The sequence below is a fragment of the Taudactylus pleione genome, unplaced genomic scaffold, assembly GCF_031769625.1.
Source record: "Taudactylus pleione unplaced genomic scaffold, aTauple2 ptg000473l, whole genome shotgun sequence".
Lineage (NCBI taxonomy): Eukaryota > Metazoa > Chordata > Amphibia > Anura > Myobatrachidae > Taudactylus > Taudactylus pleione.
Genome location: NW_028284875.1, coordinates 5,180,868 through 5,302,380, shown reverse-complemented (window position 1 = coordinate 5,302,380; position 121,513 = coordinate 5,180,868). Strand labels below are relative to the sequence as shown.

The 121,513-nt window shown below is 33.6% G+C and overlaps 52 non-coding genes across 52 annotated transcripts; 51 read left to right on the top strand and 1 right to left on the bottom strand.

Annotated features, from left to right (window-relative positions):
• The first annotated feature begins 5,262 nt into the window (after nt 1-5,262).
• Nucleotides 5,263-5,355, top strand: TRNAI-UAU (transfer RNA isoleucine (anticodon UAU)). Its single transcript is given in 2 exon segments — nt 5,263-5,300; nt 5,320-5,355. It is a non-coding gene; the product is annotated as a tRNA-Ile (tRNA).
• Nucleotides 5,356-6,774: 1,419 nt separating this feature from the next.
• On the top strand, nt 6,775-6,867 carry TRNAI-UAU (transfer RNA isoleucine (anticodon UAU)). The gene is given in 2 exon segments: nt 6,775-6,812; nt 6,832-6,867. It is a non-coding gene; the product is annotated as a tRNA-Ile (tRNA).
• Nucleotides 6,868-9,798: 2,931 nt separating this feature from the next.
• TRNAI-UAU (transfer RNA isoleucine (anticodon UAU)) lies at nt 9,799-9,891 on the top strand. Its single transcript is given in 2 exon segments — nt 9,799-9,836; nt 9,856-9,891. It is a non-coding gene; the product is annotated as a tRNA-Ile (tRNA).
• A 2,912-nt stretch (nt 9,892-12,803) lies between these two features.
• TRNAI-UAU (transfer RNA isoleucine (anticodon UAU)) lies at nt 12,804-12,896 on the top strand. The gene is given in 2 exon segments: nt 12,804-12,841; nt 12,861-12,896. It is a non-coding gene; the product is annotated as a tRNA-Ile (tRNA).
• Nucleotides 12,897-14,315: 1,419 nt separating this feature from the next.
• Nucleotides 14,316-14,408, top strand: TRNAI-UAU (transfer RNA isoleucine (anticodon UAU)). The gene is given in 2 exon segments: nt 14,316-14,353; nt 14,373-14,408. It is a non-coding gene; the product is annotated as a tRNA-Ile (tRNA).
• A 1,419-nt stretch (nt 14,409-15,827) lies between these two features.
• On the top strand, nt 15,828-15,920 carry TRNAI-UAU (transfer RNA isoleucine (anticodon UAU)). Its single transcript is given in 2 exon segments — nt 15,828-15,865; nt 15,885-15,920. It is a non-coding gene; the product is annotated as a tRNA-Ile (tRNA).
• A 2,931-nt stretch (nt 15,921-18,851) lies between these two features.
• On the top strand, nt 18,852-18,944 carry TRNAI-UAU (transfer RNA isoleucine (anticodon UAU)). The gene is given in 2 exon segments: nt 18,852-18,889; nt 18,909-18,944. It is a non-coding gene; the product is annotated as a tRNA-Ile (tRNA).
• A 1,420-nt stretch (nt 18,945-20,364) lies between these two features.
• TRNAI-UAU (transfer RNA isoleucine (anticodon UAU)) lies at nt 20,365-20,457 on the top strand. Its single transcript is given in 2 exon segments — nt 20,365-20,402; nt 20,422-20,457. It is a non-coding gene; the product is annotated as a tRNA-Ile (tRNA).
• Nucleotides 20,458-21,875: 1,418 nt separating this feature from the next.
• Nucleotides 21,876-21,968, top strand: TRNAI-UAU (transfer RNA isoleucine (anticodon UAU)). Its single transcript is given in 2 exon segments — nt 21,876-21,913; nt 21,933-21,968. It is a non-coding gene; the product is annotated as a tRNA-Ile (tRNA).
• Nucleotides 21,969-26,392: 4,424 nt separating this feature from the next.
• On the top strand, nt 26,393-26,485 carry TRNAI-UAU (transfer RNA isoleucine (anticodon UAU)). The gene is given in 2 exon segments: nt 26,393-26,430; nt 26,450-26,485. It is a non-coding gene; the product is annotated as a tRNA-Ile (tRNA).
• Nucleotides 26,486-27,904: 1,419 nt separating this feature from the next.
• On the top strand, nt 27,905-27,997 carry TRNAI-UAU (transfer RNA isoleucine (anticodon UAU)). The gene is given in 2 exon segments: nt 27,905-27,942; nt 27,962-27,997. It is a non-coding gene; the product is annotated as a tRNA-Ile (tRNA).
• A 1,419-nt stretch (nt 27,998-29,416) lies between these two features.
• TRNAI-UAU (transfer RNA isoleucine (anticodon UAU)) lies at nt 29,417-29,509 on the top strand. The gene is given in 2 exon segments: nt 29,417-29,454; nt 29,474-29,509. It is a non-coding gene; the product is annotated as a tRNA-Ile (tRNA).
• Nucleotides 29,510-33,953: 4,444 nt separating this feature from the next.
• On the top strand, nt 33,954-34,044 carry TRNAI-UAU (transfer RNA isoleucine (anticodon UAU)). Its single transcript is given in 2 exon segments — nt 33,954-33,991; nt 34,009-34,044. It is a non-coding gene; the product is annotated as a tRNA-Ile (tRNA).
• Nucleotides 34,045-35,463: 1,419 nt separating this feature from the next.
• TRNAI-UAU (transfer RNA isoleucine (anticodon UAU)) lies at nt 35,464-35,556 on the top strand. The gene is given in 2 exon segments: nt 35,464-35,501; nt 35,521-35,556. It is a non-coding gene; the product is annotated as a tRNA-Ile (tRNA).
• A 2,931-nt stretch (nt 35,557-38,487) lies between these two features.
• On the top strand, nt 38,488-38,580 carry TRNAI-UAU (transfer RNA isoleucine (anticodon UAU)). The gene is given in 2 exon segments: nt 38,488-38,525; nt 38,545-38,580. It is a non-coding gene; the product is annotated as a tRNA-Ile (tRNA).
• A 1,419-nt stretch (nt 38,581-39,999) lies between these two features.
• Nucleotides 40,000-40,092, top strand: TRNAI-UAU (transfer RNA isoleucine (anticodon UAU)). Its single transcript is given in 2 exon segments — nt 40,000-40,037; nt 40,057-40,092. It is a non-coding gene; the product is annotated as a tRNA-Ile (tRNA).
• Nucleotides 40,093-41,511: 1,419 nt separating this feature from the next.
• On the top strand, nt 41,512-41,604 carry TRNAI-UAU (transfer RNA isoleucine (anticodon UAU)). The gene is given in 2 exon segments: nt 41,512-41,549; nt 41,569-41,604. It is a non-coding gene; the product is annotated as a tRNA-Ile (tRNA).
• Nucleotides 41,605-44,535: 2,931 nt separating this feature from the next.
• On the top strand, nt 44,536-44,628 carry TRNAI-UAU (transfer RNA isoleucine (anticodon UAU)). Its single transcript is given in 2 exon segments — nt 44,536-44,573; nt 44,593-44,628. It is a non-coding gene; the product is annotated as a tRNA-Ile (tRNA).
• A 1,419-nt stretch (nt 44,629-46,047) lies between these two features.
• Nucleotides 46,048-46,140, top strand: TRNAI-UAU (transfer RNA isoleucine (anticodon UAU)). The gene is given in 2 exon segments: nt 46,048-46,085; nt 46,105-46,140. It is a non-coding gene; the product is annotated as a tRNA-Ile (tRNA).
• A 1,399-nt stretch (nt 46,141-47,539) lies between these two features.
• On the top strand, nt 47,540-47,632 carry TRNAI-UAU (transfer RNA isoleucine (anticodon UAU)). Its single transcript is given in 2 exon segments — nt 47,540-47,577; nt 47,597-47,632. It is a non-coding gene; the product is annotated as a tRNA-Ile (tRNA).
• A 1,419-nt stretch (nt 47,633-49,051) lies between these two features.
• TRNAI-UAU (transfer RNA isoleucine (anticodon UAU)) lies at nt 49,052-49,144 on the top strand. Its single transcript is given in 2 exon segments — nt 49,052-49,089; nt 49,109-49,144. It is a non-coding gene; the product is annotated as a tRNA-Ile (tRNA).
• Nucleotides 49,145-50,563: 1,419 nt separating this feature from the next.
• Nucleotides 50,564-50,656, top strand: TRNAI-UAU (transfer RNA isoleucine (anticodon UAU)). The gene is given in 2 exon segments: nt 50,564-50,601; nt 50,621-50,656. It is a non-coding gene; the product is annotated as a tRNA-Ile (tRNA).
• Nucleotides 50,657-52,075: 1,419 nt separating this feature from the next.
• TRNAI-UAU (transfer RNA isoleucine (anticodon UAU)) lies at nt 52,076-52,168 on the top strand. The gene is given in 2 exon segments: nt 52,076-52,113; nt 52,133-52,168. It is a non-coding gene; the product is annotated as a tRNA-Ile (tRNA).
• A 1,413-nt stretch (nt 52,169-53,581) lies between these two features.
• Nucleotides 53,582-53,674, top strand: TRNAI-UAU (transfer RNA isoleucine (anticodon UAU)). Its single transcript is given in 2 exon segments — nt 53,582-53,619; nt 53,639-53,674. It is a non-coding gene; the product is annotated as a tRNA-Ile (tRNA).
• A 1,419-nt stretch (nt 53,675-55,093) lies between these two features.
• TRNAI-UAU (transfer RNA isoleucine (anticodon UAU)) lies at nt 55,094-55,186 on the top strand. The gene is given in 2 exon segments: nt 55,094-55,131; nt 55,151-55,186. It is a non-coding gene; the product is annotated as a tRNA-Ile (tRNA).
• A 1,419-nt stretch (nt 55,187-56,605) lies between these two features.
• On the top strand, nt 56,606-56,698 carry TRNAI-UAU (transfer RNA isoleucine (anticodon UAU)). The gene is given in 2 exon segments: nt 56,606-56,643; nt 56,663-56,698. It is a non-coding gene; the product is annotated as a tRNA-Ile (tRNA).
• Nucleotides 56,699-58,117: 1,419 nt separating this feature from the next.
• TRNAI-UAU (transfer RNA isoleucine (anticodon UAU)) lies at nt 58,118-58,210 on the top strand. The gene is given in 2 exon segments: nt 58,118-58,155; nt 58,175-58,210. It is a non-coding gene; the product is annotated as a tRNA-Ile (tRNA).
• Nucleotides 58,211-59,623: 1,413 nt separating this feature from the next.
• Nucleotides 59,624-59,716, top strand: TRNAI-UAU (transfer RNA isoleucine (anticodon UAU)). Its single transcript is given in 2 exon segments — nt 59,624-59,661; nt 59,681-59,716. It is a non-coding gene; the product is annotated as a tRNA-Ile (tRNA).
• Nucleotides 59,717-61,135: 1,419 nt separating this feature from the next.
• On the top strand, nt 61,136-61,228 carry TRNAI-UAU (transfer RNA isoleucine (anticodon UAU)). Its single transcript is given in 2 exon segments — nt 61,136-61,173; nt 61,193-61,228. It is a non-coding gene; the product is annotated as a tRNA-Ile (tRNA).
• A 2,925-nt stretch (nt 61,229-64,153) lies between these two features.
• TRNAI-UAU (transfer RNA isoleucine (anticodon UAU)) lies at nt 64,154-64,246 on the top strand. The gene is given in 2 exon segments: nt 64,154-64,191; nt 64,211-64,246. It is a non-coding gene; the product is annotated as a tRNA-Ile (tRNA).
• A 1,419-nt stretch (nt 64,247-65,665) lies between these two features.
• On the top strand, nt 65,666-65,758 carry TRNAI-UAU (transfer RNA isoleucine (anticodon UAU)). The gene is given in 2 exon segments: nt 65,666-65,703; nt 65,723-65,758. It is a non-coding gene; the product is annotated as a tRNA-Ile (tRNA).
• A 2,931-nt stretch (nt 65,759-68,689) lies between these two features.
• On the top strand, nt 68,690-68,782 carry TRNAI-UAU (transfer RNA isoleucine (anticodon UAU)). Its single transcript is given in 2 exon segments — nt 68,690-68,727; nt 68,747-68,782. It is a non-coding gene; the product is annotated as a tRNA-Ile (tRNA).
• A 1,419-nt stretch (nt 68,783-70,201) lies between these two features.
• TRNAI-UAU (transfer RNA isoleucine (anticodon UAU)) lies at nt 70,202-70,294 on the top strand. The gene is given in 2 exon segments: nt 70,202-70,239; nt 70,259-70,294. It is a non-coding gene; the product is annotated as a tRNA-Ile (tRNA).
• A 1,419-nt stretch (nt 70,295-71,713) lies between these two features.
• On the top strand, nt 71,714-71,806 carry TRNAI-UAU (transfer RNA isoleucine (anticodon UAU)). The gene is given in 2 exon segments: nt 71,714-71,751; nt 71,771-71,806. It is a non-coding gene; the product is annotated as a tRNA-Ile (tRNA).
• Nucleotides 71,807-73,225: 1,419 nt separating this feature from the next.
• TRNAI-UAU (transfer RNA isoleucine (anticodon UAU)) lies at nt 73,226-73,318 on the top strand. Its single transcript is given in 2 exon segments — nt 73,226-73,263; nt 73,283-73,318. It is a non-coding gene; the product is annotated as a tRNA-Ile (tRNA).
• Nucleotides 73,319-76,238: 2,920 nt separating this feature from the next.
• Nucleotides 76,239-76,331, top strand: TRNAI-UAU (transfer RNA isoleucine (anticodon UAU)). Its single transcript is given in 2 exon segments — nt 76,239-76,276; nt 76,296-76,331. It is a non-coding gene; the product is annotated as a tRNA-Ile (tRNA).
• A 1,419-nt stretch (nt 76,332-77,750) lies between these two features.
• On the top strand, nt 77,751-77,843 carry TRNAI-UAU (transfer RNA isoleucine (anticodon UAU)). Its single transcript is given in 2 exon segments — nt 77,751-77,788; nt 77,808-77,843. It is a non-coding gene; the product is annotated as a tRNA-Ile (tRNA).
• A 4,421-nt stretch (nt 77,844-82,264) lies between these two features.
• Nucleotides 82,265-82,357, top strand: TRNAI-UAU (transfer RNA isoleucine (anticodon UAU)). Its single transcript is given in 2 exon segments — nt 82,265-82,302; nt 82,322-82,357. It is a non-coding gene; the product is annotated as a tRNA-Ile (tRNA).
• A 1,419-nt stretch (nt 82,358-83,776) lies between these two features.
• On the top strand, nt 83,777-83,869 carry TRNAI-UAU (transfer RNA isoleucine (anticodon UAU)). The gene is given in 2 exon segments: nt 83,777-83,814; nt 83,834-83,869. It is a non-coding gene; the product is annotated as a tRNA-Ile (tRNA).
• Nucleotides 83,870-85,288: 1,419 nt separating this feature from the next.
• On the top strand, nt 85,289-85,381 carry TRNAI-UAU (transfer RNA isoleucine (anticodon UAU)). The gene is given in 2 exon segments: nt 85,289-85,326; nt 85,346-85,381. It is a non-coding gene; the product is annotated as a tRNA-Ile (tRNA).
• Nucleotides 85,382-86,800: 1,419 nt separating this feature from the next.
• TRNAI-UAU (transfer RNA isoleucine (anticodon UAU)) lies at nt 86,801-86,893 on the top strand. Its single transcript is given in 2 exon segments — nt 86,801-86,838; nt 86,858-86,893. It is a non-coding gene; the product is annotated as a tRNA-Ile (tRNA).
• A 2,654-nt stretch (nt 86,894-89,547) lies between these two features.
• TRNAI-UAU (transfer RNA isoleucine (anticodon UAU)) lies at nt 89,548-89,640 on the top strand. Its single transcript is given in 2 exon segments — nt 89,548-89,585; nt 89,605-89,640. It is a non-coding gene; the product is annotated as a tRNA-Ile (tRNA).
• A 2,928-nt stretch (nt 89,641-92,568) lies between these two features.
• Nucleotides 92,569-92,661, top strand: TRNAI-UAU (transfer RNA isoleucine (anticodon UAU)). The gene is given in 2 exon segments: nt 92,569-92,606; nt 92,626-92,661. It is a non-coding gene; the product is annotated as a tRNA-Ile (tRNA).
• A 1,418-nt stretch (nt 92,662-94,079) lies between these two features.
• TRNAI-UAU (transfer RNA isoleucine (anticodon UAU)) lies at nt 94,080-94,172 on the top strand. Its single transcript is given in 2 exon segments — nt 94,080-94,117; nt 94,137-94,172. It is a non-coding gene; the product is annotated as a tRNA-Ile (tRNA).
• Nucleotides 94,173-95,591: 1,419 nt separating this feature from the next.
• On the top strand, nt 95,592-95,684 carry TRNAI-UAU (transfer RNA isoleucine (anticodon UAU)). Its single transcript is given in 2 exon segments — nt 95,592-95,629; nt 95,649-95,684. It is a non-coding gene; the product is annotated as a tRNA-Ile (tRNA).
• A 1,419-nt stretch (nt 95,685-97,103) lies between these two features.
• On the top strand, nt 97,104-97,196 carry TRNAI-UAU (transfer RNA isoleucine (anticodon UAU)). The gene is given in 2 exon segments: nt 97,104-97,141; nt 97,161-97,196. It is a non-coding gene; the product is annotated as a tRNA-Ile (tRNA).
• Nucleotides 97,197-100,127: 2,931 nt separating this feature from the next.
• Nucleotides 100,128-100,220, top strand: TRNAI-UAU (transfer RNA isoleucine (anticodon UAU)). Its single transcript is given in 2 exon segments — nt 100,128-100,165; nt 100,185-100,220. It is a non-coding gene; the product is annotated as a tRNA-Ile (tRNA).
• Nucleotides 100,221-104,663: 4,443 nt separating this feature from the next.
• Nucleotides 104,664-104,756, top strand: TRNAI-UAU (transfer RNA isoleucine (anticodon UAU)). Its single transcript is given in 2 exon segments — nt 104,664-104,701; nt 104,721-104,756. It is a non-coding gene; the product is annotated as a tRNA-Ile (tRNA).
• Nucleotides 104,757-106,175: 1,419 nt separating this feature from the next.
• TRNAI-UAU (transfer RNA isoleucine (anticodon UAU)) lies at nt 106,176-106,268 on the top strand. Its single transcript is given in 2 exon segments — nt 106,176-106,213; nt 106,233-106,268. It is a non-coding gene; the product is annotated as a tRNA-Ile (tRNA).
• A 1,419-nt stretch (nt 106,269-107,687) lies between these two features.
• Nucleotides 107,688-107,780, top strand: TRNAI-UAU (transfer RNA isoleucine (anticodon UAU)). The gene is given in 2 exon segments: nt 107,688-107,725; nt 107,745-107,780. It is a non-coding gene; the product is annotated as a tRNA-Ile (tRNA).
• Nucleotides 107,781-109,199: 1,419 nt separating this feature from the next.
• Nucleotides 109,200-109,292, top strand: TRNAI-UAU (transfer RNA isoleucine (anticodon UAU)). Its single transcript is given in 2 exon segments — nt 109,200-109,237; nt 109,257-109,292. It is a non-coding gene; the product is annotated as a tRNA-Ile (tRNA).
• A 4,611-nt stretch (nt 109,293-113,903) lies between these two features.
• On the bottom strand, nt 113,904-113,996 carry TRNAI-UAU (transfer RNA isoleucine (anticodon UAU)). Its single transcript is given in 2 exon segments — nt 113,904-113,939; nt 113,959-113,996. It is a non-coding gene; the product is annotated as a tRNA-Ile (tRNA).
• Between the last annotated feature and the right edge of the window lie 7,517 nt (nt 113,997-121,513).

The following is a 121,513-nucleotide window of genomic DNA, read 5'->3' as shown; positions in this document are numbered from 1 at the left end:
CATCTAGGATGCATGTTCCTTTGATGCTCATTCTCATTCTAGAAGTTATGCTTTTTTTCAATGCAGGTGACTGTATTAATGGTATTGCATGAAATCCATATATACCAAAACATACCTATTAAGTTTTAATTGCAATTTAATATCAGAGTGGCTACAAAATAACAATGTCTATGGCAATTGCTGATGGGTTTCTTGGAGTCCATTCATCCATGTCATCAAAAGGGTAATTTTCTGCATTTTATATTTCTTTGGACACTGACTTTACTGACAATTTAGGTGCTACAGACCAAAAAAACAATGTTTACCTTTAAATATAGAGCACAAGTGAGATTTAACTTATTTTTATTTAAAGATACTGCACTTTTTGGTATTATAGTGTATATTTTCCCTATGCAACATTGAAGTTACATTTATTTATAGCAAATATTATTTAAGATAAATAAACAGGAATTATTTATAAACAGGAATTATTTTACAATTTTGATAATATTGAACTGTACAGCAATGGCATGAATTCATTGCAATATACACCTAAGGATACATAAAACTGGGCAATAACACAAATGCACAATATAATTGATTAACTTATGATTAGAATATTACTTTTATTAGGTACTTTAGTATTGGGTGCAGTAGTTTAGTGGATTTAAAAAGTAACTAATTTAAAATTAATAAACCAAGTTAATATACTTAGTCAACTCGATGCTAAAATCACTCAACTAAAAATAATACACTTTGACCATGTGCTCCTATGGTGCAATCGGTCAGCGCGCAGTGCTTATAAGACAGTATCTGTTGAGCAATGCCGAGGTTGTGAGTTCAAGCCTCACCTGGAGCAAATGTAATTTGTTTTCTAATGTCATCAGTTAATGATTATCATCTGCTACCTGAACATCCTGATATGAAGGCAGAAAAAAATCACAAACATGACTGTTTTTAAGGTACCAGTACACACATCTGCTTTGGTTCATATGCACTGTAAACATTACTTTAGTTAGTCAACAAAATGGAATGCAAAAAACTACCTCTTTATTGGTAAAAGAGTTGCATCAATCTGTTTTGCTGCAATGTAACATGAGGGTCCACACTATTAGGTCTGGTTAGTACAATCACATTTCATGCTGGGATTTGTAAAGCAAAGAACACAAATAAACGGCTTTTCTATATCGCAACAATTAATGATTATACTAATGAAAAAATCAGTTTCACACAAAGATGTTACTAAGCCCCACTGGCCTAAAGGATAATGCACTGGCCTCCTAAGCTAGGGATTGAGGTTTCAAGTCTCATCTGGGCTTTATTTCATCCATATAATTACTGGAGATGTTCCCTTTATTCTTGCTTGATACTGCACAAATGGCTCCACCAGAAACTTTTATCTGCTTAACAATCCGGTACTGTTCAGCTTGCAAAATTATGGCCCTGTATCTAAAAGCAGACATTTATCCTGATGACATTGTGGATTAGTTTCCGGATAAGTTTGCTATCACCTGGGACAGTGGCTTCAAGTCTCATCTAGGATGCATGTTCCTTTGATGCTCATTCTCATTCTAGAAGTTATGCTTTTTTTCAATGCAGGTGACTGTCTTAATGGTATTGCATGAAATCCATATATACAAAAACATACCTATTAAGTTTTAATTGCAATTTAATATCAGAGTGGCTACAAAATAACAATGTCTATGGCAATTGCTGATGGGTTTCTTGAAGTCCATTCATCCATGTCATCAAAAGGGTAATTTTCTGCATTTTATATTTCTTTGGACACTGACTTTACTGACAATTTAGGTGCTACAGACCAAAAAAACAATGTTTACCTTTAAATATAGAGCACAAGTGAGATTTAACTTATTTTTATTTAAAGATACTGCACTTTTTGGTATTATAGTGTATATTTTCCCTATGCAACATTGAAGTTACATATATTTATAGCAAATATTATTTAAGATAAATAAACAGAAATTATTTATAAACAGGAATTATTTTACAATTTTGATAATATTGAACTGTACAGCAATGGCATGAATTCATTGCAATATACACCTAAGGATACATAAAACTGGGCAATAACACAAATGCACAATATAATTGATTAACTTATGATTGGAATATTACTTTTATTAGGTACTTTAGTATTGGGTGCAGTAGTTTAGTGGATTTAAAAAGTAACTAATTTAAAATTAATAAACCAAGTTAATATACTTAGTCAACTCGATGCTAAAATCACTCAACTAAAAATAATACACTTTGACCATGTGCTCCTGTGGTGCAATCGGTCAGCGTGCAGTGTTTATAAGACAGTATCTGTTGAGCAATGCCGAGGTTGTGAGTTCAAGCCTCACCTGGAGCAAATGTAATTTGTTTTCTAATGTCATCAGTTAATGATTATCATCTGCTACCTGAACATCCTGATATGAAGGCAGAAAAAAATCACAAACATGACTGTTTTTAAGGTACCAGTACACACATCTGCTTTGGTTCATATGCACTGTAAACATTACTTTAGTTAGTCAACAAAATGGAATGTAAAAGACTACCTCTTTATTGGTAAAAGAGTAGCATCAATCTGTTTTGCTGCAATGTAACATGAGGGTCCACACTATTAGGTCTGGTTAGTACAATCACATTTCATGCTGGGATTTGTAAAGCAAAGAACACAAATAAACGGCTTTTCTATATCGCAACAATTAATGATTATACTAATGAAAAAATCAGTTTCATACAAAGATGTTACTAAGCCCCACTGGCCTAAAGGATAATGCACTGGCCTCCTAAGCTAGGGATTGAGGTTTCAAGTCTCATCTGGGCTTTATTTCATACATATAATTACTGGAGATGTTCCCTTTATTCTTGCTTGATACTGCACAAATGGCTCCACCAGAAACTTTTATCTGCTTAACAATCCGGTACTGTTCAGCTTGCAAAATTATGGCCCTGTATCTAAAAGCAGACATTTATCCTGATGACATTGTGGATTAGTTTCCGGATAAGTTTGCTATCACCTGGGACAGTGGCTTCAAGTCTCATCTAGGATGCATGTTCCTTTGATGCTCATTCTCATTCTAGAAGTTATGCTTTTTTTCAATGCAGGTGACTGTCTTAATGGTATTGCATGAAATCCATATATACCAAAACATACCTATTAAGTTTTAATTGCAATTTAATATCAGAGTGGCTACAAAATAACAATGTCTATGGCAATTGCTGATGGGTTTCTTGAAGTCCTTTCATCCATGTCATCAAAAGGGTAATTTTCTGCATTTTATATTTCTTTGGACACTGACTTTACTGACAATTTAGGTGCTACAGACCAAAAAAACAATGTTTACCTTTAAATATAGAGCACAAGTGAGATTTAACTTATTTTTATTTAAAGATACTGCACTTTTTGGTATTATAGTGTATATTTTCCCTATGCAACATTGAAGTTACATATATTTATAGCAAATATTATTTAAGATAAATAAACAGGAATTATTTATAAACAGGAATTATTTTACAATTATGATAATATTGAACTGTACAGCAATGGCATGAATTCATTGCAATATACACCTAAGGATACATAAAACTGGGCAATAACACAAATGCACAATATAATTGATTAACTTATGATTGGAATATTACTTTTATTAGGTACTTTAGTATTGGGTGCAGTAGTTTAGTGGATTTAAAAAGTAACTAATTTAAAATTAATAAACCAAGTTAATATACTTAGTCAACTCGATGCTAAAATCACTCAACTAAAAATAATACACTTTGACCATGTGCTCCTGTGGTGCAATCGGTCAGCGTGCAGTGCTTATAAGACAGTATCTGTTGAGCAATGCCTCACCTGGAGCAAATGTAATTTGTTTTCTAATGTCATCAGTTAATGATTATCATCTGCTACCTGAACATCCTGATATGAAGGCAGAAAAAAATCACAAACATGACTGTTTTTAAGGTACCAGTACACACATCTGCTTTGGTTCATATGCACTGTAAACATTACTTTAGTTAGTCAACAAAATGGAATGCAAAAGACTACCTCTTTATTGGTAAAAGAGTTGCATCAATCTGTTTTGCTGCAATGTAACATGAGGGTCCACACTATTAGGTCTGGTTAGTACAATCACATTTCATGCTGGGATTTGTAAAGCAAAGAACACAAATAAACGGCTTTTCTATATCGCAACAATTAATGATTATACTAATGAAAAAATCAGTTTCACACAAAGATGTTACTAAGCCCCACTGGCCTAAAGGATAATGCACTGGCCTCCTAAGCTAGGGATTGAGGTTTCAAGTCTCATCTGGGCTTTATTTCATCCATATAATTACTGGAGATGTTCCCTTTATTCTTGCTTGATACTGCACAAATGGCTCCACCAGAAACTTTTATCTGCTTAACAATCCGGTACTGTTCAGCTTGCAAAATTATGGCCCTGTATCTAAAAGCAGACATTTATCCTGATGACATTGTGGATTAGTTTCCGGATAAGTTTGCTATCACCTGGGACAGTGGCTTCAAGTCTCATCTAGGATGCATGTTCCTTTGATGCTCATTCTCATTCTAGAAGTTATGCTTTTTTTCAATGCAGGTGACTGTCTTAATGGTATTGCATGAAATCCATATATACCAAAACATACCTATTAAGTTTTAATTGCAATTTAATATCAGAGTGGCTACAAAATAACAATGTCTATGGCAATTGCTGATGGGTTTCTTGAAGTCCATTCATCCATGTCATCAAAAGGGTAATTTTCTGCATTTTATATTTCTTTGGACACTGACTTTACTGACAATTTAGGTGCTACAGACCAAAAAAACAATGTTTACCTTTAAATATAGAGCACAAGTGAGATTTAACTTAATTTAATTTAAAGATACTGCACTTTTTGGTATTATAGTGTATATTTTCCCTATGCAACATTGAAGTTACATATATTTATAGCAAATATTATTTAAGATAAATAAACAGGAATTATTTATAAACAGGAATTATTTTACAATTTTGATAATATTGAACTGTACAGCAATGGCATGAATTCATTGCAATATACACCTAAGGATACATAAAACTGGGCAATAACACAAATGCACAATATAATTGATTAACTTATGATTAGAATATTACTTTTATTAGGTACTTTAGTATTGGGTGCAGTAGTTTAGTGGATTTAAAAAGTAACTAATTTAAAATTAATAAACCAAGTTAATATACTTAGTCAACTCGATGCTAAAATCACTCAACTAAAAATAATACACTTTGACCATGTGCTCCTGTGGTGCAATCGGTCAGCGCGCAGTACTTATAAGACAGTATCTGTTGAGCAATGCCGAGGTTGTGAGTTCAAGCCTCACCTGGAGCAAATGTAATTTTTTTTCTAATGTCATCAGTTAATGATTATCATCTGCTACCTGAACATCCTGATATGAAGGCAGAAAAAAATCACAAACATGACTGTTTTTAAGGTACCAGTACACACATCTGCTTTGGTTCATATGCACTGTAAACATTACTTTAGTTAGTCAACAAAATGGAATGCAAAAGACTACCTCTTTATTGGTAAAAGAGTTGCATCAATCTGTTTTGCTGCAATGTAACATGAGGGTCCACACTATTAGGTCTGGTTAGTACAATCACATTTCTTGCTGGGATTTGTAAAGCAAAGAACACAAATAAACGGCTTTCCTATATTGCAACAATTAATGACTATACTAATGAAAAAATCAGTTTCACACAAAGATGTTACTAAGCCCCACTGGCCTAATGGATAAGGCACTGGCCTCCTAAGCTAGGGATTGTGGTTTCAAGTCTCATCTGGGCTTTATTTCATCCATATAATTACTGGAGATGTTCCCTTTATTCTTGCTTGATACTGCACAAATGGCTCCACCAGAAACTTTTATCTGCTTAACAATCCGGTACTGTTCAGCTTGCAAAATTATGGCCCTGTATCTAAAAGCAGACATTTATCCTGATGACATTGTGGATTAGTTTCCAGATAAGTTTGCTATCACCTGGGACAGTGGCTTCAAGTCTCATCTAGGATGCATGTTCCTTTGATGCTCATTCTCATTCTAGAAGTTATGCTTTTTTTCAATGCAGGTGACTGTCTTAATGGTATTGCATGAAATCCATATATACCAAAACATACCTATTAAGTTTTAATTGCAATTTAATATCAGAGTGGCTACAAAATAACAATGTCTATGGCAATTGCTGATGGGTTTCTTGAAGTCCTTTCATCCATGTCATCAAAAGGGTAATTTTCTGCTTTTTATATTTCTTTGGACACTGACTTTACTGACAATTTAGGTGCTACAGACCAAAAAAACAATGTTTACCTTTAAATATAGAGCACAAGTGAGATTTAACTTATTTTTATTTAAAGATACTGCACTTTTTGGTATTATAGTGTATATTTTCCCTATGCAACATTGAAGTTACATATATTTATAGCAAATATTATTTAAAATAAATAAACAGGAATTATTTATAAACAGGAATTATTTTACAATTATGATAATATTGAACTGTACAGCAATGGCATGAATTCATTGCAATATACACCTAAGGATACATAAAACTGGGCAATAACACAAATGCACAATATAATTGATTAACTTATGATTGGAATATTACTTTTATTAGGTACTTTAGTATTGGGTGCAGTAGTTTAGTGGATTTAAAAAGTAACTAATTTAAAATTAATAAACCAAGTTAATATACTTAGTCAACTCGATGCTAAAATCACTCAACTAAAAATAATACACTTTGACCATGTGCTCCTGTGGTGCAATCGGTCAGCGCGCAGTACTTATAAGACAGTATCTGTTGAGCAATGCCGAGGTTGTGAGTTCAAGCCTCACCTGGAGCAAATGTAATTTTTTTTCTAATGTCATCAGTTAATGATTATCATCTGCTACCTGAACATCCTGATATGAAGGCAGAAAAAAATCACAAACATGACTGTTTTTAAGGTACCAGTACACACATCTGCTTTGGTTCATATGCACTGTAAACATTACTTTAGTTAGTCAACAAAATGGAATGCAAAAGACTACCTCTTTATTGGTAAAAGAGTTGCATCAATCTGTTTTGCTGCAATGTAACATGAGGGTCCACACTATTAGGTCTGGTTAGTACAATCACATTTCTTGCTGGGATTTGTAAAGCAAAGAACACAAATAAACGGCTTTCCTATATCGCAACAATTAATGACTATACTAATGAAAAAATCAGTTTCACACAAAGATGTTACTAAGCCCCACTGGCCTAATGGATAAGGCACTGGCCTCCTAAGCTAGGGATTGTGGTTTCAAGTCTCATCTGGGCTTTATTTCATCCATATAATTACTGGAGATGTTCCCTTTATTCTTGCTTGATACTGCACAAATGGCTCCACCAGAAACTTTTATCTGCTTAACAATCCGGTACTGTTCAGCTTGCAAAATTATGGCCCTGTATCTAAAAGCAGACATTTATCCTGATGACATTGTGGATTAGTTTCCGGATAAGTTTGCTATCACCTGGGACAGTGGCTTCAAGTCTCATCTAGGATGCATGTTCCTTTGATGCTCATTCTCATTCTAGAAGTTATGCTTTTTTTCAATGCAGGTGACTGTCTTAATGGTATTGCATGAAATCCATATATACCAAAACATACCTATTAAGTTTTAATTGCAATTTAATATCAGAGTGGCTACAAAATAACAATGTCTATGGCAATTGCTGATGGGTTTCTTGAAGTCCTTTCATCCATGTCATCAAAAGGGTAATTTTCTGCTTTTTATATTTCTTTGGACACTGACTTTACTGACAATTTAGGTGCTACAGACCAAAAAAACAATGTTTACCTTTAAATATAGAGCACAAGTGAGATTTAACTTATTTTTATTTAAAGATACTGCACTTTTTGGTATTATAGTGTATATTTTCCCTATGCAACATTGAAGTTACATATATTTATAGCAAATATTATTTAAGATAAATAAACAGGAATTATTTATAAACAGGAATTATTTTACAATTATGATAATATTGTACTGTACAGCAATGGCATGAATTCATTGCAATATACACCTAAGGATACATAAAACTGGGCAATAACACAAATGCACAATATAATTGATTAACTTATGATTGGAATATTACTTTTATTAGGTACTTTAGTATTGGGTGCAGTAGTTTAGTGGATTTAAAAAGTAACTAATTTAAAATTAATAAACCAAGTTAATATACTTAGTCAACTCGATGCTAAAATCACTCAACTAAAAATAATACACTTTGACCATGTGCTCCTGTGGTGCAATCGGTCAGCGTGCAGTGCTTATAAGGCAGTATCTGTTGAGCAATGCCGAGGTTGTGAGTTCAAGCCTCACCTGGAGCAAATGTAATTTGTTTTCTAATGTCATCAGTTAATGATTATCATCTGCTACCTGAACATCCTGATATGAAGGCAGAAAAAAATCACAAACATGACTGTTTTTAAGGTACCAGTACACACATCTGCTTTGGTTCATATGCACTGTAAACATTACTTTAGTTAGTCAACAAAATGGAATGCAAAAGACTACCTCTTTATTGGTAAAAGAGTTGCATCAATCTGTTTTGCTGCAATGTAACATGAGGGTCCACACTATTAGGTCTGGTTAGTACAATCACATTTCATGCTGGGATTTGTAAAGCAAAGAACACAAATAAACGGCTTTTCTATATCGCAACAATTAATGATTATACTAATGAAAAAATCAGTTTCACACAAAGATGTTACTAAGCCCCACTGGCCTAAAGGATAATGCACTGGCCTCCTAAGCTAGGGATTGAGGTTTCAAGTCTCATCTGGGCTTTATTTCATCCATATAAAAACTGGAGATGTTCCCTTTATTCTTGCTTGATACTGCACAAATGGCTCCACCAGAAACTTTTATCTGCTTAACAATCCGGTACTGTTCAGCTTGCAAAATTATGGCCCTGTATCTAAAAGCAGACATTTATCCTGATGACATTGTGGATTAGTTTCCGGATAAGTTTGCTATCACCTGGGACAGTGGCTTCAAGTCTCATCTAGGATGCATGTTCCTTTGATGCTCATTCTCATTCTAGAAGTTATGCTTTTTTTCAATGCAGGTGACTGTCTTAATGGTATTGCATGAAATCCATATATACCAAAACATACCTATTAAGTTTTAATTGCAATTTAATATCAGAGTGGCTACAAAATAACAATGTCTATGGCAATTGCTGATGGGTTTCTTGAAGTCCATTCATCCATGTCATCAAAAGGGTAATTTTCTGCATTTTATATTTCTTTGGACACTGACTTTACTGACAATTTAGGTGCTACAGACCAAAAAAACAATGTTTACCTTTAAATATAGAGCACAAGTGAGATTTAACTTATTTTTATTTAAAGATACTGCACTTTTTGGTATTATAGTGTATATTTTCCCTATGCAACAATGAAGTTACATATATTTATAGCAAATATTATTTAAGATAAATAAACAGGAATTATTTATAAACAGGAATTATTTTACAATTTTGATAATATTGAACTGTACAGCAATGGCATGAATTCATTGCAATATACACCTAAGGATACATAAAACTGGGCAATAACACAAATGCACAATATAATTGATTAACTTATGATTAGAATATTACTTTTATTAGGTACTTTAGTATTGGGTGCAGTAGTTTAGTGGATTTAAAAAGTAACTAATTTAAAATTAATAAACCAAGTTAATATACTTAGTCAACTCGATGCTAAAATCACTCAACTAAAAATAATACACTTTGACCATGTGCTCCTGTGGTGCAATCGGTCAGCGCGCAGTACTTATAAGACAGTATCTGTTGAGCAATGCCGAGGTTGTGAGTTCAAGCCTCACCTGGAGCAAATGTAATTTTTTTTCTAATGTCATCAGTTAATGATTATCATCTGCTACCTGAACATCCTGATATGAAGGCAGAAAAAAATCACAAACATGACTGTTTTTAAGGTACCAGTACACACATCTGCTTTGGTTCATATGCACTGTAAACATTACTTTAGTTAGTCAACAAAATGGAATGCAAAAGACTACCTCTTTATTGGTAAAAGAGTTGCATCAATCTGTTTTGCTGCAATGTAACATGAGGGTCCACACTATTAGGTCTGGTTAGTACAATCACATTTCTTGCTGGGATTTGTCAAGCAAAGAACACAAATAAACGGCTTTCCTATATCGCAACAATTAATGACTATAATAATGAAAAAATCAGTTTCACACAAAGATGTTACTAAGCCCCACTGGCCTAATGGATAAGGCACTGGCCTCCTAAGCTAGGGATTGTGGTTTCAAGTCTCATCTGGGCTTTATGTCATCCATATAATTACTGGAGATGTTCCCTTTATTCTTGCTTGATACTGCACAAATGGCTCCACCAGAAACTTTTATCTGCTTAACAATCCGGTACTGTTCAGCTTGCAAAATTATGGCCCTGTATCTAAAAGCAGACATTTATCCTGATGACATTGTGGATTAGTTTCCGGATAAGTTTGCTATCACCTGGGACAGTGGCTTCAAGTCTCATCTAGGATGCATGTTCCTTTGATGCTCATTCTCATTCTAGAAGTTATGCTTTTTTTCAATGCAGGTGACTGTCTTAATGGTATTGCATGAAATCCATATATACCAAAACATACCTATTAAGTTTTAATTGCAATTTAATATCAGAGTGGCTACAAAATAACAATGTCTATGGCAATTGCTGATGGGTTTCTTGAAGTCCTTTCATCCATGTCATCAAAAGGGTAATTTTCTGCATTTTATATTTCTTTGGACACTGACTTTACTGACAATTTAGGTGCTACAGACCAAAAAAACAATGTTTACCTTTAAATATAGAGCACAAGTGAGATTTAACTTATTTTTATTTAAAGATACTGCACTTTTTGGTATTATAGTGTATATTTTCCCTATGCAACATTGAAGTTACATATATTTATAGCAAATATTATTTAAGATAAATAAACAGGAATTATTTATAAACAGGAATTATTTTACAATTATGATAATATTGAACTGTACAGCAATGGCATGAATTCATTGCAATATACACCTAAGGATACATAAAACTGGGCAATAACACAAATGCACAATATAATTGATTAACTTATGATTGGAATATTACTTTTATTAGGTACTTTAGTATTGGGTGCAGTAGTTTAGTGGATTTAAAAAGTAACTAATTTAAAATTAATAAACCAAGTTAATATACTTAGTCAACTCGATGCTAAAATCACTCAACTAAAAATAATACACTTTGACCATGTGCTCCTGTGGTGCAATCGGTCAGCGTGCAGTGCTTATAAGACAGTATCTGTTGAGCAATGCCTCACCTGGAGCAAATGTAATTTGTTTTCTAATGTCATCAGTTAATGATTATCATCTGCTACCTGAACATCCTGATATGAAGGCAGAAAAAAATCACAAACATGACTGTTTTTAAGGTACCAGTACACACATCTGCTTTGGTTCATATGCACTGTAAACATTACTTTAGTTAGTCAACAAAATGGAATGCAAAAGACTACCTCTTTATTGGTAAAAGAGTTGCATCAATCTGTTTTGCTGCAATGTAACATGAGGGTCCACACTATTAGGTCTGGTTAGTACAATCACATTTCATGCTGGGATTTGTAAAGCAAAGAACACAAATAAACGGCTTTTCTATATCGCAACAATTAATGATTATACTAATGAAAAAATCAGTTTCACACAAAGATGTTACTAAGCCCCACTGGCCTAAAGGATAATGCACTGGCCTCCTAAGCTAGGGATTGAGGTTTCAAGTCTCATCTGGGCTTTATTTCATCCATATAATTACTGGAGATGTTCCCTTTATTCTTGCTTGATACTGCACAAATGGCTCCACCAGAAACTTTTATCTGCTTAACAATCCGGTACTGTTCAGCTTGCAAAATTATGGCCCTGTATCTAAAAGCAGACATTTATCCTGATGACATTGTGGATTAGTTTCCGGATAAGTTTGCTATCACCTGGGACAGTGGCTTCAAGTCTCATCTAGGATGCATGTTCCTTTGATGCTCATTCTCATTCTAGAAGTTATGCTTTTTTTCAATGCAGGTGACTGTCTTAATGGTATTGCATGAAATCCATATATACCAAAACATACCTATTAAGTTTTAATTGCAATTTAATATCAGAGTGGCTACAAAATAACAATGTCTATGGCAATTGCTGATGGGTTTCTTGAAGTCCATTCATCCATGTCATCAAAAGGGTAATTTTCTGCATTTTATATTTCTTTGGACACTGACTTTACTGACAATTTAGGTGCTACAGACCAAAAAAACAATGTTTACCTTTAAATATAGAGCACAAGTGAGATTTAACTTAATTTAATTTAAAGATACTGCACTTTTTGGTATTATAGTGTATATTTTCCCTATGCAACATTGAAGTTACATATATTTATAGCAAATATTATTTAAGATAAATAAACAGGAATTATTTATAAACAGGAATTATTTTACAATTTTGATAATATTGAACTGTACAGCAATGGCATGAATTCATTGCAATATACACCTAAGGATACATAAAACTGGGCAATAACACAAATGCACAATATAATTGATTAACTTATGATTAGAATATTACTTTTATTAGGTACTTTAGTATTGGGTGCAGTAGTTTAGTGGATTTAAAAAGTAACTAATTTAAAATTAATAAACCAAGTTAATATACTTAGTCAACTCGATGCTAAAATCACTCAACTAAAAATAATACACTTTGACCATGTGCTCCTGTGGTGCAATCGGTCAGCGCGCAGTACTTATAAGACAGTATATGTTGAGCAATGCCGAGGTTGTGAGTTCAAGCCTCACCTGGAGCAAATGTAATTTTTTTTCTAATGTCATCAGTTAATGATTATCATCTGCTACCTGAACATCCTGATATGAAGGCAGAAAAAAATCACAAACATGACTGTTTTTAAGGTACCAGTACACACATCTGCTTTGGTTCATATGCACTGTAAACATTACTTTAGTTAGTCAACAAAATGGAATGCAAAAAACTACCTCTTTATTGGTAAAAGAGTTGCATCAATCTGTTTTGCTGCAATGTAACATGAGGGTCCACACTATTAGGTCTGGTTAGTACAATCACATTTCTTGCTGGGATTTGTAAAGCAAAGAACACAAATAAACGGCTTTCCTATATCGCAACAATTAATGACTATACTAATGAAAAAATCAGTTTCACACAAAGATGTTACTAATCCCCACTGGCCTAATGGATAAGGCACTGGCCTCCTAAGCTAGGGATTGTGGTTTCAAGTCTCATCTGGGCTTTATTTCATCCATATAATTACTGGAGATGTTCCCTTTATTCTTGCTTGATACTGCACAAATGGCTCCACCAGAAACTTTTATCTGCTTAACAATCCGGTACTGTTCAGCTTGCAAAATTATGGCCCTGTATCTAAAAGCAGACATTTATCCTGATGACATTGTGGATTAGTTTCCAGATAAGTTTGCTATCACCTGGGACAGTGGCTTCAAGTCTCATCTAGGATGCATGTTCCTTTGATGCTCATTCTCATTCTAGAAGTTATGCTTTTTTTCAATGCAGGTGACTGTCTTAATGGTATTGCATGAAATCCATATATACCAAAACATACCTATTAAGTTTTAATTGCAATTTAATATCAGAGTGGCTACAAAATAACAATGTCTATGGCAATTGCTGATGGGTTTCTTGAAGTCCTTTCATCCATGTCATCAAAAGGGTAATTTTCTGCTTTTTATATTTCTTTGGACACTGACTTTACTGACAATTTAGGTGCTACAGACCAAAAAAACAATGTTTACCTTTAAATATAGAGCACAAGTGAGATTTAACTTATTTTTATTTAAAGATACTGCACTTTTTGGTATTATAGTGTATATTTTCCCTATGCAACATTGAAGTTACATATATTTATAGCAAATATTATTTAAAATAAATAAACAGGAATTATTTATAAACAGGAATTATTTTACAATTATGATAATATTGAACTGTACAGCAATGGCATGAATTCATTGCAATATACACCTAAGGATACATAAAACTGGGCAATAACACAAATGCACAATATAATTGATTAACTTATGATTGGAATATTACTTTTATTAGGTACTTTAGTATTGGGTGCAGTAGTTTAGTGGATTTAAAAAGTAACTAATTTAAAATTAATAAACCAAGTTAATATACTTAGTCAACTCGATGCTAAAATCACTCAACTAAAAATAATACACTTTGACCATGTGCTCCTGTGGTGCAATCGGTCAGCGCGCAGTACTTATAAGACAGTATCTGTTGAGCAATGCCGAGGTTGTGAGTTCAAGCCTCACCTGGAGCAAATGTAATTTTTTTTCTAATGTCATCAGTTAATGATTATCATCTGCTACCTGAACATCCTGATATGAAGGCAGAAAAAAATCACAAACATGACTGTTTTTAAGGTACCAGTACACACATCTGCTTTGGTTCATATGCACTGTAAACATTACTTTAGTTAGTCAACAAAATGGAATGCAAAAGACTACCTCTTTATTGGTAAAAGAGTTGCATCAATCTGTTTTGCTGCAATGTAACATGAGGGTCCACACTATTAGGTCTGGTTAGTACAATCACATTTCTTGCTGGGATTTGTAAAGCAAAGAACACAAATAAACGGCTTTCCTATATCGCAACAATTAATGACTATACTAATGAAAAAATCAGTTTCACACAAAGATGTTACTAAGCCCCACTGGCCTAATGGATAAGGCACTGGCCTCCTAAGCTAGGGATTGTGGTTTCAAGTCTCATCTGGGCTTTATTTCATCCATATAATTACTGGAGATGTTCCCTTTATTCTTGCTTGATACTGCACAAATGGCTCCACCAGAAACTTTTATCTGCTTAACAATCCGGTACTGTTCAGCTTGCAAAATTATGGCCCTGTATCTAAAAGCAGACATTTATCCTGATGACATTGTGGATTAGTTTCCGGATAAGTTTGCTATCACCTGGGACAGTGGCTTCAAGTCTCATCTAGGATGCATGTTCCTTTGATGCTCATTCTCATTCTAGAAGTTATGCTTTTTTTCAATGCAGGTGACTGTCTTAATGGTATTGCATGAAATCCATATATACCAAAACATACCTATTAAGTTTTAATTGCAATTTAATATCAGAGTGGCTACAAAATAACAATGTCTATGGCAATTGCTGATGGGTTTCTTGAAGTCCTTTCATCCATGTCATCAAAAGGGTAATTTTCTGCTTTTTATATTTCTTTGGACACTGACTTTACTGACAATTTAGGTGCTACAGACCAAAAAAACAATGTTTACCTTTAAATATAGAGCACAAGTGAGATTTAACTTATTTTTATTTAAAGATACTGCACTTTTTGGTATTATAGTGTATATTTTCCCTATGCAACATTGAAGTTACATATATTTATAGCAAATATTATTTAAAATAAATAAACAGGAATTATTTATAAACAGGAATTATTTTACAATTATGATAATATTGAACTGTACAGCAATGGCATGAATTCATTGCAATATACACCTAAGGATACATAAAACTGGGCAATAACACAAATGCACAATATAATTGATTAACTTATGATTGGAATATTACTTTTATTAGGTACTTTAGTATTGGGTGCAGTAGTTTAGTGGATTTAAAAAGTAACTAATTTAAAATTAATAAACCAAGTTAATATACTTAGTCAACTCGATGCTAAAATCACTCAACTAAAAATAATACACTTTGACCATGTGCTCCTGTGGTGCAATCGGTCAGCGCGCAGTACTTATAAGACAGTATCTGTTGAGCAATGCCGAGGTTGTGAGTTCAAGCCTCACCTGGAGCAAATGTAATTTTTTTTCTAATGTCATCAGTTAATGATTATCATCTGCTACCTGAACATCCTGATATGAAGGCAGAAAAAAATCACAAACATGACTGTTTTTAAGGTACCAGTACACACATCTGCTTTGGTTCATATGCACTGTAAACATTACTTTAGTTAGTCAACAAAATGGAATGCAAAAGACTACCTCTTTATTGGTAAAAGAGTTGCATCAATCTGTTTTGCTGCAATGTAACATGAGGGTCCACACTATTAGGTCTGGTTAGTACAATCACATTTCTTGCTGGGATTTGTCAAGCAAAGAACACAAATAAACGGCTTTCCTATATCGCAACAATTAATGACTATACTAATGAAAAAATCAGTTTCACACAAAGATGTTACTAAGCCCCACTGGCCTAATGGATAAGGCACTGGCCTCCTAAGCTAGGGATTGTGGTTTCAAGTCTCATCTGGGCTTTATTTCATCCATATAATTACTGGAGATGTTCCCTTTATTCTTGCTTGATACTGCACAAATGGCTCCACCAGAAACTTTTATCTGCTTAACAATCCGGTACTGTTCAGCTTGCAAAATTATGGCCCTGTATCTAAAAGCAGACATTTATCCTGATGACATTGTGGATTAGTTTCCGGATAAGTTTGCTATCACCTGGGACAGTGGCTTCAAGTCTCATCTAGGATGCATGTTCCTTTGATGCTCATTCTCATTCTAGAAGTTATGCTTTTTTTCAATGCAGGTGACTGTCTTAATGGTATTGCATGAAATCCATATATACCAAAACATACCTATTAAGTTTTAATTGCAATTTAATATCAGAGTGGCTACAAAATAACAATGTCTATGGCAATTGCTGATGGGTTTCTTGAAGTCCTTTCATCCATGTCATCAAAAGGGTAATTTTCTGCTTTTTATATTTCTTTGGACACTGACTTTACTGACAATTTAGGTGCTACAGACCAAAAAAACAATGTTTACCTTTAAATATAGAGCACAAGTGAGATTTAACTTATTTTTATTTAAAGATACTGCACTTTTTGGTATTATAGTGTATATTTTCCCTATGCAACATTGAAGTTACATATATTTATAGCAAATATTATTTAAGATAAATAAACAGGAATTATTTATAAACAGGAATTATTTTACAATTATGATAATATTGAACTGTACAGCAATGGCATGAATTCATTGCAATATACACCTAAGGATACATAAAACTGGGCAATAACACAAATGCACAATATAATTGATTAACTTATGATTGGAATATTACTTTTATTAGGTACTTTAGTATTGGGTGCAGTAGTTTAGTGGATTTAAAAAGTAACTAATTTAAAATTAATAAACCAAGTTAATATACTTAGTCAACTCGATGCTAAAATCACTCAACTAAAAATAATACACTTTGACCATGTGCTCCTGTGGTGCAATCGGTCAGCGTGCAGTGCTTATAAGGCAGTATCTGTTGAGCAATGCCGAGGTTGTGAGTTCAAGCCTCACCTGGAGCAAATGTAATTTGTTTTCTAATGTCATCAGTTAATGATTATCATCTGCTACCTGAACATCCTGATATGAAGGCAGAAAAAAATCACAAACATGACTGTTTTTAAGGTACCAGTACACACATCTGCTTTGGTTCATATGCACTGTAAACATTACTTTAGTTAGTCAACAAAATGGAATGCAAAAGACTACCTCTTTATTGGTAAAAGAGTTGCATCAATCTGTTTTGCTGCAATGTAACATGAGGGTCCACACTATTAGGTCTGGTTAGTACAATCACATTTCATGCTGGGATTTGTAAAGCAAAGAACACAAATAAACGGCTTTTCTATATCGCAACAATTAATGATTATACTAATGAAAAAATCAGTTTCACACAAAGATGTTACTAAGCCCCACTGGCCTAAAGGATAATGCACTGGCCTCCTAAGCTAGGGATTGAGGTTTCAAGTCTCATCTGGGCTTTATTTCATCCATATAAAAACTGGAGATGTTCCCTTTATTCTTGCTTGATACTGCACAAATGGCTCCACCAGAAACTTTTATCTGCTTAACAATCCGGTACTGTTCAGCTTGCAAAATTATGGCCCTGTATCTAAAAGCAGACATTTATCCTGATGACATTGTGGATTAGTTTCCGGATAAGTTTGCTATCACCTGGGACAGTGGCTTCAAGTCTCATCTAGGATGCATGTTCCTTTGATGCTCATTCTCATTCTAGAAGTTATGCTTTTTTTCAATGCAGGTGACTGTCTTAATGGTATTGCATGAAATCCATATATACCAAAACATACCTATTAAGTTTTAATTGCAATTTAATATCAGAGTGGCTACAAAATAACAATGTCTATGGCAATTGCTGATGGGTTTCTTGAAGTCCATTCATCCATGTCATCAAAAGGGTAATTTTCTGCATTTTATATTTCTTTGGACACTGACTTTACTGACAATTTAGGTGCTACAGACCAAAAAAACAATGTTTACCTTTAAATATAGAGCACAAGTGAGATTTAACTTATTTTTATTTAAAGATACTGCACTTTTTGGTATTATAGTGTATATTTTCCCTATGCAACAATGAAGTTACATATATTTATAGCAAATATTATTTAAGATAAATAAACAGGAATTATTTATAAACAGGAATTATTTTACAATTTTGATAATATTGAACTGTACAGCAATGGCATGAATTCATTGCAATATACACCTAAGGATACATAAAACTGGGCAATAACACAAATGCACAATATAATTGATTAACTTATGATTAGAATATTACTTTTATTAGGTACTTTAGTATTGGGTGCAGTAGTTTAGTGGATTTAAAAAGTAACTAATTTAAAATTAATAAACCAAGTTAATATACTTAGTCAACTCGATGCTAAAATCACTCAACTAAAAATAATACACTTTGACCATGTGCTCCTGTGGTGCAATCGGTCAGCGCGCAGTACTTATAAGACAGTATCTGTTGAGCAATGCCGAGGTTGTGAGTTCAAGCCTCACCTGGAGCAAATGTAATTTTTTTTCTAATGTCATCAGTTAATGATTATCATCTGCTACCTGAACATCCTGATATGAAGGCAGAAAAAAATCACAAACATGACTGTTTTTAAGGTACCAGTACACACATCTGCTTTGGTTCATATGCACTGTAAACATTACTTTAGTTAGTCAACAAAATGGAATGCAAAAGACTACCTCTTTATTGGTAAAAGAGTTGCATCAATCTGTTTTGCTGCAATGTAACATGAGGGTCCACACTATTAGGTCTGGTTAGTACAATCACATTTCTTGCTGGGATTTGTCAAGCAAAGAACACAAATAAACGGCTTTCCTATATCGCAACAATTAATGACTATACTAATGAAAAAATCAGTTTCACACAAAGATGTTACTAAGCCCCACTGGCCTAATGGATAAGGCACTGGCCTCCTAAGCTAGGGATTGTGGTTTCAAGTCTCATCTGGGCTTTATGTCATCCATATAATTACTGGAGATGTTCCCTTTATTCTTGCTTGATACTGCACAAATGGCTCCACCAGAAACTTTTATCTGCTTAACAATCCGGTACTGTTCAGCTTGCAAAATTATGGCCCTGTATCTAAAAGCAGACATTTATCCTGATGACATTGTGGATTAGTTTCCGGATAAGTTTGCTATCACCTGGGACAGTGGCTTCAAGTCTCATCTAGGATGCATGTTCCTTTGATGCTCATTCTCATTCTAGAAGTTATGCTTTTTTTTCAATGCAGGTGACTGTCTTAATGATATTGCATGAAATCCATATATACCAAAACATACCTATTAAGTTTTAATTGCAATTTAATATCAGAGTGGCTACAAAATAACAATGTCTATGGCAATTGCTGATGGGTTTCTTGAAGTCCTTTCATCCATGTCATCAAAAGGGTAATTTTCTGCTTTTTATATTTCTTTGGACACTGACTTTACTGACAATTTAGGTGCTACAGACCCAAAAAACAATGTTTACCTTTAAATATAGAGCACAAGTGAGATTTAACTTATTTTTATTTAAAGATACTGCACTTTTTGGTATTATAGTGTATATTTTCCCTATGCAACATTGAAGTTACATATATTTATAGCAAATATTATTTAAGATAAATAAACAGAAATTATTTATAAACAGGAATTATTTTACAATTTTGATAATTTTGAACTGTACAGCAATGGCATGAATTCATTGCAATATACACCTAAGGATACATAAAACTGGGCAATAACACAAATGCACAATATAATTGATTAACTTATGATTGGAATATTACTTTTATTAGGTACTTTAGTATTGGGTGCAGTAGTTTAGTGGATTTAAAAAGTAACTAATTTAAAATTAATAAACCAAGGTAATATACTTAGTCAACTCGATGCTAAAATCACTCAACTAAAAATAATACATTTTGACCATGTGCTTCTGTGGCGCAATCGGTTAGCGCGCAGTACTTATAAGACAGTATCTGTTGAGCAATGCTGAGGTTGTGAGTTCAAGCCTCACCTGGAGCAAATGTAATTTGATTTCTAATGTAATCAGTTAATGATTATCATCTGCTACCTGAACATCCTGATATGAAGGCAGAAAAATTCACAAACATGACTGTTTTTAAGGTACCAGTACACACATCTGCTTTGGTTCATATGCACTGTAAACATTACTTTAGTTAGTCAACAAAATGGAATGCAAAAGACTACCTCTTTATTGGTAAAAGAGTTGCATCAATCTGTTTTGCTGCAATGTAACATGAGGGTCCACACTATTAGGTCTGGTTAGTACAATCACATTTCATGCTGGGATTTGTAAAGCAAAGAACACAAATAAACGGCTTTCCTATATCGCAACAATTAATGATTATACTAATGAAAAAATCAGTTTCACACAAAGATGTTACTAAGCCCCACTGGCCTAATGGATAAGGCACTGGCCTCCTAAGCTAGGGATTGTGGTTTCAAGTCTCATCTGGGCTTTATTTCATCCATATAATTACTGGAGATGCTCCCTTTATTCTTGCTTGATACTGCACAAATGGCTCCACCGGAAACTTTTATCTGCTTAACAATCCGGTACTGTTCAGCTTGCAAAATTATGGCCCTGTATCTAAAAGCAGACATTTATCCTGATGACATTGTGGATTAGTTTCCGGATAAGTTTGGTATCACCTGGGACAGTGGCTTCAAGTCTCATCTAGGATGCATGTTCCTTTGATGCTCATTCTCATTCTAGAAGTTATGCTTTTTTTCAATGCAGGTGACTGTCTTAATGGTATTGCATGAAATCCATATATACCAAAACATACCTATTAAGTTTTAATTGCAATTTAATATCAGAGTGGCTACAAAATAACAATGTCTATGGCAATTGCTGATGGGTTTCTTGAAGTCCTTTCATCCATGTCATCAAAAGGGTAATTTTCTGCTTTTTATATTTCTTTGGACACTGACTTTACTGACAATTTAGGTGCTACAGACCAAAAAAACAATGTTTACCTTTAAATATAGAGCACAAGTGAGATTTAACTTATTTTTATTTAAAGATACTGCACTTTTTGGTATTATAGTGTATATTTTCCCTATGCAACATTGAAGTTACATATATTTATAGCAAATATTATTTAAGATAAATAAACAGGAATTATTTATAAACAGGAATTATTTTACAAATATGATAATATTGAACTGTACAGCAATGGCATGAATTCATTGCAATATACACCTAAGGATACATAAAACTGGGCAATAACACAAATGCACAATATAATTGATTAACTTATGATTGGAATATTACTTTTATTAGGTACTTTAGTATTGGGTGCAGTAGTTTAGTGGATTTAAAAAGTAACTAATTTAAAATTAATAAACCAAGTTAATATACTTAGTCAACTCAATGCTAAAATCACTCAACTAAAAATAATATTCTTTGACCATGTGCTCCTGTGGTGCAATCGGTCAGCGCGCAGTACTTATAAGACAGTATCTGTTGAGCAATGCCGAGGTTGTGAGTTCAAGCCTCACCTGGAGCAAATGTAATTTTTTTTCTAATGTCATCAGTTAATGATTATCATCTGCTACCTGAACATCCTGATATGAAGGCAGAAAAAAATCACAAACATGACTGTTTTTAAGGTACCAGTACACACATCTGCTTTGGTTCAAATGCACTGTAAACATTACTTTAGTTAGTCAACAAAATGGAATGAAAAAGACTACCTCTTTATTGGTAAAAGAGTTGCATCAATCTGTTTTGCTGCAATGTAACATGAGGGTCCACACTATTAGGTCAGGTTAGTACAATCACATTTCATGCTGGGATTTGTAAAGCAAAGAACACAAATAAACGGCTTTTCTATATCGCAACAATTAATGATTATACTAATGAAAAAATCAGTTTCACACAAAGATGTTACTAAGCCCCACTGGCCTAAAGGATAATGCACTGGCCTCCTAAGCTAGGGATTGAGGTTTCAAGTCTCATCTGGGCTTTATTTCATCCATATAATTACTGGAGATGTTCCCTTTATTCTTGCTTGATACTGCACAAATGGCTCCACCAGAAACTTTTATCTGCTTAACAATCCGGTACTGTTCAGCTTGCAAAATTATGGCCCTGTATCTAAAAGCAGACATTTATCCTGATGACATTGTGGATTAGTTTCCGGATAAGTTTGCTATCACCTGTGACAGTGGCTTCAAGTCTCATCTAGGATGCATGTTCCTTTGATGCTCATTCTCATTCTAGAAGTTATGCTTTTTTTCAATGCAGGTGACTGTCTTAATGGTATTGCATGAAATCCATATATACCAAAACATACCTATTAAGTTTTAATTGCAATTTAATATCAGAGTGGCTACAAAATAACAATGTCTATGGCAATTGCTGATGGGTTTCTTGAAGTCCTTTCATCCATGTCATCAAAAGGGTAATTTTCTGCTTTTTATATTTCTTTGGACACTGACTTTACTGACAATTTAGGTGCTACAGACCAAAAAAACAATGTTTACCTTTAAATATAGAGCACAAGTGAGATTTAACTTATTTTTATTTAAAGATACTGCACTTTTTGGTATTATAGTGTATATTTTCCCTATGCAACATTGAAGTTACATATATTTATAGCAAATATTATTTAAGATAAATAAACAGAAATTATTTATAAACAGGAATTATTTTACAATTTTGATAATATTGAACTGTACAGCAATGGCATGAATTCATTGCAATATACACCTAAGGATACATAAAACTGGGCAATAACACAAATGCACAATATAATTGATTAACTTATGATTGGAATATTACTTTTATTAGGTACTTTAGTATTGGGTGCAGTAGTTTAGTGGATTTAAAAAGTAACTAATTTAAAATTAATAAACCAAGTTAATATACTTAGTCAACTCGATGCTAAAATCACTCAACTAAAAATAATACAATTTGACCATGTGCTCCTGTGGTGCAATCGGTTAGCGCGCGGTACTTATAAGACAGTATCTGTTGAGCAATGCCGAGGTTGTAAGTTCAAGCCTCACCTGGAGCAAATGTAATTTGTTTTCTAATGTAATCAGTTAATGATTATCATCTGCTACCTGAACATCCTGATATGAAGGCAGAAAAAAATCACAAACATGACTGTTTTTAAGGTACCAGTACACACATCTGCTTTGGTTCATATGCACTGTAAACATTACTTTAGTTAGTCAACAAAATGGAATGCAAAAGACTACCTCTTTATTGGTAAAAGAGTTGCATCAATCTGTTTTGCTGCAATGTAACATGAGGGTCCACACTATTAGGTCTGGTTAGTACAATCACATTTCATGCTGGGATTTGTAAAGCAAAGAACACAAATAAACGGCTTTCCTATATCGCAACAATTAATGACTATACTAATGAAAAAATCAGTTTCACACAAAGATGTTACTAAGCCCCACTGGCCTAATGGATAAGGCACTGGCCTCCTAAGCTAGGGATTGTGGTTTCAAGTCTCATCTGGGCTTTATTTCATCCATATAATTACTGGAGATGTTCCCTTTATTCTTGCTTGATACTGCACAAATGGCTCCACCAGAAACTTTTATCTGCTTAACAATCCGGTACTGTTCAGCTTGCAAAATTATGGCCCTGTATCTAAAAGCAGACATTTATCCTGATGACATTGTGGATTAGTTTCCGGATAAGTTTGCTATCACCTGTGACAGTGGCTTCAAGTCTCATCTAGGATGCATGTTCCTTTGATGCTCATTCTCATTCTAGAAGTTATGCTTTTTTTCAATGCAGGTGACTGTCTTAATGGTATTGCATGAAATCCATATATACCAAAACATACCTATTAAGTTTTAATTGCAATTTAATATCAGAGTGGCTACAAAATAACAATGTCTATGGCAATTGCTGATGGGTTTCTTGAAGTCCTTTCATCCATGTCATCAAAAGGGTAATTTTCTGCTTTTTATATTTCTTTGGACACTGACTTTACTGACAATTTAGGTGCTACAGACCAAAAAAACAATGTTTACCTTTAAATATAGAGCACAAGTGAGATTTAACTTATTTTTATTTAAAGATACTGCACTTTTTGGTATTATAGTGTATATTTTCCCTATGCAACATTGAAGTTACATATATTTATAGCAAATATTATTTAAGATAAATAAACAGAAATTATTTATAAACAGGAATTATTTTACAATTTTGATAATATTGAACTGTACAGCAATGGCATGAATTCATTGCAATATACACCTAAGGATACATAAAACTGGGCAATAACACAAATGCACAATATAATTGATTAACTTATGATTGGAATATTACTTTTATTAGGTACTTTAGTATTGGGTGCAGTAGTTTAGTTTATTTAAAAAGTAACTAATTTAAAATTAATAAACCAAGTTAATATACTTAGTCAACTCGATGCTAAAATCACTCAACTAAAAATAATACAATTTGACCATGTGCTCCTGTGGTGCAATCGGTTAGCGCGTGGTACTTATAAGACAGTATCTGTTGAGCAATGCCGAGGTTGTAAGTTCAAGCCTCACCTGGAGCAAATGTAATTTGTTTTCTAATGTAATCAGTTAATGATTATCATCTGCTACCTGAACATCCTGATATGAAGGCAGAAAAAAATCACAAACATGACTGTTTTTAAGGTACCAGTACTGCTTTGGTTCATATGCACTGTAAACATTACTTTAGTTAGTCAACAAAATGGAATGCAAAAGACTACCTCTTTATTGGTAAAAGAGTTGCATCAATCTGTTTTGCTGCAATGTAACATGAGGGTCCACACTATTAGGTCTGGTTAGTACAATCACATTTCATGCTGGGATTTGTAAAGCAAAGAACACAAATAAACGGCTTTCCTATATCGCAACAATTAATGACTATACTAATGAAAAAATCAGTTTCACACAAAGATGTTACTAAGCCCCACTGGCCTAATGGATAAGGCACTGGCCTCCTAAGCTAGGGATTGTGGTTTCAAGTCTCATCTGGGCTTTATTTCATCCATATAATTACTGTAGATGTTCCCTTTATTCTTGCTTGATACTGCACAAATGGCTCCACCAGAAACTTTTATCTGCTTAACAATCCGGTACTGTTCAGCTTGCAAAATTATGGCCCTGTATCTAAAAGCAGACATTTATCCTGATGACATTGTGGATAAGTTTGCTATCACCTGGGACAGTGGCTTCAAGTCTCATCTAGGATGCATGTTCCTTTGATGCTCATTCTCATTCTAGAAGTTATGCTTTTTTTCAATGCAGGTGACTGTCTTAATGGTATTGCATGAAATCCATATATACCAAAACATACCTATTAAGTTTTAATTGCAATTTAATATCAGAGTGGCTACAAAATAACAATGTCTATGGCAATTGCTGATGGGTTTCTTGAAGTCCTTTCATCCATGTCATCAAAAGGGTAATTTTCTGCTTTTTATATTTCTTTGGACACTGACTTTACTGACAATTTAGGTGCTACAGACCAAAAAAACAATGTTTACCTTTAAATATAGAGCACAAGTGAGATTTAACTTATTTTTATTTAAAGATACTGCACTTTTTGGTATTATAGTGTATATTTTCCCTATGCAACATTGAAGTTACATATATTTATAGCAAATATTATTTAAGATAAATAAACAGGAATTATTTATAAACAGGAATTATTTTACAATTTTGATAATATTGAACTGTACAGCAATGGCATGAATTCATTGCAATATACACCTAAGGATACATAAAACTGGGCAATAACACAAATGCACAATATAATTGATTAACTTATGATTAGAATATTACTTTTATTAGGTACTTTAGTATTGGGTGCAGTAGTTTAGTGGATTTAAAAAGTAACTAATTTAAAATTAATAAACCAAATTAATATACTTAGTCAACTCGATGCTAAAATCACTCAACTAAAAATAATACACTTTGACCATGTGCTCCTGTGGTGCAATCGGTCAGCGCGCAGTACTTATAAGACAGTATCTGTTGAGCAATGCCGAGGTTGTGAGTTCAAGCCTCACCTGGAGCAAATGTAATTTTTTTTCTAATGTCATCAGTTAATGATTAACATCTGCTACCTGAACATCCTGATATGAAGGCAGAAAAAAATCACAAACATGACTGTTTTTAAGGTACCAGTACACACATCTGCTTTGGTTCATATGCACTGTAAACATTACTTTAGTTAGTCAACAAAATGGAATGCAAAAGACTACCTCTTTATTGGTAAAAGAGTTGCATCAATCTGTTTTGCTGCAATGTAACATGAGGGTCCACACTATTAGGTCTGGTTAGTACAATCACATTTCATGCTGGGATTTGTAAAGCAAAGAACAGAAATAAACGGCTTTCCTATATCGCAACAATTAATGATTATACTAATGAAAAAATCAGTTTCACACAAAGATGTTACTAAGCCCCACTGGCCTAATGGATAAGGCACTGGCCTCCTAAGCTAGGGATTGTGGTTTCAAGTCTCATCTGGGCTTTATTTCATCCATATAATTACTGGAGATGTTCCCTTTATTCTTGCTTGATACTGCACAAATGGCTCCACCAGAAACTTTTATCTGCTTAACAATCCGGTACTGTTCAGCTTGCAAAATTATGGCCCTGTATCTAAAAGCAGACATTTATCCTGATGACATTGTGGATTAGTTTCCGGATAAGTTTGCTATCACCTGGGACAGTGGCTTCAAGTCTCATCTAGGATGTATGTTCCTTTGATGCTCATTCTCATTCTAGAAGTTATGCTTTTTTTCAATGCAGGTGACTGTCTTAATGGTATTGCATGAAATCCATATATACCAAAACATACCTATTAAGTTTTAATTGCAATTTAATATCAGAGTGGCTACAAAATAACAATGTCTATGGCAATTGCTGATGGGTTTCTTGAAGTCCTTTCATCCATGTCATCAAAAGGGTAATTTTCTGCTTTTTATATTTCTTTGGACACTGACTTTACTGACAATTTAGGTGCTACAGACCAAAAAAACAATGTTTACCTTTAAATATAGAGCACAAGTGAGATTTAACTTATTTTTATTTAAAGATACTGCACTTTTTGGTATTATAGTGTATATTTTCCCTATGCAACATTGAAGTTACATATATTTATAGCAAATATTATTTAAGATAAATAAACAGGAATTATTTATAAACAGGAATTATTTTACAATTTTGATAATATTGAACTGTACAGCAATGGCATGAATTCATTGCAATATACACCTAAGGATACATAAAACTGGGCAATAACACAAATGCACAATATAATTGATTAACTTATGATTAGAATATTACTTTTATTAGGTACTTTAGTATTGGGTGCAGTAGTTTAGTGGATTTAAAAAGTAACTAATTTAAAATTAATAAACCAAGTTAATATACTTAGTCAACTCGATGCTAAAATCACTCAACTAAAAATAATACACTTTGGCCATGTGCTCCTGTGGTGCAATCGGTCAGCGCGCAGTACTTATAAGACAGTATCTGTTGAGCAATGCCGAGGTTGTGAGTTCAAGCCTCACCTGGAGCAAATGTAATTTTTTTTCTAATGTCATCAGTTAATGATTATCATCTGCTACCTGAACATCCTGATATGAAGGCAGAAAAAAATCACAAACATGACTGTTTTTAAGGTACCAGTACACACATCTGCTTTGGTTCATATGCACTGTAAACATTACTTTAGTTAGTCAACAAAATGGAATGCAAAAGACTATCTCTTTATTGGTAAAAGAGTTGCATCAATCTGTTTTGCTGCAATGTAACATGAGGGTCCACACTATTAGGTCTGGTTAGTACAATCACATTTCATGCTGGGATTTGTAAAGCAAAGAACAGAAATAAACGGCTTTCCTATATCGCAACAATTAATGATTATACTAATGAAAAAATCAGTTTCACACAAAGATGTTACTAAGCCCCACTGGCCTAATGGATAAGGCACTGGCCTCCTAAGCTAGGGATTGTGGTTTCAAGTCTCATCTGGGCTTTATTTCATCCATATAATTACTGGAGATGTTCCCTTTATTCTTGCTTGATACTGCACAAATGGCTCCACCAGAAACTTTTATCTGCTTAACAATCCGGTACTGTTCAGCTTGCAAAATTATGGCCCTGTATCTAAAAGCAGACATTTATCCTGATGACATTGTGGATTAGTTTCCGGATAAGTTTGCTATCACCTGGGACAGTGGCTTCAAGTCTCATCTAGGATGCATGTTCCTTTGATGCTCATTCTCATTCTAGAAGTTATGCTTTTTTTCAATGCAGGTGACTGTCTTAATGGTATTGCATGAAATCCATATATACCAAAACATACCTATTAAGTTTTAATTGCAATTTAATATCAGAGTGGCTACAAAATAACAATGTCTATGGCAATTGCTGATGGGTTTCTTGAAGTCCTTTCATCCATGTCATCAAAAGGGTAATTTTCTGCTTTTTATATTTCTTTGGACACTGACTTTACTGACAATTTAGGTGCTACAGACCAAAAAAACAATGTTTACCTTTAAATATAGAGCACAAGTGAGATTTAACTTATTTTTATTTAAAGATACTGCACTTTTTGGTATTATAGTGTATATTCTCCCTATGCAACATTGAAGTTACATATATTTATAGCAAATATTATTTAAGATAAATAAACAGGAATTATTTATAAACAGGAATTATTTTACAATTTTGATAATATTGAACTGTACAGCAATGGCATGAATTCATTGCAATATACACCTAAGGATACATAAAACTGGGCAATAACACAAATGCACAATATAATTGATTAACTTATGATTAGAATATTACTTTTATTAGGTACTTTAGTATTGGGTGCAGTAGTTTAGTGGATTTAAAAAGTAACTAATTTAAAATTAATAAACCAAGTTAATATACTTAGTCAACTCGATGCTAAAATCACTCAACTAAAAATAATACACTTGGACCATGTGCTCCTGTGGTGCAATCGGTCAGCGCGCAGTACTTATAAGACAGTATCTGTTGAGCAATGCCGAGGTTGTGAGTTCAAGCCTCACCTGGAGCAAATGTAATTTTTTTTCTAATGTCATCAGTTAATGATTATCATCTGCTACCTGAACATCCTGATATGAAGGCAGAAAAAAATCACAAACATGACTGTTTTTAAGGTACCAGTACACACATCTGCTTTGGTTCATATGCACTGTAAACATTACTTTAGTTAGTCAACAAAATGGAATGCAAAAGACTACCTCTTTATTGGTAAAAGAGTTGCATCAATCTGTTTTGCTGCAATGTAACATGAGGGTCCACACTATTAGGTCTGGTTAGTACAATCACATTTCATGCTGGGATTTGTAAAGCAAAGAACAGAAATAAACGGCTTTCCTATATCGCAACAATTAATGATTATACTAATGAAAAAATCAGTTTCACACAAAGATGTTACTAAGCCCCACTGGCCTAATGGATAAGGCACTGGCCTCCTAAGCTAGGGATTGTGGTTTCAAGTCTCATCTGGGCTTTATTTCATCCATATAATTACTGGAGATGTTCCCTTTATTCTTGCTTGATACTGCACAAATGGCTCCACCAGAAACTTTTATCTGCTTAACAATCCGGTACTGTTCAGCTTGCAAAATTATGGCCCTGTATCTAAAAGCAGACATTTATCCTGATGACATTGTGGATTAGTTTCCGGATAAGTTTGCTATCACCTGGGACAGTGGCTTCAAGTCTCATCTAGGATGCATGTTCCTTTGATGCTTATTCTCATTCTAGAAGTTATGCTTTTTTTCAATGCAGGTGACTGTCTTAATGGTATTGCATGAAATCCATATATACCAAAACATACCTATTAAGTTTTAATTGCAATTTAATATCAGAGTGGCTACAAAATAACAATGTCTATGGCAATTGCTGATGGGTTTCTTGAAGTCCTTTCATCCATGTCATCAAAAGGGTAATTTTCTGCTTTTTATATTTCTTTGGACACTGACTTTACTGACAATTTAGGTGCTACAGACCAAAAAAACAATGTTTACCTTTAAATATAGAGCACAAGTGAGATTTAACTTATTTTTATTTAAAGATACTGCACTTTTTGGTATTATAGTGTATATTTTCCCTATGCAACATTGAAGTTACATATATTTATAGCAAATATTATTTAAGATAAATAAACAGGAATTATTTATAAACAGGAATTATTTTACAATTTTGATAATATTGAACTGTACAGCAATGGCATTAATTAATTGCAATATACACCTAAGGATACATAAAACTGGGCAATAACACAAATGCACAATATAATTGATTAACTTATGATTAGAATATTACTTTTATTAGGTACTTTAGTATTGGGTGCAGTAGTTTAGTGGATTTAAACAGTAACTAATTTAAAATTAATAAACCAAGTTAATATACTTAGTCAACTCGATGCTAAAATCACTCAACTAAAAATAATACGCTTTGACCATGTGCTCCTGTGGTGCAATCGGTCAGCGCGCAGTACTTATAAGACAGTATCTGTTGAGCAATGCCGAGGTTGTGAGTTCAAGCCACACCTGGAGCAAATGTAATTTTTTTTCTAATGTCATCAGTTAATGATTATCATCTGCTACCTGAACATCCTGATATGAAGGCAGAAAAAAATCACAAACATGACTGTTTTTAAGGTACCAGTACACACATCTGCTTTGGTTCATATGCACTGTAAACATTACTTTAGTTAGTCAACAAAATGGAATGCAAAAGACTACCTCTTTATTGGTAAAAGAGTTGCATCAATCTGTTTTGCTGCAATGTAACATGAGGGTCCACACTATTAGGTCTGGTTAGTACAATCACATTTCATGCTGGGATTTGTAAAGCAAAGAACACAAATAAACGGCTTTCCTATATCGCAACAATTAATGATTATACTAATGAAAAAATCAGTTTCACACAAAGATGTTACTAAGCCCCACTGGCCTAATGGATAAGGCACTGGCCTCCTAAGCTAGGGATTGTGGTTTCAAGTCTCATCTGGGCTTTATTTCATCCATATAATTACTGGAGATGTTCCCTTTATTCTTGCTTGATACTGCACAAATGGCTCCACCAGAAACTTTTATCTGCTTAACAATCCGGTACTGTTCAGCTTGCAAAATTATGGCCCTGTATCTAAAAGCAGACATTTATCCTGATGACATTGTGGATTAGTTTCCGGATAAGTTTGCTATCACCTGGGACAGTGGCTTCAAGTCTCATCTAGGATGCATGTTCCTTTGATGCTCATTCTCATTCTAGAAGTTATGCTTTTTTTCAATGCAGGTGACTGTCTTAATGGTATTGCATGAAATCCATATATACCAAAACATACCTATTAAGTTTTAATTGCAATTTAATATCAGAGTGGCTACAAAATAACAATGTCTATGGCAATTGCTGATGGGTTTCTTGAAGTCCTTTCATCCATGTCATCAAAAGGGTAATTTTCTGCTTTTTATATTTCTTTGGACACTGACTTTACTGACAATTTAGGTGCTACAGACCAAAAAAACAATGTTTACCTTTAAATATAGAGCACAAGTGAGATTTAACTTATTTTTATTTAAAGATACTGCACTTTTTGGTATTATAGTGTATATTTTCCCTATGCAACATTGAAGTTACATATATTTATAGCAAATATTATTTAAGATAAATAAACAGGAATTATTTATAAACAGGAATTATTTTACAATTTTGATAATATTGAACTGTACAGCAATGGCATGAATTCATTGCAATATACACCTAAGGATACATAAAACTGGGCAATAACACAAATGCACAATATAATTGATTAACTTATGATTAGAATATTACTTTTATTAGGTACTTTAGTATTGGGTGCAGTAGTTTAGTGGATTTAAAAAGTAACTAATTTAAAATTAATAAACCAAGTTAATATACTTAGTCAACTCGATGCTAAAATCACTCAACTAAAAATAATACACTTTGTCCATGTGCTCCTGTGGTGCAATCGGTCAGCGCGCAGTACTTATAAGACAGTATCTGTTGAGCAATGTCGAGGTTGTGAGTTCAAGCCTCACCTGAAGCAAATGTAATTTTTTTTCTAATGTCATCAGTTAATGATTATCATCTGCTACCTGAACATCCTGATATGAAGGCAGAAAAAAATCACAAAAATGACTGTTTTTAAGGTACCAGTACACACATCTGCTTTGGTTCATATGCACTGTAAACATTACTTTAGTTAGTCAACAAAATGGAATGCAAAAGACTACCTCTTTATTGGTAAAAGAGTTGCATCAATCTGTTTTGCTGCAATGTAACATGAGGGTCCACACTATTAGGTCTGGTTAGTACAATCACATTTCATGCTGGGATTTGTAAAGCAAAGAACACAAATAAACGGCTTTCCTATATCGCAACAATTAATGATTATACTAATGAAAAAATCAGTTTCACACAAAGATGTAGCTTAGGAGGCCAGTGCCTAATGGATAAGGCACTGGCCTCCTAAACTAGGGATTGTGGTTTCAAGTCTCATCTGGGCTTTATTTCATTGATATAATTACTGGAGATGTTCCCTTTATTCTTGCTTGATACTGCACAAATGGCTCCACCAGAAACTTTTATCTGCTTAACAATCCGGTACTGTTCAGCTTGCAAAATTATGGCCCTGTATCTAAAAGCAGACATTTATCCTGATGACATTGTGGATTAGTTTCCGGATAAGTTTGCTATCACCTGGGACAGTGGCTTCAAGTCTCATCTAGGATGCATGTTCCTTTGATGCTCATTCTCATTCTAGAAGTTATGCTTTTTTTCAATGCAGGTGACTGTCTTAATGGTATTGCATGAAATCCATATATACCAAAACATACCTATTAAGTTTTAATTGCAATTTAATATCAGAGTGGCTACAAAATAACAATGTCTATGGCAATTGCTGATGGGTTTCTTGAAGTCCTTTCATCCATGTCATCAAAAGGGTAATTTTCTGCTTTTTATATTTCTTTGGACACTGACTTTACTGACAATTTAGGTGCTACAGACCAAAAAAACAATGTTTACCTTTAAATATAGAGCACAAGTGAGATTTAACTTATTTTTATTTAAAGATACTGCACTTTTTGGTATTATAGTGTATATTTTCCCTATGCAACATTGAAGTTACATATATTTATAGCAAATATTATTTAAGATAAATAAACAGGAATTATTTATAAACAGGAATTATTTTACAATTTTGATAATATTGAACTGTACAGCAATGGCATGAATTCATTGCAATATACACCTAAGGATACATAAAACTGGGCAATAACACAAATGCACAATATAATTGATTAACTTATGATTAGAATATTACTTTTATTAGGTACTTTAGTATTGGGTGCAGTAGTTTAGTGGATGTAAAAAGTAACTAATTTAAAATTAATAAACCAAGTTAATATACTTAGTCAACTCGATGCTAAAATCACTCAACTAAAAATAATACACTTTGACCATGTGCTCCTGTGGTGCAATCGGTCAGCACGCGGTACTTATAACAGTATCTGTTGAGCAATGCCGAGGTTGTGAGTTCAAGCCTCACCTGGAGCAAATGTAATTTTTTTTCTAATGTCATCAGTTAATGATTATCATCTGCTACCTGAACATCCTGATATGAAGGCAGAAAAAAATCACAAACATGACTGTTTTTAAGGTACCAGTACACATATCTGCTTTGGTTCATATGCACTGTAAACATTACTTTAGTTAGTCAACAAAATGGAATGCAAAAGACTACATCTTTATTGGTAAAAGAGTTGCATCAATCTGTTTTGCTGCAATGTAACATGAGGGTCCACACTATTAGGTCTGGTTAGTACAATCACATTTCATGCTGGGATTTGTAAAGCAAAGAACAGAAATAAACGGCTTTCCTATATCGCAACAATTAATGATTATACTAATGAAAAAATCAGTTTCACACAAAGATGTTACTAAGCCCCACTGGCCTAATGGATAAGGCACTGGCCTCCTAAGCTAGGGATTGTGGTTTCAAGTCTCATCTGGGCTTTATTTCATCCATATAATTACTGGAGATGTTCCCTTTATTCTTGCTTGATACTGCACAAATGGCTCCACCAGAAACTTTTATCTGCTTAACAATCCGGTACTGTTCAGCTTGCAAAATTATGGCCCTGTATCTAAAAGCAGACATTTATCCTGATGACATTGTGGATTAGTTTCCGGATAAGTTTGCTATCACCTGGGACAGTGGCTTCAAGTCTCATCTAGGATGTATGTTCCTTTGATGCTCATTCTCATTCTAGAAGTTATACTTTTTTTCAATGCAGGTGACTGTCTTAATGGTATTGCATGAAATCCATATATACCAAAACATACCTATTAAGTTTTAATTGCAATTTAATATCAGAGTGGCTACAAAATAACAATGTCTATGGCAATTGCTGATGGGTTTCTTGAAGTCCTTTCATCCATGTCATCAAAAGGGTAATTTTCTGCTTTTTATATTTCTTTGGACACTGACTTTACTGACAATTTAGGTGCTACAGACCAAAAAAACAATGTTTACCTTTAAATATAGAGCACAAGTGAGATTTAACTTATTTTTATTTAAAGATACTGCACTTTTTGGTATTATAGTGTATATTTTCCCTATGCAACATTGAAGTTACATATATTTATAGCAAATATTATTTAAGATAAATAAACAGGAATTATTTATAAACAGGAATTATTTTACAATTTTGATAATATTGAACTGTACAGCAATGGCATGAATTCATTGCAATATACACCTAAGGATACATAAAACTGGGCAATAACACAAATGCACAATATAATTGATTAACTTATGATTAGAATATTACTTTTATTAGGTACTTTAGTATTGGGTGCAGTAGTTTAGTGGATTTAAAAAGTAACTAATTTAAAATTAATAAACCAAGTTAATATACTTAGTCAACTCGATGCTAAAATCACTCAACTAAAAATAATACACTTTGACCATGTGCTCCTGTGGTGCAATTGGTCAGCGCGCAGTACTTATAAGACAGTATCTGTTGAGCAATGCCGAGGTTGTGAGTTCAAGCCTCACCTGGAGCAAATGTAATTTTTTTTCTAATGTCATCAGTTAATGATTATCATCTGCTACCTGAACATCCTGATATGAAAGCAGAAAAAAATCACAAACATGACTGTTTTTAAGGTACCAGTACACACATCTGCTTTGGTTCATATGCACTGTAAACATTACTTTAGTTAGTCAACAAAATGGAATGCAAAAGACTACCTCTTTATTGGTAAAAGAGTTGCATCAATCTGTTTTGCTGCAATGTAACATGAGGGTCCACACTATTAGGTCTGGTTAGTACAATCACATTTCATGCTGGGATTTGTAAAGCAAAGAACACAAATAAACGGCTTTCCTATATCGCAACAATTAATGATTATACTAATGAAAAAATCAGTTTCACACAAAGATGTTACTAAGCCCCACTGGCCTAATGGATAAGGCACTGGCCTCCTAAGCTAGGGATTGTGGTTTCAAGTCTCATCTGGGCTTTATTTCATCCATATAATTACTGGAGATGTTCCCTTTATTCTTGCTTGATACTGCACAAATGGCTCCACCAGAAACTTTTATCTGCTTAACAATCCGGTACTGTTCAGCTTGCAAAATTATGGCCCTGTATCTAAAAGCAGACATTTATCCTGATGACATTGTGGATTAGTTTCCGGATAAGTTTGCTATCACCTGGGACAGTGGCTTCAAGTCTCATCTAGGATGCATGTTCCTTTGATGCTCATTCTCATTCTAGAAGTTATGCTTTTTTTCAATGCAGGTGACTGTCTTAATGGTATTGCATGAAATCCATATATACCAAAACATACCTATTAAGTTTTAATTGCAATTTAATATCAGAGTGGCTACAAAATAACAATGTCTATGGCAATTGCTGATGGGTTTCTTGAAGTCCTTTCATCCATGTCATCAAAAGGGTAATTTTCTGCTTTTTATATTTCTTTGGACACTGACTTTACTGACAATTTAGGTGCTACAGACCAAAAAAACAATGTTTACCTTTAAATATAGAGCACAAGTGAGATTTAACTTATTTTTATTTAAAGATACTGCACTTTTTGCTATTATAGTGTATATTTTCCCTATGCAACATTGAAGTTACATATATTTATAGCAAATATTATTTAAGATAAATAAACAGGAATTATTTATAAACAGGAATTATTTTACAATTTTGATAATATTGAACTGTACAGCAATGGCATGAATTCATTGCAATATACACCTAAGGATACATAAAACTGGGCAATAACACAAATGCACAATATAATTGATTAACTTATGATTAGAATATTACTTTTATTAGGTACTTTAGTATTGGGTGCAGTAGTTTAGTGGATTTAAAAAGTAACTAATTTAAAATTAATAAACCAAGTTAATATACTTAGTCAACTCGATGCTAAAATCACTCAACTAAAAATAATACACTTTGACCATGTGCTCCTGTGGTGCAATCGGTCAGCGTGCAGTACTTATAAGACAGTATCTGTTGAGCAATGCCGAGGTTGTGAGTTCAAGCCTCACCTGGAGCAAATGTAATTTTTTTTCTAATGTCATCAGTTAATGATTATCATCTGCTACCTGAACATCCTGATATGAAGGCAGAAAAAAATCACAAACATGACTGTTTTTAAGGTACCAGTACACACATCTGCTTTGGTTCATATGCACTGTAAACATTACTTTAGTTAGTCAACAAAATGGAATGCAAAAGACTACCTCTTTATTGGTAAAAGAGTTGCATCAATCTGTTTTGCTGCAATGTAACATGAGGGTCCACACTATTAGGTCTGGTTAGTATAATCACATTTCATGCTGGGATTTGTAAAGCAAAGAACAGAAATAAACGACTTTCCTATATCGCAACAATTAATGATTATACTAATGAAAAAATCAGTTTCACACAAAGATGTTACTAAGCCCCACTGGCCTAATGGATAAGGCACTGTCCTCCTAAGCTAGGGATTGTGGTTTCAAGTCTCATCTGGGCTTTATTTCATCCATATAATTACTGGAGATGTTCCCTTTATTCTTGCTTGATACTGCACAAATGGCTCCACCAGAAACTTTTATCTGCTTAACAATCCGGTACTGTTCAGCTTGCAAAATTATGGCCCTGTATCTAAAAGCAGACATTTATCCTGATGACATTGTGGATTAGTTTCCGGATAAGTTTGCTATCACCTGGGACAGTGGCTTCAAGTCTCATCTAGGATGTATGTTCCTTTGATGCTCATTCTCATTCTAGAAGTTATGCTTTTTTTCAATGCAGGTGACTGTCTTAATGGTATTGCATGAAATCCATATATACCAAAACATTCCTATTAAGTTTTAATTGCAATTTAATATCAGAGTGGCTACAAAATAACAATGTCTATGGCAATTGCTGATGGGTTTCTTGAAGTCCTTTCATCCATGTCATCAAAAGGGTAATTTTCTGCTTTTTATATTTCTTTGGACACTGACTTTACTGACAATTTAGGTGCTACAGACCAAAAAAACAATGTTTACCTTTAAATATAGAGCACAAGTGAGATTTAACTTATTTTTATTTAAAGATACTGCACTTTTTGGTATTATAGTGTATATTTTCCCTATGCAACATTGAAGTTACATATATTTATAGCAAATATTATTTAAGATAAATAAACAGGAATTATTTATAAACAGGAATTATTTTACAATTTTGATAATATTGAACTGTACAGCAATGGCATGAATTCATTGCAATATACACCTAAGGATACATAAAACTGGGCAATAACACAAATGCACAATATAATTGATTAACTTATGATTAGAATATTACTTTTATTAGGTACTTTAGTATTGGGTGCAGTAGTTTAGTGGATTTAAAAAGTAACTAATTTAAAATTAATAAACCAAGTTAATATACTTAGTCAACTCGATGCTAAAATCACTCAACTAAAAATAATACACTTTGACCATGTGCTCCTGTGGTGCAATCGGTCAGCGCGCAGTACTTATAAGACAGTATCTGTTGAGCAATGCTGAGGTTGTGAGTTCAAGCCTCACCTGGAGCAAATGTAATTTTTTTTCTAATGTCATCAGTTAATGATTATCATCTGCTACCTGAACATCCTGATATGAAGGCAGAAAAAAATCACAAACATGACTGTTTTTAAGGTACCAGTAAACACATCTGCTTTGGTTCATATGCACTGTAAACATTACTTTAGTTAGTCAACAAAATGGAATGCAAAAGACTACCTCTTTATTGGTAAAAGAGTTGCATCAATCTGTTTTGCTGCAATGTAACATGAGGGTCCACACTATTAGGTCTGGTTAGTACAATCACATTTCATGCTGGGATTTGTAAAGCAAAGAACAGAAATAAACGGCTTTCCTATATCGCAACAATTAATGATTATACTAATGAAAAAATCAGTTTCACACAAAGATGTTACTAAGCCCCACTTGCCTAATGGATAAGGCACTGGCCTCCTAAGCTAGGGATTGTGGTTTCAAGTCTCATCTGGGCTTTATTTCATCCATATAATTACTGGAGATGTTCCCTTTATTCTTGCTTGATACTGCACAAATGGCTCCACCAGAAACTTTTATCTGCTTAACAATCCGGTACTGTTCAGCTTGCAAAATTATGGCCCTGTATCAAAAAGCAGACATTTATCCTGATGACATTGTGGATTAGTTTCCGGATAAGTTTGCTATCACCTGGGACAGTGGCTTCAAGTCTCATCTAGGATGCATGTTCCTTTGAAGCTCATTCTCATTCTAGAAGTTATGCTTTTTTTCAATGCAGGTGACTGTCTTAATGGTATTGCATGAAATCCATATATACCAAAACATACCTATTAAGTTTTAATTGCAATTTAATATCAGAGTGGCTACAAAATAACAATGTCTATGGCAATTGCTGATGGGTTTCTTGAAGTCCTTTCATCCATGTCATCAAAAGGGTAATTTTCTGATTTTTATATTTCTTTGGACACTGACTTTACTGACAATTTAGGTGCTACAGACCAAAACAACAATGTTTACCTTTAAATATAGAGCACAAGTGAGATTTAACTTATTTTTATTTAAAGATACTGCACTTTTTGGTATTATAGTGTATATTTTCCCTATGCAACATTGAAGTTACATATATTTATAGCAAATATTATTTAAGATAAATAAACAGGAATTATTTATAAACAGGAATTATTTTACAATTTTGATAATATTGAACTGTACAGCAATGGCATGAATTCATTGCAATATACACCTAAGGATACATAAAACTGGGCAATAACACAAATGCACAATATAATTGATTAACTTATGATTAGAATATTACTTTTATTAGGTACTTTAGTATTGGGTGCAGTAGTTTAGTGGATTTAAAAAGTAACTAATTTAAAATTAATAAACCAAGTCAATATACTTAGTCAACTCGATGCTAAAATCACTCAACTAAAAATAATCCACTTTGACCATGTGCTCCTGTGGTGCAATCGGTCAGCGCGCAGTACTTATAAGACAGTATCTGTTGAGCAATGCCGAGGTTGTGAGTTCAAGCCTCACCTGGAGCAAATGTAATTTTTTTTCTAATGTCATCAGTTAATGATTATCATCTGCTACCTGAACATCCTTATATGAAGGCAGAAAAAAATCACAAACATGACTGTTTTTAAGGTACCAGTACACACATCTGCTTTGGTTCATATGCACTGTAAACATTACTTTAGTTAGTCAACAAAATGGAATGCAAAAGACTACCTCTTTATTGGTAAAAGAGTTGCATCAATCTGTTTTGCTGCAATGTAACATGAGGGTCCACACTATTAGGTCTGGTTAGTACAATCACATTTCATGCTGGGATTTGTAAAGCAAAGAACACAAATAAACGGCTTTCCTATATCGCAACAATTAATGATTATACTAATGAAAAAATCAGTTTCACACAAAGATGTTACTAAGCCCAACTGGCCTAATGGATAAGGCACTGGCCTCCTAAGCTAGGGATTGTGGTTTCAAGTCTCATCTGGGCTTTATTTCATCCATATAATTACTGGAGATGTTCCCTTTATTCTTGCTTGATACTGCACAAATGGCTCCACCAGAAACTTTTATCTGCTTAACAATCCGGTACTGTTCAGCTTGCAAAATTATGGCCCTGTATCTAAAAGCAGACATTTATCCTGATGACATTGTGGATTAGTTTCTGGATAAGTTTGCTATCACCTGGGACAGTGGCTTCAAGTCTCATCTAGGATGCATGTTCCTTTGATGCTCATTCTCATTCTAGAAGTTATGCTTTTTTTCAATGCAGGTGACTGTCTTAATGGTATTGCATGAAATCCATATATATCAAAACATACCTATTAAGTTTTAATTGCAATTTAATATCAGAGTGGCTACAAAATAACAATGTCTATGGCAATTGCTGATGGGTTTCTTGAAGTCCTTTCATCCATGTCATCAAAAGGGTAATTTTCTGCTTTTTATATTTCTTTGGACACTGACTTTACTGACAATTTAGGTGCTACAGACCAAAAAAACAATGTTTACCTTTAAATATAGAGCACAAGTGAGATTTAACTTATTTTTATTTAAAGATACTGCACTTTTTGGTATTATAGTGTATATTTTCCCTATGCAACATTGAAGTTACATATATTTATAGCAAATATTATTTAAGATAAATAAACAGGAATTATTTATAAACAGGAATTATTTTACAATTTTGATAATATTGAACTGTACAGCAATGGCATGAATTCATTGCAATATACACCTAAGGATACATAAAACTGGGCAATAACACAAATGCACAATATAATTGATTAACTTATGATTAGAATAGTACTTTTATTAGGTACTTTAGTATTGGGTGCAGTAGTTTAGTGGATTTAAAAAGTAACTAATTTAAAATTAATAAACCAAGTTAATATACTTAGTCAACTCGATGCTAAAATCACTCAACTAAAAATAATACACTTTGACCATGTGCTCCTGTGGCGCAATCGGTTAGCGCGCGGTACTTATAAGACAGTATCTGTTGAGCAATGCCGAGGTTGTGAGTTCAAGCCTCACCTGGAGCAAATGTAATTTTTTTTCTAATGTCATCAGTTAATGATTATCATCTGCTACCTGAACATCCTGATATGAAGGCAGAAAAAAATCACAAACATGACTGTTTTTAAGGTACCAGTACACACATCTGCTTTGGTTCATATGCACTGTAAACATTACTTTAGTTAGTCAACAAAATGGAATGCAAAAGACTACCTCTTTATTGGTAAAAGAGTTGCATCAATCTGTTTTGCTGCAATGTAACATGAGGGTCCACACTATTAGGTCTGGTTAGTACAATCACATTTCATGCTGGGATTTGTAAAGCAAAGAACACAAATAAACAGCTTTCCTATATCGCAACAATTAATGATTATACTAATGAAAAAATCAGTTTCACACAAAGATGTTACTAAGCCCCACTGGCCTAATGGATAAGGCACTGGCCTCCTAAGCTAGGGATTGTGGTTTCAAGTCTCATCTGGGCTTTATTTCATCCATATAATTACTGGAGATGTTCCCTTTATTCTTGCTTGATACTGCACAAATGGCTCCACCAGAAACTTTTATCTGCTTAACAATCCGGTACTGTTCAGCTTGCAAAATTATGGCCCTGTATCTAAAAGCAGACATTTATCCTGATGACATTGTGGATTAGTTTCCGGATAAGTTTGCTATCACCTGGGACAGTGGCTTCAAGTCTCATCTAGGATGCATGTTCCTTTGATGCTCATTCTCATTCTAGAAGTTATGCTTTTTTTCAATGCAGGTGACTGTCTTAATGGTATTGCATGAAATCCATATATACCAAAACATACCTATTAAGTTTTAATTGCAATTTAATATCAGAGTGGCTACAAAATAACAATGTCTATGGCAATTGCTGATGGGTTTCTTGAAGTCCTTTCATCCATGTCATCAAAAGGGTAATTTTCTGCTTTTTATATTTCTTTGGACACTGACTTTACTGACAATTTAGGTGCTACAGACCAAAAAAACAATGTTTACCTTTAAATATAGAGCACAAGTGAGATTTAACTTATTTTTATTTAAAGATACTGCACTTTTTGGTAATATAGTGTATATTTTCCCTATGCAACATTGAAGTTACATATATTTTTAGCAAATATTATTTAAGATAAATAAACAGAAATTATTTATAAACAGGAATTATTTTACAATTTTGATAATATTGAACTGTACAGCAATGGCATGAATTCATTGCAATATACACCTAAGGATACATAAAACTGGGCAATAACACAAATGCACAATATAATTGATTAACTTATGATTAGAATATTACTTTTATTAGGTACTTTAGTATTGGGTGCAGTAGTTTAGTGGATTTAAAAAGTAACTAATTTAAAATTAATAAACCAAGTTAATATACTTAGTCAACTCGATGCTAAAATCACTCAACTAAAAATAATACACTTTGACCATGTGCTCATGTGGTGCAATCGGTCAGCGCGCAGTACTTATAAGACAGTATCTGTTGAGCAATGCCGAGGTTGTGAGTTCAAGCCACACCTGGAGCAAATGTAATTTTTTTTCTAATGTCATCAGTTAATGATTATCATCTGCTACCTGAACATCCTGATATGAAGGCAGAAAAAAATCACAAACATGACTGTTTTTAAGGTACCAGTACACACATCTGCTTTGGTTCATATGCACTGTAAACATTACTTTAGTTAGTCAACAAAATGGAATGCAAAAGACTACCTCTTTATTGGTAAAAGAGTTGCATCAATCTGTTTTGCTGCAATGTAACATGAGGGTCCACACTATTAGGTCTGGTTAGTACAATCACATTTCATGCTGGGATTTGTAAAGCAAAGAACACAAATAAACGGCTTTCCTATATCGCAACAATTAATGATTATACTAATGAAAAAATCAGTTTCACACAAAGATGTTACTAAGCCCCACTGGCCTAATGGATAAGGCACTGGCCTCCTAAGCTAGGGATTGTGGTTTCAAGTCTCATCTGGGCTTTATTTCATCCATATAATTACTGGAGATGTTCCCTTTATTCTTGCTTGATACTGCACAAATGGCTCCACCAGAAACTTTTATCTGCTTAACAATCCGGTACTGTTCAGCTTGCAAAATTATGGCCCTGTATCTAAAAGCAGACATTTATCCTGATGACATTGTGGATTAGTTTCCGGATAAGTTTGCTATCACCTGGGACAGTGGCTTCAAGTCTCATCTAGGATGCATGTTCCTTTGATGCTCATTCTCATTCTAGAAGTTATGCTTTTTTTCAATGCAGGTGACTGTCTTAATGGTATTGCATGAAATCCATATATACCAAAACATACCTATTAAGTTTTAATTGCAATTTAATATCAGAGTGGCTACAAAATAACAATGTCTATGGCAATTGCTGATGGGTTTCTTGAAGTCCTTTCATCCATGTCATCAAAAGGGTAATTTTCTGCTTTTTATATTTCTTTGGACACTGACTTTACTGACAATTTAGGTGCTACAGACCAAAAAAACAATGTTTACCTTTAAATATAGAGCACAAGTGAGATTTAACTTATTTTTATTTAAAGATACTGCACTTTTTGGTATTATAGTGTATATTTTCCCTATGCAACATTGAAGTTACATATATTTATAGCAAATATTATTTAAGATAAATAAACAGGAATTATTTATAAACAGGAATTAGTTTACAATTTTGATAATATTGAACTGTACAGCAATGGCATGAATTCATTGCAATATACACCTAAGGATACATAAAACTGGGCAATAACACAAATGCACAATATAATTGATTAACTTATGATTAGAATATTACTTTTATTAGGTACTTTAGTATTGGGTGCAGTAGTTTAGTGGATTTAAAAAGTAACTAATTTAAAATTAATAAACCAAGTTAATATACTTAGTCAACTCGATGCTAAAATCACTCAACTAAAAATAATACACTTTGACCATGTGCTCCTGTGGCGCAATCGGTTAGCGCGCAGTACTTATAAGACAGTATCTGTTGAGCAATGCCGAGGTTGTGAGTTCAAGCCTCACCTGGAGCAAATGTAATTTTTTTTCTAATGTCATCAGTTAATGATTATCATCTGCTACCTGAACATCCTGATATGAAGGCAGAAAAAAATCACAAACATGACTGTTTTTAAGGTACCAGTACACACATCTGCTTTGGTTCATATGCACTGTAAACATTACTTTAGTTAGTCAACAAAATGGAATGCAAAAGACTACCTCTTTATTGGTAAAAGAGTTGCATCAATCTGTTTTGCTGCAATGTAACATGAGGGTCCACACTATTAGGTCTGGTTAGTACAATCACATTTCATACTGGGATTTGTAAAGCAAAGAACACAAATAAACAGCTTTCCTATATCGCAACAATTAATGATTATACTAATGAAAAAATCAGTTTCACACAAAGATGTTACTAAGCCCCACTGGCCTAATGGATAAGGCACTGGCCTCCTAAGCTAGGGATTGTGGTTTCAAGTCTCATCTGGGCTTTATTTCATCCATATAATTACTGGAGATGTTCCCTTTATTCTTGCTTGATACTGCACAAATGGCTCCACCAGAAACTTTTATCTGCTTAACAATCCGGTACTGTTCAGCTTGCAAAATTATGGCCCTGTATCTAAAAGCAGACATTTATCCTGATGACATTGTGGATTAGTTTCCGGATAAGTTTGCTATCACCTGGGACAGTGGCTTCAAGTCTCATCTAGGATGCATGTTCCTTTGATGCTCATTCTCATTCTAGAAGTTATGCTTTTTTTCAATGCAGGTGACTGTCTTAATGGTATTGCATGAAATCCATATATACCAAAACATACCTATTAAGTTTTAATTGCAATTTAATATCAGAGTGGCTACAAAATAACAATGTCTATGGCAATTGCTGATGGGTTTCTTGAAGTCCTTTCATCCATGTCATCAAAAGGGTAATTTTCTGCTTTTTATATTTCTTTGGACACTGACTTTACTGACAATTTAGGTGCTACAGACCAAAAAAACAATGTTTACCTTTAAATATAGAGCACAAGTGAGATTTAACTTATTTTTATTTAAAGATACTGCACTTTTTGGTATTATAGTGTATATTTTCCCTATGCAACATTGAAGTTACATATATTTATAGCAAATATTATTTAAGATAAATAAACAGGAATTATTTATAAACAGGAATTATTTTACAATTTTGATAATATTGAACTCTACAGCAATGGCATGAATTCATTGCAATATACACCTAAGGATACATAAAACTGGGCAATAACACAAATGCACAATATAATTGATTAACTTATGATTAGAATATTACTTTTATTAGGTACTTTAGTATTGGGTGCAGTAGTTTAGTGGATTTAAAAAGTAACTAATTTAAAATTAATAAACCAAGTTAATATACTTAGTCAACTCGATGCTAAAATCACTCAACTAAAAATAATACACCTTGACCATGTGCTCCTGTGGCGCAATCGGTTAGCGCGCGGTACTTATAAGACAGTATCTGTTGAGCAATGCCGAGGTTGTGAGTTCAAGCCTCACCTGGAGCAAATGTAATTTTTTTTCTAATGTCATCAGTTAATGATTATCATCTGCTACCTGAACATCCTGATATGAAGGCAGAAAAAAATCACAAACATGACTGTTTTTAAGGTACCAGTACACACATCTGCTTTGGTTCATATGCACTGTAAACATTACTTTAGTTAGTCAACAAAATGGAATGCAAAAGACTACCTCTTTATTGGTAAAAGAGTTGCATCAATCTGTTTTGCTGCAATGTAACATGAGGGTCCACACTATTAGGTCTGGTTAGTACAATCACATTTCATGCTGGGATTTGTAAAGCAAAGAACACAAATAAACAGCTTTCCTATATCGCAACAATTAATGATTATACTAATGAAAAAATCAGTTTCACACAAAGATGTTACTAAGCCCCACTGGCCTAATGGATAAGGCACTGTGGTTTCAAGTCTCATCTGGGCTTTATTTCATCCATATAATTACTGGAGATGTTCCCTTTATTCTTGCTTGATACTGCACAAATGGCTCCACCAGAAACTTTTATCTGCTTAACAATCCGGTACTGTTCAGCTTGCAAAATTATGGCCCTGTATCTAAAAGCAGACATTTATCCTGATGACATTGTGGATTAGTTTCCGGATAAGTTTGCTATCACCTGGGACAGTGGCTTCAAGTCTCATCTAGGATGCATGTTCCTTTGATGCTCATTCTCATTCTAGAAGTTATGCTTTTTTTCAATGCAGGTGACTGTCTTAATGGTATTGCATGAAATCCATATATACCAAAACATACCTATTAAGTTTTAATTGCAATTTAATATCAGAGTGGCTACAAAATAACAATGTCTATGGCAATTGCTGATGGGTTTCTTGAAGTCCTTTCATCCATGTCATCAAAAGGGTAATTTTCTGCTTTTTATATTTCTTTGGACACTGACTTTACTGACAATTTAGGTGCTACAGACCAAAAAAACAATGTTTACCTTTAAATATAGAGCACAAGTGAGATTTAACTTATTTTTATTTAAAGATACTGCACTTTTTGGTATTATAGTGTATATTTTCCCTATGCAACATTGAAGTTACATATATTTATAGCAAATATTATTTAAGATAAATAAACAGGAATTATTTATAAACAGGAATTATTTTACAATTTTGATAATATTGAACTGTACAGCAATGGCATGAATTCATTGCAATATACACCTAAGGATACATAAAACTGGGCAATAACACAAATGCACAATATAATTGATTAACTTATGATTAGAATATTACTTTTATTAGGTACTTTAGTATTGGGTGCAGTAGTTTAGTGGATTTAAAAAGTAACTAATTTAAAATTAATAAACCAAGTTAATATACTTAGTCAACTCGATGCTAAAATCACTCAACTAAAAATAATACACTTTGACCATGTGCTCCTGTGGCGCAATCGGTTAGCGCGCAGTACTTATAAGACAGTATCTGTTGAGCAATGCCGAGGTTGTGAGTTCAAGCCTCACCTGGAGCAAATGTAATTTTTTTTCTAATGTCATCAGTTAATGATTATCATCTGCTACCTGAACATCCTGATATGAAGGCAGAAAAAAATCACAAACATGACTGTTTTTAAGGTACCAGTACACACATCTGCTTTGGTTCATATGCACTGTAAACATTACTTTAGTTAGTCAACAAAATGGAATGCAAAAGACTACCTCTTTATTGGTAAAAGAGTTGCATCAATCTGTTTTGCTGCAATGTAACATGAGGGTCCACACTATTAGGTCTGGTTAGTACAATCACATTTCATACTGGGATTTGTAAAGCAAAGAACACAAATAAACAGCTTTCCTATATCGCAACAATTAATGATTATACTAATGAAAAAATCAGTTTCACACAAAGATGTTACTAAGCCCCACTGGCCTAATGGATAAGGCACTGGCCTCCTAAGCTAGGGATTGTGGTTTCAAGTCTCATCTGGGCTTTATTTCATCCATATAATTACTGGAGATGTTCCCTTTATTCTTGCTTGATACTGCACAAATGGCTCCACCAGAAACTTTTATCTGCTTAACAATCCGGTACTGTTCAGCTTGCAAAATTATGGCCCTGTATCTAAAAGCAGACATTTATCCTGATGACATTGTGGATTAGTTTCCGGATAAGTTTGCTATCACCTGGGACAGTGGCTTCAAGTCTCATCTAGGATGCATGTTCCTTTGATGCTCATTCTCATTCTAGAAGTTATGCTTTTTTTCAATGCAGGTGACTGTCTTAATGGTATTGCATGAAATCCATATATACCAAAACATACCTATTAAGTTTTAATTGCAATTTAATATCAGAGTGGCTACAAAATAACAATGTCTATGGCAATTGCTGATGGGTTTCTTGAAGTCCTTTCATCCATGTCATCAAAAGGGTAATTTTCTGCTTTTTATATTTCTTTGGACACTGACTTTACTGACAATTTAGGTGCTACAGACCAAAAAAACAATGTTTACCTTTAAATATAGAGCACAAGTGAGATTTAACTTATTTTTATTTAAAGATACTGCACTTTTTGGTATTATAGTGTATATTTTCCCTATGCAACATTGAAGTTACATATATTTATAGCAAATATTATTTAAGATAAATAAACAGGAATTATTTATAAACAGGAATTATTTTACAATTTTGATAATATTGAACTCTACAGCAATGGCATGAATTCATTGCAATATACACCTAAGGATACATAAAACTGGGCAATAACACAAATGCACAATATAATTGATTAACTTATGATTAGAATATTACTTTTATTAGGTACTTTAGTATTGGGTGCAGTAGTTTAGTGGATTTAAAAAGTAACTAATTTAAAATTAATAAACCAAGTTAATATACTTAGTCAACTCGATGCTAAAATCACTCAACTAAAAATAATACACTTTGACCATGTGCTCCTGTGGCGCAATCGGTTAGCGCGCGGTACTTATAAGACAGTATCTGTTGAGCAATGCCGAGGTTGTGAGTTCAAGCCTCACCTGGAGCAAATGTAATTTTTTCTCTAATGTCATCAGTTAATGATTATCATCTGCTACCTGAACATCCTGATATGAAGGCAGAAAAAAATCACAAACATGACTGTTTTTAAGGTACCAGTACACACATCTGCTTTGGTTCATATGCACTGTAAACATTACTTTAGTTAGTCAACAAAATGGAATGCAAAAGACTACCTCTTTATTGGTAAAAGAGTTGCATCAATCTGTTTTGCTGCAATGTAACATGAGGGTCCACACTATTAGGTCTGGTTAGTACAATCACATTTCATGCTGGGATTTGTAAAGCAAAGAACACAAATAAACAGCTTTCCTATATCGCAACAATTAATGATTATACTAATGAAAAAATCAGTTTCACACAAAGATGTTACTAAGCCCCACTGGCCTAATGGATAAGGCACTGGCCTCCTAAGCTAGGGATTGTGGTTTCAAGTCTCATCTGGGCTTTATTTCATCCATATAATTACTGGAGATGTTCCCTTTATTCTTGCTTGATACTGCACAAATGGCTCCACCAGAAACTTTTATCTGCTTAACAATCCGGTACTGTTCAGCTTGCAAAATTATGGCCCTGTATCTAAAAGCAGACATTTATCCTGATGACATTGTGGATTAGTTTCCGGATAAGTTTGCTATCACCTGGGACAGTGGCTTCAAGTCTCATCTAGGATGCATGTTCCTTTGATGCTCATTCTCATTCTAGAAGTTATGCTTTTTTTCAATGCAGGTGACTGTCTTAATGGTATTGCATGAAATCCATATATACCAAAACATACCTATTAAGTTTTAATTGCAATTTAATATCAGAGTGGCTACAAAATAACAATGTCTATGGCAATTGCTGATGGGTTTCTTGAAGTCCTTTCATCCATGTCATCAAAAGGGTAATTTTCTGCTTTTTATATTTCTTTGGACACTGACTTTACTGACAATTTAGGTGCTACAGACCAAAAAAACAATGTTTACCTTTAAATATAGAGCACAAGTGAGATTTAACTTATTTTTATTTAAAGATACTGCACTTTTTGGTATTATAGTGTATATTTTCCCTATGCAACATTGAAGTTACATATATTTATAGCAAATATTATTTAAGATAAATAAACAGAAATTATTTATAAACAGGAATTATTTTACAATTTTGATAATATTGAACTGTACAGCAATGGCATGAATTCATTGCAATATACACCTAAGGATACATAATACTGGGCAATAACACAAATGCACAATATAATTGATTAACTTATGATTAGAATATTACTTTTATTAGGTACTTTAGTATTGGGTGCAGTAGTTTAGTGGATTTAAAAAGTAACTAATTTAAAATTAATAAACCAAGTTAATATACTTAGTCAACTCGATGCTAAAATCACTCAACTAAAAATAATACACTTTGACCATGTGCTCCTGTGGCGCAATCGGTTAGCGCGTGGTACTTATAAGACAGTATCTGTTGAGCAATGCTGAGGTTGTGAGTTCAAGCCTCACCTGGAGCAAATGTAATTTTTTTTCTAATGTCATCAGTTAATGATTATCATCTGCTAACTGAACATCCTGATATGAAGGCAGAAAAAAATCACAAACATGACTGTTTTTAAGGTACCAGTACACACATCTGCTTTGGTTCATATGCACTGTAAACATTACTTTAGTTAGTCAACAAAATGGAATGCAAAAGACTACCTCTTTATTGGTAAAAGAGTTGCATCAATCTGTTTTGCTGCAATGTAACATGAGGGTCCACACTATTAGGTCTGGTTAGTACAATCACATTTCATGCTGGGATTTGTAAAGCAAAGAACACAAATAAACGGCTTTCCTATATCACAACAATTAATGATTATACTAATGAAAAAATCAGTTTCACACAAATATGTTACTAAGCCCCACCGGCCTAATGGATAAGGCACTGGCCTCCTAAGCTAGGGATTGTGGTTTCAAGTCTCATCTGGGCTTTATTTCATCCATATAATTACTGGAGATGTTCCCTTTATTCTTGCTTGATACTGCACAAATGGCTCCACCAGAAACTTTTATCTGCTTAACAATCCGGTACTGTTCAGCTTGCAAAATTATGGCCCTGTATCTAAAAGCAGACATTTATCCTGATGACATTGTGGATTAGTTTCCGGATAAGTTTGCTATCACCTGGGACAGTGGCTTCAAGTCTCATCTAGGATGCATGTTCCTTTGATGCTCATTCTCATTCTAGAAGTTATGCTTTTTTTCAATGCAGGTGACTGTCTTAATGGTATTGCATGAAATCCATATATACCAAAACATACCTATTAAGTTTTAATTGCAATTTAATATCAGAGTGGCTACAAAATAACAATGTCTATGGCAATTGCTGATGGGTTTCTTGAAGTCCTTTCATCCATGTCATCAAAAGGGTAATTTTCTGCTTTTTATATTTCTTTGGACACTGACTATACTGACAATTTAGGTGCTACAGACCAAAAAAACAATGTTTACCTTTAAATATAGAGCACAAGTGAGATTTAACTTATTTTTATTTAAAGATACTGCACTTTTTGGTATTATAGTGTATATTTTCCCTATGCAACATTGAAGTTACATATATTTATAGCAAATATTATTTAAGATAAATAAACAGGAATTATTTATAAACAGGAATTATTTTACAATTTTGATAATATTGAACTGTACAGCAATGGCATGAATTCATTGCAATATACACCTAAGGATACATAAAACTGGGCAATAACACAAATGCACAATATAATTGATTAACTTATGATTAGAATATTACTTTTATTAGGTACTTTAGTATTGGGTGCAGTAGTTTAGTGGATTTAAAAAGTAACTAATTTAAAATTAATAAACCAAGTTAATATACTTAGTCAACTCGATGCTAAAATCACTCAACTAAAAATAATACACTTTGACCATGTGCTCCTGTGGCGCAATCGGTTAGCACGCGGTACTTATAAGACACTATCTGTTGAGCAATGCCGAGATTGTGAGTTCAAGCCTCACCTGGAGCAAATGTAATTTTTTTTCTAATGTCATCAGTTAATGATTATCATCTGCTAGCTGAACATCCTGATATGAAGGCAGAAAAAAATCACAAACATGACTGTTTTTAAGGTACCAGTACACACATCTGCTTTGGTTCATATGCACTGTAAACATTACTTTAGTTAGTCAACAAAATGGAATGCAAAAGACTACCTCTTTATTGGTAAAAGAGTTGCATCAATCTGTTTTGCTGCAATGTAACATGAGGGTCCACACTATTAGGTCTGGTTAGTACAATCACATTTCATGCTGGGATTTGTAAAGCAAAGAACACAAATAAACGGCTTTCCTATATCGCAACAATTAATGATTATACTAATGAAAAAATCAGTTTCACACAAAGATGTTACTAAGCCCCACTGGCCTAATGGATAAGGCACTGGCCTCCTAAGCTAGGGATTGTGGTTTCAAGTCTCATCTGGGCTTTATTTCATCCATATAATTACTGGAGATGTTCCCTTTATTCTTGCTTGATACTGCACAAATGGCTCCACCAGAAACTTTTATCTGCTTAACAATCCGGTACTGTTCAGCTTGCAAAATTATGGCCCTGTATCTAAAAGCAGACATTTATCCTGATGACATTGTGGATTAGTTTCCGGATAAGTTTGCTATCACCTGTGACAGTGGCTTCAAGTCACATCTAGGATACATGTTCCTTTGATGCTCATTCTAGAAGTTATGCTTTTTTTCAATGCAGGTGACTGTCTTAATGGTATTGCATGAAATCCATATATACCAAAACATACCTATTAAGTTTTAATTGCAATTTAATATCAGAGTGGCTACAAAATAACAATGTCTATGGCAATTGCTGATGGGTTTCTTGAAGTCCTTTCATCCATGTCATCAAAAGGGTAATTTTCTGCTTTTTATATTTCTTTGGACACTGACTATACTGACAATTTAGGTGCTACAGACCAAAAAAACAATGTTTACCTTTAAATATAGAGCACAAGTGAGATTTAACTTATTTTTATTTAAAGATACTGCACTTTTTGGTATTATAGTGTATATTTTCCCTATGCAACATTGAAGTTACATATATTTATAGCAAATATTATTTAAGATAAATAAACAGGAATTATTTATAAACAGGAATTATTTTACAATTTTGATAATATTGAACTGTACAGCAATGGCATGAATTCATTGCAATATACACCTAAGGATACATAAAACTGGGCAATAACACAAATGCACAATATAATTGATTAACTTATGATTAGAATATTACTTTTATTAGGTACTTTAGTATTGGGTGCAGTAGTTTAGTGGATTTAAAAAGTAACTAATTTAAAATTAATAAACCAAGTTAATATACTTAGTCAACTCGATGCTAAAATCACTCAACTAAAAATAATACACTTTGACCATGTGCTCCTGTGGCGCAATCGGTTAGCGCGCAGTACTTATAAGACAGTATCTGTTGAGCAATGCCGAGGTTGTGAGTTCAAGCCTCACCTGGAGCAAATGTAATTTTTTTTCTAATGTCATCAGTTAATGATTATCATCTGCTACCTGAACATCCTGATATGAAGGCAGAAAAAAATCACAAACATGACTGTTTTTAAGGTACCAGTACACACATCTGCTTTGGTTCATATGCACTGTAAACATTACTTTAGTTAGTCAACAAAATGGAATGCAAAAGACTACCTCTTTATTGGTAAAAGAGTTGCATCAATCTGTTTTGCTGCAATGTAACATGAGGGTCCACACTATTAGGTCTGGTTAGTACAATCACATTTCATACTGGGATTTGTAAAGCAAAGAACACAAATAAACAGCTTTCCTATATCGCAACAATTAATGATTATACTAATGAAAAAATCAGTTTCACACAAAGATGTTACTAAGCCCCACTGGCCTAATGGATAAGGCACTGGCCTCCTAAGCTAGGGATTGTGGTTTCAAGTCTCATCTGGGCTTTATTTCATCCATATAATTACTGGAGATGTTCCCTTTATTCTTGCTTGATACTGCACAAATGGCTCCACCAGAAACTTTTATCTGCTTAACAATCCGGTACTGTTCAGCTTGCAAAATTATGGCCCTGTATCTAAAAGCAGACATTTATCCTGATGACATTGTGGATTAGTTTCCGGATAAGTTTGCTATCACCTGGGACAGTGGCTTCAAGTCTCATCTAGGATGCATGTTCCTTTGATGCTCATTCTCATTCTAGAAGTTATGCTTTTTTTCAATGCAGGTGACTGTCTTAATGGTATTGCATGAAATCCATATATACCAAAACATACCTATTAAGTTTTAATTGCAATTTAATATCAGAGTGGCTACAAAATAACAATGTCTATGGCAATTGCTGATGGGTTTCTTGAAGTCCTTTCATCCATGTCATCAAAAGGGTAATTTTCTGCTTTTTATATTTCTTTGGACACTGACTTTACTGACAATTTAGGTGCTACAGACCAAAAAAACAATGTTTACCTTTAAATATAGAGCACAAGTGAGATTTAACTTATTTTTATTTAAAGATACTGCACTTTTTGGTATTATAGTGTATATTTTCCCTATGCAACATTGAAGTTACATATATTTATAGCAAATATTATTTAAGATAAATAAACAGGAATTATTTATAAACAGGAATTATTTTACAATTTTGATAATATTGAACTCTACAGCAATGGCATGAATTCATTGCAATATACACCTAAGGATACATAAAACTGGGCAATAACACAAATGCACAATATAATTGATTAACTTATGATTAGAATATTACTTTTATTAGGTACTTTAGTATTGGGTGCAGTAGTTTAGTGGATTTAAAAAGTAACTAATTTAAAATTAATAAACCAAGTTAATATACTTAGTCAACTCGATGCTAAAATCACTCAACTAAAAATAATACACTTTGACCATGTGCTCCTGTGGCGCAATCGGTTAGCGCGCGGTACTTATAAGACAGTATCTGTTGAGCAATGCCGAGGTTGTGAGTTCAAGCCTCACCTGGAGCAAATGTAATTTTTTCTCTAATGTCATCAGTTAATGATTATCATCTGCTACCTGAACATCCTGATATGAAGGCAGAAAAAAATCACAAACATGACTGTTTTTAAGGTACCAGTACACACATCTGCTTTGGTTCATATGCACTGTAAACATTACTTTAGTTAGTCAACAAAATGGAATGCAAAAGACTACCTCTTTATTGGTAAAAGAGTTGCATCAATCTGTTTTGCTGCAATGTAACATGAGGGTCCACACTATTAGGTCTGGTTAGTACAATCACATTTCATGCTGGGATTTGTAAAGCAAAGAACACAAATAAACAGCTTTCCTATATCGCAACAATTAATGATTATACTAATGAAAAAATCAGTTTCACACAAAGATGTTACTAAGCCCCACTGGCCTAATGGATAAGGCACTGGCCTCCTAAGCTAGGGATTGTGGTTTCAAGTCTCATCTGGGCTTTATTTCATCCATATAATTACTGGAGATGTTCCCTTTATTCTTGCTTGATACTGCACAAATGGCTCCACCAGAAACTTTTATCTGCTTAACAATCCGGTACTGTTCAGCTTGCAAAATTATGGCCCTGTATCTAAAAGCAGACATTTATCCTGATGACATTGTGGATTAGTTTCCGGATAAGTTTGCTATCACCTGGGACAGTGGCTTCAAGTCTCATCTAGGATGCATGTTCCTTTGATGCTCATTCTCATTCTAGAAGTTATGCTTTTTTTCAATGCAGGTGACTGTCTTAATGGTATTGCATGAAATCCATATATACCAAAACATACCTATTAAGTTTTAATTGCAATTTAATATCAGAGTGGCTACAAAATAACAATGTCTATGGCAATTGCTGATGGGTTTCTTGAAGTCCTTTCATCCATGTCATCAAAAGGGTAATTTTCTGCTTTTTATATTTCTTTGGACACTGACTTTACTGACAATTTAGGTGCTACAGACCAAAAAAACAATGTTTACCTTTAAATATAGAGCACAAGTGAGATTTAACTTATTTTTATTTAAAGATACTGCACTTTTTGGTATTATAGTGTATATTTTCCCTATGCAACATTGAAGTTACATATATTTATAGCAAATATTATTTAAGATAAATAAACAGAAATTATTTATAAACAGGAATTATTTTACAATTTTGATAATATTGAACTGTACAGCAATGGCATGAATTCATTGCAATATACACCTAAGGATACATAATACTGGGCAATAACACAAATGCACAATATAATTGATTAACTTATGATTAGAATATTACTTTTATTAGGTACTTTAGTATTGGGTGCAGTAGTTTAGTGGATTTAAAAAGTAACTAATTTAAAATTAATAAACCAAGTTAATATACTTAGTCAACTCGATGCTAAAATCACTCAACTAAAAATAATACACTTTGACCATGTGCTCCTGTGGCGCAATCGGTTAGCGCGTGGTACTTATAAGACAGTATCTGTTGAGCAATGCTGAGGTTGTGAGTTCAAGCCTCACCTGGAGCAAATGTAATTTTTTTTCTAATGTCATCAGTTAATGATTATCATCTGCTAACTGAACATCCTGATATGAAGGCAGAAAAAAATCACAAACATGACTGTTTTTAAGGTACCAGTACACACATCTGCTTTGGTTCATATGCACTGTAAACATTACTTTAGTTAGTCAACAAAATGGAATGCAAAAGACTACCTCTTTATTGGTAAAAGAGTTGCATCAATCTGTTTTGCTGCAATGTAACATGAGGGTCCACACTATTAGGTCTGGTTAGTACAATCACATTTCATGCTGGGATTTGTAAAGCAAAGAACACAAATAAACGGCTTTCCTATATCACAACAATTAATGATTATACTAATGAAAAAATCAGTTTCACACAAATATGTTACTAAGCCCCACCGGCCTAATGGATAAGGCACTGGCCTCCTAAGCTAGGGATTGTGGTTTCAAGTCTCATCTGGGCTTTATTTCATCCATATAATTACTGGAGATGTTCCCTTTATTCTTGCTTGATACTGCACAAATGGCTCCACCAGAAACTTTTATCTGCTTAACAATCCGGTACTGTTCAGCTTGCAAAATTATGGCCCTGTATCTAAAAGCAGACATTTATCCTGATGACATTGTGGATTAGTTTCCGGATAAGTTTGCTATCACCTGGGACAGTGGCTTCAAGTCTCATCTAGGATGCATGTTCCTTTGATGCTCATTCTCATTCTAGAAGTTATGCTTTTTTTCAATGCAGGTGACTGTCTTAATGGTATTGCATGAAATCCATATATACCAAAACATACCTATTAAGTTTTAATTGCAATTTAATATCAGAGTGGCTACAAAATAACAATGTCTATGGCAATTGCTGATGGGTTTCTTGAAGTCCTTTCATCCATGTCATCAAAAGGGTAATTTTCTGCTTTTTATATTTCTTTGGACACTGACTATACTGACAATTTAGGTGCTACAGACCAAAAAAACAATGTTTACCTTTAAATATAGAGCACAAGTGAGATTTAACTTATTTTTATTTAAAGATACTGCACTTTTTGGTATTATAGTGTATATTTTCCCTATGCAACATTGAAGTTACATATATTTATAGCAAATATTATTTAAGATAAATAAACAGGAATTATTTATAAACAGGAATTATTTTACAATTTTGATAATATTGAACTGTACAGCAATGGCATGAATTCATTGCAATATACACCTAAGGATACATAAAACTGGGCAATAACACAAATGCACAATATAATTGATTAACTTATGATTAGAATATTACTTTTATTAGGTACTTTAGTATTGGGTGCAGTAGTTTAGTGGATTTAAAAAGTAACTAATTTAAAATTAATAAACCAAGTTAATATACTTAGTCAACTCGATGCTAAAATCACTCAACTAAAAATAATACACTTTGACCATGTGCTCCTGTGGCGCAATCGGTTAGCACGCGGTACTTATAAGACACTATCTGTTGAGCAATGCCGAGATTGTGAGTTCAAGCCTCACCTGGAGCAAATGTAATTTTTTTTCTAATGTCATCAGTTAATGATTATCATCTGCTAGCTGAACATCCTGATATGAAGGCAGAAAAAAATCACAAACATGACTGTTTTTAAGGTACCAGTACACACATCTGCTTTGGTTCATATGCACTGTAAACATTACTTTAGTTAGTCAACAAAATGGAATGCAAAAGACTACCTCTTTATTGGTAAAAGAGTTGCATCAATCTGTTTTGCTGCAATGTAACATGAGGGTCCACACTATTAGGTCTGGTTAGTACAATCACATTTCATGCTGGGATTTGTAAAGCAAAGAACACAAATAAACGGCTTTCCTATATCGCAACAATTAATGATTATACTAATGAAAAAATCAGTTTCACACAAAGATGTTACTAAGCCCCACTGGCCTAATGGATAAGGCACTGGCCTCCTAAGCTAGGGATTGTGGTTTCAAGTCTCATCTGGGCTTTATTTCATCCATATAATTACTGGAGATGTTCCCTTTATTCTTGCTTGATACTGCACAAATGGCTCCACCAGAAACTTTTATCTGCTTAACAATCCGGTACTGTTCAGCTTGCAAAATTATGGCCCTGTATCTAAAAGCAGACATTTATCCTGATGACATTGTGGATTAGTTTCCGGATAAGTTTGCTATCACCTGTGACAGTGGCTTCAAGTCACATCTAGGATACATGTTCCTTTGATGCTCATTCTAGAAGTTATGCTTTTTTTCAATGCAGGTGACTGTCTTAATGGTATTGCATGAAATCCATATATACCAAAACATACCTATTAAGTTTTAATTGCAATTTAATATCAGAGTGGCTACAAAATAACAATGTCTATGGCAATTGCTGATGGGTTTCTTGAAGTCCTTTCATCCATGTCATCAAAAGGGTAATTTTCTGCTTTTTATATTTCTTTGGACACTGACTTTACTGACAATTTAGGTGCTACAGACCAAAAAAACAATGTTTACCTTTAAATATAGAGCACAAGTGAGATTTAACTTATTTTTATTTAAAGATACTGCACTTTTTGGTATTATAGTGTATATTTTCCCTATGCAACATTGAAGTTACATATATTTATAGCAAATATTATTTAAGATAAATAAACAGGAATTATTTATAAACAGGAATTATTTTACAATTTTGATAATATTGAACTGTACAGCAATGGCATGAATTCATTGCAATATACACCTAAGGATACATAAAACTGGGCAATAACACAAATGCACAATATAATTGATTAACTTATGATTAGAATATTACTTTTATTAGGTACTTTAGTATTGGGTGCAGTAGTTTAGTGGATTTAAAAAGTAACTAATTTAAAATTAATAAACCAAGTTAATATACTTAGTCAACTCGATGCTAAAATCACTCAACTAAAAATAATACACTTTGACCATGTGCTCCTGTGGTGCAATCGGTCAGCGCGCAGTACTTATAAGACAGTATCTGTTGAGCAATGCCGAGGTTGTGAGTTCAAGCCTCACCTGGAGCAAATGTAATTTTTTTTCTAATGTCATCAGTTAATGATTATCATCTGCTACCTGAACATCCTGATATGAAGGCAGAAAAAAATCACAAACATGACTGTTTTTAAGGTACCAGTACACACATCTGCTTTGGTTCATATGCACTGTAATAATTACTTTAGTTAGTCAACAAAATGGAATGCAAAAGACTACCTCTTTATTGGTAAAAGACTTGCATCAATCTGTTTTGCTGCAATGTAACATGAGGGTCCACACTATTAGGTCTGGTTAGTACAATCACATTTCATGCTGGGATTTGTAAAGCAAAGAACACAAATAAACGACTTTCCTATATTGCAACAATTAATGATTATACTAATGAAAAAATCAGTTTCACTCAAAGATGTTACTAAGCCCCACTGGCCTAATGGATAAGGCACTGGCCTCCTAAGCTAGGGATTGTGGTTTCAAGTCTCATCTGGGCTTTATTTCATCCATATAATTACTGGAGATGTTCCCTTTATTCTTGCTTGATACTGCACAAATGGCTCCACCAGAAACTTTTATCTGCTTAACAATCCGGTACTGTTCAGCTTGCAAAATTATGGCCCTGTATCTAAAAGCAGACATTTATCCTGATGACATTGTGGATTAGTTTCCGGATAAGTTTGCTATCACCTGGGACAGTGGCTTCAAGTCACATCTAGGATACATGTTCCTTTGATGCTCATTCTCATTCAAGAAGTTATGCTTTTTTTCAATGCAGGTGACTGTCTTAATGGTATTGCATGAAATCCATATATACCAAAACATACCTATTAAGTTTTAATTGCAATTTAATATCAGAGTGGCTACAAAATAACAATGTCTATGGCAATTGCTGATGGGTTTCTTGAAGTCCTTTCATCCATGTCATCAAAAGGGTAATTTTCTGCTTTTTATATTTCTTTGGACACTGACTTTACTGACAATTTAGGTGCTACAGACCAAAAAAACAATGTTTACCTTTAAATATAGAGCACAAGTGAGATTTAACTTATTTTTATTTAAAGATACTGCACTTTTTGGTATTATAGTGTATATTTTCCCTATGCAACATTGAAGTTACATATATTTATAGCAAATATTATTTAAGATAAATAAACAGGAATTATTTATAAACAGGAATTATTTTACAATTTTGATAATATTGAACTGTACAGCAATGGCATGAATTCATTGCAATATACACCTAAGGATACATAAAACTGGGCAATAACACAAATGCACAATATAATTGATTAACTTATGATTAGAATAGTACTTTTATTAGGTACTTTAGTATTGGGTGCAGTAGTTTAGTGGATTTAAAAAGTAACTAATTTAAAATTAATAAACCAAGTTAATATACTTAGTCAACTCGATGCTAAAATCACTCAACTAAAAATAATACACTTTGACCATGTGCTCCTGTGGCGCAATCGGTTAGCGCGCGGTACTTATAAGACAGTATCTGTTGAGCAATGCCGAGGTTGTGAGTTCAAGCCTCACCTGGAGCAAATGTAATTTTTTTTCTAATGTCATCAGTTAATGATTATCATCTGCTACCTGAACATCCTGATATGAAGGCAGAAAAAAATCACAAACATGACTGTTTTTAAGGTACCAGTACACACATCTGCTTTGGTTCATATGCACTGTAAACATTACTTTAGTTAGTCAACAAAATGGAATGCAAAAGACTACCTCTTTATTGGTAAAAGAGTTGCATCAATCTGTTTTGCTGCAATGTAACATGAGGGTCCACACTATTAGGTCTGGTTAGTACAATCACATTTCATGCTGGGATTTGTAAAGCAAAGAACACAAATAAACGGCTTTCCTATATCGCAACAATTAATGATTATACTAATGAAAAAATCAGTTTCACACAAAGATGTTACTAAGCCCCACTGGCCTAATGGATAAGGCACTGGCCTCCTAAGCTGGGGATTGTGGTTTCAAGTCTCATCTGGGCTTTATTTCATCCATATAATTACTGGAGATGTTCCCTTTATTCTTGCTTGATACTGCACAAATGGCTCCACCAGAAACTTTTATCTGCTTAACAATCCGGTACTGTTCAGCTTGCAAAATTATGGCCCTGTATCTAAAAGCAGACATTTATCCTGATGACATTGTGGATTAGTTTCCGGATAAGTTTGCTATCACCTGGGACAGTGGCTTCAAGTCTCATCTAGGATGCATGTTCCTTTGATGCTCATTCTCATTCTAGAAGTTATGCTTTTTTTCAATGCAGGTGACTGTCTTAATGGTATTGCATGAAATCCATATATACCAAAACATACCTATTAAGTTTTAATTGCAATTTAATATCAGAGTGGCTACAAAATAACAATGTCTATGGCAATTGCTGATGGGTTTCTTGAAGTCCTTTCATCCATGTCATCAAAAGGGTAATTTTCTGCTTTTTATATTTCTTTGGACACTGACTTTACTGACAATTTAGGTGCTACAGACCAAAAAAACAATGTATACCTTTAAATATAGAGCACAAGTGAGATTTAACTTATTTTTATTTAAAGATACTGCACTTTTTGGTAATATAGTGTATATTTTCCCTATGCAACATTGAAGTTACATATATTTTTAGCAAATATTATTTAAGATAAATAAACAGAAATTATTTATAAACAGGAATTATTTTACAATTTTGATAATATTGAACTGTACAGCAATGGCATGAATTCATTGCAATATACACCTAAGGATACATAAAACTGGGCAATAACACAAATGCACAATATAATTGATTAACTTATAATTAGAATATTACTTTTATTAGGTACTTTAGTATTGGGTGCAGTAGTTTAGTGGATTTAAAAAGTAACTAATTTAAAATTAATAAACCAAGTTAATATACTTAGTCAACTCGATGCTAAAATCACTCAACTAAAAATAATACACTTTGACCATGTGCTCATGTGGTGCAATCGGTCAGCGCGCAGTACTTATAAGACAGTATCTGTTGAGCAATGCCGAGGTTGTGAGTTCAAGCCACACCTGGAGCAAATGTAATTTTTTTTCTAATGTCATCAGTTAATGATTATCATCTGCTACCTGAACATCCTGATATGAAGGCAGAAAAAAATCACAAACATGACTGTTTTTAAGGTACCAGTACACACATCTGCTTTGGTTCATATGCACTGTAAACATTACTTTAGTTAGTCAACAAAATGGAATGCAAAAGACTACCTCTTTATTGGTAAAAGAGTTGCATCAATCTGTTTTGCTGCAATGTAACATGAGGGTCCACACTATTAGGTCTGGTTAGTACAATCACATTTCATGCTGGGATTTGTAAAGCAAAGAACACAAATAAACGGCTTTCCTATATCGCAACAATTAATGATTATACTAATGAAAAAATCAGTTTCACACAAAGATGTTACTAAGCCCCACTGGCCTAATGGATAAGGCACTGGCCTCCTAAGCTAGGGATTGTGGTTTCAAGTCTCATCTGGGCTTTATTTCATCCATATAATTACTGGAGATGTTCCCTTTATTCTTGCTTGATACTGCACAAATGGCTCCACCAGAAACTTTTATCTGCTTAACAATCCGGTACTGTTCAGCTTGCAAAATTATGGCCCTGTATCTAAAAGCAGACATTTATCCTGATGACATTGTGGATTAGTTTCCGGATAAGTTTGCTATCACCTGTGACAGTGGCTTCAAGTCACATCTAGGATACATGTTCCTTTGATGCTCATTCTAGAAGTTATGCTTTTTTTCAATGCAGGTGACTGTCTTAATGGTATTGCATGAAATCCATATATACCAAAACATACCTATTAAGTTTTAATTGCAATTTAATATCAGAGTGGCTACAAAATAACAATGTCTATGGCAATTGCTGATGGGTTTCTTGAAGTCCTTTCATCCATGTCATCAAAAGGGTAATTTTCTGCTTTTTATATTTCTTTGGACACTGACTTTACTGACAATTTAGGTGCTACAGACCAAAAAAACAATGTTTACCTTTAAATATAGAGCACAAGTGAGATTTAACTTATTTTTATTTAAAGATACTGCACTTTTTGGTATTATAGTGTATATTTTCCCTATGCAACATTGAAGTTACATATATTTATAGCAAATATTATTTAAGATAAATAAACAGGAATTATTTATAAACAGGAATTATTTTACAATTTTGATAATATTGAACTGTACAGCAATGGCATGAATTCATTGCAATATACACCTAAGGATACATAAAACTGGGCAATAACACAAATGCACAATATAATTGATTAACTTATGATTAGAATATTACTTTTATTAGGTACTTTAGTATTGGGTGCAGTAGTTTAGTGGATTTAAAAAGTAACTAATTTAAAATTAATAAACCAAGTTAATATACTTAGTCAACTCGATGCTAAAATCACTCAACTAAAAATAATACACTTTGACCATGTGCTCCTGTGGTGCAATCGGTCAGCGCGCAGTACTTATAAGACAGTATCTGTTGAGCAATGCCGAGGTTGTGAGTTCAAGCCTCACCTGGAGCAAATGTAATTTTTTTTCTAATGTCATCAGTTAATGATTATCATCTGCTACCTGAACATCCTGATATGAAGGCAGAAAAAAATCACAAACATGACTGTTTTTAAGGTACCAGTACACACATCTGCTTTGGTTCATATGCACTGTAATAATTACTTTAGTTAGTCAACAAAATGGAATGCAAAAGACTACCTCTTTATTGGTAAAAGACTTGCATCAATCTGTTTTGCTGCAATGTAACATGAGGGTCCACACTATTAGGTCTGGTTAGTACAATCACATTTCATGCTGGGATTTGTAAAGCAAAGAACACAAATAAACGGCTTTCCTATATTGCAACAATTAATGATTATACTAATGAAAAAATCAGTTTCACTCAAAGATGTTACTAAGCCCCACTGGCCTAATGGATAAGGCACTGGCCTCCTAAGCTAGGGATTGTGGTTTCAAGTCTCATCTGGGCTTTATTTCATCCATATAATTACTGGAGATGTTCCCTTTATTCTTGCTTGATACTGCACAAATGGCTCCACCAGAAACTTTTATCTGCTTAACAATCCGGTACTGTTCAGCTTGCAAAATTATGGCCCTGTATCTAAAAGCAGACATTTATCCTGATGACATTGTGGATTAGTTTCCGGATAAGTTTGCTATCACCTGGGACAGTGGCTTCAAGTCACATCTAGGATACATGTTCCTTTGATGCTCATTCTCATTCAAGAAGTTATGCTTTTTTTCAATGCAGGTGACTGTCTTAATGGTATTGCATGAAATCCATATATACCAAAACATACCTATTAAGTTTTAATTGCAATTTAATATCAGAGTGGCTACAAAATAACAATGTCTATGGCAATTGCTGATGGGTTTCTTGAAGTCCTTTCATCCATGTCATCAAAAGGGTAATTTTCTGCTTTTTATATTTCTTTGGACACTGACTTTACTGACAATTTAGGTGCTACAGACCAAAAAAACAATGTTTACCTTTAAATATAGAGCACAAGTGAGATTTAACTTATTTTTATTTAAAGATACTGCACTTTTTGGTATTATAGTGTATATTTTCCCTATGCAACATTGAAGTTACATATATTTATAGCAAATATTATTTAAGATAAATAAACAGGAATTATTTATAAACAGGAATTATTTTACAATATTGATAATATTGAACTGTACAGCAATGGCATGAATTCATTGCAATATACACCTAAGGATACATAAAACTGGGCAATAACACAAATGCACAATATAATTGATTAACTTATGATTAGAATAGTACTTTTATTAGGTACTTTAGTATTGGGTGCAGTAGTTTAGTGGATTTAAAAAGTAACTAATTTAAAATTAATAAACCAAGTTAATATACTTAGTCAACTCGATGCTAAAATCACTCAACTAAAAATAATACACTTTGACCATGTGCTCCTGTGGCGCAATCGGTTAGCGCGCGGTACTTATAAGACAGTATCTGTTGAGCAATGCCGAGGTTGTGAGTTCAAGCCTCACCTGGAGCAAATGTAATTTTTTTTCTAATGTCATCAGTTAATGATTATCATCTGCTACCTGAACATCCTGATATGAAGGCAGAAAAAAATCACAAACATGACTGTTTTTAAGGTACCAGTACACACATCTGCTTTGGTTCATATGCACTGTAAACATTACTTTAGTTAGTCAACAAAATGGAATGCAAAAGACTACCTCTTTATTGGTAAAAGAGTTGCATCAATCTGTTTTGCTGCAATGTAACATGAGGGTCCACACTATTAGGTCTGGTTAGTACAATCACATTTCATGCTGGGATTTGTAAAGCAAAGAACACAAATAAACGGCTTTCCTATATCGCAACAATTAATGATTATACTAATGAAAAAATCAGTTTCACACAAAGATGTTACTAAGCCCCACTGGCCTAATGGATAAGGCACTGGCCTCCTAAGCTAGGGATTGTGGTTTCAAGTCTCATCTGGGCTTTATTTCATCCATATAATTACTGGAGATGTTCCCTTTATTCTTGCTTGATACTGCACAAATGGCTCCACCAGAAACTTTTATCTGCTTAACAATCCGGTACTGTTCAGCTTGCAAAATTATGGCCCTGTATCTAAAAGCAGACATTTATCCTGATGACATTGTGGATTAGTTTCCGGATAAGTTTGCTATCACCTGGGACAGTGGCTTCAAGTCTCATCTAGGATGCATGTTCCTTTGATGCTCATTCTCATTCTAGAAGTTATGCTTTTTTTCAATGCAGGTGACTGTCTTAATGGTATTGCATGAAATCCATATATACCAAAACATACCTATTAAGTTTTAATTGCAATTTAATATCAGAGTGGCTACAAAATAACAATGTCTATGGCAATTGCTGATGGGTTTCTTGAAGTCCTTTCATCCATGTCATCAAAAGGGTAATTTTCTGCTTTTTATATTTCTTTGGACACTGACTTTACTGACAATTTAGGTGCTACAGACCAAAAAAACAATGTATACCTTTAAATATAGAGCACAAGTGAGATTTAACTTATTTTTATTTAAAGATACTGCACTTTTTGGTAATATAGTGTATATTTTCCCTATGCAACATTGAAGTTACATATATTTTTAGCAAATATTATTTAAGATAAATAAACAGAAATTATTTATAAACAGGAATTATTTTACAATTTTGATAATATTGAACTGTACAGCAATGGCATGAATTCATTGCAATATACACCTAAGGATACATAAAACTGGGCAATAACACAAATGCACAATATAATTGATTAACTTATAATTAGAATATTACTTTTATTAGGTACTTTAGTATTGGGTGCAGTAGTTTAGTGGATTTAAAAAGTAACTAATTTAAAATTAATAAACCAAGTTAATATACTTAGTCAACTCGATGCTAAAATCACTCAACTAAAAATAATACACTTTGACCATGTGCTCATGTGGTGCAATCGGTCAGCGCGCAGTACTTATAAGACAGTATCTGTTGAGCAATGCCGAGGTTGTGAGTTCAAGCCACACCTGGAGCAAATGTAATTTTTTTTCTAATGTCATCAGTTAATGATTATCATCTGCTACCTGAACATCCTGATATGAAGGCAGAAAAAAATCACAAACATGACTGTTTTTAAGGTACCAGTACACACATCTGCTTTGGTTCATATGCACTGTAAACATTACTTTAGTTAGTCAACAAAATGGAATGCAAAAGACTACCTCTTTATTGGTAAAAGAGTTGCATCAATCTGTTTTGCTGCAATGTAACATGAGGGTCCACACTATTAGGTCTGGTTAGTACAATCACATTTCATGCTGGGATTTGTAAAGCAAAGAACACAAATAAACGGCTTTCCTATATCGCAACAATTAATGATTATACTAATGAAAAAATCAGTTTCACACAAAGATGTTACTAAGCCCCACTGGCCTAATGGATAAGGCACTGGCCTCCTAAGCTAGGGATTGTGGTTTCAAGTCTCATCTGGGCTTTATTTCATCCATATAATTACTGGAGATGTTCCCTTTATTCTTGCTTGATACTGCACAAATGGCTCCACCAGAAACTTTTATCTGCTTAACAATCCGGTACTGTTCAGCTTGCAAAATTATGGCCCTGTATCTAAAAGCAGACATTTATCCTGATGACATTGTGGATTAGTTTCCGGATAAGTTTGCTATCACCTGGGACAGTGGCTTCAAGTCTCATCTAGGATGCATGTTCCTTTGATGCTCATTCTCATTCTAGAAGTTATGCTTTTTTTCAATGCAGGGGACTGTCTTAATGGTATTGCATGAAATCCATATATACCAAAACATACCTATTAAGTTTTAATTGCAATTTAATATCAGAGTGGCTACAAAATAACAATGTCTATGGCAATTGCTGATGGGTTTCTTGAAGTCCTTTCATCCATGTCATCAAAAGGGTAATTTTCTGCTTTTTATATTTCTTTGGACACTGACTATACTGACAATTTAGGTGCTACAGACCAAAAAAACAATGTTTACCTTTAAATATAGAGCACAAGTGAGATTTAACTTATTTTTATTTAAAGATACTGCACTTTTTGGTATTATAGTGTATATTTTCCCTATGCAACATTGAAGTTACATATATTTATAGCAAATATTATTTAAGATAAATAAACAGGAATTATTTATAAACAGGAATTATTTTACAATTTTGATAATATTGAACTGTACAGCAATGGCATGAATTCATTGCAATATACACCTAAGGATACATAAAACTGGGCAATAACACAAATGCACAATATAATTGATTAACTTATGATTAGAATAGTACTTTTATTAGGTACTTTAGTATTGGGTGCAGTAGTTTAGTGGATTTAAAAAGTAACTAATTTAAAATTAATAAACCAAGTTAATATACTTAGTCAACTCGATGCTAAAATCACTCAACTAAAAATAATACACTTTGACCATGTGCTCCTGTGGCGCAATAGGTTAGCGCGCGGTACTTATAAGACAGTATCTGTTGAGCAATGCCGAGGTTGTGAGTTCAAGCCTCACCTGGAGCAAATGTAATTTTTTTTCTAATGTCATCAGTTAATGATTATCATCTGCTACCTGAACATCCTGATATGAAGGCAGAAAAAAATCACAAACATGACTGTTTTTAAGGTACCAGTACACACATCTGCTTTGGTTCATATGCACTGTAAACATTACTTTAGTTAGTCAACAAAATGGAATGCAAAAGACTACCTCTTTATTGGTAAAAGAGTTGCATCAATCTGTTTTGCTGCAATGTAACATGAGGGTCCACACTATTAGGTCTGGTTAGTACAATCACATTTCATGCTGGGATTTGTAAAGCAAAGAACACAAATAAACGGCTTTCCTATATCACAACAATTAATGATTATACTAATGAAAAAATCAGTTTCACACAAAGATGTTACTAAGCCCCACTGGCCTAATGGATAAGGCACTGGCCTCCTAAGCTAGGGATTGTGGTTTCAAGTCTCATCTGGGCTTTATTTCATCCATATAATTACTGGAGATGTTCCCTTTATTCTTGCTTGATACTGCACAAATGGCTCCACCAGAAACTTTTATCTGCTTAACAATCCGGTACTGTTCAGCTTGCAAAATTATGGCCCTGTATCTAAAAGCAGACATTTATCCTGATGACATTGTGAATTAGTTTCCGGATAAGTTTGCTATCACCTGGGACAGTGGCTTCAAGTCTCATCTAGGATGCATGTTCCTTTGATGCTCATTCTCATTCTAGAAGTTATGCTTTTTTTCAATGCAGGTGACTGTCTTAATGGTATTGCATGAAATCCATATATACCAAAACATACCTATTAAGTTTTAATTGCAATTTAATATCAGAGTGGCTACAAAATAACAATGTCTATGGCAATTGCTTATGGGTTTCTTGAAGTCCTTTCATCCATGTCATCAAAAGGGTAATTTTCTGCTTTTTATATTTCTTTGGACACTGACTTTACTGACAATTTAGGTGCTACAGACCAAAAAAACAATGTTTACCTTTAAATATAGAGCACAAGTGAGATTTAACTTATTTTTATTTAAAGATACTGCACTTTTTGGTATTATAGTGTATATTTTCCCTATGCAACATTGAAGTTACATATATTTATAGCAAATATTATTTAAGATAAATAAACAGGAATTATTTATAAACAGGAATTATTTTACAATTTTGATAATATTGAACTGTACAGCAATGGCATGAATTCATTGCAATATACACCTAAGGATACATAAAACTGGGCAATAACACAAATGCACAATATAATTGATTAACTTATGATTAGAATATTACTTTTATTAGGTACTTTAGTATTGGGTGCAGTAGTTTAGTGGATTTAAAAAGTAACTAATTTAAAATTAATAAACCAAGTTAATATACTTAGTCAACTCGATGCTAAAATCACTCAACTAAAAATAATACACTTTGACCATGTGCTCCTGTGGCGCAATCGGTTAGCGCGCAGTACTTATAAGACAGTATCTGTTGAGCAATGCCGAGGTTGTGAGTTCAAGCCTCACCTGGAGCAAATGTAATTTTTTTTCTAATGTCATCAGTTAATGATTATCATCTGCTACCTGAACATCCTGATATGAAGGCAGAAAAAAATCACAAACATGACTGTTTTTAAGGTACCAGTACACACATCTGCTTTGGTTCATATGCACTGTAAACATTACTTTAGTTAGTCAACAAAATGGAATGCAAAAGACTACCTCTTTATTGGTAAAAGAGTTGCATCAATCTGTTTTGCTGCAATGTAACATGAGGGTCCACACTATTAGGTCTGGTTAGTACAATCACATTTCATGCTGGGATTTGTAAAGCAAAGAACACAAATAAACGGCTTTCCTATATCGCAACAATTAATGATTATACTAATGAAAAAATCAGTTTCACACAAAGATGTTACTAAGCCCCACTGGCCTAATGGATAAGGCACTGGCCTCCTAAGCTAGGGATTGTGGTTTCAAGTCTCATCTGGGCTTTATTTCATCCATATAATTACTGGAGATGTTCCCTTTATTCTTGCTTGATACTGCACAAATGGCTCCACCAGAAACTTTTATCTGCTTAACAATCCGGTACTGTTCAGCTTGCAAAATTATGGCCCTGTATCTAAAAGCAGACATTTATCCTGATGACATTGTGAATTAGTTTCCGGATAAGTTTGCTATCACCTGGGACAGTGGCTTCAAGTCTCATCTAGGATGCATGTTCCTTTGATGCTCATTCTCATTCTAGAAGTTATGCTTTTTTTCAATGCAGGTGACTGTCTTAATGGTATTGCATGAAATCCATATATACCAAAACATACCTATTAAGTTTTAATTGCAATTTAATATCAGAGTGGCTACAAAATAACAATGTCTATGGCAATTGCTTATGGGTTTCTTGAAGTCCTTTCATCCATGTCATCAAAAGGGTAATTTTCTGCTTTTTATATTTCTTTGGACACTGACTTTACTGACAATTTAGGTGCTACAGACCAAAAAAACAATGTTTACCTTTAAATATAGAGCACAAGTGAGATTTAACTTATTTTTATTTAAAGATACTGCACTTTTTGGTATTATAGTGTATATTTTCCCTATGCAACATTGAAGTTACATATATTTATAGCAAATATTATTTAAGATAAATAAACAGGAATTATTTATAAACAGGAATTATTTTACAATTTTGATAATATTGAACTGTACAGCAATGGCATGAATTCATTGCAATATACACCTAAGGATACATAAAACTGGGCAATAACACAAATGCACAATATAATTGATTAACTTATGATTAGAATATTACTTTTATTAGGTACTTTAGTATTGGGTGCAGTAGTTTAGTGGATTTAAAAAGTAACTAATTTAAAATTAATAAACCAAGTTAATATACTTAGTCAACTCGATGCTAAAATCACTCAACTAAAAATTATACACTTTGACCATGTGCTCCTGTGGCGCAATCGGTTAGCGCGCAGTACTTATAAGACAGTATCTGTTGAGCAATGCCGAGGTTGTGAGTTCAAGCCTCACCTGGAGCAAATGTAATTTTTTTTCTAATGTCATCAGTTAATGATTATCATCTGCTACCTGAACATCCTGATATGAAGGCAGAAAAAAATCACAAACATGACTGTTTTTAAGGTACCAGTACACACATCTGCTTTGGTTCATATGCACTGTAAACATTACTTTAGTTAGTCAACAAAATGGAATGCTAAAGACTACCTCTTTATTGGTAAAAGAGTTGCATCAATCTGTTTTGCTGCAATGTAACATGAGGGTCCACACTATTAGGTCTGGTTAGTACAATCACATTTCATGCTGGGATTTGTAAAGCAAAGAACACAAATAAACAGCTTTCCTATATCGCAACAATTAATGATTATACTAATGAAAAAATCAGTTTCACACAAAGATGTTACTAAGCCCCACTGGCCTAATGGATAAGGCACTGGCCTCCTAAGCTAGGGATTGTGGTTTCAAGTCTCATCTGGGCTTTATTTCATCCATATAATTACTGGAGATGTTCCCTTTATTCTTGCTTGATACTGCACAAATGGCTCCACCAGAAACTTTTATCTGCTTAACAATCCGGTACTGTTCAGCTTGCAAAATTATGGCCCTGTATCTAAAAGCAGACATTTATCCTGATGACATTGTGGATTAGTTTCCGGATAAGTTTGCTATCACCTGGGACAGTGGCTTCAAGTCTCATCTAGGATGCATGTTCCTTTGATGCTCATTCTCATTCTAGAAGTTATGCTTTTTTTCAATGCAGGTGACTGTCTTAATGGTATTGCATGAAATCCATATATACCAAAACATACCTATTAAGTTTTAATTGCAATTTAATATCAGAGTGGCTACAAAATAACAATGTCTATGGCAATTGCTGATGGGTTTCTTGAAGTCCTTTCATCCATGTCATCAAAAGGGTAATTTTCTGCTTTTTATATTTCTTTGGACACTGACTTTACTGACAATTTAGGTGCTACAGACCAAAAAAACAATGTTTACCTTTAAATATAGAGCACAAGTGAGATTTAACTTATTTTTATTTAAAGATACTGCACTTTTTGGTATTATAGTGTATATTTTCCCTATGCAACATTGAAGTTACATATATTTATAGCAAATATTATTTAAGATAAATAAACAGGAATTATTTATAAACAGGAATTATTTTACAATTTTGATAATATTGAACTCTACAGCAATGGCATGAATTCATTGCAATATACACCTAAGGATACATAAAACTGGGCAATAACACAAATGCACAATATAATTGATTAACTTATGATTAGAATATTACTTTTATTAGGTACTTTAGTATTGGGTGCAGTAGTTTAGTGGATTTAAAAAGTAACTAATTTAAAATTAATAAACCAAGTTAATATACTTAGTCAACTCGATGCTAAAATCACTCAACTAAAAATAATACACTTTGACCATGTGCTCCTGTGGTGCAATCGGTTAGCGCGCGGTACTTATAAGACAGTATCTGTTGAGCAATGCCGAGGTTGTGAGTTCAAGCCTCACCTGGAGCAAATGTAATTTTTTTTCTAATGTCATCAGTTAATGATTATCATCTGCTACCTGAACATCCTGATATGAAGGCAGAAAAAAATCACAAACATGACTGTTTTTAAGGTACCAGTACACACATCTGCTTTGGTTCATATGCACTGTAAACATTACTTTAGTTAGTCAACAAAATGGAATGCAAAAGACTACCTCTTTATTGGTAAAAGAGTTGCATCAATCTGTTTTGCTGCAATGTAACATGAGGGTCCACACTATTAGGTCTGGTTAGTACAATCACATTTCATGCTGGGATTTGTAAAGCAAAGAACACAAATAAACAGCTTTCCTATATCGCAACAATTAATGATTATACTAATGAAAAAATCAGTTTCACACAAAGATGTTACTAAGCCCCACTGGCCTAATGGATAAGGCACTGGCCTCCTAAGCTAGGGATTGTGGTTTCAAGTCTCATCTGGGCTTTATTTCATCCATATAATTACTGGAGATGTTCCCTTTATTCTTGCTTGATACTGCACAAATGGCTCCACCAGAAACTTTTATCTGCTTAACAATCCGGTACTGTTCAGCTTGCAAAATTATGGCCCTGTATCTAAAAGCAGACATTTATCCTGATGACATTGTGGATTAGTTTCCGGATAAGTTTGCTATCACCTGGGACAGTGGCTTCAAGTCTCATCTAGGATGCATGTTCCTTTGATGCTCATTCTCATTCTAGAAGTTATGCTTTTTTTCAATGCAGGTGACTGTCTTAATGGTATTGCATGAAATCCATATATACCAAAACATACCTATTAAGTTTTAATTGCAATTTAATATCAGAGTGGCTACAAAATAACAATGTCTATGGCAATTGCTGATGGGTTTCTTGAAGTCCTTTCATCCATGTCATCAAAAGGGTAATTTTCTGCTTTTTATATTTCTTTGGACACTGACTTTACTGACAATTTAGGTGCTACAGACCAAAAAAACAATGTTTACCTTTAAATATAGAGCACAAGTGAGATTTAACTTATTTTTATTTAAAGATACTGCACTTTTTGGTATTATAGTGTATATTTTCCCTATGCAACATTGAAGTTACATATATTTATAGCAAATATTATTTAAGATAAATAAACAGAAATTATTTATAAACAGGAATTATTTTACAATTTTGATAATATTGAACTGTACAGCAATGGCATGAATTCATTGCAATATACACCTAAGGATACATAATACTGGGCAATAACACAAATGCACAATATAATTGATTAACTTATGATTAGAATATTACTTTTATTAGGTACTTTAGTATTGGGTGCAGTAGTTTAGTGGATTTAAAAAGTAACTAATTTAAAATTAATAAACCAAGTTAATATACTTAGTCAACTCGATGCTAAAATCACTCAACTAAAAATAATACACTTTGACCATGTGCTCCTGTGGCGCAATCGGTTAGCGCGTGGTACTTATAAGACAGTATCTGTTGAGCAATGCTGAGGTTGCTCACCTGGAGCAAATGTAATTTTTTTTCTAATGTCATCAGTTAATGATTATCATCTGCTAACTGAACATCCTGATATGAAGGCAGAAAAAAATCACAAACATGACTGTTTTTAAGGTACCAGTACACACATCTGCTTTGGTTCATATGCACTGTAAACATTACTTTAGTTAGTCAACAAAATGGAATGCAAAAGACTACCTCTTTATTGGTAAAAGAGTTGCATCAATCTGTTTTGCTGCAATGTAACATGAGGGTCCACACTATTAGGTCTGGTTAGTACAATCACATTTCATGCTGGGATTTGTAAAGCAAAGAACACAAATAAACGGCTTTCCTATATCGCAACAATTAATGATTATACTAATGAAAAAATCAGTTTCACACAAAGATGTTACTAAGCCCCACTGGCCTAATGGATAAGGCACTGGCCTCCTAAGCTAGGGATTGTGGTTTCAAGTCTCATCTGGGCTTTATTTCATCCATATAATTTCTGGAGATGTTCCCTTTATTCTTGCTTGATACTGCACAAATGGCTCCACCAGAAACTTTTATCTGCTTAACAATCCGGTACTGTTCAGCTTGCAAAATTATGGCCCTGTATCTAAAAGCAGACATTTATCCTGATGACATTGTGGATTAGTTTCCGGATAAGTTTGCTATCACCTGGGACAGTGGCTTCAAGTCTCATCTAGGATGCATGTTCCTTTGATGCTCATTCTCATTCTAGAAGTTATGCTTTTTTTCAATGCAGGTGACTGTCTTAATGGTATTGCATGAAATCCATATATACCAAAACATACCTATTAAGTTTTAATTGCAATTTAATATCAGAGTGGCTACAAAATAACAATGTCTATGGCAATTGCTGATGGGTTTCTTGAAGTCCTTTCATCCATGTCATCAAAAGGGTAATTTTCTGCTTTTTATATTTCTTTGGACACTGACTTTACTGACAATTTAGGTGCTACAGACCAAAAAAACAATGTTTACCTTTAAATATAGAGCACAAGTGAGATTTAACTTATTTTTATTTAAATATACTGCACTTTTTGGTATTATAGTGTATATTTTCCCTATGCAACATTGAAGTTACATATATTTATAGCAAATATTATTTAAGATAAATAAACAGGAATTATTTATAAACAGGAATTATTTTACAATTTTGATAATATTGAACTGTACAGCAATGGCATGAATTCATTGCAATATACACCTAAGGATACATAAAACTGGGCAATAACACAAATGCACAATATAATTGATTAACTTATGATTAGAATATTACTTTTATTAGGTACTTTAGTATTGGGTGCAGTAGTTTAGTGGATTTAAAAAGTAACTAATTTAAAATTAATAAACCAAGTTAATATACTTAGTCAACTCGATGCTAAAATCACTCAACTAAAAATAATACACTTTGACCATGTGCTCCTGTGGCGCAATCGGTTAGCGCGCAGTACTTATAAGACAGTATCTGTTGAGCAATGCCGAGGTTGTGAGTTCAAGCCTCACCTGGAGCAAATGTAATTTTTTTTCTAATGTCATCAGTTAATGATTATCATCTGCTACCTGAACATCCTGATATGAAGGCAGAAAAAAATCACAAACATGACTGTTTTTAAGGTACCAGTACACACATCTGCTTTGGTTCATATGCACTGTAAACATTACTTTAGTTAGTCAACAAAATGGAATGCAAAAGACTACCTCTTTATTGGTAAAAGAGTTGCATCAATCTGTTTTGCTGCAATGTAACATGAGGGTCCACACTATTAGGTCTGGTTAGTACAATCACATTTCATGCTGGGATTTGTAAAGCAAAGAACACAAATAAACAGCTTTCCTATATCGCAACAATTAATGATTATACTAATGAAAAAATCAGTTTCACACAAAGATGTTACTAAGCCCCACTGGCCTAATGGATAAGGCACTGGCCTCCTAAGCTAGGGATTGTGGTTTCAAGTCTCATCTGGGCTTTATTTCATCCATATAATTACTGGAGATGTTCCCTTTATTCTTGCTTGATACTGCACAAATGGCTCCACCAGAAACTTTTATCTGCTTAACAATCCGGTACTGTTCAGCTTGCAAAATTATGGCCCTGTATCTAAAAGCAGACATTTATCCTGATGACATTGTGGATTAGTTTCCGGATAAGTTTGCTATCACCTGGGACAGTGGCTTCAAGTCTCATCTAGGATGCATGTTCCTTTGATGCTCATTCTCATTCTAGAAGTTATGCTTTTTTTCAATGCAGGTGACTGTCTTAATGGTATTGCATGAAATCCATATATACCAAAACATACCTATTAAGTTTTAATTGCAATTTAATATCAGAGTGGCTACAAAATAACAATGTCTATGGCAATTGCTGATGGGTTTCTTGAAGTCCTTTCATCCATGTCATCAAAAGGGTAATTTTCTGCTTTTTATATTTCTTTGGACACTGACTTTACTGACAATTTAGGTGCTACAGACCAAAAAAACAATGTTTACCTTTAAATATAGAGCACAAGTGAGATTTAACTTATTTTTATTTAAAGATACTGCACTTTTTGGTATTATACTGTATATTTTCCCTATGCAACATTGAAGTTACATATATTTATAGCAAATATTATTTAAGATAAATAAACAGGAATTATTTATAAACAGGAATTATTTTACAATTTTGATAATATTGAACTCTACAGCAATGGCATGAATTCATTGCAATATACACCTAAGGATACATAAAACTGGGCAATAACACAAATGCACAATATAATTGATTAACTTATGATTAGAATATTACTTTTATTAGGTACTTTAGTATTGGGTGCAGCAGTTTAGTGGATTTAAAAAGTAACTAATTTAAAATTAATAAACCAAGTTAATATACTTAGTCAACTCGATGCTAAAATCACTCAACTAAAAATAATACACTTTGACCATGTGCTCCTGTGGCGCAATCGGTTAGCGCGCGGTACTTATAAGACAGTATCTGTTGAGCAATGCCGAGGTTGTGAGTTCAAGCCTCACCTGGAGCAAATGTAATTTTTTTTCTAATGTCATCAGTTAATGATTATCATCTGCTACCTGAACATCCTGATATGAAGGCAGAAAAAAATCACAAACATGACTGTTTTTAAGGTACCAGTACACACATCTGCTTTGGTTCATATGCACTGTAAACATTACTTTAGTTAGTCAACAAAATGGAATGCAAAAGACTACCTCTTTATTGGTAAAAGAGTTGCATCAATCTGTTTTGCTGCAATGTAACATGAGGGTCCACACTATTAGGTCTGGTTAGTACAATCACATTTCATGCTGGGATTTGTAAAGCAAAGAACACAAATAAACGGCTTTCCTATATCGCAACAATTAATGATTATACTAATGAAAAAATCAGTTTCACACAAAGATGTTACTAAGCCCCACTGGCCTAATGGATAAGGCACTGGCCTCCTAAGCTAGGGATTGTGGTTTCAAGTCTCATCTGGGCTTTATTTCATCCATATAATTTCTGGAGATGTTCCCTTTATTCTTGCTTGATACTGCACAAATGGCTCCACCAGAAACTTTTATCTGCTTAACAATCCGGTACTGTTCAGCTTGCAAAATTATGGCCCTGTATCTAAAAGCAGACATTTATCCTGATGACATTGTGGATTAGTTTCCGGATAAGTTTGCTATCACCTGGGACAGTGGCTTCAAGTCTCATCTTGGATGCATGTTCCTTTGATGCTCATTCTCATTCTAGAAGTTATGCTTTTTTTCAATGCAGGTGACTGTCTTAATGGTATTGCATGAAATCCATATATACCAAAACATACCTATTAAGTTTTAATTGCAATTTAATATCAGAGTGGCTACAAAATAACAATGTCTATGGCAATTGCTGATGGGTTTCTTGAAGTCCTTTCATCCATGTCATCAAAAGGGTAATTTTCTGCTTTTTATATTTCTTTGGACACTGACTTTACTGACAATTTAGGTGCTACAGACCAAAAAAACAATGTTTACCTTTAAATATAGAGCACAAGTGAGATTTAACTTATTTTTATTTAAAGATACTGCACTTTTTGGTATTATAGTGTATATTTTCCCTATGCAACATTGAAGTTACATATATTTATAGCAAATATTATTTAAGATAAATAAACAGGAATTATTTATAAACAGGAATTATTTTACAATTTTGATAATATTGAACTCTACAGCAATGGCATGAATTCATTGCAATATACACCTAAGGATACATAAAACTGGGCAATAACACAAATGCACAATATAATTGATTAACTTATGATTAGAATATTACTTTTATTAGGTACTTTAGTATTGGGTGCAGTAGTTTAGTGGATTTAAAAAGTAACTAATTTAAAATTAATAAACCAAGTTAATATACTTAGTCAACTCGATGCTAAAATCACTCAACTAAAAATAATACACTTTGACCATGTGCTCCTGTGGCGCAATCGGTTAGCGCGTGGTACTTATAAGACAGTATCTGTTGAGCAATGCTGAGGTTGCTCACCTGGAGCAAATGTAATTTTTTTTCTAATGTCATCAGTTAATGATTATCATCTGCTAACTGAACATCCTGATATGAAGGCAGAAAAAAATCACAAACATGACTGTTTTTAAGGTACCAGTACACACATCTGCTTTGGTTCATATGCACTGTAAACATTACTTTAGTTAGTCAACAAAATGGAATGCAAAAGACTACCTCTTTATTGGTAAAAGAGTTGCATCAATCTGTTTTGCTGCAATGTAACATGAGGGTCCACACTATTAGGTCTGGTTAGTACAATCACATTTCATGCTGGGATTTGTAAAGCAAAGAACACAAATAAACGGCTTTCCTATATCGCAACAATTAATGATTATACTAATGAAAAAATCAGTTTCACACAAAGATGTTACTAAGCCCCACTGGCCTAATGGATAAGGCACTGGCCTCCTAAGCTAGGGATTGTGGTTTCAAGTCTCATCTGGGCTTTGTTTCATCCATATAATTTCTGGAGATGTTCCCTTTATTCTTGCTTGATACTGCACAAATGGCTCCACCAGAAACTTTTATCTGCTTAACAATCCGGTACTGTTCAGCTTGCAAAATTATGGCCCTGTATCTAAAAGCAGACATTTATCCTGATGACATTGTGGATTAGTTTCCGGATAAGTTTGCTATCACCTGGGACAGTGGCTTCAAGTCTCATCTAGGATGCATGTTCCTTTGATGCTCATTCTCATTCTAGAAGTTATGCTTTTTTTCAATGCAGGTGACTGTCTTAATGGTATTGCATGAAATCCATATATACCAAAACATACCTATTAAGTTTTAATTGCAATTTAATATCAGAGTGGCTACAAAATAACAATGTCTATGGCAATTGCTGATGGGTTTCTTGAAGTCCTTTCATCCATGTCATCAAAAGGGTAATTTTCTGCTTTTTATATTTCTTTGGACACTGACTTTACTGACAATTTAGGTGCTACAGACCAAAAAAACAATGTTTACCTTTAAATATAGAGCACAAGTGAGATTTAACTTATTTTTATTTAAAGATACTGCACTTTTTGGTATTATAGTGTATATTTTCCCTATGCAACATTGAAGTTACATATATTTATAGCAAATATTATTTAAGATAAATAAACAGGAATTATTTATAAACAGGAATTATTTTACAATTTTGATAATATTGAACTGTACAGCAATGGCATGAATTCATTGCAATATACACCTAAGGATACATAAAACTGGGCAATAACACAAATGCACAATATAATTGATTAACTTATGATTAGAATATTACTTTTATTAGGTACTTTAGTATTGGGTGCAGTAGTTTAGTGGATTTAAAAAGTAACTAATTTAAAATTAATAAACCAAGTTAATATACTTAGTCAACTCGATGCTAAAATCACTCAACTAAAAATAATACACTTTGACCATGTGCTCCTGTGGCGCAATCGGTTAGCGCGCAGTACTTATAAGACAGTATCTGTTGAGCAATGCTGAGGTTGCTCACCTGGAGCAAATGTAATTTTTTTTCTAATGTCATCAGTTAATGATTATCATCTGCTAACTGAACATCCTGATATGAAGGCAGAAAAAAATCACAAACATGACTGTTTTTAAGGTACCAGTACACACATCTGCTTTGGTTCATATGCACTGTAAACATTACTTTAGTTAGTCAACAAAATGGAATGCAAAAGACTACCTCTTTATTGGTAAAAGAGTTGCATCAATCTGTTTTGCTGCAATGTAACATGAGGGTCCACACTATTAGGTCTGGTTAGTACAATCACATTTCATGCTGGGATTTGTAAAGCAAAGAACACAAATAAACGGCTTTCCTATATCGCAACAATTAATGATTATACTAATGAAAAAATCAGTTTCACACAAAGATGTTACTAAGCCCCACTGGCCTAATGGATAAGGCACTGGCCTCCTAAGCTAGGGATTGTGGTTTCAAGTCTCATCTGGGCTTTATTTCATCCATATAATTTCTGGAGATGTTCCCTTTATTCTTGCTTGATACTGCACAAATGGCTCCACCAGAAACTTTTATCTGCTTAACAATCCGGTACTGTTCAGCTTGCAAAATTATGGCCCTGTATCTAAAAGCAGACATTTATCCTGATGACATTGTGGATTAGTTTCCGGATAAGTTTGCTATCACCTGGGACAGTGGCTTCAAGTCTCATCTAGGATGCATGTTCCTTTGATGCTCATTCTCATTCTAGAAGTTATGCTTTTTTTCAATGCAGGTGACTGTCTTAATGGTATTGCATGAAATCCATATATACCAAAACATACCTATTAAGTTTTAATTGCAATTTAATATCAGAGTGGCTACAAAATAACAATGTCTATGGCAATTGCTGATGGGTTTCTTGAAGTCCTTTCATCCATGTCATCAAAAGGGTAATTTTCTGCTTTTTATATTTCTTTGGACACTGACTTTACTGACAATTTAGGTGCTACAGACCAAAAAAACAATGTTTACCTTTAAATATAGAGCACAAGTGAGATTTAACTTATTTTTATTTAAAGATACTGCACTTTTTGGTATTATAGTGTATATTTTCCCTATGCAACATTGAAGTTACATATATTTATAGCAAATATTATTTAAGATAAATAAACAGGAATTATTTATAAACAGGAATTATTTTACAATTTTGATAATATTGAACTGTACAGCAATGGCATGAATTCATTGCAATATACACCTAAGGATACATAAAACTGGGCAATAACACAAATGCACAATATAATTGATTAACTTATGATTAGAATATTACTTTTATTAGGTACTTTAGTATTGGGTGCAGTAGTTTAGTGGATTTAAAAAGTAACTAATTTAAAATTAATAAACCAAGTTAATATACTTAGTCAACTCGATGCTAAAATCACTCAACTAAAAATAATACACTTTGACCATGTGCTCCTGTGGCGCAATCGGTTAGCGCGCAGTACTTATAAGACAGTATCTGTTGAGCAATGCCGAGGTTGTGAGTTCAAGCCTCACCTGGAGCAAATGTAATTTTTTTTCTAATGTCATCAGTTAATGATTATCATCTGCTACCTGAACATCCTGATATGAAGGCAGAAAAAAATCACAAACATGACTGTTTTTAAGGTACCAGTACACACATCTGCTTTGGTTCATATGCACTGTAAACATTACTTTAGTTAGTCAACAAAATGGAATGCAAAAGACTACCTCTTTATTGGTAAAAGAGTTGCATCAATCTGTTTTGCTGCAATGTAACATGAGGGTCCACACTATTAGGTCTGGTTAGTACAATCACATTTCATGCTGGGATTTGTAAAGCAAAGAACACAAATAAACAGCTTTCCTATATCGCAACAATTAATGATTATACTAATGAAAAAATCAGTTTCACACAAAGTTGTTACTAAGCCCCACTGGCCTAATGGATAAGGCACTGGCCTCCTAAGCTAGGGATTGTGGTTTCAAGTCTCATCTGGGCTTTATTTCATCCATATAATTACTGGAGATGTTCCCTTTATTCTTGCTTGATACTGCACAAATGGCTCCACCAGAAACTTTTATCTGCTTAACAATCCGGTACTGTTCAGCTTGCAAAATTATGGCCCTGTATCTAAAAGCAGACATTTATCCTGATGACATTGTGGATTAGTTTCCGGATAAGTTTGCTATCACCTGGGACAGTGGCTTCAAGTCTCATCTAGGATGCATGTTCCTTTGATGCTCATTCTCATTCTAGAAGTTATGCTTTTTTTCAATGCAGGTGACTGTCTTAATGGTATTGCATGAAATCCATATATACCAAAACATACCTATTAAGTTTTAATTGCAATTTAATATCAGAGTGGCTACAAAATAACAATGTCTATGGCAATTGCTGATGGGTTTCTTGAAGTCCTTTCATCCATGTCATCAAAAGGGTAATTTTCTGCTTTTTATATTTCTTTGGACACTGACTTTACTGACAATTTAGGTGCTACAGACCAAAAAAACAATGTTTACCTTTAAATATAGAGCACAAGTGAGATTTAACTTATTTTTATTTAAAGATACTGCACTTTTTGGTATTATAGTGTATATTTTCCCTATGCAACATTGAAGTTACATATATTTATAGCAAATATTATTTAAGATAAATAAACAGGAATTATTTATAAACAGGAATTATTTTACAATTTTGATAATATTGAACTCTACAGCAATGGCATGAATTCATTGCAATATACACCTAAGGATACATAAAACTGGGCAATAACACAAATGCACAATATAATTGATTAACTTATGATTAGAATATTACTTTTATTAGGTACTTTAGTATTGGGTGCAGTAGTTTAGTGGATTTAAAAAGTAACTAATTTAAAATTAATAAACCAAGTTAATATACTTAGTCAACTCGATGCTAAAATCACTCAACTAAAAATAATACACTTTGACCATGTGCTCCTGTGGCGCAATCGGTTAGCGCGCGGTACTTATAAGACAGTATCTGTTGAGCAATGCCGAGGTTGTGAGTTCAAGCCTCACCTGGAGCAAATGTAATTTTTTTTCTAATGTCATCAGTTAATGATTATCATCTGCTACCTGAACATCCTGATATGAAGGCAGAAAAAAATCACAAACATGACTGTTTTTAAGGTACCAGTACACACATCTGCTTTGGTTCATATGCACTGTAAACATTACTTTAGTTAGTCAACAAAATGGAATGCAAAAGACTACCTCTTTATTGGTAAAAGAGTTGCATCAATCTGTTTTGCTGCAATGTAACATGAGGGTCCACACTATTAGGTCTGGTTAGTACAATCACATTTCATGCTGGGATTTGTAAAGCAAAGAACACAAATAAACAGCTTTCCTATATCGCAACAATTAATGATTATACTAATGAAAAAATCAGTTTCACACAAAGTTGTTACTAAGCCCCACTGGCCTAATGGATAAGGCACTGGCCTCCTAAGCTAGGGATTGTGGTTTCAAGTCTCATCTGGGCTTTATTTCATCCATATAATTACTGGAGATGTTCCCTTTATTCTTGCTTGATACTGCACAAATGGCTCCACCAGAAACTTTTATCTGCTTAACAATCCGGTACTGTTCAGCTTGCAAAATTATGGCCCTGTATCTAAAAGCAGACATTTATCCTGATGACATTGTGGATTAGTTTCCGGATAAGTTTGCTATCACCTGGGACAGTGGCTTCAAGTCTCATCTAGGATGCATGTTCCTTTGATGCTCATTCTCATTCTAGAAGTTATGCTTTTTTTCAATGCAGGTGACTGTCTTAATGGTATTGCATGAAATCCATATATACCAAAACATACCTATTAAGTTTTAATTGCAATTTAATATCAGAGTGGCTACAAAATAACAATGTCTATGGCAATTGCTGATGGGTTTCTTGAAGTCCTTTCATCCATGTCATCAAAAGGGTAATTTTCTGCTTTTTATATTTCTTTGGACACTGACTTTACTGACAATTTAGGTGCTACAGACCAAAAAAACAATGTTTACCTTTAAATATAGAGCACAAGTGAGATTTAACTTATTTTTATTTAAAGATACTGCACTTTTTGGTATTATAGTGTATATTTTCCCTATGCAACATTGAAGTTACATATATTTATAGCAAATATTATTTAAGATAAATAAACAGGAATTATTTATAAACAGGAATTATTTTACAATTTTGATAATATTGAACTCTACAGCAATGGCATGAATTCATTGCAATATACACCTAAGGATACATAAAACTGGGCAATAACACAAATGCACAATATAATTGATTAACTTATGATTAGAATATTACTTTTATTAGGTACTTTAGTATTGGGTGCAGTAGTTTAGTGGATTTAAAAAGTAACTAATTTAAAATTAATAAACCAAGTTAATATACTTAGTCAACTCGATGCTAAAATCACTCAACTAAAAATAATACACTTTGACCATGTGCTCCTGTGGCGCAATCGGTTAGCGCGCAGTACTTATAAGACAGTATCTGTTGAGCAATGCCGAGGTTGTGAGTTCAAGCCTCACCTGGAGCAAATGTAATTTTTTTTCTAATGTCATCAGTTAATGATTATCATCTGCTACCTGAACATCCTGATATGAAGGCAGAAAAAAATCACAAACATGACTGTTTTTAAGGTACCAGTACACACATCTGCTTTGGTTCATATGCACTGTAAACATTACTTTAGTTAGTCAACAAAATGGAATGCAAAAGACTACCTCTTTATTGGTAAAAGAGTTGCATCAATCTGTTTTGCTGCAATGTAACATGAGGGTCCACACTATTAGGTCTGGTTAGTACAATCACATTTCATGCTGGGATTTGTAAAGCAAAGAACACAAATAAACGGCTTTCCTATATCGCAACAATTAATGATTATACTAATGAAAAAATCAGTTTCACACAAAGATGTTACTAAGCCCCACTGGCCTAATGGATAAGGCACTGGCCTCCTAAGCTAGGGATTGTGGTTTCAAGTCTCATCTGGGCTTTATTTCATCCATATAATTTCTGGAGATGTTCCCTTTATTCTTGCTTGATACTGCACAAATGGCTCCACCAGAAACTTTTATCTGCTTAACAATCCGGTACTGTTCAGCTTGCAAAATTATGGCCCTGTATCTAAAAGCAGACATTTATCCTGATGACATTGTGGATTAGTTTCCGGATAAGTTTGCTATCACCTGGGACAGTGGCTTCAAGTCTCATCTTGGATGCATGTTCCTTTGATGCTCATTCTCATTCTAGAAGTTATGCTTTTTTTCAATGCAGGTGACTGTCTTAATGGTATTGCATGAAATCCATATATACCAAAACATACCTATTAAGTTTTAATTGCAATTTAATATCAGAGTGGCTACAAAATAACAATGTCTATGGCAATTGCTGATGGGTTTCTTGAAGTCCTTTCATCCATGTCATCAAAAGGGTAATTTTCTGCTTTTTATATTTCTTTGGACACTGACTTTACTGACAATTTAGGTGCTACAGACCAAAAAAACAATGTTTACCTTTAAATATAGAGCACAAGTGAGATTTAACTTATTTTTATTTAAAGATACTGCACATTTTGGTATTATAGTGTATATTTTCCCTATGCAACATTGAAGTTACATATATTTATAGCAAATATTATTTAAGATAAATAAACAGGAATTATTTATAAACAGGAATTATTTTACAATTTTGATAATATTGAACTCTACAGCAATGGCATGAATTCATTGCAATATACACCTAAGGATACATAAAACTGGGCAATAACACAAATGCACAATATAATTGATTAACTTATGATTAGAATATTACTTTTATTAGGTACTTTAGTATTGGGTGCAGTAGTTTAGTGGATTTAAAAAGTAGCTAATTTAAAATTAATAAACCAAGTTAATATACTTAGTCAACTCGATGCTAAAATCACTCAACTAAAAATAATACACTTTGACCATGTGCTCCTGTGGCGCAATCGGTTAGCGCGCGGTACTTATAAGACAGTATCTGTTGAGCAATGCCGAGGTTGTGAGTTCAAGCCTCACCTGGAGCAATTGTAATTTTTTTTCTAATGTCATCAGTTAATGATTATCATCTGCTACCTGAACATCCTGATATGAAGGCAGAAAAAAATCACAAACATGACTGTTTTTAAGGTACCAGTACACACATCTGCTTTGGTTCATATGCACTGTAAACATTACTTTAGTTAGTCAACAAAATGGAATGCAAAAGACTACCTCTTTATTGGTAAAAGAGTTGCATCAATCTGTTTTGCTGCAATGTAACATGAGGGTCCACACTATTAGGTCTGGTTAGTACAATCACATTTCATGCTGGGATTTGTAAAGCAAAGAACACAAATAAACGGCTTTCCTATATCGCAACAATTAATGATTATACTAATGAAAAAATCAGTTTCACACAAAGATGTTACTAAGCCCCACCGGCCTAATGGATAAGGCACTGGCCTCCTAAGCTAGGGATTGTGGTTTCAAGTCTCATCTGGGCTTTATTTCATCCATATAATTACTGGAGATGTTCCCTTTATTCTTGCTTGATACTGCACAAATGGCTCCACCAGAAACTTTTATCTGCTTAACAATCCGGTACTGTTCAGCTTGCAAAATTATGGCCCTGTATCTAAAAGCAGACATTTATCCTGATGACATTGTGGATTAGTTTCCGGATAAGTTTGCTATCACCTGGGACAGTGGCTTCAAGTCTCATCTAGGATGCATGTTCCTTTGATGCTCATTCTCATTCTAGAAGTTATGCTTTTTTTCAATGCAGGTGACTGTCTTAATGGTATTGCATGAAATCCATATATACCAAAACATACCTATTAAGTTTTAATTGCAATTTAATATCAGAGTGGCTACAAAATAACAATGTCTATGGCAATTGCTGATGGGTTTCTTGAAGTCCTTTCATCCATGTCATCAAAAGGGTAATTTTCTGCTTTTTATATTTCTTTGGACACTGACTATACTGACAATTTAGGTGCTACAGACCAAAAAAACAATGTTTACCTTTAAATATAGAGCACAAGTGAGATTTAACTTATTTTTATTTAAAGATACTGCACTTTTTGGTATTATAGTGTATATTTTCCCTATGCAACATTGAAGTTACATATATTTATAGCAAATATTATTTAAGATAAATAAACAGGAATTATTTATAAACAGGAATTATTTTACAATTTTGATAATATTGAACTGTACAGCAATGGCATGAATTCATTGCAATATACACCTAAGGATACATAAAACTGGGCAATAACACAAATGCACAATATAATTGATTAACTTATGATTAGAATATTATCTGCTACCTGAACATCCTGATATGAAGGCAGAAAAAAATCACAAACATGACTGTTTTTAAGGTACCAGTACACACATCTGCTTTGGTTCATATGCACTGTAAACATTACTTTAGTTAGTCAACAAAATGGAATGCAAAAGACTACCTCTTTATTGGTAAAAGACTTGCATCAATCTGTTTTGCTGCAATGTAACATGAGGGTCCACACTATTAGGTCTGGTTAGTACAATCACATTTCATGCTGGGATTTGTAAAGCAAAGAACACAAATAAACGGCTTTCCTATATCGCAACAATTAATGATTATACTAATGAAAAAATCAGTTTCACACAAAGATGTTACTAAGCCCCACTGGCCTAATGGATAAGGCACTGGCCTCCTAAGCTAGGGATTGTGGTTTCAAGTCTCATCTGGGCTTTATTTCATCCATATAATTACTGGAGATGTTCCCTTTATTCTTGCTTGATACTGCACAAATGGCTCCACCAGAAACTTTTATCTGCTTAACAATCCGGTACTGTTCAGCTTGCAAAATTATGGCCCTGTATCTAAAAGCAGACATTTATCCTGATGACATTGTGGATTAGTTTCCGGATAAGTTTGCTATCACCTGGGACAGTGGCTTCAAGTCACATCTAGGATACATGTTCCTTTGATGCTCATTCTCATTCAAGAAGTTATGCTTTTTTTCAATGCAGGTGACTGTCTTAATGGTATTGCATGAAATCCATATATACCAAAACATACCTATTAAGTTTTAATTGCAATTTAATATCAGAGTGGCTACAAAATAACAATGTCTATGGCAATTGCTGATGGGTTTCTTGAAGTCCTTTCATCCATGTCATCAAAAGGGTAATTTTCTGCTTTTTATATTTCTTTGGACACTGACTTTACTGACAATTTAGGTGCTACAGACCAAAAAAACAATGTTTAACTTTAAATATAGAGCACAAGTGAGATTTAACTTATTTTTATTTAAAGATACTGCACTTTTTGGTATTATAGTGTATATTTTCCCTATGCAACATTGAAGTTACATATATTTATAGCAAATATTATTTAAGATAAATAAACAGGAATTATTTATAAACTGGAATTATTTTACAATTTTGATAATATTGAACTGTACAGCAATGGCATGAATTCATTGCAATATACACCTAAGGATACATAAAACTGGGCAATAACACAAATGCACAATATAATTGATTAACTTATGATTAGAATATTACTTTTATTAGGTACTTTAGTATTGGGTGCAGTAGTTTAGTGGATTTAAAAAGTAACTAATTTAAAATTAATAAACCAAGTTAATATACTTAGTCAACTCGATGCTAAAATCACTCAACTAAAAATAATACACTTTGACCATGTGCTCCTGTGGTGCAATCGGTCAGCGCGCAGTACTTATAAGACAGTATCTGTTGAGCAATGCCGAGGTTGTGAGTTCAAGCCTCACCTGGAGCAAATGTAATTTTTTTTCTAATGTCATCAGTTAATGATTATCATCTGCTACCTGAACATCCTGATATGAAGGCAGAAAAAAATCACAAACATGACTGTTTTTAAGGTACCAGTACACACATCTGCTTTGGTTCATATGCACTGTAATAATTACTTTAGTTAGTCAACAAAATGGAATGCAAAAGACTAGCTCTTTATTGGTAAAAGACTTGCATCAATCTGTTTTGCTGCAATGTAACATGAGGGTCCACACTATTAGGTCTGGTTAGTACAATCACATTTCATGCTGGGATTTGTAAAGCAAAGAACACAAATAAACGGCTTTCCTATATTGCAACAATTAATGATTATACTAATGAAAAAATCAGTTTCACACAAAGATGTTACTAAGCACCACTGGCCTAATGGATAAGGCACTGGCCTCCTAAGCTAGGGATTGTGGTTTCAAGTCTCATCTGGGCTTTATTTCATCCATATAATTACTGGAGATGTTCCCTTTATTCTTGCTTGATACTGCACAAATGGCTCCACCAGAAACTTTTATCTGCTTAACAATCCGGTACTGTTCAGCTTGCAAAATTATGGCCCTGTATCTAAAAGCAGACATTTATCCTGATGACATTGTGGATTAGTTTCCGGATAAGTTTGCTATCACCTGGGACAGTGGCAAGTCTCATCTAGGATGCATGTTCCTTTGATGCTCATTCTCATTCTAGAAGTTATGCTTTTTTTCAATGTAGGTGACTGTCTTAATGGTATTGCATGAAATCCGTATATACCAAAACATACCTATTAAGTTTTAATTGCAATTTAATATCAGAGTGGCTACAAAATAACAATGTCTATGGCAATTGCTGATGGGTTTCTTGAAGTCCTTTCATCCATGTCATCAAAAGGGTAATTTTCTGCTTTTTATATTTCTTTGGACACTGACTATACTGACAATTTAGGTGCTACAGACCAAAAAAACAATGTTTACCTTTAAATATAGAGCACAAGTGAGATTTAACTTATTTTTATTTAAAGATACTGCACTTTTTGGTATTATAGTGTATATTTTCCCTATGCAACATTGAAGTTACATATATTTATAGCAAATATTATTTAAGATAAATAAACAGGAATTATTTATAAACAGGAATTATTTTACAATTTTGATAATATTGAACTGTACAGCAATGGCATGAATTCATTGCAATATACACCTAAGGATACATAAAACTGGGCAATAACACAAATGCACAATATAATTGATTAACTTATGATTAGAATATTACTTTTATTAGGTACTTTAGTATTGGGTGCAGTAGTTTAGTGGATTTAAAAAGTAACTAATTTAAAATTAATAAACCAAGTTAATATACTTAGTCAACTCGATGCTAAAATCACTCAACTAAAAATAATACACTTTGACCATGTGCTCCTGTGGCGCAATCGGTTAGCGCGCGGTACTTATAAGACAGTATCTGTTGAGCAATGCCGAGGTTGTGACTTCAAGCCTTACCTGGAGCAAATGTAATTCTTTTTCTAATGTCATCAGTTAATGATTATCATCTGCTACCTGAACATCCTGATATGAAGGCAGAAAAAAATCACAAACATGACTGTTTTTAAGGTACCAGTACACACATCTGCTTTGGTTCATATGCACTGTAATAATTACTTTAGTTAGTCAACAAAATGGAATGCAAAAGACTAGCTCTTTATTGGTAAAAGACTTGCATCAATCTGTTTTGCTGCAATGTAACATGAGGGTCCACACTATTAGGTCTGGTTAGTACAATCACATTTCATGCTGGGATTTGTAAAGCAAAGAACACAAATAAACGGCTTTCCTATATTGCAACAATTAATGATTATACTAATGAAAAAATCAGTTTCACTCAAAGATGTTACTAAGCCCCACTGGCCTAATGGATAAGGCACTGGCCTCCTAAGCTAGGGATTGTGGTTTCAAGTCTCATCTGGGCTTTATTTCATCCATATAATTACTGGAGAAGTTCCCTTTATTCTTGCTTGATACTGCACAAATGGCTCCACCAGAAACTTTTATCTGCTTAACAATCCGGTACTGTTCAGCTTGCAAAATTATGGCCCAGTATCTAAAAGCAGACATTTATCCTGATGACATTGTGGATTAGTTTCCGGATAAGTTTGCTATCACCTGGGACAGTGGCTTCAAGTCTCATCTAGGATGCATGTTCCTTTGATGCTCATTCTCATTCTAGAAGTTATGCTTTTTTTCAATGCAGGTGACTGTCTTAATGGTATTGCATGAAATCCATATATACCAAAACATACCTATTAAGTTTTAATTGCAATTTAATATCAGAGTGGCTACAAAATAACAATGTCTATGGCAATTGCTGATGGGTTTCTTGAAGTCCTTTCATCCATGTCATCAAAAGGGTAATTTTCTGCTTTTTATATTTCTTTGGACACTGACTATACTGACAATTTAGGTGCTACAGACCAAAAAAACAATGTTTACCTTTAAATATAGAGCACAAGTGAGATTTAACTTATTTTTATTTAAAGATACTGCACTTTTTGGTATTATAGTGTATATTTTCCCTATGCAACATTGAAGTTACATATATTTATAGCAAATATTATTTAAGATAAATAAACAGGAATTATTTATAAACTGGAATTATTTTACAATTTTGATAATATTGAACTGTACAGCAATGGCATGAATTCATTGCAATATACACCTAAGGATACATAAAACTGGGCAATAACACAAATGCACAATATAATTGATTAACTTATGATTAGAATATTACTTTTATTAGGTACTTTAGTATTGGGTGCAGTAGTTTAGTGGATTTAAAAAGTAACTAATTTAAAATTAATAAACCAAGTTAATATACTTAGTCAACTCGATGCTAAAATCACTCAACTAAAAATAATACACTTTGACCATGTGCTCCTGTGGTGCAATCGGTCAGCGCGCAGTACTTATAAGAAAGTATCTGTTGAGCAATGCCGAGGTTGTGAGTTCAAGCCTCACCTGGAGCAAATGTAATTTTTTTTCTAATGTCATCAGTTAATGATTATCATCTGCTACCTGAACATCCTGATATGAAGGCAGAAAAAAATCACAAACATGACTGTTTTTAAGGTACCAGTACACACATCTGCTTTGGTTCATATGCACTGTAAACATTACTTTAGTTAGTCAACAAAATGGAATGCAAAAGACTACCTCTTTATTGGAAAAAGAGTTGCATCAATCTGTTTTGCTGCAATGTAACATGAGGGTCCACACTATTAGGTCTGGTTAGTACAATCACATTTCATGCTGGGATTGTAAAGCAAAGAACCCAAATAAACGGCTTTCCTATATCGCAACAATTAATGATTATACTAATGAAAAAATCAGTTTCACACAAAGATGTTACTAAGCCCCACTGGCCTAATGGATAAGGCACTGGCCTCCTAAGCTAGGGATTGTGGTTTCAAGTCTCATCTGGGCTTTATTTCATCCATATAATTACTGGAGATGTTCCCTTTATTCTTGCTTGATACTGCACAAATGGCTCCACCAGAAACTTTTATCTGCTTAACAATCCGGTACTGTTCAGCTTGCAAAATTATGGCCCTGTATCTAAAAGCAGACATTTATCCTGATGACATTGTGGATTAGTTTCCGGATAAATTTGCTATCACCTGGGACAGTGGCTTCAAGTCTCATCTAGGATGCATGTTCCTTTGATGCTCATTCTCATTCTAGAAGTTATGCTTTTTTTCAATGCAGGTGACTGTCTTAATGGTATTGCATGAAATCCATATATACCAAAACATACCTATTAAGTTTTAATTGCAATTTAATATCAGAGTGGCTACAAAATAACAATGTCTATGGCAATTGCTGATGGGTTTCTTGAAGTCCTTTCATCCATGTCATCAAAAGGGTAATTTTCTGCTTTTTATATTTCTTTGGACACTGACTTTACTGACAATTTAGGTGCTACAGACCAAAAAAACAATGTTTACCTTTAAATATAGAGCACAAGTGAGATTTAACTTATTTTTATTTAAAGATACTGCACTTTTTGGTATTATAGTGTATATTTTCCCTATGCAACATTGAAGTTACATATATTTATAGCAAATATTATTTAAGATAAATAAACAGGAATTATTTATAAACAGGAATTATTTTACAATTTTGATAAAATTGAACTGTACAGCAATGGCATGAATTCATTGCAATATACACCTAAGGATACATAAAACTGGGCAATAACACAAATGCACAATATAATTGATTAACTTATGATTAGAATATTACTTTTATTAGGTACTTTAGTATTGGGTGCAGAAGTTTAGTGGATTTAAAAAGTAACTAATTTAAAATTAATAAACCAAGTTAATATACTTAGTCAACTCGATGCTAAAATCACTCAACTAAAAATAATACAGTTTGACCATGTGCTCCTGTGGCGCAATCGGTCAGCGCGTTGTACTTATAAGACAGTATCTGTTGAGCAATGCTGAGGTTGTGAGTTCAACCCTCACCTGGAGCAAATGTAATTTTTTTTCTAATGTCATCAGTTAATGATTATCATCTGCTAGCTGAACATCCTGATATGAAGGCAGAAAAAAATCACAAACATGACTGTTTTTAAGGTACCAGTACACACATCTGCTTTGGTTCATATGCACTGTAAACATTACTTTAGTTAGTCAACAAAATGGAATGCAAAAGACTACCTCTTTATTGGTAAAAGAGTTGCATCAATCTGTTTTGCTGCAATATAACATGAGGGTCCACACTATTAGGTCTGGTTAGTACAATCACATTTCATGCTGGGATTTGTAAAGCAAAGAACACAAATAAACGGCTTTCCTATATCGCAACAATTAATGATTATACTAATGAAAAAATCAGTTTCACACAAAGATGTTACTAAGCCCCACTGGCCTAATGGATAAGGCACTGGCCTCCTACGCTAGGGATTGTGGTTTCAAGTCTCATCTGGGCTTTATTTCATCCATATAATTACTGGAGATGTTCCCTTTATTCTTGCTTGATACTGCACAAATGGCTCCACCAGAAACTTTTATCTGCTTAACAATCCGGTACTGTTCAGCTTGCAAAATTATGGCCCTGTATCTAAAAGCAGACATTTATCCTGATGACATTGTGGATTAGTTTCTGGATAAGTTTGCTATCACCTGGGACAGTGGCTTCAAGTCTCATCTAGGATGCATGTTCCTTTGATGCTCATTCTCATTCTAGAAGTTATGCTTTTTTTCAATGCAGGTGACTGTCTTAATGGTATTGCATGAAATCCATATATACCAAAACATACCTATTAAGTTTTAATTGCAATTTAATATCAGAGTGGCTACAAAATAACAATGTCTATGGCAATTGCTGATGGGTTTCTTGAAGTCCTTTCATCCATGTCATCAAAAGGGTAATTTTCTGCTTTTTATATTTCTTTGGACACTGACTTTACTGACAATTTAGGTGCTACAGACCAAAAAAACAATGTTTACCTTTAAATATAGAGCACAAGTGAGATTTAACTTATTTTTATTTAAAGATACTGCACTTTTTGGTATTATAGTGTATATTTTCCCTATGCAACATTGAAGTTACATATATTTATAGCAAATATTATTTAAGATAAATAAACAGGAATTATTTATAAACAGGAATTATTTTACAATTTTGATAATATTGAACTCTACAGCAATGGCATGAATTCATTGCAATATACACCTAAGGATACATAAAACTGGGCAATAACACAAATGCACAATATAATTGATTAACTTATGATTAGAATATTACTTTTATTAGGTACTTTAGTATTGGGTGCAGTAGTTTAGTGGATTTACAAAGTAACTAATTTAAAATTAATAAACCAAGTTAATATACTTAGTCAACTCGATGCTAAAATCACTCAACTAAAAATAATACACTTTGACCATGTGCTCCTGTGGCGCAATCGGTCAGCGCGCGGTACTTATAAGACAGTATCTGTTGAGCAATGCTGAGGTTGTGAGTTCAAGCCTCTCCTGGAGCAAATGTAATTTTTTTTCTAATGTCATCAGTTAATGATTATCATCTGCTACCTGATCATCCTGATATGAAGGCAGAAAAAAATCACAAACATGACTGTTTTTAAGGTACCAGTACACACATCTGCTTTGGTTCATATGCACTGTAAACATTACTTTAGTTAGTCAACAAAATGGAATGCAAAAGACTACCTCCTTATTGGTAAAAGAGTTGCATCAATCTGTTTTGCTGCAATGTAACATGAGGTTCCACACTATTAGGTCTGGTTAGTACAATCACATTTCATGCTGGGATTTGTAAAGCAAAGAACCCAAATAAACGGCTTTCCTATATCGCAACAATTAATGATTATACTAATGAAAAAATCAGTTTCACACAAAGATGTTACTAAGCCCCACTGGCCTAATGGATAAGGCACTGGCCTCCTAAGCTAGGGATTGTGGTTTCAAGTCTCATCTGGGCTTTATTTCATCCATATAATTACTGGAGATGTTCCCTTTATTCTTGCTTGATACTGCACAAATGGCTCCACCAGAAACTTTTATCTGCTTAACAATCCGGTACTGTTCAGGTTGCAAAATTATGGCCCTGAATCTAAAAGCAGACATTTATCCTGATGACATTGTGGATTAGTTTCCGGATAAGTTTGCTATCACCTGGGACAGTGGCTTCAAGTCTCATCTAGGATGCATGTTCCTTTGATGCTCATTCTCATTCTAGAAGTTATGCTTTTTTTCAATGCAGGTGACTGTCTTAATGGTATTGCATGAAATCCATATATACCAAAACATACCTATTAAGTTTTAATTGCAATTTAATATCAGAGTGGCTACAAAATAACAATGTCTATGGCAATTGCTGATGGGTTTCTTGAAGTCCTTTCATCCATGTCATCAAAAGGGTAATTTTCTGCTTTTTATATTTCTTTGGACACTGACTTTACTGACAATTTAGGTGCTACAGACCAAAAAAACAATGTTTACCTTTAAATATAGAGCACAAGTGAGATTTAACTTATTTTTATTTAAAGATACTGCACTTTTTGGTATTATAGTGTATATTTTCCCTATGCAACATTGAAGTTACATATATTTATAGCAAATATTATTTAAGATAAATAAACAGGAATTATTTATAAACAGGAATTATTTTACAATTTTGATAAAATTGAACTGTACAGCAATGGCATGAATTCATTGCAATATACACCTAAGGATACATAAAACTGGGCAATAACACAAATGCACAATATAATTGATTAACTTCTGATTAGAATATTACTTTTATTAGGTACTTTAGTATTGGGTGCAGTAGTTTAGTGGATTTACAAAGTAACTAATTTAAAATTAATAAACCAAGTTAATATACTTAGTCAACTCGATGCTAAAATCACTCAACTAAAAATAATACACTTTGACCATGTGCTCCTGTGGCGCAATCGGTTAGCGTGCGGTACTTATAAGACAGTATCTGTTGAGCAATGCCGAGGTTGTGAGTTCAAGCCTCACCTGGAGCAAATGTAATTTTTTTTCTAATGTCATCAGTTAATGATTATCATCTGCTAGCTGAACATCCTGATATGAAGGCAGAAAAACATCACAAACATGACTGTTTTTAAGGTACCAGTACACACATCTGCTTTGGTTCATATGCACTGTAAACATTACTTTAGTTAGTCAACAAAATGGAATGCAAAAGACTACCTCTTTATTGGTAAAAGAGTTGCATCAATCTGTTTTGCTGCAATGTAACATGAGGGTCCACACTATTAGGTCTGGTTAGTACAATCACATTTCATGCTGGGATTTGTAAAGCAAAGAATACAAATAAACGGCTTTCCTATATCGCAACAATTAATGATTATACTAATGAAAAAATCAGTTTCACACAAAGATGTTACTAAGCCCCACTGGCCTAATGGATAAGGCACTGGCCTCCTAAGCTAAGGATTGTGGTTTCAAGTCTCATCTGGGCTTTATTTCATCCATATAATTACTGGAGATGTTCCCTTTATTCTTGCTTGATACTGCACAAATGGCTCCACCTGAAACTTTTATCTGCTTAACAATCCGGTACTGTTCAGCTTGCAAAATTATGGCCCTGTATCTAAAAGCAGACATTTATCCTGATGACATTGTGGATTAGTTTCCGGATAAGTTTGCTATCACCTGGGACAGTGGCTTCAAGTCTCATCTAGGATGCATGTTCCTTTGATGCTCATTCTCATTCTAGAAGTTATGCTTTTTTTCAATGCAGGTGACTGTCTTAATGGTATTGCTTGAAATCCATATATACCAAAACATACCTATTAAGTTTTAATTGCAATTTAATATCAGAGTGGCTACAAAATAACAATGTCTATGGCAATTGCTGATGGGTTTCTTGAAGTCCTTTCATCCATGTCATCAAAAGGGTAATTTTCTGCTTTTTATATTTCTTTGGACACTGACTTTACTGACAATTTAGGTGCTACAGACCAAAAAAACAATGTTTACCTTTAAATATAGAGCACAAGTGAGATTTAACTTATTTTTATTTAAAGATACTGCACTTTTTGGTATTATAGTGTATATTTTCCCTATGCAACATTGAAGTTACATATATTTATAGCAAATATTATTTAAGATAAATAAACAGGAATTATTTATAAACAGGAATTATTTTACAATTTTGATAAAATTGAACTGTACAGCAATGGCATGAATTCATTGCAATATACACCTAAGGATACATAAAACTGGGCAATAACACAAATGCACAATATAATTCATTAACTTATGATTAGAATATTACTTTTATTAGGTACTTTAGTATTGGGTGCAGTAGTTTAGTGGATTTAAAAAGTAACTAATTTAAAATTAATAAACCAAGTTAATATACTTTGTCAACTCGATGCTAAAATCACTCAGCTAAAAATAACATACTTTGACCATGTGCTCCTGTGGCGCAATCGGTCAGCTTGCGGTACTAAAAAGACAGTATCTGTTGAGCAATGCCGAGGTTGTGAGTTCAAGCCTCACCTTGAGCAAATGTAATTTTTTTTCTAATGTCATCAGTTAATGATTATCATCTGCTACCTGAACATCCTGATATGAAGGCAGAAAAAAATCACAAACATGACTGTTTTTAAGGTACCAGTACACACATCTGCTTTGGTTCATATGCACTGTAAACATTAATTTAGTTAGTCAACAAAATGGAATGCAAAAGACTACCTCTTTATTGGTAAAAGAGTTGCATCAATCTGTTTTGCTGCAATGTAACATGAGGGTCCACACTATTAGGTCTGGTTAGTACAATCACATTTCATGCTGGGATTTGTAAAGCAAAGAACACAAATAAACGGCTTTCCTATATCGCAACAATTAATGATTATACTAATGAAAAAATCAGTTTCACACAAAGATGTTACTAAGCCCCACTGGCCTAATGGATAAGGCACTGGCCTACTAAGTTAGGGATTGTGGTTTCAAGTCTCATCTGGGTTTTATTTCATCCATATAATTACTGGAGATGTTCCCTTTATTCTTGCTTGATACTGCACAAATGGCTCCACCAGAAACTTTTATCTGCTTAACAATCCGGTACTGTTCAGGTTGCAAAATTATGGCCCTGAATCTAAAAGCAGACATTTATCCTGATGACATTGTGGATTAGTTTCCGGATAAGTTTGCTATCACCTGGGACAGTGGCTTCAAGTCTCATCTAGGATGCATGTTCCTTTGATGCTCATTCTCATTCTAGAAGTTATGCTTTTTTTCAATGCAGGTGACTGTCTTAATGGTATTGCATGAAATCCATATATACCAAAACATACCTATTAAGTTTTAATTGCAATTTAATATCAGAGTGGCTACAAAATAACAATGTCTATGGCAATTGCTGATGGGTTTCTTGAAGTCCTTTCATCCATGTCATCAAAAGGGTAATTTTCTGCTTTTTATATTTCTTTGGACACTGACTTTACTGACAATTTAGGTGCTACAGACCAAAAAAACAATGTTTACCTTTAAATATAGAGCACAAGTGAGATTTAACTTATTTTTATTTAAAGATACTGCACTTTTTGGTATTATAGTGTATATATTCCCTATGCAACATTGAAGTTACATATATTTATAGCAAATATTATTTAAGATAAATAAACAGGAATTATTTATAAACAGGAATTATTTTACAATTTTGATAAAATTGAACTGTACAGCAATGGCATGAATTCATTGCAATATACACCTAAGGATACATAAAACTGGGCAATAACACAAATGCACAATATAATTGATTAACTTATGATTAGAATATTACTTTTATTAGGTACTTTAGTATTGGGTGCAGTAGTTTAGTTGATTTAAAAAGTAACTAATTTAAAATTAATAAACCAAGTTAATATACTTAGTCAACTCGATGCTAAAATCACTCAACTAAAAATAAATCACTTTGACCATGTGCTCCTGTGGCGCAATCGGTTAGCGCGCGGTACTTATAAGACAGTATCTGTTGAGCAATGCCGAGGTTGTGAGTTCAAGCCTCACCTGGAGCAAATGTAATTTTTTTTCTAATGTCATCAGTTAATGATTATCATCTGCTAGCTGAACATCCTGATATGAAGGCAGAAAAAAATCACAAACATGACTGTTTTTAAGGTACCAGTACACACATCTGCTTTGGTTCATATGCACTGTAAACATTACTTTAGTTAGTCAACAAAATGGAATGCAAAAGACTACCTCTTTATTGGAAAAAGAGTTGCATCAATCTGTTTTGCTGCAATGTAACATGAGGGTCCACACTATTAGGTCTGGTTAGTACAATCACATTTCATGCTGGGATTTGTAAAGCAAAGAACACAAATAAACGGCTTTCCTATATCGCAACAATTAATGATTATACTAATGAAAAAATCAGTTTCACACAAAGATGTTACTAAGCCCCACTGGCCTAATGGATAAGGCACTGGCCTCCTAAGCTAGGGATTGTGGTTTCAAGTCTCATCTGGGCTTTATTTCATCCATATAATTACTGGAGATGTTCCCTTTATTCTTGCTTGATACTGCACAAATGGCTCCACCAGAAACTTTTATCTGCTTAACAATCCGGTACTGTTCAGCTTGCAAAATTATGGCCCTGTATCTAAAAGCAGACATTTATCCTGATGACATTGTGGATTAGTTTCCGGATAAGTTTGCTATCACCTGGGACAGTGGCTTCAAGTCACATCTAGGATACATGTTCCTTTGATGCTCATTCTCATTCAAGAAGTTATGCTTTTTTTCAATGCAGGTGACTGTCTTAATGGTATTGCATGAAATCCATATATACCAAAACATACCTATTAAGTTTTAATTGCAATTTAATATCAGAGTGGCTACAAAATAACAATGTCTATGGCAATTGCTGATGGGTTTCTTGAAGTCCTTTCATCCATGTCATCAAAAGGGTAATTTTCTGCTTTTTATATTTCTTTGGACACTGACTATACTGACAATTTAGGTGCTACAGACCAAAAAAACAATGTTTACCTTTAAATATAGAGCACAAGTGAGATTTAACTTATTTTTATTTAAAGATACTGCACTTTTTGGTATTATAGTGTATATTTTCCCTATGCAACATTGAAGTTACATATATTTATAGCAAATATTATTTAAGATAAATAAACAGGAATTATTTATAAACAGGAATTATTTTACAATTTTGATAATATTGAACTGTACAGCAATGGCATGAATTCATTGCAATATACACCTAAGGATACATAAAACTGGGCAATAACACAAATGCACAATATAATTGATTAACTTATGATTAGAATATTACTTTTATTAGGTACTTTAGTATTGGGTGCAGTAGTTTAGTGGATTTAAAAAGTAACTAATTTAAAATTAATAAACCAAGTTAATATACTTAGTCAACTCGATGCTAAAATCACTCAACTAAAAATAATACAGTTTGACCATGTGCTCCTGTGGCGCAATCGGTTAGCGCGCGGTACTTATAAGACAGTATCTGTTGAGCAATGCCGAGGTTGTGACTTCAAGCCTTACCTGGAGCAAATGTAATTTTTTTTCTAATGTCATCAGTTAATGATTATCATCTGCTACCTGAACATCCTGATATGAAGGCAGAAAAAAATCACAAACATGACTGTTTTTAAGGTACCAGTACACACATCTGCTTTGGTTCATATGCACTGTAATAATTACTTTAGTTAGTCAACAAAATGGAATGCAAAAGACTAGCTCTTTATTGGTAAAAGACTTGCATCAATCTGTTTTGCTGCAATGTAACATGAGGGTCCACACTATTAGGTCTGGTTAGTACAATCACATTTCATGCTGGGATTTGTAAAGCAAAGAACACAAATAAACGGCTTTCCTATATTGCAACAATTAATGATTATACTAATGAAAAAATCAGTTTCACTCAATGATGTTACAAAGCCCCACTGGCCTAATGGATAAGGCACTGGCCTCCTAAGCTAGGGATTGTGGTTTCAAGTCTCATCTGGGCTTTATTTCATCCATATAATTACTGGAGATGTTCCCTTTATTCTTGCTTGATACTGCACAAATGGCTCCACCAGAAACTTTTATCTGCTTAACAATCCGGTACTGTTCAGCTTGCAAAATTATGGCCCTGTATCTAAAAGCAGACATCTATCCTGATGACATTGTGGATTAGTTTCCGGATAAGTTTGCTATCACCTGGGACAGTGGCTTCAAGTCTCATCTAGGATGCATGTTCCTTTGATGCTCATTCTCATTCTAGAAGTTATGCTTTTTTTCAATGCAGGTGACTGTCTTAATGGTATTGCATGAAATCCATATATACCAAAACATACCTATTAAGTTTTAATTGCAATTTAATATCAGAGTGGCTACAAAATAACAATGTCTATGGCAATTGCTGATGGGTTTCTTGAAGTCCTTTCATCCATGTCATCAAAAGGGTAATTTTCTGCTTTTTATATTTCTTTGGACACTGACTATACTGACAATTTAGGTGCTACAGACCAAAAAAACAATGTTTACCTTTAAATATAGAGCACAAGTGAGATTTAACTTATTTTTATTTAAAGATACTGCACTTTTTGGTATTATAGTGTATATTTTCCCTATGCAACATTGAAGTTACATATATTTATAGCAAATATTATTTAAGATAAATAAACAGGAATTATTTATAAACTGGAATTATTTTACAATTTTGATAATATTGAACTGTACAGCAATGGCATGAATTCATTGCAATATACACCTAAGGATACATAAAACTGGGCAATAACACAAATGCACAATATAATTGATTAACTTATGATTAGAATATTACTTTTATTAGGTACTTTAGTATTGGGTGCAGTAGTTTAGTGGATTTAAAAAGTAACTAATTTAAAATTAATAAACCAAGTTAATATACTTAGTCAACTCGATGCTAAAATCACTCAACTAAAAATAATACACTTTGACCATGTGCTCCTGTGGTGCAATCGGTCAGCGTGCAGTACTTATAAGAAAGTATCTGTTGAGCAATGCCGAGGTTGTGAGTTCAAGCCTCACCTGGAGCAAATGTAATTTTTTTTCTAATGTCATCAGTTAATGATTATCATCTGCTACCTGAACATCCTGATATGAAGGCAGAAAAAAATCACAAACATGACTGTTTTTAAGGTACCAGTACACACATCTGCTTTGGTTCATATGCACTGTAAACATTACTTTAGTTAGTCAACAAAATGGAATGCAAAAGACTACCTCTTTATTGGAAAAAGAGTTGCATCAATCTGTTTTGCTGCAATGTAACATGAGGGTCCACACTATTAGGTCTGGTTAGTACAATCACATTTCATGCTGGGATTTGTAAAGCAAAGAACCCAAATAAACGGCTTTCCTATATCGCAACAATTAATGATTATACTAATGAAAAAATCAGTTTCACACAAAGATGTTACTAAGCCCCACTGGCCTAATGGATAAGGCACTGGCCTCCTAAGCTAGGGGTTGTGGTTTCAAGTCTCATCTGGGCTTTATTTCATCCATATAATTACTGAAGATGTTCCCTTTATTCTTGCTTGATACTGCACAAATGGCTCCACCAGAAACTTTTATCTGCTTAACAATCCGGTACTGTTCAGCTTGCAAAATTATGGCCCTGTATCTAAAAGCAGACATTTATCCTGATGACATTGTGGATTAGTTTCCGGATAAATTTGCTATCACCTGGGACAGTGGCTTCAAGTCTCATCTAGGATGCATGTTCCTTTGATGCTCATTCTCATTCTAGAAGTTATGCTTTTTTTCAATGCAGGTGACTGTCTTAATGGTATTGCATGAAATCCATATATACCAAAACATACCTATTAAGTTTTAATTGCAATTTAATATCAGAGTGGCTACAAAATAACAATGTCTATGGCAATTGCTGATGGGTTTCTTGAAGTCCTTTCATCCATGTCATCAAAAGGGTAATTTTCTACTTTTTATATTTCTTTGGACACTGACTTTACTGACAATTTAGGTGCTACAGACCAAACAAACAATGTTTACCTTTAAATATAGAGCACAAGTGAGATTTAACTTATTTTTATTTAAAGATACTGCACTTTTTGGTATTATAGTGTATATTTTCCCTATGCAACATTGAAGTTACATATATTTATAGCAAATATTATTTAAGATAAATAAACAGGAATTATTTATAAACAGGAATTATTTTACAATTTTGATAAAATTGAACTGTACAGCAATGGCATGAATTCATTGCAATATACACCTAAGGATACATAAAACTGGGCAATAACACAAATGCACAATATAATTGATTAACTTATGATTAGAATATTACTTTTATTAGGTACTTTAGTATTGGGTGCAGAAGTTTAGTGGATTTAAAAAGTAACTAATTTAAAATTAATAAACCAAGTTAATATACTTAGTCAACTCGATGCTAAAATCACTCAACTAAAAATAATACAGTTTGACCATGTGCTCCTGTGGCGCAATCGGTCAGCGCGTGGTACTTATAAGACAGTATCTGTTGAGCAATGCTGAGGTTGTGAGTTCAACCCTCACCTGGAGCAAATGTAATTTTTTTTCTAATGTCATCAGTTAATGATTATCATCTGCTAGCTGAACATCCTGATATGAAGGCAGAAAAAAATCACAAACATGACTGTTTTTAAGGTACCAGTACACACATCTGCTTTGGTTCATATGCACTGTAAACATTACTTTAGTTAGTCAACAAAATGGAATGCAAAAGACTACCTCTTTATTGGTAAAAGAGTTGCATCAATCTGTTTTGCTGCAATATAACATGAGGGTCCACACTATTAGGTCTGGTTAGTACAATCACATTTCATGCTGGGATTTGTAAAGCAAAGAACACAAATAAACGGCTTTCCTATATCGCAACAATTAATGATTATACTAATGAAAAAATCAGTTTCACACAAAGATGTTACTAAGCCCCACTGGCCTAATGGATAAGGCACTGGCCTCCTACGCTAGGGATTGTGGTTTCAAGTCTCATCTGGGCTTTATTTCATCCATATAATTACTGGAGATGTTCCCTTTATTCTTGCTTGATACTGCACAAATGGCTCCACCAGAAACTTTTATCTGCTTAACAATCCGGTACTGTTCAGCTTGCAAAATTATGGCCCTGTATCTAAAAGCAGACATTTATCCTGATGACATTGTGGATTAGTTTCTGGATAAGTTTGCTATCACCTGGGACAGTGGCTTCAAGTCTCATCTAGGATGCATGTTCCTTTGATGCTCATTCTCATTCTAGAAGTTATGCTTTTTTTCAATGCAGGTGACTGTCTTAATGGTATTGCATGAAATCCATATATACCAAAACATACCTATTAAGTTTTAATTGCAATTTAATATCAGAGTGGCTACAAAATAACAATGTCTATGGCAATTGCTGATGGGTTTCTTGAAGTCCTTTCATCCATGTCATCAAAAGGGTAATTTTCTGCTTTTTATATTTCTTTGGACACTGACTTTACTGACAATTTAGGTGCTACAGACCAAAAAAACAATGTTTACCTTTAAATATAGAGCACAAGTGAGATTTAACTTATTTTTATTTAAAGATACTGCACTTTTTGGTATTATAGTGTATATTTTCCCTATGCAACATTGAAGTTACATATATTTATAGCAAATATTATTTAAGATAAATAAACAGAAATTATTTATAAACAGGAATTATTTTACAATTTTGATAATATTGAACTGTACAGCAATGGCATGAATTCATTGCAATATACACCTAAGGATACATAAAACTGGGCAATAACACAAATGCACAATATAATTGATTAACTTATGATTAGAATATTACTTTTATTAGGTACTTTAGTATTGGGTGCAGTAGTTTAGTGGATTTACAAAGTAACTAATTTAAAATTAATAAACCAAGTTAATATACTTAGTCAACTCGATGCTAAAATCACTCAACTAAAAATAATACACTTTGACCATGTGCTCCTGTGGCGCAATCGGTCAGCGCGCGGTACTTATAAGACAGTATCTGTTGAGCAATGCTGAGGTTGTGAGTTCAAGCCTCTCCTGGAGCAAATGTAATTTTTTTTCTAATGTCATCAGTTAATGATTATCATCTGCTACCTGATCATCCTGATATGAAGGCAGAAAAAAATCACAAACATGACTGTTTTTAAGGTACCAGTACACACATCTGCTTTGGTTCATATGCACTGTAAACAATACTTTAGTTAGTCAACAAAATGGAATGCAAAAGACTACCTCCTTATTGGTAAAAGAGTTGCATCAATCTGTTTTGCTGCAATGTAACATGAGGTTCCACACTATTAGGTCTGGTTAGTACAATCACATTTCATGCTGGGATTTGTAAAGCAAAGAACACAAATAAACGGCTTTCCTATATCGCAACAATTAATGATTATACTAATGAAAAAATCAGTTTCACACAAAGATGTTACTAAGCCCCACTGGCCTAATGGATAAGACACTGGCCTCCTAAGCTAGGGATTGTGGTTTCAAGTCTCATCTGGGCTTTATTTCATCCATATAATTACTGGAGATGTTCCCTTTATTCTTGCTTGATACTGCACAAATGGCTCCACCAGAAACTTTTATCTGCTTAACAATCCGGTACTGTTCAGGTTGCAAAATTATGGCCCTGAATCTAAAAGCAGACATTTATCCTGATGACATTGTGGATTAGTTTCCGGATAAGTTTGCTATCACCTGGGACAGTGGCTTCAAGTCTCATCTAGGATGCATGTTCCTTTGATGCTCATTCTCATTCTAGAAGTTATGCTTTTTTTCAATGCAGGTGACTGTCTTAATGGTATTGCATGAAATCCATATATACCAAAACATACCTATTAAGTTTTAATTGCAATTTAATATCAGAGTGGCTACAAAATAACAATGTCTATGGCAATTGCTGATGGGTTTCTTGAAGTCCTTTCATCCATGTCATCAAAAGGGTAATTTTCTGCTTTTTATATTTCTTTGGACACTGACTTTACTGACAATTTAGGTGCTACAGACCAAAAAAACAATGTTTACCTTTAAATATAGAGCACAAGTGAGATTTAACTTATTTTTATTTAAAGATACTGCACTTTTTGGTATTATAGTGTATATTTTCCCTATGCAACATTGAAGTTACATATATTTATAGCAAATATTATTTAAGATAAATAAACAGGAATTATTTATAAACAGGAATTATTTTACAATTTTGATAAAATTGAACTGTACAGCAATGGCATGAATTCATTGCAATATACACCTAAGGATACATAAAACTGGGCAATAACACAAATGCACAATATAATTGATTAACTTCTGATTAGAATATTACTTTTATTAGGTACTTTAGTATTGGGTGCAGTAGTTTAGTGGATTTACAAAGTAACTAATTTAAAATTAATAAACCAAGTTAATATACTTAGTCAACTCGATGCTAAAATCACTCAACTAAAAATAATACACTTTGACCATGTGCTCCTGTGGTGCAATCGGTTAGCGTGCGGTACTTATAAGACAGTATCTGTTGAGCAATGCTGAGGTTGTGAGTTCAAGCCTCACCTGGAGCAAATGTAATTTTTTTTCTAATGTCATCAGTTAATGATTATCATCTGCTAGCTGAACATCCTGATATGAAGGCAGAAAAACATCACAAACATGACTGTTTTTAAGGTACCAGTACACACATCTGCTTTGGTTCATATGCACTGTAAACATTACTTTAGTTAGTCAACAAAATGGAATGCAAAATACTACCTCTTTATTGGTAAAAGAGTTGCATCAATCTGTTTTGCTGCAATGTAACATGAGGGTCCACACTATTAGGTCTGGTTAGTACAATCACATTTCATGCTGGGATTTGTAAAGCAAAGAACACAAATAAACGGCTTTCCTATATCGCAACAATTAATGATTATACTAATGAAAAAATCAGTTTCACACAAAGATGTTACTAAGCCCCACTGGCCTAATGGATAAGGCACTGGCCTCCTAAGCTAGGGATTGTGGTTTCAAGTCTCATCTGGGCTTTATTTCATCCATATAATTACTGGAGATGTTCCCTTTATTCTTGCTTGATACTGCACAAATGGCTCCACCAGAAACTTTTATCTGCTTAACAATCCGGTACTGTTCAGGTTGCAAAATTATGGCCCTGAATCTAAAAGCAGACATTTATCCTGATGACATTGTGGATTAGTTTCCGGATAAGTTTGCTATCACCTGGGACAGTGGCTTCAAGTCTCATCTAGGATGCATGTTCCTTTGATGCTCATTCTCATTCTAGAAGTTATGCTTTTTTTCAATGCAGGTGACTGTCTTAATGGTATTGCATGAAATCCATATATACCAAAACATACCTATTAAGTTTTAATTGCAATTTAATATCAGAGTGGCTACAAAATAACAATGTCTATGGCAATTGCTGATGGGTTTCTTGAAGTCCTTTCATCCATGTCATCAAAAGGGTAATTTTCTGCTTTTTATATTTCTTTGGACACTGACTTTACTGACAATTTAGGTGCTACAGACCAAAAAAACAATGTTTACCATTAAATATAGAGCACAAGTGAGATTTAACTTATTTTTATTTAAAGATACTGCACTTTTTGGTATTATAGTGTATATTTTCCCTATGCAACATTGAAGTTACATATATTTATAGCAAATATTATTTAAGATAAATAAACAGGAATTATTTATAAACAGGAATTATTTTACAATTTTGATAAAATTGAACTGTACAGCAATGGCATGAATTCATTGCAATATACACCTAAGGATACATAAAACTGGGCAATAACACAAATGCACAATATAATTGATTAACTTCTGATTAGAATATTACTTTTATTAGGTACTTTAGTATTGGGTGCAGTAGTTTAGTGGATTTACAAAGTAACTAATTTAAAATTAATAAACCAAGTTAATATACTTAGTCAACTCGATGCTAAAATCACTCAACTAAAAATAATACACTTTGACCATGTGCTCCTGTGGCGCAATCGGTTAGCGTGCGGTACTTATAAGACAGTATCTGTTGAGCAATGCTGAGGTTGTGAGTTCAAGCCTCACCTGGAGCAAATGTAATTTTTTTTCTAATGTCATCAGTTAATGATTATCATCTGCTAGCTGAACATCCTGATATGAAGGCAGAAAAACATCACAAACATGACTGTTTTTAAGGTACCAGTACACACATCTGCTTTGGTTCATATGCACTGTAAACATTACTTTAGTTAGTCAACAAAATGGAATGCAAAATACTACCTCTTTATTGGTAAAAGAGTTGCATCAATCTGTTTTGCTGCAATGTAACATGAGGGTCCACACTATTAGGTCTGGTTAGTACAATCACATTTCATGCTGGGATTTGTAAAGCAAAGAACACAAATAAACGGCTTTCCTATATCGCAACAATTAATGATTATACTAATGAAAAAATCAGTTTCACACAAAGATGTTACTAAGCCCCACTGGCCTAATGGATAAGGCACTGGCCTCCTAAGCTAAGGATTGTGGTTTCAAGTCTCATCTGGGCTTTATTTCATCCATATAATTACTGGAGATGTTCCCTTTATTCTTGCTTGATACTGCACAAATGGCTCCACCAGAAACTTTTATCTGCTTAACAATCCGGTACTGTTCAGCTTGCAAAATTATGGCCCTGTATCTAAAAGCAGACATTTATCCTGATGACATTGTGGATTAGTTTCCGGATAAGTTTGCTATCACCTGGGACAGTGGCTTCAAGTCTCATCTAGGATGCATGTTCCTTTGATGCTCATTCTCATTCTAGAAGTTATGCTTTTTTTCAATGCAGGTGACTGTCTTAATGGTATTGCATGAAATCCATATATACCAAAACATACCTATTAAGTTTTAATTGCAATTTAATATCAGAGTGGCTACAAAATAACAATGTCTATGGCAATTGCTGATGGGTTTCTTGAAGTCCTTTCATCCATGTCATCAAAAGGGTAATTTTCTGCTTTTTATATTTCTTTGGACACTGACTTTACTGACAATTTAGGTGCTACAGACCAAAAAAACAATGTTTACCTTTAAATATAGAGCACAAGTGAGATTTAACTTATTTTTATTTAAAGATACTGCACTTTTTGGTATTATAGTGTATATTTTCCCTATGCAACATTGAAGTTACATATATTTATAGCAAATATTATTTAAGATAAATAAACAGGAATTATTTATAAACAGGAATTATTTTACAATTTTGATAAAATTGAACTGTACAGCAATGGTATGAATTCATTGCAATATACACCTAAGGATACATAAAACTGGGCAATAACACAAATGCACAATATAATTGATTAACTTATGATTAGAATATTACTTTTATTAGGTACTTTAGTATTGGGTGCAGAAGTTTAGTGGATTTAAAAAGTAACTAATTTAAAATTAATAAACCAAGTTAATATACTTTGTCAACTCGATGCTAAAATCACTCAGCTAAAAATAACACACTTTGACCATGTGCTCCTGTGGCGCAATCGGTCAGCTTGCGGTACTAAAAAGACAGTATCTGTTGAGCAATGCCGAGGTTGTGAGTTCAAGCCTCACCTTGAGCAAATGTAATTTTTTTTCTAATGTCATCAGTTAATGATTATCATCTGCTACCTGAACATCCTGATATGAAGGCAGAAAAAAATCACAAACATGACTGTTTTTAAGGTACCAGTACACACATCTGCTTTGGTTCATATGCACTGTAAACATTACTTTAGTTAGTCAACAAAATAGAATGCAAAAGACTACCTCTTTATTGGTAAAAGAGTTGCATCAATCTGTTTTGCTGCAATGTAACATGAGGGTCCACACTATTAGGTCTGGTTAGTACAATCACATTTCATGCTGGGATTTGTAAAGCAAAGAACACAAATAAACGGCTTTCCTATATCGCAACAATTAATGATTATACTAATGAAAAAATCAGTTTCACACAAAGATGTTACTAAGCCCCACTGGCCTAATGGATAAGGCACGGGCCTACTAAGTTAGGGATTGTGGTTTCAAGTCTCATCTGGGCTTTATTTCATCCATATAATTACTGGAGATGTTCCCTTGATACTGCACAAATGGCTCCACCAGAAACTTTTATCTGCTTAACAATCCGGTTCAGTTCAGCTTGCAAAATTATGGCCCTGTATCTAAAAGCAGGCATTTATCCTGATGACATTGTGGATTAGTTTCCGGATAAGTTTGCTATCACCTGGGACAGTGGCTTCAAGTCTCATCTAGGATGCATGTTCCTTTGATGCTCATTCTCATTCTAGAAGTTATGCTTTTTTTCAATGCAGGTGACTGTCTTAATGGTATTGCATGAAATCCATATATACCAAAACATACCTATTAAGTTTTAATTGCAATTTAATATCAGAGTGGCTACAAAATAACAATGTCTATGGCAATTGCTGATGGGTTTCTTGAAGTCCTTTCATCCATGTCATCAAAAGGGTAATTTTCTGCTTTTTATATTTCTTTGGACACTGACTTTACTGACAATTTAGGTGCTACAGACCAAAAAAACAATGTTTACCTTTAAATATAGAGCACAAGTGAGATTTAACTTATTTTTATTTAAAGATACTGCACTTTTTGGTATTATAGTGTATATTTTCCCTATGCAACATTGAAGTTACATATATTTATAGCAAATATTATTTAAGATAAATAAACAGGAATTATTTATAAACAGGAATTATTTTACAATTTTGATAAAATTGAACTGTACAGCAATGGCATGAATTCATTGCAATATACACCTAAGGATACATAAAACTGGGCAATAACACAAATGCACAATATAATTGATTAACTTATGATTAGAATATTACTTTTATTAGGTACTTTAGTATTGGGTGCAGTAGTTTAGTGGATTTACAAAGTAACTAATTTAAAATTAATAAACCAAGTTAATATACTTAGTCAACTCGATGCTAAAATCACTCAACTAAAAATAATACAGTTTGACCATGTGCTCCTGTGGCGCAATCGGTCAGCGCGTGGTACTTATAAGACAGTATCTGTTGAGCAATGCTGAGGTTGTGAGTTCAACCCTCACCTGTAGCAAATGTAATTTTTTTTCTAATGTCATCAGTTAATGATTATCATCTGCTAGCTGAACATCCTGATATGAAGGCAGAAAAAAATCACAAACATGACTGTTTTTAAGGTACCAGTACACACATCTGCTGTGGTTCATATGCACTGTAAACATTACTTTAGTTAGTCAACAAAATGGAATGCAAAAGACTACCTCTTTATTGGTAAAAGAGTTGCATCAATCTGTTTTGCTGCAATGAAGTATATTAACTTGGTTTATTAATTTTAAATTAGTTACTTTTTAAATCCACTAAACTACTGCACCCAATACTAAAGTACCTAATAAAAGTAATATTCTAATCATAAGTTAATCAATTATATTGAGCATTTGTGTTATTGCCCAGTTTTATGTATACTTAGGTGTATATTGCAATGAATTCATGCCATTGCTGTACAGTTCAATATTATCAAAATTGTAAAATAATTCCTGTTTATAAATAATTCCTGTTTATTTATCTTAAATAATATTTGCTATAAATATATGTAACTTCAATGTTACATAGGGAAAATATACACTATAATACCAAAAAGTGCAGTATCTTTAAATAAAAATAAGTTAAATCTCACTTGTGCTCTATATTTAAAGGTAAACATTGTTTTTTTGGTCTGTAGCACATAAATTGTCAGTAAAGTCAGTGTCCAAAGAAATATAAAAAGCAGAAAATTACCCTTTTGATGACATGGATGAAAGGACTTCAAGAAACCCATCAGCAATTGCCATAGACATTGTTATTTTGTAGCCACTCTGTTATTAAATTGCAATTAAAACTTAATAGGTATGTTTTGGTATATATGGATTTCATGCAATACCATTAAGACAGTCACCTGCATTGAAAAAAAGCATAACTTCTAGAATGAGAATGAGCATCAAAGGAACATGCATCCTAGATGAGACTTGAAGCCACTGTCCCAGGTGATAGCAAACTTATCCGGAAACTAATCCACAATGTCATCAGGATAAATGTCTGCTTTTAGATACAGGGCCATAATTTTGCAAGCTGAACAGTACCGGATTGTTAAGCAGATAAAAGTTTCCGGTGGAGCCATTTGTGCAGTATCAAGCAAGAATAAAGGGAACATCTCCAGTAATTATATGGATGAAATAAAGCCCAGATGAGACTTGAAACCACAATCCCTAGCTTAGGAGGCCAGTGCCTTATCCATTGGGCCAGTGGGGCTTAGTAACATCTTTGTGTGAAACTGATTTTTTCATTAGTATAATCATTAATTGTTGCGATATAGGAAAGCCGTTTATTTGTGTTCTTTGCTTTACAAATCCCAGCATGAAATGTGATTGTACTAACCAGACCTAATAGTGTGGACCCTCATGTTACATTGCAGCAAAACAGATTGATGCAACTCTTTTACCAATAAAGAGGTAGTCTTTTGCATTCCATTTTGTTGACTAACTAAAGTAATGTTTCCAGTGCATATGAACCAAAGCAGATGTGTGTACTGGTACCTTAAAAACAGTCATGTTTGTGATTTTTTTCTGCCTTCATATCTGGATGTTCAGGTAGCAGATGATAATCATTAACTGATGACATTAGAAAACAAATTACATTTGCTCCAGGTGAGGCTTGAACTCACAACCTCGGCATTGCTCAACAGATACTGTCTTATAAGTACCACGCGCTAACCGATTGCGCCACAGGAGCACATGGTCAAATTGTATTATTTTTAGTTGAGTGATTTTAGCATTGAGTTGACTAAGTATATTAACTTGGTTTATTAATTTTAAATTAGTTACTTTTTAAATCCACTAAACTACTGTACCCAATACTAAAGTACCTAATAAAAGTAATATTCTAATCATAAGTTAATCAATTATATTGTGCATTTGTGTTATTGCCCAGTTTTATGTATCCTTAGGTGTATATTGCAATGAATTCATGCCATTGCTGTACAGTTCAATATTATCAAAATTGTAAAATAATTCCTGTTTATAAATAATTCCTGTTTATTTATCTTAAATAATATTTGCTATAAATATATGTTACTTCAATGTTGCATAGGGAAAATATTTCACTGCAGCCAAATTACACATAAGATGGCCAATGCAATCAAAATACTGTTGGAGATACAATATGAGTGTTGGAGACATATTTCATATTTTTTGGAGTGGCTCTCATATCCAGGCTTTCTGTAAAGATTTATTTGATTTGATTTCCAAGGTATTGAAAGTGAATATCCAGCCATCCCCCTCTTTGGCGCTACTACACGTTTACCCTTTAGGTATGCCCAAAACTGACTGTTATTTAGTGGGTCATGTTCTTATAGCAGCCAAGACAGCAATAGCACAATTATGGAAATTATCTACTCTTCCATCTATTCATAAAATTATGCATAAGGTACAATTTGCAGTTTTGATGGAAACTGTGGATGTCGCATACTCCAAGTCTGCTTTTTCGCCATTAAGGTTATGGTTTAAATGGGAGGAATTTGTAACTGTTGGTGAAGGTGTAGACCTTCTGCTTAGGGATATGCCTTCTGTATGAAAATATTTTGATTATTAGACTCTACTCTGAGTTAGGCATTTTGAATGTGATACAATTTCTATGTATTGTATATTTTTGTGAACTGTGGTACCTTCTCCTTTTCATTTCGATTTTATATTTATTTTCTCCCCTTGTTTTATTTTATTTTTATGTTACCTATTTTATGTTACTTATTTTCAACTATTATAATTGTAAGTATTGTGTCTTAATTTGTATTTTACTACTGTATTTGTGTTTTTTCTTGTTGAAAAATCAATAAAAATTTATTGAAAAAAAAAAAAAACAGTCATGTTTGTATTTTTTTCTGCCTTCATATCAGGATGTTCAGGTAGCAGATGATAATTATTAACTGATAATATTAGAAAAAAAATTACATTTGTTCCAAGTGATGTTTGAACTCACAACCTCAGCTTTGCTCAACAGATACTGTCTTATAAGTACCACATGTCACCTGATTGAGCAGCAGGAACACATAGTCAATACACATTATTTTTAGTTTAGTGATTTTAGCATCGAGTTGACTAAGTAAATTAACTTGGTCTAATAATTTTAAATTAGTTACTTTTTAAATCCACTAAACTACTGCACCCAATACTAAAGTGCCTAATAAAAGTAATATTCTAATCATAAGGTAATCAATTATATTGTGCATTTGTGTTATTGCCCAGTTTTATGTATCCATAGGTGTATATTGCAATGAATTCATGCCATTGTTGTACAGTACAATAATTTCAAAATTGTAAAATAGTTCCTGTTTATATATATTAAATAATATTTGCTATAGATATATGTAACTTTAATGTTGCATATGGAAAATATACACTATAATACCAAAAATGCAAAATCTTAAAATGAAAATAAGTTAAATCTCACTTGTTCTCTATATTTAAAGGTAAACATTGTTTTTTTGGTATGTAGCACCTAAAATGTCAGTAAAGTCAGTGTCCAAAGACAAATAAAAAGCAGAAAATTACTCTTTTGATGACACGGATGAAACCCATCAGCAATTGATATAGACATTGTAATTTTTTAGTCACTCTGATTTTAAATTGCAATTAAAACTTTATAGGTATGTTTTGGTATATAAGGATTTCATGCAATACCATTAAGACAGTCACCTGCATTCAAAAAAGCATAATTTCTAGAATGAGAATAAGCAACAAAGGAACATGCATCCTAGGTGGGACTTGAAGACACTGTCCAAGTGATAGGAAAATTATACAGAAACTAATCAACAATGTCATTAGGATAAATGTCTGTTTTTAGATACTGGGCCATTATTTTGCAAGCTGAATAGTACCGGATAGTTAAGCAGATAAAAGTTTCTGGTGGAGCCATTTGTGCAGTCTCAAGCAAAAATAAAAGAAACATCTACAGTAATTATATGGATGAAATAAAGCCTATCACACCAGATGTGACGTCAACCCACAATCACTTGCTTAGGAGGCCAGTGCCTTATCCATTAGGCCAATGGGGCTTAAAAAAATCTTTGTATGAAACTGATTTTTTCATTACTATAAACATTAGTTGTTGCAATATAGGAAAGCGGTTTATTTGTGTTCTTTGCTTTACAAATCCCAGCATGAAACGTGCTTGTAATAACCAGACCTAATAGTGTGGACCCTCATGTTACATTGCAGCATAACAGATTGATGCAACTCTTTTACCAATAAAGAGGTAGTCTTTTGCATTCCATTTTGTTGACTCTCTAAAGAAATGTTTACAGTGCATTTGAACCAAAGCAGATGTGTGTACTGGCAACTTAAAACCAGTCATGTTTGTGTTTTTTTTCTGCCTTCATATCAGGATGTTCAGGTAGCAGATGATAATCATTAACTCCTGACATTAGAAAAAAAATTACATTTGCTCCAGGTGAGGCTTGAACTCACAACCTCAGCATTGCTTAACAGATACTGTCTTATAAGTACCAAACACTAGCCGACAGGAGCACATGGTCAATGTACATTAATTTTTGTTGAGTGATTTTAGCTTCGAGTTGACTAAGTAAATTAACTTGGTTTATTACTTTTAAATTAGTTACTTTTTAAATCCACTGAACTACTGCACCCAATACTAAGGTATCTACTAAAAGTAATATTCTAATCACAAGGTAACCAATTATTTTGTGCATTTGTGTTATTGCCCAGTTTTATGTATCCATAGGTGTATATTTCAATGAATTCATGCCATTGTTATACAGTACAATAATATATAAAATTTTAAATAATTCCTGTTTATTTATCTTAAATAATATTTGCTATAGATATATGTAACTTTAATGTTGCATTTGGAAAATATACACTATAATACCAAAAAATGAAGTATCTTAAAATGAGAATAAGTTAAATCTCACTTGTGCTCTATATTTAAAGGTAAACATTGTTTTTTTGGTATGTAGCACCTAAAATGTCAGAAAAGTCAGTGTCCAAAGAAATATACAATGCAGAAAATGACCCTTTTGATGACATGGATGAAAGGACTTCAAGAAACCCATCTGCAATTGCCATAGACATTGTTATTTTTTAGCCACTCTGATATTAATTTGCAATAGAAACTTAATAGGTATGTTTTGGTATATATGGATTTCATGCAATACCATTAAGACAGTCACCTGCATTGAAAAAAGCATAACTTCTAGAATGAGAATGAGCAACAAAGGAACATGCATCCTAGATGGGACTTAAAGCCACTGTCCCAGGTGATAGTAAAATTATCTGGAAACTAATCCACAATGTAATTAGGATAAATGTCTGCTTTTAGATACTGGGCCATAATTTTGCAAGCTGACCAGTACCGGATTGTTAAGCAGATAAAAGTTTCTGGTGGAGCCATTTCTGCAGTCTCAAGCAAGAATAAAAGGAATATCTCCAGTAATTATATGGATGAAATAAAGCATATCATCCCAGATGGGACTTGAACCCATAATTCCTGATTTAGGAAGCCACTATCCATTATCCATTAGGCCACAGGGTCTTATTAACGTCTTTGTGTGAAACTGATTTTTTCATTAGTATAATCAGTAATTGTTGCAATATAGGAAAGCTGTTTATTTGTGTTCTTTACTTTACAAATCCCAGCATGAAATGTGCATGTACTAACCAGACCTAATAGTGTGGACTCTCATGTTACATTGCAGCAAAATAGATTGATGCAACTCTTTTACCAATAAAGAGGTAGTCTTTTGCATTCCATTTTGTTGACTAACTAAAGGAATGTTTCCAGTGCATATGAGCCAAAGCAGATGTTTGTACTGGCAACTTAAAAACAGTCATGTTTGTGTTTTTTTTCTGCCTTCATATCAGGATGTTCAGGTTGCAGATGATAATCATTAACTTATCACATTAGAAAAGAGATTACATTTGCTCCAGGTGAGGCTTGAAGTCACAATCTTGGCATTGCTCCACAGATACTGTTTTATAAGTAACACGTGCTGACTGATTGCGCCACAGGGTCAACACAGTTTATGTTTAGTTGAGTGATTTTAGCATCGAGTTGACTAAGTAAATTAACTTGGTTTATTAATTTTAAATTATTTTTTTTAAATCTACTAATTTAATGTGGCCAGGACTTAACGCTGACTTTGCCTGCTTTGTAGGCATTAAAGTATCGCGTGCGTGCCTGCGTATCCCCATATTCAATTTGAAAGTAGGCGAAAACGGGACCCGGCTATACTTGGTTCGCGGGAATTTTCAGTAAATAATCCTAGGAACCCGGGTTTTTAAATAGCTGCGGCAGGTGTTTTATTCCCGACTTTGAAGAAGTGATGTAGAAGAGCCCATAGCTTATTTTTTTCATTTTTAAAAATGGTCCCATCAAATTTGTGGTACATGAAAATGGGTACTAGCATATTTTTAAGTCCCAAAATGCATTTTTTTTTAAATTCTGCAAAAATGCACCTGCCACGGCTGTTTGAAAGCCCGACTTCCTTCAGGAATTAAAAATGGGGATACCCACAGTGATCCCCCATGCCTACACATGTTTAGGGGGTTCCCTGGAATATTTGCTGAAAATTCCCATTATGTTGTATCTGTAAAAAAAAGCCAAACCAGCCCCAGGCTTGCCAGCCAGTGGTGGTTTCTAAAAATATGGGGAACAAAATGTGTAGGGTTAAATCATATTTTACAAACCAACCCAAGGCTTCCGGGACCAGTTCTGGTTTTAAATATAGGGGTAAAAAAAACATGGGGATCCCCCTATATTTAAGACCAGCACCAGACCCAACCGACTGGGATGTAATGTCACAGCCCGGAGACCCAATCACCAGGGCTCCAGGTCAAAAGCTTTAGCACACCAAATTGGTCAGCGCAAGCCGGTGATCTCAGGGGAGTTGCGGACCCCCAAAGAAGCGCACCCCCCTCCCAAGCACCACAAGCTTATGCTGAAGCCTGGAGCTCTTCCCCATGCCCCTGATTTGGTGGGTATGGAGGTAATGGGGGACAAATAATGTAAAACTATTGTGTTTTACAGTGGAACTACAAGTGCCAGCATGCCTGCCATTTTGCACTTGTGGAACAACAAGTGCCAGCAGACATGCGGCACCTGTAACTTCACTGTAAAATAAATAGTTAAAAAAAGACAAAACACACACCGTGACAGTATAACTTTATTACACACACCTACCCATTAACACATACTTGCCTATACCAGATGTGTCTGTCCCCTTGTTCAGTAGAATATCTTAAATGAATGGCTCTGCAAAGAAAAATTCATACTCACCTATATCCTGGCACTGGTCTTCACAGGATTTCAGGAACTTGGGAAAACTAAAAAAACAAGTTTACATGACCCACGCAACAGCTATCAGTATGTGTTGGTTGCCACACATACTGATAGCTCCCGAATGCCAGCTGACGGAACATGCACGGAGCTGGAACGTCCCGAGAGCCAATCAGCGGCCGCACTGACTGTAGAGCAGCCACTGATTGGCTGCGGCTACTGACAGTTCACACATGGCGTGACTGTATCCTGTATAGTATTATTGATCCAAAAATTATCTTCTACTGTATTTGCAGTACCGTCACAAAAAACTTAGTGGTAGGGCTATTGTGTGTCATTTTTTTACCCTGATGGTTGAAATGTGTGTGTGTATTTAATGGGGGGTGGGTATTATGTGGTTATTGTTCCCTGTCACTGTCTTTTACAGTAGGATTTTTTTTTCAAACATTTTTGTAGACAAACTTATGTATATTTCATCACAGTGCAGTGATGGGACCACCCTCAGGTGGCTGAGGAGCCACTATCGGCCCCCGGCAGCCAGTAAGTACAGTATTGTACTCATGTTACATGTTACTCATATTATATACAAATGTGACTCAACTTACAGTACACATTTCTGTCCCAGTCAAAATTGAAAAATATTGACATTGAAATGTATTGTACTGTATGTTATTATGACGTATATTCACAATGTTTTGCCCATTACTATTGATGCTCTGCTTATCCAAAAATAACTTTATGTGCCAGTGATTATGAAATTATGATTATTATTAAAATTTTCAGCAAAAAAATAAATGTACTGTATGAGGAATTTAGCTGTTTTTGCATCCACTACAACAACTTGCATACTTTATACTGTATGTGCAATGTCTACACACAACTGAAATTGATACACGATAATATATAGTTTTTCAATTATCACACAACATACGTACTACAATCTTTTAGCTGCATAAAAATGCAAAAATATTTCCGTGTATCATGGAATGAACCATTAGTTATTTTTTGTTTTCACAGACTGAGATCTGCTCCCTGAGGAGGCGATGTCATTAAATGGTAATAATTAGTACTGGTATGGACAAACTAGTGTACTGACTGTAATTGTTTTAATTTTACAATATCTTTTTATTTTACACACAGAAGAAGACCCATTTTGGTAAATATAGTAATATAAACAATAATAGAAAATAATATATTTTACTGTACATCACTGTGTTGTAATGTTATTGCAATGTAAATTGTTATTCCCAAAACAGATAGACTACGGGGCTTCTGTAAAATCATGCAAAGTGCAGGCTGTGGGTGAAATGAAGTATGATAACTACTGTACAGTATGCTCGTATTTTACTATGTCAATGATTAACAAGACTAAACCAGGTTGGTTTGGCCATGTACTGTACTGTAAATGATTTCTGCTTTAGAAATAACAACCTACAGTACCCACTGGTATTGCTATACAGCCTCCATCTAATAGGCTATTAAATAAGACCCTACATCTCCAATGAACCAAATATGTCCAGTGGTCATGAAGCCAACATGGGCCAAGATCTGACGTCCAGCGAGGTACAGTAAATCTTATTAATATACTATAGTATTCTGTACTCACAGTATTTACCTTACAGATTATTGTATACTTTACAGATTATTGCTACTGTAACATCTCATATATCTTCACACACTCCTACATAACCTCACCTCCCACAATTTCATTACCTAAAGTACTCTTTTGATGGTTCACCTACTTTATATCCTCTCACTCCCAAGTACACTGTCCTCCATTTACAGTATCCTTGAGTCCTCCCGCTCCTTCAAACCACACATTCAGTACTGTAGTGTGTCATGGCTGCTGACACTTCAGACTCCTGCGAGGAGGCAGGCCTACTAGGCACAATAAACTGGGGTGGCTTTAGGAATGACCTTTTCATGAAATCTCGATAGCACATAAAAAAAGTAAATAGAAT